Source organism: Lampetra fluviatilis, chromosome 17 (assembly GCF_964198595.1).
Source record: "Lampetra fluviatilis chromosome 17, kcLamFluv1.1, whole genome shotgun sequence".
Classification (NCBI taxonomy): Eukaryota; Metazoa; Chordata; class Hyperoartia; order Petromyzontiformes; family Petromyzontidae; genus Lampetra; species Lampetra fluviatilis.
Genome location: NC_136291.1, coordinates 10698392 through 10842570, shown reverse-complemented (window position 1 = coordinate 10842570; position 144179 = coordinate 10698392). Strand labels below are relative to the sequence as shown.

General features: G+C 49.0%; 3 protein-coding genes across 4 annotated transcripts in view; 1 reads left to right on the top strand and 2 right to left on the bottom strand.

Moving 5' to 3' along the window:
• Nucleotides 1-3349, bottom strand: part of GALNS (galactosamine (N-acetyl)-6-sulfatase) — a 37886-nt gene extending 34537 nt beyond the window's left edge. Inside the window, 1 exon segment of the mRNA XM_078864233.1 lies at nucleotides 3291-3349. The gene's annotated coding sequence lies outside the window, so the exon portion shown is untranslated.
• A 173-nt stretch (nucleotides 3350-3522) lies between these two features.
• On the top strand, nucleotides 3523-12951 carry TRAPPC2L (trafficking protein particle complex subunit 2L). Its single transcript, XM_078864176.1, has 5 exons — nucleotides 3523-3632; nucleotides 5976-6148; nucleotides 7714-7801; nucleotides 9807-9886; nucleotides 12408-12951. Exons 1-5 carry the CDS (start codon nucleotides 3600-3602, stop codon nucleotides 12451-12453), a joined length of 420 nt encoding a protein of 139 aa, XP_078720302.1. The 5' UTR covers nucleotides 3523-3599; the 3' UTR covers nucleotides 12454-12951.
• A 22237-nt stretch (nucleotides 12952-35188) lies between these two features.
• Nucleotides 35189-102869, bottom strand: LOC144936933 (protein CBFA2T1-like). 2 transcript variants are annotated; one of them, XM_078864173.1, is made up of 11 exons: nucleotides 101868-102869; nucleotides 52946-53111; nucleotides 52479-52720; nucleotides 46119-46208; nucleotides 43166-43347; nucleotides 41441-41970; nucleotides 41016-41101; nucleotides 39472-39607; nucleotides 38084-38152; nucleotides 37325-37515; nucleotides 35189-36471 (listed from the first exon to the last, which is right to left on the bottom strand). In XM_078864173.1, the coding sequence occupies exons 2-11, from the start codon at nucleotides 53082-53084 to the stop codon at nucleotides 36076-36078; spliced, it is 2061 nt and encodes a 686-aa protein (XP_078720299.1). In that variant the 5' UTR covers nucleotides 53085-53111; nucleotides 101868-102869; the 3' UTR covers nucleotides 35189-36075. The 2 variants fall into 2 exon arrangements, with proteins under 2 accessions (XP_078720299.1, XP_078720300.1); XM_078864174.1 differs by lacking the exon at nucleotides 38084-38152.
• Nucleotides 102870-144179: the final 41310 nt, after the last annotated feature.

Here is a 144179-nt window from a genome sequence, read left to right as displayed (position 1 = left end):
CCGGACGAAGGTTAGAGTTAAATGTTTCGATTTAAAGCTTTCGTGACTGCAGGGATTCATATTATTGGTTCTTTCGGTAAAGTCACGTAGAAGGGAAATAATAAAATAATACAAAAACAATAAAATTCTCACGTTTAAAAAACCTACCACTTTTTTCAAAAAATGTCTTGCTGTGGTTTTCACACCTGATGACGATTGCTTGTGTTGCAATCGAAACGTCGTGAGAATTTTATTGTTTTATTTTTATTATTCCCCTTCTACGTGACTTTACCGAAAGAACCAAGAATATGCTAAAGTTAATTTTTTTACCGGGTGAGGACTCAAGAGCTAGGTAGTTTAATTTGCAGGAATTGACCAGGGTCACCAACATGTACAGAATCAAACGGCACAGCCACGAAACAAATAGAAATCAAGAGCATAAGCAGCTGTTACATGAGAAAACGTGGTGTGACTGTGATCCGGAAAAATCCCACTAAGGTCGGGTGTCCGTTATGCAAGAACTGCGGTGATGGCAGAAGGAAGCGAGGACCACCCCCAACATTGCGAACGTACAAGTGCACATTTTAACACCAAATACAAATATCCCCCGTATAGCCTTAGCAGACCCGTTGGGGGCAAGTGCTATTTGCGAGCAGCTATGGAGGCCTGCATGACACATGGGTGGTGAGAACCGTGCCCGGCCACCTTTGTCTCCCCAGTGTCGATGTTTACACACTACTCATTTAAGGCTGAGTCGACCTACACACCCACACAAGTGGGCCACACTACACACACATTTCAGACGCCAGCGCGTCTCCCAGCTATGGACCGTCCTCATCTGCACTGACAGATCCGAGCCAGTGGGTGGAAATTCCACATTCGTGTGACGGCTGGAAAACCTAATTCTTCCACGGTTGATATACAATACGCATCTGCACAAGACGAAAACACACCCGAAAAATGTAAGCAAAAAAATTATTAACACAACACACGGCGCCGTGTGTTTCATAATAATTACATCTATATAGCAGCGCTGTTCATCAAGAATCTCAAAGCGCCGTACAGGACACAGCCCAGCAGACACTCGATATACAAATTTAATGAATACATTTTTTTAAAATAACAATAAAATACAATTTTAATAATAGGAAGCGTATAAATAGGTTTGAAGGCGCATTTTTTAAATATCCACAGACTCAGAGATCCCTCTGATATTTCGTGGAAGAGCGTTCCATAGCCTGGGGGCTACACGGGTAAACATCTCGAGTCACCCCATAGGGGGCCATCCATTGAGTCCGTACGCACAAATCTGTCAAAACTTGACCCCCCCCTCCCTGTACGCACGCGGATTTTTTACACCCCCCCCCATCCTGCGTACGTTTGCCTGACGCACCCCTCACCCCGAATCCTATAGAACGGCCGATATTTAATCCACGCAGAAACGACCAAGGGTTAACAATATTCACGTGTTTAAGCAAACAGATAGTCCACCGCCGGCTGCACTAAAGAATTAAGTTGCGTACCTTTAAAAAGGCGTGTTTCGTGTCCGCTAGCTTCAAACGCCGACTGAACCCAGTCGAACAGGTGACGTATTATATCGGACTTTCATCATCACGCGCAATGTGTCAGGCTGAATAACAGCAAGGCCAATGTAGGCAAATTATTATCGTACGCATTTGGGTTAACCCCCTCCCTCCTCCATACTAAATGGATGGCCCCTAGACCCAAGCCGCCTCGACCTGGGTAAGCAGAGAAGATCCGCATCATGGCCAGATCGTAGACACCTGGAGGGTTCACGTGGGTTCCCAGTATGTGTGCAACCTTGTTAAACCTTCCCCTCCACATCAAGCAATCGAGCCCCCCCCCATCTCCGCTCCTCCCTCAAGACCTCCAACCTCTTCCTCCCTGGCCCCAATCCTTCCCCTCTATCCCTAGGGTCCACCCCCATGGCCCCAATCCTTCCCCTCCATCCCTCGGGTCCACCCCCATGGCCCCAATCCTTCCCCTCCATCCCTAGGGTCCACCCCCATGGCCCCAATCCTTCCCCTCCATCCCTCGGGTCCACGCCCATGGCCCCAATCCTTCCCCTCCATCCCTAGGGTCCACCCCTATGGCCCCAATCCTTCCCCTCCATCCCTAGGGTCCACCCCCATGGCCCCAATCCTTCCCCTCCATCCCTAGGGTAGACCCCAATCCTTCCCCTCCATCCCTAGGGTCCACCCCCATGGCCCCAATCCTTCCCCTCCATCCCTAGGGTAGACCCCAATGGCCCCAATCCTTCCCCTCCATCCCTAGGGTCCACCCCCATGGCCCCAATCCTTCCCCTCCATCCCTCGGGTCCACGCCCATGGCCCCAATCCTTCCCCTCCATCCCTAGGGTCCACCCCCATGGCCCCAATCCTTCCCCTCCATCCCTAGGGTCCACGCCCACCACCACCCTCATTCCCGTAGCCACGGACCCCACGCGCTCCCCACACCCCTCCACACGCTCTCCCCATAGCCCCACTTCGTATCCAGCGTCATGGCACCACCCCGTGTTGGTGGTGACCCTCGCTAGAAGCAAGGCCGTAGCCATGGAGTCAGCATTGGGGGGGACCAAATCTTCCAGGGTGTCTGGGGGTCCCAACCCAGAAAAAGATCTGAATTTGAAAACTCATTTCCTACCTAAAATATTTAAAAATTCACTAACTCATGGGATAGACTTTTTTTTTACAATGTCTAATAGTGTATTGTATTACATTGCTGTTTTTACTTGTTTACCATTTCTTGTTTCATTGTATGTAATGGAAGAGATTAGGGATTAATAAAGGACAACCAAAACCACAATAATATAAAAAGAAATCTATGCATTGATTTATATGAAGACAAGTCCAGATATTGTGGCCAAGGTTTAGCAAATAGTTGTTTTTATTTACATAGCATAGCAATACATTTTTTATAGCAAAATATTGGGGGGGGGGCATTTTGAGCATACTGTATTTGAATATTGATGTGTGTCCCCCAATATATATTATTATTATATTATAATTACGGCCTTGGCTAGAAGCTCCTTTGAGCCAAAGGCGCTGTGTGTGCACGTGGAGGCGAGAAAACTCGCGCCGACAATCGAGGAAGTGTGAACGAAGTAAAATCCACCGCGTGGCCGTGTGCGGTGGCTTGCTGCTGGCGCGCGAAGCAGTCGCCAGTTCACGCGCCTCGACTAAACGCAGCGGCCCCGAATCAACGTCGATTATCCCCGCAGTGAATGAACAACAACAACAAGCCCGGAGCGAGTGAACCACAACAACCGCGGAGTGAACCGAGACACGCACACTCAACTCGCAATCACTGCGCCACCGCTCCTCCACGATTCATCACCCATCGATCCGTCGTCGGATCGATTCCACTATTACAACACTCACCTCCCAACACCGCCCCACGCCGAATCGATTCCAAGTTACGATTCGACAACTCACCCGCGGCAATGCCCTACAAGTAATAATCGATTATTTAATCATGTGTACGGCGGAACGATGCCCGTCGATTCTTAGCGCGTGACATATCACGTGACGGTTGAAGCCACGCCCTCCTCCGGGTGACGTCACCGCGCGAAGGCGGAAGTGGAGGGAGGTCCCTCCAGCATGGCGGTGTGCGTGGCTGTGGTGGCGAAAGAGGTGGGGATCTCTGTTCTGACTCCTCTCTGCCCTGGAAAGCCTCGATCACTCGCTTGACTCTGTTTTGTTCTTTCAGGAGGGTGCTGGCTATGTTCCCACACACTCCATCCCCCCCCCCCCCCGCTGCGGCAGTTACCCAACACAGTACTGTCTTTCCATCAATGAGAGGGGTTGTTTTGCTTGTGGGGTCAGGTCGCGTAAATATAAATGTTGTGACGTTCAACCCGCCACCACCCGACACAGACAATTGGTAAAGGTTTGTCACGTAAACAAAACGTGGCCGATGCGTTGCGAGTACGGCACACCGGTTGTGTGTTGGGAGAGTGAACCCACCGCAGCAACATTTACGCGATCCTAACCCAAAAAAACACCTTTCTGTTACGGCATAACAATGCTCGCGAAAGCCAACGACGCGCTGTCACTACCTGCCTTTCTTTCCAACTCACTCATTGTGTGGCCATTTCTTTTGGTTTCAATTTTTAGCAAGTTTTGGGAATCGCGTGACGCTGGCCCCGCATTTGCGAATCATGTCGCCGGGAGCTTGTTGGTGTTTCCACCGCGTGCGGGAGGCGGGTGGCTCGCATCGGCTTCGATTTCAATGCCACGCAGTGTTAGTCGGTGGTGGGTGGGTGGGTTGGCGAACCGTGAAGCTCTGCGACGAACGCTCGGCCGATCGACTCGGACCATGCGACGTTTATGTTTGAAAAGACAACGCGTAGCGTGTTGGTGTGTGTGTATATTCTGTGCTGCTCTTTCGTTCTGCAGTGCCCCGTGGGGTTTTGTATGGAGCCGCTCTTGTCAGTGACGTCTCGTGAATCCTGCACGAGTTGTTTTAGCGAGCCCTGGCTCACGTTCACACGTTCAGACCCCCAAAAAGGTCGAAACGTGTCCAGAGGTCCCCACCCCGTGGTTAAAAGTTAAGGTCGCTGTATTAAAATTGGTCTCTCATACTCGTTGGTTTTTTCGGTAAAGTCACGTAGGTAAAAAAAATAATCACGACGTTTCGGAAGCAACACAAGCTTCCGTCTTCAGGTGGAACTGTCACAGCAAAATTACTGTATCAAGTGAGAATTACTGTATCTCGCAGTCACGAAAACTTCAAATCTAGAATTGGTCTCTCAAGCCAAAACATAGACTGGTGCAACAAAACATCTTTATATGTGAAGGCAACGGAGATTCAGTCCTTATTGGTCACCCCGTGCCCTTATACATCTCAACGTTCATCATACGAAGTCCCATCGCAAGGGAGAAACACAAACAAATTAAACATTTTTTTTGCCCGTATTGAAACGGCTTTACGGCTGAGTTTTCAGGTCCAGAAATGGCTGTAGACGGTGTATGCGTGTTGATTTTGTTAAATAATGGTGCTCGTCACAAACCCCAAAACAAATGACTCGTCGATAACCACCACCTGGGCTGCGTGTCCGACTTGGTTGCATTCGAAACGAGTGTTGAAACTACGTTTAATAAGTAAAAACACATAAATAACAATTTAAAGCTTTCGTGACTGCAGGGATTCGTCTTCTTGGTTCTTTCGGTAAAGTCACGTAGAAGGGAAATAATAAAATAATAAAAATAAAACATAAAATACAATTCTCACGACGTTTCGGCCACAACGCAAGCAGCCGTCCTCAGGTGAAGAACAGGTCTGTCGGAAAGACAGCATCTGAATGAACACCACCAGGCTTGGCAGCGTATATTTAAGCTGGGTTAGAGGAGGAAGGGCGCCTTGACAGGTCTGTCTTTTCGACAGACCTGTTCTTCACCTGAGGACGGCTGCTTGCGTTGTGGCTGAAACGTCGTGAGAATTGTATTTTATTATGTTTTATTTTTATTATTTTATTATTTCCCTTCTACGTGACTTTACCGAAAGAACCATGAAGATATAAATAACACTTTATATTTACAGAGCTCCGCTGTCGCTTCCGCCTCTGCACCTCTCGTGGCAGCGAAACCATGAATCTCTCTGGGCCTGACGTTGACGGCTTTGGCAGGTGTTCATTCAGCAGTGGATAGTTAATGGCGGCTCCTGATGATACTCTATTCGCCTCAGAGGGTTGATGGCGGGTAAAGATAATATTTGTGTTGTGGGAGGCAGCGTGAATGACGCTGTATAAAATGTAATTATTATTATTCGGGATGTGGTGGTTATAGGTTAGATGTTGTGATGTTATGGGTGAGGTTTGAAACCAGCGATGGTTTTGTTGCATAGGTAAAAAAAAGGTTAGAAACCAGTGATGATGTTTTGTGGCATCGATGGCGTTGGCCTCTCGACCTTTCCGCCAAACATCATTAATGCGACGCTTACCCGTAATGGGTTTTGTTTTAACACTTCCATCGCAGAACTACCCGCTGTACATCCGCAACGCGCCGCCCAGCAACGAGCTCAAGTTCCACTACACGGTGCACACCTCGCTCGACGTGGTTGAGGAGAAGATGGCGGCGGCCGGGAAGTCTGCGGGAGACCTGCGGGAGCTCTACCTGGGGCTGCTGTACCCCACCGAGGACTACAAAGTGTATCCTGTCCTCCCTGCCTGGCCGCTCGCAAGCCCAGAGGGGGGGGGGATCTGCAGATTGGCTTCCTGCTGATCGTCGACCCCGAGTGGGAGTCAGATCTGCAAATTGGTTCTCTGCTCATCGATCCCCGAGGAGAAGTCAGATCTGCTCGTCAGAATCTTTACGCTATCTTTATTCAGAATCTTTACGCTATCTTTATTCAGAATCTTTACGCTATCTTTATTCAGAATATTGGTTTATCCTGGAGAAATCCGATGAGCTACCAAGCTCTTTTTCTCACAGACGTCCAGTAGGGGCACAGGTTAGAGAGTTACAACAACAAACAATATACGTATAGGGAAGGTAATTAAATCACGATAAATAAGTATACTAACGCAAACTATTTTACTAGGTAAAGCCCACTGAGCTGTTATTTTTCAGAAGCCACCTGGCTATCAGAAATGATTGGTCAACGAAGTGGCTTATCATGTAGAAATGTGTAGCAGTCAAATACTCTAAACGCATGTTTCTAAATGTGGAGGAAAAGACCAGAGGACCCGGAGAAAAATCTATGCGACCACAGGGAGAACATGCAAACTCCAAATATCCAGGCGTCGGGGTCGGAATCGAACCCACGACCTCCTACATACCAGGAGAGGAAGATAGGGTGGTTCTCTCATTTCCTCAGGGGGCCATGAGCCAGCGGTGGACATTCAAGAATTCCATGATTCCACGGTTGGTGTTAGGAATACTTGCTTAACCTTGATTTATCAAAAAAAATAGAACGTTGTTTTGCTCGGTTAACAGTCGTCACGTGTTGGTTACACGAGCCCCTACCATTGGAATGTGACAATTTCACAGCTGGCTCGGAAGGCCACCAGATGTGATGAGTCCGGCCCTGCAGTCGTTTGAGTTGCCGGAACGCTTTGACTTAATGTGTTAAAGTTGGTGTTGGACGTAGTTCTGTGACGTGTGGGGCTGGGGTTGGAGCACCCCGTTTAGAGTGTGACCAAGGACTTCCTCGGATACGCTCCGATGAGTAGCACTTTGTGGAAAGTCAGCAGTGGGAAATATCTATGAAGTGACATTTACTCTTTACCACGTGTCACCTTTCCTGTGTAATTTGGAACTTATAATTTGGATAAATTGTCTATATTTGGTCAACCGCAAGACCGCCGGCAGAAATAGTCATTGTCGCATTGCTCGTTCGAGAGGGGAACAGATCCACACTTTGCTTTGTATATATATTTGGCTTGTTTATTCATATACGGTACTTATTGTTTAAATCTTGGGTGTCTCCTGGCTTAATCTAAAAATGCAGCGGTGCCTATATCTGCTCGCAACTCTTGAGCCAGTGGTGGAAAATCAACATTCATTTGGCTGGGGCCAGTCTCGTTTTGGTGGTTTCTGTTGACTTCACGAAGTGAAAATCATTTAGTTGACCGCCAATTTGGATTTAAACTGAAGATCTTCCGAGTGCAAATATAGTGCTCTAACTGTAGTTGCCACTGTGTTACGTGTTGTTGTGTGTCGAGCAGCAGTGCACATTTCTATATTTCAGTGTCACCTTCACCAGTGGTCTCAGATATGGCTACGTGACGAACACCAAAGTCAAGTTTGTCATCGTGGTCGACTCGTCAAACACGTCGCTCAGAGACAATGAAATCCGAAGTGTGGGTATCGCACCTGTTTGCACACAGCACATACGACTGCATTTTTCAAGACAGACCAAAGTGACCCTATCTTCGGGCTCTTGTGTAGGGCAGGCTGGGTGGCTCGGAGGGGTGTAATAGTGTCGGTACTGGGTGAGCACTGACGAGATCATGGGTATCCTGAATTGAATGCTTGGTTTTTAGTCACCCACGATTAAACCAAATTTTCAAGCGTAGCAAGTTGACAGGCTGATCATCAGTGACGACAAAACTACTAAACTTGAACTACTAAACTAAACTTGTTTATTTTACCAGGTAAGCCGACTGAGCTATGCATGTAATCCTCGGTTTACAAGTTTTTGTGGTACGCCATTTTGGAATAACGCGCGTGCTTTGTATTTAGACCTTTTATTGACACGAGCGGGGCAATTTTTGGAATGACGTCATCCGCAACGTGACGTACGCCACCCTAGCCTGGCACCGTGACCCAATGGCGTTGCCAGCAGCCAGTGCAGTACGATAACTAGTGTGCTATACTGTACAGCATCTCGCCGCGTGTACACTGGTGTTCTTCCCTTTGTCTTGTGTCTCTCGAGAAAATCTAAAACTAAACATTATTTTGAATTTATAAAGTATTATATTGTCTACATGTATTGTATTGATATAGGCTAGGATAATAGAGGCGATTGTCTGCGAGTGAAATTCTAGATTTGAAGCTTTCGTGACTGCAAGGATTCATACTCTTAGGTTTTTTCGGTAAAGTCACGTAGGGAAAAAATAAATAATAAAAACACTAGAAATAATGGAAATAAAATAATGGCTTTATCATTTTATTTCTATTATTATTTCTATTTTTATTATTTATTTTTTACCTACGTGACTTTACTGGAAAAACCTAAGAGTGTGCGAGTGAAATTCCCGAACCCCCTCCTTTACCAATATTTATTATGGGAAAATTGCTTTGACAAGCACGATTTTGAGATACGCGCGCTTTTCCAGGAACGCATCTTTCACGTATGTCAAGGAGAGCCTGTATAGCTCTTTTTCAGAAGTGACCTGGCCACAAATGGTAGATAAATGAAGCGGCTTATGTAGAAATTCATAGCAGCCAAATACTCTAAATGCATGTTTCTTAATGTGGAGGTAAAAACCAAAGGACCTGGATTAAAAATGCACGTGACCACGGGGAGAACATGCAAACCCCAAATATACAGGTGCCCGGATTGTAATGGAACCCACAACCTGCAGACCAGGCGATGTAGTTAACATCTTGCCACTGCGGCGCCCAAAAACATTTCTTAACAAATCTTGACTTAAAGCTTTCGTGACTGCAGGAATTCATACTCTTTGGGTCTTTCAGTAAAGTCACGTAGATAGAAAAATAATAAAAACAATCACGACGTTTCGATCGCAACATAAGCCATCGTCTTCAGGTGAAAAAATACAGCAGGCGAACTGAAAGACCCAAAGAGTATTTCTTAACAAGTTTGATTTGTCACTTGTATTGGCATATTGACACATTCTAACTCGGGGGGGGAGGAATAAAATGTGTTGGTGTGCGGCAAACTCTGTGAGTGTACAAAAAGATGCACCACCGCGTGTCAGTGAATTACTTTATTAAAGTCACTTCATGTTCGTCCTTACAATTATTTGTGGACAGTTTATACATTCAACAACATCTCTTCCCACTAACCAATTATAATTGTATATGCTCCAGAGGTCTTATAGGCTGAGACCTCAACAAACCAGGAGAGGGCTGCGTGTAGCCATTTGGGGGAAGGAGGGGGGGTGATGATATCTCCCATTGCAGTATAGTAATGCCCGAAAATGTGAAGAGTTGTGAAAGGGTCCCAGAGGTTAGCATTGGACTGATCGTAAACATGTAATGCTGCGTGTACAGTGCAATGTAAAACGAGTCTTGTGTTGGCCACACTTTAATAACGCCGGTGACCCTTCAACCTGTGTGCAAGATTTGTGTTGGCCGCACGTTAACACTGCTGTGACCATATCGTCCTGTGACGCGCAGATGTTCCGTAAGCTGCACACGGCCTTCACAGACGTCATGTGCAACCCTTTCTACAATCCCGGCGATCCCATCCAGTCCACGTGAGAACACCAACATTGCCACAGCGCTTACATCTGCCGTTGCCACAAATGAACCACAACACCTTGCTGATCTCGTCAAGGAGTATAAACCATCACGCGATCTCCGGTCATCCTCGTAGCAGCGGCTTTTGGCTGGCCATCGAACAAAGACGGTCACCGCATCGCGAGCTTTCGGATGCGCTTCTCTGGCCGTCTGGAACGCTCTTCCGATAGTAGGAAGCCACTGGACCTATGCACTTTTAAAGCAAGATTGAAAACTTAATTAATTTAGAACTGCCTTTTGTGTTTCGTTTGTTGTCCTTCCCCACACCTCCGATATTAGCACAGTTGGCTACGTACGGTGCGAAAAAGTTCAACATACATACAATCGGTGCGAACAATTAAACCCAAGCCCAATTGATGCCTTCTCACCATTTCAATGACTTACATTTACACATCCATTTGTATGCCGCTATGGTGCAATTAAGAATATATACCGCACTGAATGATAGAATCAGTCTTGACCACATTTTTGTCTAAACATACGGATCGAAAGCAAACTTTGCACATCCACCATTGGAACCTCATTTGCCAGTAGCAAATTATGATAATTGGTTGTTTACCCTTTTATCTGGCAACAAAACTGACACCTTTTTTACAAGGAGTCATGTTTGCATTGACCACAATACCTGCAGTCAGAATGCAAACAAAAAACAGATAAAAGGTTAAAAAACCAATTATCATATTTTGCTACTGGCAAATGAGGTTCCAATGGTGTAAATGCTTACCCCGAGCTCTCATACTCTGATGGTGCATTGTCTTTGAGTTGTGCGCCTTTTGGCGTCATCTGGTCCAACACCATGAGACTAGGCTCTAAAGAAAGCTGTCTCGGGTGTGGACCAATCAATTTCAAAGACAGTGCATACATTATCAGAGTTATGTTTTTTGATTGCATTATGACTGCAGGTATTGTGGTCAATGCAAACATGACTCCTTGTAAAAAAGGTTTTGTTGCCAGATAAAAGGGTAAAAAACCAATTATGATATTTTGCACACTCAATTTAGATTCATGTGTTGTAAGTGTAATAATGTATGTTTATTGTAGAATGGTTTCTACCTGATGAACGTGTATCTACAACGAATGTTACATGTCTGTTTAATCACAGTGCACACATCCGGTCACCAATGACTGCACAGACAAACCAGCGCGCTCGCAAGAAAATGTTGCAAGCTTCTCGCAAGGGGCAAAGTACTAGCTCCAATGACCATGAGGACTGTGATCATCTCTGTTGCAACCACAAATGGAAATTCCACATTCTCATGAGAGTGGTCCGTTTGCCCCACCATGGTTAATTTGAAACAAAGTGGCACTCATTTTATTGACCTTGCAGAGAGGATGATGAGCTTAGTTGGCCCCTGACCTGGAATTGCTCCCCCATCGCCTTCTGACTGCTGCCCTGCCCAGTTTACAAAGACGAGTGAACGTGTGGTCCCTTTGAAACTGTAACGAAAGGAGGACGGTTACTGTGGTTGGCTGATTTTAGATCTTGAAGGAGCTATATTGTGTGTAATAGTTCATTCAGTTAACTAGGGAAATTACAACAAAGCCCCATGGAAATTCTAAGTCGTATTTGGAATAATATCTCATCCACCTTCCAATTAGCACGGTTGGCGACGTATGGTGCGAAAGAAGTTCAATGAACATGTGTGCATTTCAGTGTAGCTGACTCTTCTTGGTAAAATAAAAATCTTCATGAGTGAAAAATTCCTACCATCAGCCTTGTGAGACATTGCAGGATTATCCTACGATGCTGTGCAACCAATAGATCTTCAGCATTATTGACTAGTTCATAAAGCCTGTCTTCGGCAGGCAAAAGTTTTGAATAGATATAATAATTAACCTGATGTGATTTTTTGACAATTTTTATCTATGAGCAGAGACGAACAACTACTCCAAAAATGTGTATTTCTCCGCAGAAATAACACATTGTTGACAACTTGATTCAACTTCTTATATTTAAAGACGTACCCATTGGGAACGACTGAATTTAAAGATTCTGTTATATTTTTTATTAGAAAGAACAGAAATTAATTAACTTAATACTTTGAGGGGAAACCCCTATCTTTTACTGTTTTAAAATTATTCAGATTAAACATAAAATGGGTTTTCTATCATTGAAAACCGCTTGAATCCGAAATATCTCAAAAACAATAAAATATAAAACTCGCTTTAATTTTATTTGCTGTTTAGCAGTCTATCTAACTAAAAAAACCGCACTCTTATATTTTAAACGGTTTGTGAATGACACGCATAAGCATGTTTATGGGGCACTTAAAATCGAGATTTTTGGGGGCCTTAAAATGAAAAACTCGGATTTTCAGAATTTTTCTGTTTGTCCTAAAAGCTACCTATTTACCAAATTTCAGCTTTCTGCCTTGTCGGGAAGTACCCTGGAGGTGTTTGAGACATCCAGGTTGAGGTATTTATTCATATGGAATATAATGAAATTTAACAGGAATTATTTTTGTGGTTTTCTTTCAGAGCCTTCAACAATGTGGTCACGTCAATGATGATGCAAGCCGGCTGAAGATGCTGCCAAAAAAAGCACAGCTTGGCTTTTGTATGTACATGTTCCATCTGCGTCTTTGTCGCAGTACTTGAGTGCATCTGTGTCAATAAATGTGTGTGTTGGTGTATACATGCATTTGCTTGCTGTATAGTATAATGTATAAATGAATGAATGTGCTTGTAAGGGGTGACACTGCTGTATTCCTGGCCAGAGGTAATTGGTTGTCTTGATTGGTGAGAAAGGTGACTGGGCATGCATGGCGCTGGCCCATCTACTTAATTTGTGCTATACTGATTTAGTAAGTGCTCGTCAACCTGCACTTACCCTCGCAATTCCAGGCCAATTTGAAGATTATTTTATGATGCATGCATATGTGTACTGGTGTGTGCACATTTACACACACGCCTCATCTTTATAAATATTTGACCTTGAAACGACAATTTGGTCATGTAAACATTTACACCACAAGATGTTCTTATTGGTTTTGAATGCTGTTCGTTCACGATTTCCTGTAAATAAAATAAAAATATCTTACGTGTTGAATCTCAAATGGTGTAATGTGTGCTTTTATATCGCACTACATGGTCACAATATCCTTGCCGCACACTCCGTCAGCCGATGGGATGACGAACGTACGCTGTGAATTACGCTGATGTCTCGTTTCCCTGAGCTGCATGACTCGAGTATCAACTGAATTTTTCCATCCTGGCAGTGCGTTTCCATTCATTTCGGTCAACCTGAAGTTGAACCAGTTTTGCTTAGCAAGCTGGCCTGAACTTGCTTTCCGTCAGAATTTAGGCCGCAACAGTCACAAAGCAAAATAAATTGTAGGCAGTGGGGAATATTTCAATTTGACATCGGACGTTTAATGTTGTCACAGACACTTGACCTTTTTATTCTGTTAAATATTTGGGGGAGAAAGTGGTTCAGCAGACATTTTTTCTGATACCAAGACCTGTTCCACTCGTGTGGTAACTCGGTAAATGGTGAAAAGCACTTCCGAGAGAAATGAGGTCAACTTGAGTTCACTGTCCCATGGAAACATGGACTAAGGCTGCAATCTGTGATAATATAGGAGGGCCATGCCATTGATGACATTCGCAGATGAGAGGAGTTTTCATCTTCAATGCAATGACTCGTATCCGCAGTATGGCGTTCTATAAATGATCGAATTTAATTGCACCAATCCTTATCTCTTAAATATATTGATAATGGGCAAGCATTTGCATTCATTCATTTTGTATCATAAATGTGAAAGTGAAATCGATAAACCTTGTCTGAACCCTCGTGTCAATTTTAAGTAAATTGTTGGATGAGTAAGAAGTGCTTTGGGTATTTGGCCGACTCCACATCATATCTTCTTCTATCTCTATATAGAAAAGGGAAATTTGTGAATGTGTCTGTTCAAAATGTTTAGCGTACTTCCCGACATGCAACAAACTTGAAATTTGCCATCTGGGTACTTTCCATATTACACAATGCAAAAAGTATAAAATAGACTTTTGTATTTGGGGGGGGGGGGGGGGGTGCAATATTGGATTTATTTTGCACAAGTGAGTGGTGACGTCACATCTGTGATGTTACCCGTGTAGGGGTGTTACAGAGAGCCCGTTATGCATGGCAGCCTATGGTAAACAAGCACAGTGGGCGGGGCTACGTCAGTGCACGGGCAGGTGCCCTCTACGACGTCCGCGCTTCGGACGTTACGATCCCCCGGGGCCCCACCCCTCAGGGAGGGGGGTATAAAAGGGGGATATATCGGGGGGCTCGGGAGTGATGTGTTAGCTAAGAAGAGAAGACGGAAGACGTCCTAGATAGAGCCCTGGTCTCCCCCTGGTACGCCGTCCTTGTCAGGACCGCGCAGGCTCGAGCCAGTGGCGTGGTACCAGAGCCAGAGCCAGTGCTGGTCTGGACTCTGAGTACCGGGCCCGACTGACCAGTGTCGGGCCAAGATAGCCTCCCCTAGTCCACGAGAGGAGGACTCTGAGGCAGGCTAGGGTTAGCTAGGAGGTGTGTCCTCAGATAGACGGGTGAGGGGGCCGATACCCCCTCAAGTGTGTATGTCACAACGTATGGTGTAAATAAACCAGTGTGCCTCCAACTATCCGGTGTGAACGAGTCGTGAGCGTTACTACATCTGGCGTCAGAAGTGAAACAAAGTACGAACATGGATACACGCCGGACGACTCGAGTCGGGGTACCAGAGGCAGAAGACACCTCTGCAGTCGGAGGGCCCGACACGGCTGAAGATGCCATCGACCAGCCGGGGTTGGGCGCGTCCGCGCCACAGCAGCTGGAGGAAGGGGAGCCGTCGACGGAGGGGCTGAGGCAGGCGCACGCGAAGCTGGCCGAGCTGCTGTACGCCGCAGCCGCCATGCTCGACAACATCACGCGGCTGGGGGCTGCGGGACCGCCACGGGGCGACAGCAGCCAACGACCACAGCGCCTTCCCGCCATTTCAACGGGGCAACATTTTGAAACTCCCGCCATCGCCGCAGCTGCTGTTGAGGGCGTGGCCGCTCTAAGCATCGCGTCCAACGGCGGGAGTACAGTACCTGCCGCGTCACCACCCACGGGCGGAACGTCATCACGGGTGCGACCGGCGATGCCATCGCTGCTTCGGGCCGACGCTGAGTCAAGTGAGGGTGACGAGGGAGCGCGATCGTCCTCTGCAGCCGCTGCCTTACATCAGCGTCTGCCCCCGCTCAAGGAATTTGTGGGCAAGGATGGCGACTGGGGCGGCTTCCAGCGGCGCTTCCTCACTCACCAGGAGATGGCACAGTGGACAGACGCCGAGGCTCTCCGCGCGCTGCCAGCACTCCTCGACAGCGACGCCCTCGCCACTCTAACGTCGGCTCCGAAGGAGAGGCGCTCGACGCTGCGGAAGGCGATGCAGGTGCTATCTGCAGTATATGGTCCACCATCGGACTGTCGCCAACTCTTTTACGATCGTCAGCGGTGGGACGAAGGAGTCGCCCCTGGCGTACCGCACAAGCCTCCTGGCACTGGCGAAGGAGGCCTTCCCACGAATGGACGACGAGGGTGTCGACGCCATGGTGACAGAGAAGATACTTTTGCTGGCGGACGACTTAGACATCGTCATTGTCGCACAGGACGATGCAGAGATGTGCTCCCTCCAAGCAGCCCGTCTTCTCCACGCAAACCTGTCCTCTCAACGACGGAAGGCCGGCAAGGCAGCGAGCGGGCGTGCCGTCGCTGCGGCCACCCTCCCGGTGGAAGCGGTTTGCGCCATCGACCATCGACGGCAGCATGGAGCGGGAGTGCGGGAGGACCGGGCCGGTTCAAGCCGTCTACAACATCCATCGTCGCCACCAGCGCTTCCACGATGTTATAACTGCGGCATCCGGGGCCACGTCGCCTCGGGGTGCCGCTCTCCTCGGCAGCGCGGGACGACACCTCAACGGGACGCCGGCCCTCGTCACAAGCTCCACCATCATAATCCGGCGAGTCGCGGCACCCCTCATGTTTGGCCCACGCACACGCCCGTCACACACTCAAACACCGCAGCGAAGGGGGTCCAATATCGCGTACCATGGCACCAACACGCACCGCTCTGGGTACTCACATTGAACCCAGCCAGTGGTCCGTGTTGGCCCATCGAGTTGTAGCCGCGTCGTCGGGGTCGTCGGCCGTTGTGGGTCACATCGATGGGGTCGAGGTGCGCATCCTGGTCGATACAGGGGCATCGGCGACCATTATTTCGGAGTTGATTTATAACATTCTCCCTGCCCGGAGCCGTCCTTTGATGCCTGTTAATGTACCATTCTTTGCTGCTAACGGGGGTTCACTTGGCATCATCGGACAAATTCGAGCCCAGATTTGTGTCGGGGATATTAAATTATCTGGGCCGATTTTTGTTTCCTCCTCGCTGGCGGTTCCGTGCCTGCTGGGGACGGACTTCCTGGCCAAAATGCCGATTAGAATATTAATCGACCAGGGATGCATTGAGCTCCCATCGGGCCGACGCATGGCGTTTCTGCCATCCCCCGCTACGAGCCGGACGGCGTTCGCGACGGTGCCGGCGTTCGTAGATAGAACGGTGCGCGTTCCTCCGGGGGCGCAAATGTTGATCCCCTTGAAACTTCGGCGGCCCTTCGCTAAGGGCATTGGGGCTCAAGGGGTTCTGTTGGGACCGTCTAGGGCCGGGGTCAGTGGACCTAATTTACTCCCGGCCCAGACCATAGTGAGAGGGGAAGGAGAACCCTTCATCGCGGTCCTCAATGTGGGCTCGCAGACGGTGGTGATCCCACAGGGGACCGTGCTTGCTCACGCAACGCCGGTGCCCTGTGAGGAACCCGTCGCGAGTCATGTCGGCGCTGTCCCTGCACCGCGACCACATTCGGACAGCGATGAAGGGTGGCTCGTGGCGCTTTGCGCGGGATCGACGGACCTGTCAAATTTAGAGCGCCAACGTCTTAAGACACTACTGAGGGAATTTTCCGACGTTTTCAGTCGGGATAAATACGATTTGGGCTGCACTCATCTGCTGCGTCACCATATTGATACGGGTGACAGCGCGCCAATACGCCAGAATCCTTTTCGGTTGAGTCCCGCCGAAAAGGACCATGTCAAATCGGCTGTTGATGACATGCTAGCCGCCGACATCATTTCTCCCTCCAACAGCCCTTGGGGAGCGCCGATCGTCCTGGTTAAGAAGCAGGACGGTTCGTTGCGGTTTTGCATTGACTTTCGGCGCCTTAATAAAATTACGGTTGCCGACGCATACCCGCTCCCACAGATGGACGAATCGCTTGACGCCTTGGTGGGAGCGCGATTCTTCTCCACATTGGACTTACTTTCGGGATTCTGGCAGCTTCCTCTGGACGATGATTCAAAGCCTAAAACTGCTTTCCGTACTCCGCACGGCCTGTTTCAATTCAACCGGTTGCCGATGGGCTTACACTCAGCGCCGGCAACTTTCCAGCGGTTGATGGAATTGGTTTTGGCTGGTTTGCAATGGGAGTCGTGCCTGATTTATTTGGATGACGTCATTGTCTTTGGAAAAACTTTTGATGAACATCTCCAGAGGTTGCGGGCGGTTTTCCTAAAGATGCGGGCTGCTAATTTGAAATTTAAGCCCCAAAAATGCCATTTGTTACGCGAGTCGGTGCGTTATTTGGGGCACATCGTGGGGCGCTCAGGTATTTCTACCGATCCCGCCAAAACGCAGTGTGTAAGCTCCTGGCCGACTCCCACCTCAGTGGGAGAGGTTAGGAGTTTTATTGGGTTTGCGTCGTATTATAGACGCTTCGTCGCTAATTTTGCGACTATCGCCAAACCCCTACATGCTTTAACATCTAAAGGGGTTCGGTTCTGCTGGGGTCAGGAGGAGGAAGCTGCTTTTTGCTCCCTTCGGGACGCTTTGGTAAACGCTCCTCCCCTGATTTACCCTGATTTTTCAAAACCGTTCTTGCTCGACACCGATGCGAGCAACACGGGTATTGGGGGCGTGCTCTCCCAGGTGGTTGACGGCGTGGAACGTGTGGTTGCGTACGGCAGTCGGGTGTTGTCTCCAGCTGAGCAACGGTATTGTGTCACCCGTAGGGAACTGTTGGCAATTGTCCATTTCATCCAACAGTATCGCCCATATCTGTACGGTCGGCATTTCACCGTCCGCACAGATCATGCGGCACTGCAGTACGCCCTGAGGGTTCAACAGCCATCGGGACAATTGTCCCGATGGTTGGAGGTCCTCCAGGATTACGATTTCCAAACCACATACCGTAAGGGCGTTCGCCACACCAACGCGGACGCTCTGTCACGCTTGCCAACCACCTCCGAGTGTGCATGCCTCCTGGGGTCTGGACGTTGCAGGCCTCCAGGGGACACATCGGTACCTGTCTTGGCGGCCGCCAACGACGACGATACAGTGGTCCCTAATTCGATCGAACAACAGGGCAAAGATTCCCTGTTGGGGTTGCCCGTCATTGAATGGGGGCGCCTCCAGATGGAGGATGTCTCCCTCCTCGGGTGGCGACGTCGCGTTGGCGGTGCGGCGGGGGGAAAAAGAGGTGGTTCCGACGCATGGGAAATGTGCCAAGGTCTGCTAATGCATTGGGACGGGAAGTCACGTCGACATCGGCTGGTGGTCCCTACTGGGTTGCGGGGTAGGGTGGTATGGGCCGCTCATGAGCGCCTCCTACACCTGGGGACCCAAAAGACTCTCGCCTTGCTGCAACTTGATTTTTACTGGCCTGGCATGACGAGGGATGTTGGGGATTTGTTGGGATCATGCTCTCAATGTGCACAACGCAAACCGCCGGCACGGGAGTCTAACCCGCCCTTGCAATCGATCAAAGTGTCTAGGATAAACGAGCTGGTCGCTCTGGACATTTTGGGACCATTCCCCGCCACCCCCAGAGGGAATAGATATTTGTTGACGGGTGTCGAGTATTTTACACGCTGGCCTATGGCCTGGCCTCTGGCCAACCAGTCGGCAGCAGCCATCGTGGAGGCCTTTGTTCAGGGTTATGTCCTGGACAAAGGTGCTCCGGAGAGGCTGCTGACCGACCAGGGCAGAAATTTTTCCGGTAAACTACTCAGACAAGTCTGCGATCTCCTGGGCACAAAGAAAATTCGGACCTCCCCATATCACCCACAAACTGACGGGATGGTCGAACGTTTGCATCGCACCATCTCGTCCATGTTATCACAACAAGTTTCGGACTCGCAAACGGATTGGGACCTACAAATTCAGGGGGTCTTGGCGGCGTACCGGATGGCACCCCATGCGGCTACGGGGTTTTCTCCCTTTTACCTCATGTACGGCCGAGAACCAGACCCGCCTGTTCGTGCCCAGTTGCGGATCCCCGTGCCGCAGGGAAAAACTAATCTGGCTGACCACGTTAAATTTAATCTGGACAAATTTACCGAGGCACGGGATGCTGCAATGCAAAACTCTGACCTCCGTCAGAAGGCGAATGAGCGCCTCAGATTGAGTCGAGCGCACATGCTGCAGTGGAAGCCGGGGGACAAGGCATGGTTGCACTGCCCCCAGGTGCCACTGACAACCTCCTCTAAACTGGTGCGGCCGTGGCGGGGCCCTGTGGAAGTGGTGGAGGTGTTACGTCCGCAGTGCGTGCGCATCAAGTGGGGGAAGCGGCGATGGTTCGTGCACCCCTCCAGATTAAAACCCTTCGCTGCGGTACACAACCCCACTTCACACGCGCGTGGCCAAACATGTGGGGGGTCGGCCGACTTGCTGGGTCCGTCTCCGTCGCTCTCACCTAATGCCTTGCCGGCTGTGCGACCTTCAGGAGCATCAGGAGTGACGGGCTCACGCCCGATCACCCCTCCTGCGGATACCGAGGGTCACGCGGAGTCAGATGGATGCTCACCTCAAGACGGACAGTCGCCACCTGATGGTCCGTCACGCGGGGTTACCCCGTGTGAGGGGCCCGCTGCAAGGACGCGCGCTAAAATGCGCAAACTGTTGTGAGGCCGGAAAATGTGTACATAGCTGTTGTGTTTATTGGGTGTTGTGTGGATGGTGTGTTTCCCGCTCCTCGGATGTACATATGTTGGGCTCACCGTTTGTTGTGTGTGCGTGGTGAGTTCCCTGCTGATTGTATATAGGCTGTTTTTTTTACGGAATTCGTATTTATTCGGGGGGGGTGCGACGGGTTGTTTCTCATCTTGTTGTTGCGTCTTGTTCTGGTTCCTGTTATGGTTCAAAAATAGTGAGGCACACGCGCGGTCAGGGGGTGAAGGCACCTTTATTGTCAAATTTTTGTATGTTGGCAGCCGGGACGGCTGCATGCTATGTGGGGGGGAGTGATGTAGGGGTGTTACAGAGAGCCCGTTATGCATGGCAGCCTATGGTAAACAAGCACAGTGGGCGGGGCTACGTCAGTGCACGGGCAGGTGCCCTCTACGACGTCCGCGCTTCGGACGTTACGATCCCCCGGGGCCCCACCCCTCAGGGAGGGGGGTATAAAAGGGGGATATATCGGGGGGCTCGGGAGTGATGTGTTAGCTAAGAAGAGAAGACGGAAGACGTCCTAGATAGAGCCCTGGTCTCCCCCTGGTACGCCGTCCTTGTCAGGACCGCGCAGGCTCGAGCCAGTGGCGTGGTACCAGAGCCAGAGCCAGTGCTGGTCTGGACTCTGAGTACCGGGCCCGACTGACCAGTGTCGGGCCAAGATAGCCTCCCCTAGTCCACGAGAGGAGGACTCTGAGGCAGGCTAGGGTTAGCTAGGAGGTGTGTCCTCAGATAGACGGGTGAGGGGGCCGATACCCCCTCAAGTGTGTATGTCACAACGTATGGTGTAAATAAACCAGTGTGCCTCCAACTATCCGGTGTGAACGAGTCGTGAGCGTTACTACACCCGCATGCGGCAGCGTCACGCAGTGTGCCTGCTAACGTCACCCAACCCTCCGCGTAGGCCGTGAATGAACCCAAGACAAGAATCCAAGTCTCGGGCGTAGCCGAGTAGTAAAGCGAGTTGTTCATACATCTTGCAAAACTTGGGAGTGCCCACACTTTACCTCACCACATGCGCGTCGACTGGCGCACCCATTTGGGGTGCCACAGTGACGAGACGTTAACGACCTCGCCTGGTGTACAGGAGGTCGTGGGTTCGATCCTGACCCTCACGCCCGCTGTGTATTTTGAGTTGCATGCTCTCCCCATGGATTTTTTCATCCGGGTCCTCTGGGTTTTCCCTCCAAATTTGGAAACATGTCCATGTGATAAGCCACTTCGTTGAGCTGTCATTTGTGGCCAGGTTGCTGCTGAAAAAGAGTGATACAGCTCAGTTGGCCTTACCTGGTAAAATAAAAAACACATGTTCATCGTAGTCTATATACTGCTGGGTGGACATCGGTGGGGTCGATTTGAAGAAACTCGCCCATTTTAACTGCTCTTGTCGAGAGGTCTAATCAAGCCCGTGACCTCCGGATTGCACGATCAGCGTGACAATCATTCCACCACAGGAGCCATCACCTGGGCACAGTGTCGACGGTGAGTCGACGTTCACTGGATAGTCGCTCAGAGAGAGTCGCCCTGAGAGCGTCGCCCAGATGGAGTCGCCCTGATGGAGTCGCCCTGAGAGAGTCGCCCAGATGGAGTCGCCCTGAGAGAGTCGCCCAGAGAGAGCCTCCAGGATGGAGTCCGCGCGCAGGTCGACTCCGCGTGGGGTGGAGCAACCGACAGGAGCGAGGGCGAGGCGGTGCCCACGTGACGTGAAGTCTCATCTCGATGTGCAACTCTGTGTGTGTGTGCAACTGATGAGGTGTGTGTGTACGTTGGACTTTGTTTGCACCGTACTTAGCCAACCGTGTTGATGGGAGGTTTGGGGGGTGGGGGACCACTAAAACACAAAAAGCAGAGGTGGTTGTGGTGAGGAAAAGATAAAACCTTGTTACCATAAAAGTATCCTCTGTGGATGTGCTATGGTGATGCAAAACAACACCAGGGAAGCCTGCGTGAGACACCTCCTCCTGCACGAAGAGTGTTGCTGTGTCGCCCCGTGTTCCATTCAAGTGGAGTACTGCGGGCATGTTATTTGATCGGTGAGGATTTCTGTAAATTGTTTGGGAGTTTGGGTGAGTGAACTCTTCATCAAAATCATAAAAAACCTGCTGTCGGTGTGAGATTGCTCTCGTCCAGACCGACCCACAGGGATATCAACCAACCACTTCTCAAATACCCATGCTGGCTGTGATGATGTCGTCCACTCAGGACATGTCTCGTGTATCTGTTGCTCTCACGGTACAGTCACGTGGAACAGCATCCACTCGATAATAATTGAAACACAAGTCATCGCTCTGGAGTTGTTAAAATGAGCGACCGCTTTGCAGGAGGAAGCCAATAACGACGCTGCTGTTGACAGACGAGCAATGTGGAGATTGCCACTATTGGCTCGGAGGAGATCAATGCTACCCCCCCCCCACACTCATTGGAGCGAGGAGACGGTGAGCCGTACGCCTGAAACAGGGACGTGCGGTCAGGGGAGGCAGGAGAGGCAGAGCTTCACCTGTCATACTCCAATTAAAATAGCTGTTACGAAAAGTAGAAAAAAAAGAATAATCAAATAAAATTAATAGTAAGATTTTTCCAATGATCTGTGTTATAAATGTCATTTCTGTACGATTCCAATCATTGTTATAGTCAAAATCGCCAAATGTGCGGAGCTCCGCTGCAAATACAGGAAGAGACGAGAGGTGAGGCAGCGACGAGCTCAGCCTCCCCTCTGATTGCGCAACCCCTCAGTAACTGGATGGAGCGCGGGCAATAAGCGCGTGCCTGTTACTATTTCGGTATGTCACCAATGTAATGTTTGTAGACCCCTTCATTTCATGTCCTCGCCTTCCATACTCCATGTAACTTGTTTCACGTATGTGTATAAAGATATTTAGGCTCGCTGGTCTCGTCATGAATCTGCAATGAAAAAGCACCAGGGGAGGCAGTTATCACATCTGCCTCAGTGAGGCCACGCCCCTTCCGTGAGGACACGCCCCCCTCAACGAGGACACGCCCCCTCCGTGAGGCCACGCCCCCCCACCTCGGTGTGTGAATCTGGCTCTGACACTAGCCAGTGCTTCCCCAGCCAATGACCTCACCGCACGTCACTGATATCGACCATGAATTGTTCAAATGCTGGGTCTGGGAGTTGTTGGATGTTATATCGGGGAGACGGTCGCGATTTCTTGCTAGGGAATCGTTTGAGTCTAATACCGATAGTTGTGATAACTGGGTGATGAGCTGTGTCGAACTCCAAGCTCTGGTAAACGCTGCAATTTTGCAGTGCTTTCAATCTGGAGTTAATGAGTATATGGTCAATTTATTTGTGTGGCCGTCGTTTAAAAACAAGGTAAGTCTGTGAATGTCACGACGCTGGAACCAGGAGCCACCAATTCTGAGCGCATTTCCTGCGCAATTGTTGGGGGTGTCGCTCCCACGTGGCCATCACAGTTCGGAGGCCTCTGGAAGTGCCAGAGACTGCATTGACATCTCCGAGGCACATAATAAGGTCCCGTCGTTTCGTGAGATTTAGGGGCCGTCCATAAATGACGTCACGCACCTGGGGCGGGGGGGGGAGGTCAGACATTTGTGACGATGTGTGACGAGGGGGGGGGGGGTTTAAGAAATGACGTCACATCAAAATGCGCAACTTTAAATAAATATAGACAACACGTTCGAATTAATTAAATAAACGTTTAAATAAATGTTTTCTCCTACAACATCAGAGTGCAGCGCCACATTAAATACGCACTACAATGAGAATAGTTTAAAGCGATTTGAAGCATGTTTTATATATATTTTGGGGGGGGGGGGGCAGAGCTTTGTGACGTCATATTTGAGGGGGGTCTGACTTTTTGTGACGCCCCTTAGTGACTGTTCTAGAGACTTGTAGAAGTGGTCTTTGATCTTGTCGGGTGTTTCGTTCGTTGGTTGCATATGCCACCGTCTAGGGTGTGCCTAAATCTAGCCATCAGTTGCCTGTTCACAGGGTTCCATTCTAATCGGGCTGACTTGGCTGTCCGATCAAGGGCAATATCCACCTCAGCAAGCCGAGGGGAGCCATCAGGAGACTCCGACCACAGGATGGTGTCGTTTCCTGCAGTGGTTGAACCAGCACCACACCAAGGCACCTCCTGGAGGCCCATGCTACTGATTCTTGCCTTCTCAAGTGATTAAACGTGTCAATGGCACCTGGTTGGCAGAGGGTCCTCGTGTTCCAGATGCGAGATGGTTTGTGTAGTTTGAGGCTTTCGGTGATGTCCACCGTAGCACACTTGTCACCGCTGGCTGGTGAAACGCAGGCTGCGCGTTCTTTGTGAACCCGCCCGACGAGCGGTACAAAGACCACTTGGTCGTGTTACTCATGGGGAATCCCTTGGCAGTTGTGTTTCCCTAGTCCAGGGGTCGGCAACCTACGGCTCCGGAGCCGCATGCGGCTCTTTACGGGCTGCTTCTTGACGATATGTACGTATGTACAGTATGTACTCAGATGCATTGCGGCTCTTGAAATACTGAATTTTGTACCGTATTGGAAAGAAATGGCTCTTCTTGTTATTTTGGTTGCCGACCCCTGCCCTAGTCTCTTGCCGGGAGGCCGGGTAGGTAGCTGGGAGACTTTGATGCCACGTTGCCTTGAGCCGGCTACCCAGCTGATTCCTTTAGCATCAGAGCAGAGGGAGCTGTTGCTGAACGTCGGGATAAATTCACATCGCCGGGGGGGGGGGCAGCACACTGCAGCGAGGGGCCAGCATCTACTCCCTGACCAGCGATACCGCCGGGGGTTCGGTCACATGTACAGACTAGGCGATGAACAGGAGGGAGGGCATCATGAGAACGTGCCTGGACACACATTTGGTAGCGAGAGGCTATAGCGAGACGCATTACTGCCCACCTCCTCAAGTGACTGAGTTGGGTGCTGCGGTGGCGAGGTGTTAACTCCTGGCCTGGTACACAGGAGGTCGTGGGTACGATCCCGACCTTGATGCCTGATGCTCTATATTTGGAGTTTGCGTGTTCGCCCCGTGGTCGTGTGGATTTTTCTCCGGGTCCTCAGGTTTTTCCCGCCACATTTTCGAAACATGAATTTAGAGTATTTTGCTGCTATAAATGTCCACATGATAAGCCACTTCATTTGGGCCCTTATTTGTGGCCGGGTTGCTTCTGAAAAAGAGCTATATCACTCAGTGGGCCTTACCTGGTAAACTAAAAAATAGTGAATAGTTATTTGGGATATCGACCTTTGATGGCAAAACACAAAGGGGCAGAAGACCAAAAACGATTGCGAGCGAAACTTCTCGAGGTACCGCTTGAACAACAACAACAAGCACGAGGCACAGTCTTGTTAGATGAATCATGAATAAGCTTTATAACACATTTATGAATATACAAGCAATACCTGATTCATATATAGAGGGTGAAATACGGCACACAAGTCCACGTATAATACAGCTCAAAATGACACAAAGCAAAACGTACATGTCAATAGATCCAACTTGCATTTCACCTAAACACATCTAACCAGGGAAGAATGAAGCTTCAAGCAAGCACACATCAATTTTAAAGCCGCACGTAAAATACCGTAATATTTTTTTTTTCTTTTCAAGCACAACCAGAAACCCATTTATCAACAAGTGTTTACCGGCTAGGCCAAAATCAAAACAAATGAACCCTTTTTTTGCAAATCTGCAACAACAACAAACACATGTTATGCATCTTTAATAACCTAGGGTGGCTTTTTTATTACTATTATTTTTTAGGGTTTGTAAAATAAGGTTATTGCACAATGTCTTTAAATATCTTGGGTTGAACCCAGATCTCGTGAGTGTGTGTGTTAAGCCACGTTTTATCAAACGAGATAACTCAATGTTTGTAACCGGCACATACAATCTAGCATTTAAAACCAGTGCTGAAATGTTCCAAATTCAGCTCTGGCTTATAAAAGCACGAATAAAAATTAACAAGAGACTCAAAGGAATAATATACAAAACCAGCAAAACCAATTCTCCGACACTTTGTGTTTAAAGAAGCATTTTTTGCTACGTTTTTAAATACACTATCCACACGTAAATTGTTGACACAATTTTCAACATAAGCATGTGAAGAGAGAGCACTGTCAGAAAATATCAACGGAATACTACACCAGGGTACACTGATAATGCCAAGTTTAAAGCAGTCTTTATTTTTGGCATCCATTAACTATCATAACATGTAACATGCATTTTTATATTTTTAGTTTTTCACATTTTTCCTTTTTTTTTACTTTTCTCCACAACATGTAATATTAAACATCCCAGCAAGACTGTATTATTATTATTATCATCATCATTAATGTACGGTATTTTATTTCAATAAAACTCGCCAAGACTACACACTTATCAAAATAAAAGCCACCGCCCTGCATACATTGTTGGATGCAACATTATGCACTGCGCTTTTATTTTGACACGGAGCCATGACATTTTGGGTAAGATTTTTTTGCCTTTTGTTTTTAAAACGAAAGCGGTTTTAAAAACAACAAAAGAAACGGGCAGTGTTTTCCTTCTCCGCACCCAGCGCTACCCGTTATCGAATTCAGATGTCTTGTACTTTTATAAATTGTGAGTTCACGCTTAAGGTGAAACCGCATGCAGCTTAAAAGTCCCCTTCATTCCGACGCGCCTTTAACGACAGAGGTACAACAATTGCAAATAAGTGTCTTCGTAAACGAGCGCTATAAGGGGCGAGGTTTAAGGGAATCACAGATAACAAAACAGAGGGGGTTTTTGTACTTTGTGTTTTTTACTCTCCTTTGAGTACTGCATTAAAAATAAAAAGTTGAGGTTTGTTAGACTTACGTTTTTGCCTGCTACACACAGGTCAAAAAAAGGTTTGTAGCTAAACGAATAGTTTTGGTTAATTGTTATTGTTATTATTTATTATTGTTAACATTTTGTTATTATCATATCATGAGTTAGCTTCCTAGCGATTTTGGTTAAAATAAGCTTCCTCTGGCAAAGAGCGAAATGTCCTGTTTAGGAGGTAGACGGTAATGTTTAACATCTGCTTAGCTGACAATTCAAAGGAACGAAAACGATGTCATCATTAGGTAAAGAAAAGGGAGTTACCCTGCATAAGAGTATTTACACACTTTAACATGCAACATAGCCACCGCAATGAACTGCGTCACCCGTCTATCGCGTGATTTCATCACAACACCTACAGCTTTCTGGGGGCGGGGGAGGGGTAGATGGGGGGGGGCGGTAATTTTTTGCTCAGAAAATAACATTGCCAGATATTATGCATAATGCATTCACGCACAGAGAGATTTGAAGTATCTACTCGAGTACACAATGGTTCACTTATGATGCTGAAAAAGGACATTTCAAACAAGGTGACGCTGCAATGTGATTATTATTATACACTCAAGAATGCATATGCAATCGATGATGATGGGATTTGGAAGTAAAACTGAATATAAGTTCATAATCAACGATTTTTGGGTTTAGATCGCGTTATTTATAAATGTGTCGTAACCCTCCACCACCCGACACGGCCAATCAGTAAAAAAAAAGTGTCACGTTGACAAAAGACAAATAGTTCACTGCTTTAGCCCACCGGTGTGTTGAAGCGTGAAACCACAACATTTACAATTTGACGTCAACGTGACACTTTTTTTTTTACTGATTGGCCGTGTCGGGTGGTGGAGGGTTACGACACATTTATAAATAACGCGATCTAAACCCAAAAATCGTTGATTATGAACAATATTGGTCGCGAAAGCCTACGTGTTAAACTGAATATAAGTTGTTAGAAGTTTTATAAACGCCAAAGTTGCTGTGTGCATTGCCACGAAGTTACAATAGCGTTCCTTAATTATTACTCATATTTGTACCGTACAAAGACCACTAAAACCCTATGAACCGTTCAGCCAAGAGCTCAGGTTAAACCGTATCATAATTCAGCGCAGATTGAGCATGTTTCCGCTAATGACCGTGTAACCTTGGCCCATCCCCAAGCTCAAACTGATATTTATCAGTGCACAACTTCCATCATTGGGTCCATCCTCTAGCAGCGGTGGCAATCATATCTGCTGCCCACGGCAGGGCCCCATGTATCGTTGATTAGCCAACAACATCATGATCATCTGTATCTCGCTAATTAACGGGGGGTGCTGCTTATGTTACCCAACCTGGAGATGATACTGATGGTACTAGCGATGATGATACTCATGATGCCAATATAAAACCTGAGCAAGATTCAAACTCACGTCCCTTGCTGTTTGGGAGAATTGCTGCTTATCCAATTGAGTTCGCGTCGCAAATATATTTCACATGGACGGGTCCGTCATACGGAGGCACTGGTCCCAAACCGTGGGCATGTGGACTTTAGTGCCGCTAGCCCAGGGCAGCCAATCGAGATGGGTTGTCACTGCCGTGCCCGTGTGGACAAGGAGATGCGTGACCGTTGCGCGTTCTATCGAGGCATGAAGTGCGGCAGCCTCCTGCACGGGGGCGTGGCACGCATCCGAGTCGCACTGTCCACGTGTTACAACCTCCGATCAGCACGGTTGGCTACGTACGGTGTGAAAGAAGTTAAACGTGCATACAACGGAGCGTCCAAGTCGTACAATTTTAAGTTCAAAATTTCCACTAGAAAATCAACCCACGAATACTCGACTAATTGTTGACTTTTTTTTGTTTGCAGCTTTTACAGCTATGCACATAGCAAGTGTTGCGGTGTGCGTGGGTGGATGTAGTGTATAGAACGAGATGAAAGGCGAGTGCTACGTCTATGACAAAACAAAGCATAACCACCGTTTCACAGCATGCCACGCGACTATGGGCAGCAAGCAAGACGGAAAGCGTGCGCAAGTGTGTGTGTGTCTGTCTGCTGTAGGTTGACAGCCGTAAAGTGAGTGCCAATTGTGGTGACATCATCTTCGTCGGCACTCGAGGAGACAAAGGTGGCTGGGCATGCACTGCGCTGGCCACTCCACCCCACAGGGCACCAGTTCAGTCTCAATAGCTGCACGCTAACAGCACTTGGCCACTGGCTGTGTGGCTCAACGTGAAAGAGCGTCTCTCACATTTGCTACCCTTCAAGACCGTACATAACACCAACAGCAATGAGAACCTTGACGACCCAGACCTGGCTCTCCCTTGGGTTGACTCAGCCCGATACAAGTGCTGGCCACTGTCAACATCAGCTCTGGGGAGACAAAGGTGGTAGTGTATGAGTGGCGCTGAGCACACCACTTCCTGTCCAGCATCGCCGTGCTTGTTACGAGTGTGAATGTGTGATTAAGTGCTTTATACACGTGGTGCTGGGTTTTGTTGTTGTTGCCAGAATCCACTGAGGACGCGACTACCTGACTGTGCTGCTGCATGCAGACCCGTCACGAGGCCGAGTCACGGAGAGAGGGCACCGAAGCGCCACGGTTAAAATCCAATAAAACAAAAATTCCAACACAGGTCTACAACACGGAACAATTAGTAGTCGGCGAAAGATTAAATGAGGAAATATGCCACAGGACTGTGCATTTTGATGACGGGCTGGAGAAATTAACTCGAACGTTCGGGATGGATGCTGCGAAACGGTTGGGGGCGGCATTTGCATCGTGCGAAGCGCGCGTGACTGCTGCACCACTCGTGGCACGGACCGTCGAGCCACAGATCCTGAAAAAAGCCATCTGCCTGGTCCTGGCTACTGCCAAAGTCGCCTTCCGATCATCAACAAATCCACAACATCACCGACACGCAGCAGCCGGGCGCCTTCCCACATGAAAATGTAACTCATACGTTGCGAGCTGGCGATATTACTTAGATAGATCATCTAACACGCCTTTCTTTTACCTTACACTGTCGGTTTGAAGATAATTAACAGGGACATGTGCAGGCATGCAACAATTCAGTTTCAGATATCGTCCGCGAGTTGTGTGCTGAAGCGAGGTCCGCCTCACTTATCGAAGCCTGTATATCAAGTTTGGAAACAAATACCAAGATGGTTTGTGGGTTCAGCAACGGCAGATTGTGTCTATTTGACCTGGATTAAAGCCGGCTTGTGGACGTGAGGGCAGCTGGCTGTTGCGAGTGCTATAGTTGCGAATATAGACCGTCGTCAGGTGGCATTTTACTAATAAAAAACAACGTGGATCTACGGCAAACGTGGCATTCGAAATCTGCGTCTGTCAATAACCTTCACCATTAGACTGCCATTTTTTTGTATTCCCCCAAGTGCGTGGGTTAATTTTTTGGTCCACGTGGGTTGCGTACATTTTTGTCCATGTAGGTTGGGTCAATTTTTGTCGATGTGGATTGGGTCAAATTGTTTTTGTCCATGTGGGTTGGGTACAGTTTTGTCCATGTATGCGGGTCAAATTTTTTTTTGTCCACGTGTTGGGTTAAACATGTTGTCCACGTGTGTTGCACCCGTTCAACCTCTCGAAATCCTGCCGACCAGTTACCGTGTTCCGCCGTATGGGTTTTCAAATTCCTCCCCCCCCCCCCCCATGAGGTGGGGGTAACCCCTAGCCAATAGAGGGCGCTATAGCCGTGACTTTAAAGTCTTTTTTTGTACTCCCCCATGAACGGAACCCATCAAATTCGTGCATGCGACGACATTGAGAAGGGGCGAGGAGGTGCGCCGATAGACCAAAGTGAGCGCTTTGTGTTTTTGGTTTCACGATCCTGTCGAGATCAACTCGAGCGCTATACGGTGGCCTAATGCAAATCGATTCCCCCAATCACATTCGCAAGGAAGTGACTTTGAGATAGTGAAATAAAAGTATATTATTTTATCATTATACACAACCTTGTGACTCGTGTGTGTGTGTGCGTGTATATATATTCGCGAGGTTTTACAGCGACACAAACCATCTCGATATTTGTTGCCGTGTTGAAAAAAGTGAAAAGTTGCAAACAATTTTTTTTTGTAACGAATCGTCCGCCACCCCCAATGCAGTTAGAACGTAGAAACGTTGTGCCCAACGTTGTTGGCACGTTCACTGGGCAACTGCTGCTCAACGGAACAGAGGGGGGGGGCAAACGTTTGGCGTGCCAAATAATGAATAATACTTTGCGTTTCGTAAGAATGTCAAGGGGGGCGGTGGAAAGTGACGGCGCCATCATTCACTCGAGACATTGGTTGTGCGACGAGAGCACGATATGACACGAACCACGATGCTTCACAGAAACAAAACCAATAGGGGTACATGAACACCGAATATCAAAAAGCGTCTTCGGGAATAAATGTGTTCATCGATCGTGCAGCCTTTTGAGGAAAGTATTGTGTCTTTACCGTTCAGCGACTGACTCTTCCAACATCTTTTATTTTTTTTATTTTACGAGTTCCCTCCCTGAATAATTGCCCAAACCCTCTCACTCACCTCCCCGCCCCCCCCCCCCTGATTCGTGAGTGGCAGATTCCAAAGTGTTAAAGCCAGCACTTGAGGCTTGGAACCAACCATTTAATGATAGGGGTAGTCGGGGGGGGGGGTGGTGGAGATGGGGTTATATGAGGAGTGCCATTAATATAGTTCACACAAATGATTGGAAAAGATAAGAGATATGAAAAAAAACGACAGCAAACACAGACGACAACCATGTACCTGTTAACCGTTATCGACAAGAATTTGAGGTTATGTTGTATATTTATATATATATTTAGATCTTCAATCCTTGGAGAAGACACGTAACTGCAGCCCGACGGCTGAAGTGTTTGACGTGTCGAGTCGCACATCGCAGCGGCGGCGACCACGGGATGACTTCAGCAACAACGTTCAGCTTCTTTCGTGCTAACATCGCATGTTAACATTTTTCACATTTTTGTTGTTGTTGTAACTTTTAAACCCACTCCGCCGAATAATTGGCACGCCTTTATTTGGTATGAAATTAAAACGAGCCCCGCAAAGTCCAACGTGTGTTCAGAGGTCGTCGCAAAGATCATCGCAAACCCCTTTTTGCCCACCCCCTTCGTCCCCCGTGACCTGCGATTTCAACGCTTCGTTGCCGACGGAATTAATCCCCTAATCCCCTCCCGCCAACAGGAAGAGTCTTGGAACCCAGTTGTGCCTTCTCCGTTATAAATTAACCGGGTCTCTTTCGTCGACGATCACTCAGCGTTGTCCTTGCAGAATGAAAACGAACATCGTCACAGTTCGGATGGGAAGGAATGATGTTCCAAAGCTGTCTTCCCACCGGCATTCCATTTTTGTGTAAAATCCACAGGGTTCACCCACATCGCATGTAGTGTGGCCCTGGCTCTTGTAAAGTTTTTTTTCAGTTCTTCATGTGGACGTAGTTCTATTTCTTTGAATTACAATGCACGACTTGTGTGTATATACTCAACACATCATATACTGTATGATCCTATACCACATGCCCATACACACGATACAATGACACTCATCTTGTGTGGCATCTTCTTATCCACAACTCCCATTATCCGCAGGGTACAGCCAAGGATTGGTTATCTGCAAAGCTACGGATAACGGGAAGGCCATGGGCGGATGGGGGTGCAAGGACAATACTCACCCCGCCATTAACATTTTTATCTGAAAAAATGAGATTCAGGTTGTCAACCCGAGTTCGATTCCAGGCCGTGGCTAATATCCGTGTTGAGTGAAATCAGAACCGGACATGGGGTCTCCTCACCTCACCAACCTGCGATGACCAGCATGGTGAAGTATGGTAAAACAACCCACCCCCTAGGACTGACCCATGGAGGAGGCATTTATCCAGCCGTGGATCGGCAAAGGGTTATTGTACCTTTATATATATATATAGGGGGGGAGAACCTGTCATAGGTTGTTCCTGTTATCCGTGATGACACGGACAAGGGGGCACAAAACATCCTTCGCCTGTGATTTCACTTCTCCGCAAGTGCCATGGGCCCCGCATTGTCGTGGCACAGAGGCAATGAGTGTCACAACCTTAAAACGGGTTTCAAGTGTGACATGTGGCATAGGCCTTACAATATAAACGTACGGTATATGCGCACACGCGCGCGTGCATGTCTTTAGTAAATATATATAGTGTGGATGAACACAACGTTTTCTATTTGGGATGATGTCGGCTGTAGCCGTCGAGACTTGAGGTGATTGCATTTTATGCTTCTTATTTTGTTAAAGGGGGCTTCGTGTCACTTCCAACCGGATGAGCAGAATGCATTCGCGAGTAGAGGGTCAACCACTTAAAACCTGAGCAAAAAAAAAAGCCTTCGTGATGTTGTGTTCCAGCAGGTTTCATTCGCAACACGTGAGGGCCTTACAGTCTCTGGAACAGTTAACAAAGACGTGAAGGTAAAATGTAAAAGAAACAACGGAGAATCACTTTCGCACAGTGAAGTATGATTACAGTCGCTCCAAATCGCGCGTTAAGATCCCGTTCGCTTTTTTCATCGTTCAAATCCTGGAGATGCGAATCCGGAATCGGACGAAAATGTTCTCAGGGAACGTGGGAGACTGCGTTGCACGGGAGAAAAATCTTAGCAAAATCTAGTGATTGTCATTTTTGCATGAGTGAGCTCACCTGAAAAAAAAATGCTGCAACTTGTACTGAATCAGTTATCAGAATATGCCAATTAAATTTTAACCGAAAGTGCAACGTAGAAAATTCCCATCGTAGTCCACTACAATGGCAAATAAATAAGTCAACTCCATGGCACTCATTTTAGGATGTCTCTTGCAGGCTGAGTGATCAGCCTATTGTCAGGATACTGAATTATCAGTACAAAGAGGAGAGGCCTGGGTACCTAATACTCAAGCACTGAGCCGACATCCTTACTTTAAATCCAAATCATATATAAAAACAAATAACTACTGGATGAAGGCCTCCTAACATCAGAATGATCATATGGCTTGATTGACCATAGCTGTAGGTTGGTTCAAACATATGACGTCAAATCCGGCTGTCACTTAATTTGGCACATTCAGGGATTTATTTTCGTTTTCATTTGTACGTGACAAAAACGGTTCGTTATGTCATCCTGAAGGGACTGTTCCCTGACAGGGAGAGAGACTGCTCACTGCGTATCTCTTGACATGATTGGCAATACAAATTGAATATACTCGGGATAAAAAAGCAAAAAAAAAAGTTAATTAGAAAATGAGCATACAAACTGGGTGACTCAGAAAACGATGGTTAAACGTTCTCGTGTTGTCGGAGTAGTGGCCTGCAACTTGCGTATTTTTATCTTAAGTTGTATTCCAATCGCATCTCCAGTGTCGTCAGCGAGCAGTGAAACATCGCATCATGTCACAGAATTGCCGCCTGAAACTAAAACTAAACTGTTGTTGCCATTTTTTTTAAACGACCTCAGATTATAAACAGAACATTCCAGGTTACAATTGTATATCACTGGGTACAAAATAACTGAAGAAAAAAAAAACACTAGACACTAAATTTTGAAATTAACATATATTTTTAAAAAGAAAATCAAGCAGAACGCTTTCATCGTACTCCACTGTGCGAAAAAAAACATTCCGTGGGGAAAAAAAGACAGATCCGTGCCTAATATTTACAAAAACATTGTGTGCAGGAGGTGAATCAATTCCCAGAGAACAGCACGTCGCCAGGAGAGATGCGGCCAACGAAGTCGTTTGCAGTCGAGCCGCTCGCACGGATGCTGCTGCCGTTGGGTGCTACCATCGTTGATAGATTATTTTGTAGGTTTTTTTTTTGGCATTGCATTGGAATGCAGCCGCACGCTCGCTTCGCGGAGGCTCCCGGAAGTCACCCCGACCCCGGAGTCGCGATGCGTCGAGACCATAGACACAGACGCGCAGCGCAGAGAGAGAGAGAGTTCACTTCGTGTCCGTAGATTTACATTTCAACTTCCGAATCCCAACTCGTCGAATGCGCATGTTGTGTACTGTATTTGTTTTAGGAACCTGATTTTCTTTTTATGACTGTAATGTTTTAAACGATGCATGTTTTGGTTATTGGTAAGAAAAGCTCTTGCATTTTTTATTCATTTTATGGTGTCATCAAGAGGTCATCGGTATTAACATTTTGCTTTGTGTTTTTTTTTGTTCCGTTGTTATCATTTGGATGTTCCCTGCATGGCTGTGAGAGCACACAGATTGTTGACGATGATGGCACACAATAAACCCCCATTTCCCTCCCCGCCACGTTTCCACGCGGCAGTCAAAATTGTTTCGCTGCGTTTCCTTTTCCCAACGACAAGTAACCTTTTGAACGTCCGCGGCAGTGACGTCGTCGTCGCTGTTGTTGTTATTGTCGTCGTAGTTTGTCTTCTTTTTGCAATCGCAAAAAATGTACAGAGAGGTGATTTTACATGAGGCATTCTCCACGAGGAGGGTGTTTTATTGTCTCGAACGATAGAAACGTTTATCGAGCCACGAAAAGGTTGCTCTCCGAGCCACCGCAAAGCGATCCGTACATCCAAAAAAAACGCAACTTTAAGGTAGTTTCACTAGTTTGGAAAATGAGGTCATACCATGCTTGGAATCTCTGGAAAGGTGGCCCAACCTTCTCCCAGTGACGTCCACACAGCAACACAGATCAACACAGCAAGACGACGACGACAACGACGGGCAGGAGGAGGAGCAGGAGGAGGAGCAGGAGGAAGAGCAAGGAGGAGGATGGCGTTCCTTCAGAGATTTGAACGCATCCGTTGTGTTGTCAAGAGTCAGCCACCAGTTTCGGCTCCATCGCCAGACTATCGTTAGCGGAGGTCTGGGGACGCAGAGCTTCGTTCGTGTTCAAAACCCTTTTCCTCCGCTACGTGCCGCTTCCTTTCTCAGGCCTGTGAGTCACGTGTCAAGGTCTGGAAGCGGCCTCGTGTTTGAATCCGGGCTTCATCTGCAGCCTGGTGATTGCAGCCTCGCGATTGTTCAAAGAGAACATGACCCGGTGCTTTCTTTCATAATCATGAAGAGAACACTTTTTTTTCACTTTGAGCACCGATCTGGCAAAGTGCTCTCAATAAAACGCAACCCCCGATGCGTTTTGCAGAGCGCCGTCTGAAACCGACTCAAGCTTTCGCAGCTTGCGCAGCAGGGAATCTCACATCCTCACGGAAACGCAGCAACGGTGTCCCGATCGATGCCTTAACCAGAAAGACGCTGCGTCAACGCGACAACAAGAGGGACCGCGCCTCTGCAACCTCCGGTCGCGCCAAAGAAGTCCCGAGCTTCGGCGCAGCTCTCCACGGCGCTAGCGCGAGGCCACCTCGGTCGCCGACGGCTCCAGGGGAGAGCCGGACCGCGACGTCGACGCTCCGTTGTTTGGGGGGCTGCCGGCGCCGGATGACGACCCGGATCCGGCCGCGGCCCCCCCTCCACCAACCGCCGCCGTCGACGTGGCGACTGCCGAAGATTCGACTATGGAACCGCCGCCGATACCTCCGCCGCCGATCCCCGGCACTCCGCCAACTCCGGTCGGCGCTCCTCCTCCACCGCCACCGCCGCCGGTCGTGCCCTGGTGGAGTCCCTGGCCGCACACGTGGTGGTGCCGCTCCCAGTCCTTGTGCTGGCAGAAGGAGCCGCAGTACCGCGCCGTGTTGCATCCGCTGCACGTCTCGCTCGCCTTGCGGCCGCAGTTCCAGCAGCTCTGCGGAGGCGAGAGCACGGTGGTGAGAGGCGCGTCCCCCAATTCGAGGGTGCCCGAGGCACCCCGTGAGGCCTGCAAAAGCTTGCGGGAGTCAGCGGGCAATTCAGAGAACTCGCAATGGCCGCGCTAGGTTATTGAGCCATCGCCACTGAGATCGCGATGACGAACCTGGGTTTCCGGTCACCTGACATTTTCGAGGGGTGCGCTCAAGTGTGTTAGTGTGGTGGTCTCAACACGACGCATGCAAGTGTTGTTGCTGTGTGTGTGTGTGTACATGTCTTAATGTGGGGAGCGGTAGTGTCTTGGTTAGCGCGTAGCACTATGAACCCAGTGACCAGAGTTCGATTCCCGGCCACGGCCAACACCAGTGACGATTATTCGAACCTATCCTGGGCCTCCCCTAGGTAGACTCGGCCTAAAATGAGTACCTAGTGCGGTGTGTAAACATCGCCACTGGGGAGACAAAGGGGGTCGGGTGTAGTGCTAGCCACCCACCCCCTCGTGTGCCGTTCTGGCCTTCATAGGTGCTCGCTAACAGCACTTGCCCCAACAATCTGTTAAGGCTATACGGAGGATCTTTGTCTCAGTGGTTAGCGCGCTGTGCTCCAAACCCAGCGACCGGTGCTACCGGGCGCGGGAGGGTGGGGGGGAACCTGCGCGACCGGCGCGGCCGGCGCTGCCGCCTCTCTCCCGCCGTCGGGGGTCCGCGGACCGTCGCGTCACGAAGCCCCGGGGCAAGAACGGCCGACGATTGTCGATGCCGTCCCCTGACCCTCCGAGAGGGTCTCAGGAGAGAGGGGGGGGGGGGGGCACCGGGGTCCCCGCCACCACCACCGCCGCTGCCACCACCCACCTCGCTCGAGTCCTCCTGCGAGTTGATTAGCGTCGCCGCGTCCTCGGCCGCCTGCCGCTTCGCGTCGAGCAGCGCGCGCTCCATCTTGCCGCGCTCGCTCGTGATCAGCTCGTGTGCCTTGCGCTCCGCCTCCGCCACGGCCTTCTGCAGCTCCGCCACGGCCTGCCGCTTCACCTCGTTCACCGCGTCCTCTGTGTGGACAGTGGGATGGGGTGGGGGGGGACGCGCGTGGCGCTCGCTCATTGCCCACGTCGTGATGCAGCGTACGCGTGGGTGCTGTGCGCGTAACTGCTCCACGTGACCAGGATTCGAACCCAGGTGGGATGACGAATTTCCATTTGTTTGGCACTTAACTGCCCCAGAATCTCAAAGACCCTTAACTCAATAATTCCAATCAATGCCCAGCTGTAGTTTTTCTTTAATGGCCGAAGGGATCGCCCTGATGGCAGCCGTCCCCGTGCTGTACAAGGTAACGCAGCACCGGCACGTAAATGGGCATCGGTCGATCAGTCGGGGGCTATGCTGCTGTTGGTTAATAACACAAGTACAGTAATGTGGAATCACCAGCGGAGCTGTTCCGATGCTTGGCGCAGGCGGGAACGAACGGGAAGTTGAACGAATTCAGATGCAAGTCGTGGAGGGGAGGTTGGCCTCTTAATTATAATAAATTGGGAGCGAAGGGGAGATATTGGCTAGCGCTGGGGCGGTGTTAGTTAAGGCGAGTGCACTCGTTAGAATAAGGGGGGACCGTGCACTCACCTGCTTTCCTCCAGATCTCGTCGGGCATGTAGCCTGAGATGGGCCGGTGAGGGAACTCCCTCTGGGATTCTGGGGCACAAACAAAAACAAACAGAGGAATGTCTCTGAGTGCCCCCGAACACCAGGCTACACTTGCCCCGAGAAGGATGCTTTCCCTGCACATGCAGCAACGCGGCACAGTTCCCTACATGCCATCTCGAGTGTACTCTAAGATGGCTGGCAAGGTGGTTTGTGATTTAGTGCCAAGGTTGAGCGCAGACCTTGTGACTATCGTTGACCTACAGATAGGAAGTGATTCCATCACTTTCCATGTGGACCAAATCCCTTCTGATTGGCCAGGGTTGGGCACAAATTGAGGCTGGTGAATGGGAGGTGAATGGGAAGTGATTGAGAAGGAGCTCCAGTTGACAGGATGGCTGCTGCCGAGCTAGATTTGGGAGCATGCCTCATTCAGCTGCACTTGGAAGCCCCCTGTTGCTGTGAATGCCCCGCAGAGCTCCTTCCACCACAATATTAATAATAAGCGACAACTTCTACAACGCCACAACATGGCAAGCCATTACATGGGCACATGCAGCATACGGATCCCACGTGGATATATACGGATAACATTTATACGAGGCCACGGCGAGCATCGGTCGCGAGCACGCCACGGTGGCGAGATGTTAACTACCTCGCCAGGTATACACGAAGACGTGGGTTCGATCCCGACCCTGACGCCTGCTCTATATTTGGAGTGTGCATGTCTCTTTCCCCGTGGTTGCGTGGATTTTTCTGCGGGTCCTCCGGTTTTTCCCTCCACGTTTATGAACATGCGTTTGGAGCATTTGGTTGCAATAAACGTCCACAAGATAAGCCACCGTGTTGAGGCTATCATTTGTGGCCAGGTCGCTTCTGAAAAAGAGCTACATAGCTCAGTGGGCCTTTCCTGGTAAAATAAAAATACTTTTTAGTTTTTTATATCTGAACCGATCCTGCTATGACGAGGGTGAAGTACGGTCAAACAACCCCACCGACATAACTGGCGCGGCGTGGGAGAGGTCTTCACCCAGCAGCGTGCTTGACGAACAAGGGCCAGAGGTCGGCAGCAACGCACGAGACCATGAACACGACGTGAGTGTTTACTATCGCAAGTGGAGAATTTGCAGTGGGGGGGGGGGGCGGGGGGAGGTGGGGGAGGGGGCCGGGGGGGCCCTCGACAGTCGTGGAATTGGGCAGAGAGCCGAAGGAAGCGAGGGGTGACAGGAGGCCATCGAGAGCGCCGCCTGCGACGGCCTCCGGTGGCAGACAGGGGGCTCGTGGTCGAGCGACGGCCCTGCACCCTCTGGGCCGGGGGCCGTGCAGCGGCAGGGCCACGAGTAGGGGACGCGCGGCTTAGAGGGGCGCACCTTTGCGCAGGTCCTCGGCGTCGTTGTAGCGCCGCATCCAGTAGTTGAGCTCCTCGCGGTCCGACTCCTGGCAACGCCGCAGGACGGTGAGGGAGCGCCGCGTCTTCTCCACCATGTCCATGATGCAGTTCAGCAGCTATGTGCGTGCGTGTGTGCAAGTGTGTGTGTGCAAGTGTGTGTGTATACATGAATGTGTGAGCATGTGCATGTGTGGATGTGTTTGTGTGTTATGTGATTGTGCGTGCGTGCGTGCGCGTGTGCATGTGTAAGTATGTGGGCGTGTGCAAGTGAGTGTGAGTGTATGTGTGAGTGTATGTATGCGTGAGTTTGCATTTGGGGTGTGTGTATGGGTGTGTGTGCATGTGAGCGTGTGTGGAACAGCAGGTGTGAGCATGCATGTGAATTTGAGTGGGTATATGTTTGTGCGCGGTCGGGTGACAGTAAAACACAATTCATAACAGCTATAAATCAAATATTTTATGCGTATTGATGCAAGGATGCAGTGGGATTGGTGGCACCTAACAAATTATCTCAAAGCCAATCCACTGCAAGTCATATCTCGTGCTGACTTTGTGGCATAAAATAACTTGAACTCAAGGTGACCCCCACGTTCAATTATAAAATGAAACAAAAAAGCTATTAAGTTGACCGTGGGAAATATTTAAAAATATCCGAAGTGTGATGACAGTGAGATTGCAACGACAAAAAAAATTGGTTTTCACAAATCATAAATGTACCGTACCAGGAATTGTGGCAGCGAACGGTTCTGACGAATAAGAGAAGGCAGTTGCTCATTGCGGTCAGAGCATACTTAATGGTGAATAGGGAAACCAAAGTGTTTCCAGCGATGAGGGATGATGCCCATGACCATCATATTCACCGCACGAGTGCACTGAACCAGCATAACTAACGCATTTTATTTACAATTGGGGTAAGATTTGTGTAACGATAAAATTAGCACTTGCACGGTTGGCTACGTATGGTGTGAAAGACGTTCAACATACGTACATAGATAATGTGTGTTTTTTAGACTATTATAGAGTTCGGTGTAGTCAGTGCATGACCAGCCATGATTTCTACTAAAATCATGGCTGGGCTCATGTCTATTCATCATGATTATTGCCACATGCATGTGCGGTCTGATCTTGGTATCGAATCTTGCGTTCGTTTAGTGGCGACTACTGCAAACATGTAATTGTAAGAGGTATTTAACATGCACATTACAGCAGTGTGCTTTGGTAATGTCGAGTTAAAAGACCTTAGTTATTCATTGGGAGGACATCATTTTTATCTATAAACTAAACTATTTTTATTTTACCAGGTAAGGCCCACTGAGCTGTATAGCTCTTTTTCATAAGCGACCTGGCCACAAATGATAGCTCAACTTAGTGGCTTTATCAAGTGGAAATGTATTGCAGCCAAATACTCTAAAGGCATGTTTCTAAATGTGGAGGCAAAATCTGGAGGCCCCAGAGAAAAATCCACACGACCACAGGGAGAAGGACAAGTACACTCCAAATATGCAGGCGCATTTTACTACTCACATGATCCAAATGCTTCCACTCTTCTGCCCACTCTCGATCGGTCAACCTGTGATCAATGACCTCCTCGACTCGTCCTCCGTGCAGTCCTGAAAGGTCAAGGTCAAGAGTTCATGACGAAAAAAACTGAACCCATTCGTCACTAACATTGCCCTAAAAGGAATAAAAAAATAAATATATATTTATACCCACACAACAAACTTTCTGGAAATGGCCCTTGGTTTAATTTCCCAGCGTCTGTTGAGTGACGATCATTGATTGACCTCATTAATGAGGCCTAGATACTCTATCCTATGAAAAAGGGCCATTGCTTGGAATGTCACGTATTAATTACAGAGAAATACATTTTCTTTTTCAGGACAGTGTTATCCTTATCCCCTTGACTCCGCGACAACACAGAAATCCTTCACGCAGGCCGCAACCCTCACCGATGGATCGATGCCTCTCCCTCGTCTCCCGCACATCCGCGTTGCCGCCACCACCGCCGCCGCCGCTGCCGCTGCCGCCACCGCCACCACCGCCCGCCGCGCGGTACACCTCCCGGTACGCGTGGTGCGCCGGCAGCGTGTGGTGGGCCGCCGCAGCGGCGGCCGCGGCGGCGGCGGCTGCGGCGGCCGCGGTCATGGGCAGGCCCGCGGGGCCGCCATCCTCCACGCGGAACGCGCCCGCCGGCGGCACCGGCACGGGGCCCGACGGGGCCTGGGAAGGAGGCGGAGGGGGCGGCGGTGGCGGCGGAGGCTGAGGCTGGGGGCCGGGGGCCTGGGGCCCCGGGGGGCCGTGGCCGTGGCCGTGGGAGGAGGGCGCCGCGCCGCCGGGGAGAGGGGGCGGAGGGGTCGGGTGGTGGGGCAGGCCGTTGCTGGGGCTGAAGCCGCGCGGCGTCGGGGGGCTCAGGGAGCAGAGGCGTTTGCTGGGGGGCTCGCAGTGGAGTCCTTCCCGGTCGTAGCCGTTCTCTTTGGTTCTGCGGGCACGAGCGGGCGGGCGGACGAGGGGTCGAGGGTGTCATGAATGCTCATCGACAACCGCACTCGCCGCGGTGGAAATAATATAACGGTTGCCGAACTGTGACAACAGAGAACTTCTCGTCTTTTTAAGGGATGTCAGAAGCGGTGCTGTTTTTACCAGGGCAGTCCTCCAACGCAAGGTGGTACAATGCCCGCTGCGAGAGCTCCGGGTGATGGCGTAATCAGAATACACCCGGGGGCCTGCCGTGTGACTCAGTTGCAACAGCAACTGAGTCACACGGCAGGTGAAAAATTACGACTTTTTTATGGAAGGTGCTTTTGAGATGTGGTGGCAGCATTTAAGCTCTCCACAGATGCAAATCTAAACTAAACTATTTTTTACTTCATGAAGGCCCACCGAGCTATGTAACTCTTTGTCAGAATCGGCCTGGCCACAAGTGATGGCCCAATGAAGTGGCTTATCAAGTGAAAATGTATAGCAGCCAAATGCTCTAAACACATGTTGATTCTAATTGTAAAGGAAAAAACTGAAGGACCTGAAAAAAAATCCACGTGACCACACGGAAAAACATGCAAACTCCAAGTATCCAACAGTCATCACGGTCGGGATCAAACCCACGACCTCCTGTATACCAGGCGAGGTAGTTAACATCAAGAACTCTTGCACAGCACTCACACACCTTGGAATGTCCCCACAACCAATCTCCAGGGTCCATATTCACCTTCTCTAGACACGGTGCGTTTTAGGTCCACGCTGCAGCATTACCTCTGCCACTTAACGCTATTCATTCTATTTGCAGGTAGTTGTGGCGTGGGCCAGCGCGTCACCCTTTCTGTCATCAAAATTCTGATCCAAATCTCCCGGTGCGGCAGTTGAAACAATGGTGAATGGTTATTAAATACCCCCCTTCCCCTCACTCGCCCACAGCCTCTGTCCACCCAGCGATATAAATGGGTTCCACCACGGTTAGTGGGGCAAAGTGTAGGTAATCCCACATCTTCCAAGAGGTCTGGCCATTGTGGAATAGCAGGCCAAATACCAGCTGTGGCGGTGGGGGGGGGGGCTCTCTAGAGCTCCCTCTAGTGGAGTTCTTTCCACCAGCAACAGCAGCGGCGAGAGCGAGCAAATCGCAGGGCTGCGCCTTTACCTTCACCCCCTGTCATGTCGCGGTGCGGGGTGGGGGCGTGCACCTGTCCGGTGTCCGCCGCTTGCCGTTCTCTGCCACCTCGAGCATGAGGTCGGAGGAGTCGACGGGAGAGGTAGCGTTGGCGTCCAGCAGCAGCTGCTCGTTCTGGGCCAGGTACTGAGCCGGCGTCTGCTTGGCGAGCCGCGCGCAGTGCAGGAGCTCCCGCTGCAGCAGCGGCAAGTTGGCCTGGGCACGCACGCAGAGACGCATACGCATCAGATCGGATCGCACATGGGGAGGGGGGGCTACACAGCGGCAGCGCGTGGCCGTCGCGTTCCACTCGGCCATCCGCGTCCTTCCGCGGCCGCGAGGCCGGTCGCTTCCCAGTCCCAACCCCTGGGGTAATCGAGCGTGCCCGTCTCGCCGCGAGCACAGGGTGACGACGGCCGCTCGTTTACGTTGCCAGCCGTGAGCTGGAGACAATGAAACTCCACGTTCCTATGGACGAGGGGGGGCCAGTAGAACGAGCACGGGATGGCTTCTCGCCAAGTGGCACCGATGCTATTGACCTCGTCGGAGAGAAATACCTTTGATTGTGCCGAGTCGACTTCCAAGCGGGGCCTTGAGCTTGCGACGCTCCCGACTGCGAGTCGAACATTCGGACTACGACGCCAGCCGGCCGGCCGGATCCGTTGCCGCAACGGCGCACATTTCCACATGATGTGCATTTCTCCTTGCCAGCAATCTTCCAGCCGGTAAGCACGCGTGCACGTGCACACGCATGCGCAAGTCCAGTCAATTTACTGCTGGATGAGGGTCTCCCCGCACCGTGCGGGTTCGTAGGTGCTGTTTGACCACACTTCCTCTGCACGTCGCGACTGCACGGGGTTGGTAAAGCCGGGCAGTGTAGACCTGTTGTTGTGGAGTGACTCATGCAGCCAGATATGGCTGCAGGGTTTGGTGGTAGTACATGTTGTTTATGTCGTTTATTGTGAAATTTCGGTCACAGTTCCTATGATCACTGTTACATTGCTTATGGCTTTATATTGGTGATTTCGAAAGGTTTTTAGTTTGGCCATGTTTGTTTGTTGTAGTACCGAGTTAGAATGATGGCTTTAATCTAAGTTGTCTTGTGGTTGTTGTTGTTGTTGTTTGACTTGCATCCCACTGGAATTTTTGCACAGCGTTGGTGTACGGTGCTTTTTTCTGAAAGACTTTTCAGTTTTTTCCTCGAATTTTTCTGTTTGCGCATAGTCACTTTAAGATGTTTTCTTGTTCATGTTCATGTTTTTTGTTTGTTGTGGTTGCACCCGATTCAAGAGCCGAATGGCTCACAGGGCTATACCAAATAAATGAAACTGAAACTGGAAAACATGGGGAGCGACGGGTACGGTACAACAGTGGTCGTCGCTGCACTGCTCCCTGCTGCTGTGCGCAGTGTTAAGTCATTGGCCTGGGAGATGAAGGACAAACAGGCGAGGGAATGCCTCAATACTGAGGTCCGCGATCAAATTACTGTCATTTAAGAAGATACTGGGGGGTTAGCGTCGATCTACAATCAATGCCAAGCACAGCAAACTCTGTCCAGTCTGGAGCCATCGGAAATACTAGCCATAAAGAGGGTCGTAGAGCAGAGTGTAAAACCCTGCATGGCTGAAGGTCATGCCCTTTACAAATACACAGTCCCCCATTCTCACAAAGAAATCCTTCATGAGTCGCAGTATTCCTTCAAACAGTTGCCTTCTTGGTTAATGTTGCCATGAACGTCACTCTTTGATTCCTCCACCCTTTTCAAGGACTCGTTTCATCCACAACATTGCAGGTCGCAACAGAGACAAAGCCCACCTGTATAGCCTTAACAGACTGTTGGGGCAAGTGCTGTTAGAGAGCACCTAAGAAGGCCGGCACGGCACATGAGGGGGTGGGTGGCCAAAACCATGACCGGCGTTAATCTCCCCGGCGCTAATGTTTTTCACACTGCACTGGGTACTCATTTAAGGCTGAGTCGACCTAGGGGAGGCCCAGGACCAGCTCAGATAATCGTCAGTGGTATTGGCCGTGAGCAAGAATCGAACTTGGCTCTCCGGGTTTGTAGCGCAGCGTGCTAACCACTACACTACCGCTCCCCTGTGTCACAACAACACACTCACTCACTGACTCATTCACTCACCACTGACTCACCCACTCACTCACCCACTCACTTACCCACCCACTCACCCACTCACTCACCCACCCACTCACCCACCCACTCACCCACCCACTCACCCACCCACTCACCCACTCATCAACTCACCGACTCACCACTGACTCACTCACCCACTCACCCACCCACTCACTCACTCACCCAGTCACCATGCTGCAGGCCAAAACACTTCTCTCTCTGCTTCTGCCCTGACACTACTGCACTTTGAAACTTCCTCCTCCCATCGTCGCGTCGATTTCAAGCCATTTTATTCGTGATGGTGGTCACCCATCCAAGCACTGCCCAGGCTCAACCCCCGCTTAACTTCTGAGCTCCGTCGAGACCGGGCAACTTGGTAACAGGCAGTGGAGTTAGAAGTGCCGTCACAACGGCGGTGCAGCAGCAGCAGGGAGCAGCGACTGCACTGCTCGCGGCTGGAGGTGTAAAGCGCTCGCCCGTAACGCCACCGGCCGAATTGGTTCGGGTCAGGGGTCAGCAACCAAAATAACAAGGGGATTTTTTTCGTACGAATTCGGCATAATAAAAACAAACTCAATATTGCAAGAGCGGCGATGCGACGTGAATACGAGCCACGGGCCGCTCGACCCCTGGCCGAGGTGAACCTGAGTGTTGCCGCTGTGATCACCGCGAGGCGCTGGGCAAAAACCGCTGAGCGGGCAGCAAAATTGATGGCCATCGTCGTTGTCATTTCGTCTCGTTTACGCATGAAAGCCTGCCCAGGTTTTTGCAGTGGGGGGCGGGGGGGGCTGTTATACAGATAACAAAAAAACTGAAATCTACTTGTGTTTTCGTGGCGTGTGGGAGAGACGAGTACCTTTAAAAAGGGAATCACGAACGGGCGCAGAGGGAAGTTGGTCGCCTCCTGAAGTTTGGCATGGAACTCTTCAATAGACAGAGTCGAATTCTGAAAATGCAACACACGCACAGAGAGGCACACGCACGCAGGTTAGCACGGTTGGCACCTCCAATTTGCTCGGTTGGCTACGTACGGTGTGAAATAAGTTCAACATACAACGTATAACAAGAAATAATATGTCCTCTATAGAGTAAAGCTTCGACCGAATCTCAATTTTCAAGAGGGTCCTGCCTCAATACGTTTGGCTGGTTCCAACTGGTTATCGCACGAAGGCAATTTATTTTCTTCCCTGGAGAAAAACCCCACTCAAAAGCTCACAGCCGGCACACGGCTTCCCGAACCGGCTTGCTGTACTGCCGCCTGCTGGAAAAAACTCACGCTCCGCCGGGATCGGGAGCTCCACAAATCGGCGGCGTCACAGCCACCGCCGAGTGGGGTGATGCGCCGGGAGGGGCAGGGTGAGGGGGGCCATCGCACGCCCGGCGAGTTCAGATCGAGTTCAAAATCCCGGTGTCGCTTTTCCCGACTCCTCCCCCCCGGGGTCAGCAAAACAAGAACCGTTTTGTTGGAGGTTAAATCGTGATCGTCCAGCATCTTTGGACCGGCTCCCGCCACGGCAATGTGGAATTTCCACCAATCACTGCGACCGAGAGGGAAGAGCGCACTGCCCCGATGCCCGGTTGTGCTCTCCGCTCGCGCATGATGGGCAGCATCGGATGCTTTCAGCAGCTCCGTGCCAACGTCGAGGTCTGCTGTAGGATCTCTCCATTGCTTTGAATTATTGATGACTCTCATCCCATTCTATTCTACTCTTGCGCACGATGTCAATGTGGCCAGGCGCTAAATGCCAATGTCGGTCTGCTCGCCACGAAAGGGCTTCTGCAGAGAAAGTTAGTGTCGTTCTGCTGTTCGTTCTCCACCTCCGCCGAACGAGCGACGCTCAATTCAGCGCTCGCACACGTTGACTTTGACCAGACACAGAAGTAACAGCGAGTGTATTCCGCCAAGTTACACAACTCGTGCACATGTACGCACTAATTTTAGCACCGGTGCACTCTGATCCTGGCGAATCACGCTCATCAGTGGCAAGTGATAGCCAAATTTAGCACGACCGCCCCGGCTTGACTCGGCTTAAAATGAATACCTGGTGTGGTGGTGCGGTCAACATGATCCTATTTGGCTATGACGGGAGATGTTGGTTTTTGTAACGCACATGTGAGCACGGTGCTGTATTAGCGCGCGTGTGTGTGTGTGTGCGTGCATGTGTGCATGTCTTTGTGTGTGATCGTGCACGTGCGAATGTGCGTGCACCTAGCATGGCACAAGCGACGTGGTGACGTCACCGCCACTTAGTGGCGAATAGTGGTTGTTATTGTTGTGTGCGCGTGTGTAAGCGATGCGTCAGCGTTTAGCGCATTGCGCGATGAACCCGGCGACCCGAGTTCAAGTCACGCTCACGGCCAACAGCAGTGACGATTATCTGAACCAGCCCTGGGCCTCCCCTTGTTCGACTCAGCCTCAAATGAGTCAAACTGGTGTGATGTGTAAACATCGCCACTCGGGAAACAAAGGCGACCGAGCGTGGTGCTGGCCACCCACCCCCTTGTATGCCGTGCCGGCCTTCATAGGTGCTCGCTAACAGCAGTTGCCCCAACAGTCTATTAAGGCTATATGTGAAGTGATTTACGCTGGGGCAACCACAATTCACGCCCTTGGCGGTTCCGCAAATTGTCACAATTCATGGTCACAAATTCCTCCCCAGCAATAATTTTTTGTTGTTATATTATGACTGCATATATCACATTATATCACATTAACCCCATAATATACAACGTATATGACTAATACACATCACTTCTTACATTTACATTCAAAATTTAGAGCATCAATTGGAACCGCTAATTTGGTGCAAACCTTCTGCCTCAGCATTTTTTCCCACCTCATGACGGACGCTTGTGTTGCGCCAGAAACGTCGTGATTTATTTTATTTTCTACCTACGTGACTTTACCGAAAGAACCAAAGAGTATGGATTCCTGCAGTCACGAAAACTTCAAATCAAGATTGTGGACCAACCTACTTCACGCCCTGGCCCATTATCCCAGCCATTTGGGTTCGATGCCCAGCCATGCATGCGGGTACCACAAACCTGTCTCTGGGCCTCCTCTAGGTTTACTTGGCCTTAACCTAAAGGACCTGTCAAGGCGTGCGAACAAGCCGCCGGTATTAATAGGCGCTAACGCCACTTCATTCGCCCCCCAGTGACACCGCACCGATGCTCGAGCACATGGCGCCCGCACGGGGCGCGCGTCCGGCACGCGTTCTCGCGCGCCACGGCAGCATGCGCCATCAGTCTCGCAGGGCGCCGTCTACCGCCGCTGCCCCTGCCCCCGCGTTCTGTCGCAGTTGGTCACTATCCCGTGTGGGGGTTTCGCTCTCCGCTTTATGACATTCTTTTGCACCCCTTGCTCCTCGTCCTTTCGATGTTGGGCGTGCGAGGGGCTCGCGACGCCGCCACTGTTATGGCATCGCCGATTAGGCGGCGAAGAAATAATAATCGGCGGAGTGGGCGCCGCGAGTGGCTGCGGTGGGAGGGTGGGGGAGGGAGGGGAAGGGAGGGGAGGGGGGCCAGGCGAGTGAGGGAGGGACAGATATACGATTTCACATCCTCGGAGCGGGAGGCAGATGGGACGGCACGTGAGCCCGCGCTCGCGCACGCACGCGGCGGCCGGCTTGCAACGGGACACCGCGGACGCAAATAACCCGGACACGGCCAAAAGGGCCCGGTTACGTCACGGTCCAGCGGCGGCGTCTCCCGCGCGGCCAACCCGGCGGCGGCCGTGCCGCTCGGCCGCAATCGACCACCGGGTTCGGTCGCGGACGCTTCTCTAAGCGACCGAAGGTCAGGCGAGATTTGCGACGCGCGCATTGGAAGGGAGACCCGGGGTTTGTAGCCACGCAAACAAGTGGCGTTCACTCGTTACACTTCTACCGATGGACCGAGCGCTGCTTTGGAGTGTCAGCTGTTAATTTCTAGACGTTGATTTCAATGCATCCACGCATTGAAACATATATAGCGATCTACGCTAGGCAAACGATGGATCTACAGGCACATTAGCATGTGATTTGCTTATGATTACCATATATTATAAAACAATGTATTCTTAGGCACATGATGTAATGCATGTACCATGCACAGCTATTGCCAAGAGGAGCTATCACAGTCAAGTCTCAGCGTCTCCCTGCACCAAGAAGCACTTGTGGCGGCACTCAACTTCATTGGCGGAAATGAGCCAATCATGGAAATTCCACATTTCCAAGGCAGGGGCCACCTCGAGTAATCGAAGTTGGATTTGACCTCACGACCTTCCAATATCGATCGTCCTCGCCACTACCGCTCCGAATCCCTGTGAGAGTAGAAGTCCTCTCCTCGACAACTCCTCACATACACTGGGCCCAGCCGACCACCGATTATCCTACTTCTACGGATCGGCTCCGCCAGCTCGCCACAAATGCGTGGTGAACTCATTTCTTCAGAACGGCCTTTTTGTGTTTAGTTTGTGGTCCTTCCCCCGCAACCTCCGATTCGTGTGGTTGGCTACGTACGTAACAGCAATACTGAAGATAGAGAGAGACACAGAGAGAGAGAGGATGTAACCTGGACAACGGATATCAAATATACACACAGTTTAAAGATGTGCACCACCCCAGCGGAACCGTTTTTGCCGAAGCATATCTACGACGCTTAACTGTCCTTTTAACAGATGATTGCATAGCTGCCACGAATTTCCCGGGTATCTGGGCTTAACTTTCAACAACCTCTTTTTTTGAGCTGCTTAGTTAGGGGCCCAGCTCTCTGATCCGCACACACCGAAACAGTCCATTTTCTTTACACTCAAGACTGATCTCTCTTCCCTTACAAAGTGGTTTCCGTAGCCCATCAAGCACCTGCCCTACTAAAGCACAACACCTCAGTGCCCACTGCAAGACGGGTGCTATGTTTGCGTTCTCAAGGGTGTAACGTCTTGGCTGGCTGGGAGGTGTTTTCACTCGGAAACGCGCCACTTCTGGAGCTGGCTCAGGACCAACACGGTTAACCCAGCACCAGTCAGACACATTCAGACAAGGCTCTGTCACCTAGCACCATTGTTTTTTACTCTGTTTAGTTGTGCGTACAAGTTCGTTGCTATATTCTTGGTTCTTTCGGTAAAGTCACGTAGAAGGGAAATAATAATAAAATAATAACAATAAAACATTATATAATTCTCACGACGTTTCGGCCACAACGCAAGCAGCTGCTTTACCGAAAGAACCAAGAATATGAATCCCTGCAGTCACGAAAGCTTTAAATCGAAATATAAGTTCGCTGCTCTTTATACAACGGAGTGACAGACTGGCCCTGTGATAGTTTCTCCTTAAAAAACGAACCGGATCAGTTTCTGACACGATGTTTAAACAAGAGAGTTAGACCGATCTGTGATCGGATCTCTAGAAATCTGACAGACCAGTCTCTCTCTCTCTGTCCCTGCTACAAATTCCTCGGCCTCATTATCGACTCAGTGCTCACCTTCCACATACACAATGACTATACGTAATGAAAAAAGGGAAAGGTTTTATACACGAAGGCTTTCGCGACCAATATCGTCCATAATATTTAAGGAACGAAACAAGTGGACTTCTCTACAAATCTGGCTGTCGCCTGATGAAGCTAGTTGTAATTACTGGTGAAACTTCGTACTCAGTTTGTAAATGTTGTGGCTTGGCTCTCCAACACACCGGTGTGCTGTACTCGTGACGAATTGGCACGTTCTGTTTACGTGACGACCCTTACTGATTGGCTGTGTCGGGTGGTGGCGGGTTTAACGACACAATTATATATTTACGCAAACTAACCCAAAAAAACCTATATTATGGATGATATTGGTCACGAAAGCCTACGTGTTAAACTAACCTAAAAACTTTTGCTATTTTACCAGGTAAGGCCCACTGAGCTATTTCAGAAGTCACCTGGCCACAAAGTGATTGCTCAACGAAGTGGCTTATCAAGTGGAAATTATAGCAGCCAAATACTCTAAACGCAAATTCCAAATGTTGATGGAAAAACCGGAGGACCCGGAGAATAATCCACACGACTAGGACAACAACATGCAAACTACAAATATACAGGTGTCAGTGTTGGGATCGAACCCACAACCTCCTGTATACCAGGTAAGGGAGTTAACATCTAGCTGTTGTAGTGCCCACTCTCCTTAATAAACTAAAGCCTCTTTATCATAAGATGCTCCTTACAGAGCTCATCGCTCTATAGAACTTTACTCTAAAGCTAGTATGACCTCTCCGGGAGATATACACTGGGCAATCTTCATCCACAACGTTTTTTTAATCCAAATCAGCTCAGTGTTTCATGGACACTCTCCATCCATTAAGAAATCCAAAATTAGATAGGACCTCTGATTAACTGATGACCATTTTTTTTTTACCAGGCAAGGCCCACTGAGCTCCATGGCTCTTTATCAGAAGCGACCTGGCCACAAGTGATATCTCAATGAAGTGGCTTTTTACATAGATGTTTATAGCCACCAAATCGTCGAAACGCGTGCTTCTAAATGTTGATGGAAAACCGGAGGACCCGGAGAATAATCCACACGACCAGGACAAGAACATGCAAACTACAAATATGCAGCAGGCATCAGGGTCAGGATCGAACCCCCGACCTCATGCACACCAGGCGAAGTAGTTGACATTCACCTTCTCTAGACATGGTGTGTTTGAAGGCCACGGTGCAGCATTACCTCTGCCAATGCTACAGCTCAGCTCGATTATGCCTGAGGGTGAACGTAGGGTTTACTTACATATGGCCATGACGGGATATTGTGTTTGTTATTTATATCTAAGCCCTATTAATTGTTTATTCGATTTGCAGGTGCTTCTGACGTGGGTTTCATGTTATTGGCACATTCCCAACCTATCCTGAAGCTGCAACCACTGCCGCCGATCTTGGGCTGTGGTCGTCATTGCCAAAGAGCTGCTGAGCTCAATGGGGGCCTTACTTGCTGATATAGTCTGAGTATGAGTCTGCTCTCTGCCTCTCTCTCTGCCTCTCCCTCCATCTCTCTACCTCTGTGTTTTGACTCTCCCTGCCTCTCTTTTTCTGTATCTATATCCTTTTGCCTCTCTGCCTCTCTTTCTTTCTCTCTCCCTCTTTCTGCCTCTGAGCCTCTCCCTGCCTCTCCGCCTTTCCCCGTCTCTGCATCTCTCCGTGCCTCTCTCCCAGCCGCTCTCTCTCCGCCATCGCCCCCATCCCGTGCTCTTCCACTCACCACGAGGCCCAGCACGAGCGTCCGCACGCGCTCGCCGATCTCGGGCGAGATGTCGGAGCCGAACTGCTGCAGCGTCGTGAGGAAGCGCTTGAGCTTGCTGAGCTGGCGGGCGCCGCACGCCGGCGGCAGCTGCTGATTGGCCAGCGAGGAGGAGGACGAGGACGCGGGGCCGTTGCCGAAGCCGTTGGGCGGGGAAGGGGCGCCGTTCATTCCCGGCGGAGAGTGGCCCACACCGTTCAGCACTGCGAGAAGAGAGAAGGTGGGGCGGGGGGGCGAGAGGGAGGTGAGGCGGGATGAACGAGTGGGTGAGGGTGAGCGGCGGGGTGGTTGCGTGGGTGAGCGGCGGGGTGGTCGAGTGGGTGAGTAGCCAAGTGGTTGAGTGGGTGAACAGCAGGGTGAATGAGTGGGTGAGCGGCGGAGTGGACGAGTGGGTGAGCGGCGGGGCGCCCGTGTGGGCGACTGCTCACTGCTCGTGGGCGTGAAGGAGCTGGCTCGGTTGATGCTCTGCGTGGCGGGGGGAGGGGGAGGCATGGCGGCTTGCGGAACGCTGCGGATCGGAGGAGTCGATCTGGAGGAGGCCTTCACGTCCGAGGGGGAGTCGGGCATCCTGGTGCGCGCGGGATGGCAGGGCACCTGGGCAGAGGAGGAGGTGGCGACAGCACACGGGCAGCAGCGTGGACAGCATGGTTAGTGAGCGCCAGATGCAATGCATTGTGGGTCTGAGTAGCGTCTAAATCCAACCACACCTTGAGATGTTAAAACAAAACAAGTGTTTACTTTCACCACAACGAAACAGCAACTGGAATTTTTTTGGCTGAATTGGCCTAGGAGAGGCCCAGACCAGGTTCAGGTTCCTATTTTCCACGTTGTTGCGCATCTTTTATGGTGGTCCTGCTATAATAAGCCATTATTGCCACAGCCTGTGTAGGCCTTAATATGTGCTCACTAACAGCACCCAAACCAAGTCTTCATCAAAGTTAATTGAGGTATTTGAGCGTGTCTCCTGCACGATTGTCTCTGTGTACGTGCGTCTGTCTTTGTGTCTGAACATGTGTCTGTGTGCGTGTGCGCGTGTCTGTGTGCGTGTGCGCGTGTCTGTGTGTGTCAATCTGTGCACGTGTGTACGTGCACGTGTCCGTGTGTCATCATATGAGAAGTGGTAGTATAGTGGTAAGCACACCGCACTCGGTACCCATCGACCTGAATTCGATTCCTGCTCACGACCAACCCTGGTGACGATCATCTCCACCGGTCCTGGGCCTCCCAAGGTCGACTCAGCCTCAAATGAATACGCCTAGTGCGATGCGTAAACATCGAGACAAAGGGAGCTGGGCGTGGTTGTGGCCACCCACAGCCTCGTGTGGCCATGCTGGCCGTTATAAATGCTCGCTAACGGCACTTGCCCCCATAGTCCGTTGAGGCTATATGGGGGATCTCGGTCTTTATCTTCGGGTCTGTTTGTGTGAAGCTCATATTTTTGTTTGCCAAACAGATGCAATTAAGCGCAATGCAACAAAACCCTCGCTTTTAAAACAGAAGTCAACACCTGCACAAGCCCGATTCATTTCTGTAAAAATGCATCGTCGGCACAACAAGTCTAAATATTTAACTTGAAAACGCATTCACTTGGGCGCAGCACTTGCAACATGCGCGCCCCCCCGTATGCCTCCATTTGGCAAAACGGACACGAAACAATGCGAACGACGATCGCGCACAGGCACGCGCAGTGGCAGTTCCCTGCCAAGAGAAGGAATTTCGCTTCCTGGGTGGGGCCTGGCTCGCCAATGTGGCTTTTCAATGACAGTGAAATGAGAGTTAATTATGATGCCAGTTGAATGTGAATTGATGTAGCACCGTAATCAATAATCAATAAGGGGTTTTACTTTTAAACGGTCAAAGCATTGCGCAGTACTAACTTCTGGTGGCCTTGAGCGAGCGGTGGAAATTCCACATTCCCGTGTTTGGGGCTAATCTCTCCAACGGGTGGCCACTGCTGACTTACCACAGAGTGGTACGTTATTTTAACAGCCCCAAAGAGATGATGGGCTGGGGCTAGGGATTTTAAATTCACGATAATTTCATTACGGGTCAGGCAATCTAGCCATTGAACCAGGCTTTTCCTATTTTTTTTATTTTAGATGCAAATAAAAATAAGGTACGAGAGAATTCATGAACGAAAATTGTTGCCCATGTCAATGAGTGCAGCAATGCTGGCAGCGTCTTCCGAAGGTTAGGGTATGTGTGCGCATTCCGGCAGACTGCACGTATGTATATAGAACTTCTTTTGCGCCATACGTAGCCAACCGTGCTCATCGGGAGGTGTGAGGGAAAGACAACAAACTAAACACAAAAAGCAGTTCTCAAGAAATGAGTGTTCAATCTCGAGTTAAAAGTGCGAAGTTCTCAGTGGCTTCTTAAAGCTGTGGTGGCTTCGAGGCTGCTCGATTTACCGAAAGCACACAAACCCCCAACCACGAAGTTGATGCCATTGAATATGCATGGCATCGCACAAGGTGGCCAGGCGAGTCAGACTTAAGTCGGAACCATCCTGAGATCCTGCGTTTTGGAATCCCCATTGGTCCACACGCGACTAAAACGCAGGTGTCGTAAGTCGTGAGCTGGATGGTCTAATCCAGTGCTTCTCAAAGAAAACGATTATTTGTAAGGCCCACTGAGCTATGAAGCTCTTTTTCAATAGCGACTTGGCCAAAGACGATAACGCAACGAAGTGGCTTATCACGTGTGATAGTTATAGCAGTGGCCAAATACTCGCGATGCATGCTTCTAAAGATGGAGGGAAAAATCGGAGGACCCGGAGAAAAAAATCCATGCGACCACGGGGAGAGAGCGACAAGCAAACTCCAAATATCCACAGCAGGGATCAGGGTTGGGACCAAAGCCACGGCCTGCTGTGTGTGGTCCCCGGTTACACCGGTGGTCCGCAATGGTCCTCCATGTGGTCCGCCGTGACCGAGATGCAAACGCAGGTTGATCTGGACAATAATTCCAATGTGTATACCTTTTTTTCGGACATTAATATTTTTCTTATGATATTTAATAAAAAATGAAGTTAAGTAAACTACACTGATTAAACCACGCTTACCCTAAGATCTAAATGCACCCCACTCAAAAGAAACCTTATCGCTGCATTGAAAATAAAAATTGTCCCAGTGATATGAATAATCTTGTATTACTGCTATTTAGAGATACGTTTAATGCGTTTTGTCACCAAGGTTTGGGGGGGGGGGATCTGTGTGGGTCCACGGAAATGTTTGCATCGGCTGAGTAGTCCGCGGGGCCAAACAAAGTTTCAGAAACACCGCTCTAACTCGATCACCTACGACCAAAACAAAAACTGCAAAGTGTCCATGGCAATCAATTGAGCCAAGCCAAATGACTGCAATTTTTGTTGATGTAAAAAAAAGAATCAGGGGAGCGAGGCGAACGTCCACCTTCTGGTTTGACGACGACACATCGGAAACCGGCTTGCTCATTCGCCTTTTGCGCCAACGATCCTAGCAGAGGCCGATTCGTTTGGTTTATTGTCCGACGCGGCCCTGTCGGCCTCTGTGGATGTCAGACGTCACTGGAGACCAGCCTGCCGGTCTGTGGTCTAAAGAAGACCGTGCATCCATGAGCAGTTGGATACCGTGTTCATTAAAAACAACGTAATTAAACAGAGGTTAATTAAAAACAGGTTAATTGTAACAGATGGAATACTGTAACAGGTTCAAAGAAATCAATTAAGGGAATTTAAACTCTCACCGTGTTGAATTGATAATTGCCCTTTTTTCAGAATTTTCTACAGCTATGCAAGAAAGGGCATTTCTCTACCCGTGGCCTATTGTGGCTTTAATCTGACCACCAAAAACTCCCCATGCAGATGAGCAAAGGGTGGGCACTCATCTCCACTGAAAACCACAATCCCGTGGTTACAACTCCATGCTTCTATGACGAGGTCAGTCTGTCCATAGCACAGCTACTGCCGACTTGTCACGGTTATCGAGACCGCAGAGAGGAAGAAACGTGTTGACCCCCAGCCGAGATTTAAACTCACGCCCTTCCGTTTGCAAGGCGAGTGCTTGAACAACCACGCTATTCGGCTGGATTATGGTAGTTTGACCATCATCACGAGATATAAGGAGATATACAGGGACAGATACATTATCTACTTATTTCTTTTGTGATTTTTATTCTCCACAACAGCGCTCATGATTATTTTGTGATGCGAATATCAACATCTTCAAATCGTCACACACCAGGCTGCTGCGCATATCTCCTTCATGAATGGAAAATTAAAGACAAGGCACAGTAGTGTGACTGTGGCCATGCAAAGCAAGCTACGGACCGCATCGTAACCCGCTGTAGTCTACGCTCCTTCAATGGAGGAGGAATAGGAAAACTACTTAAGGAGAAGCACTCTCGTGGCTAGCAGACCTCAACATTGGCATTCAACTCCTGACCACATTACCATCGTGCGCAAGAGCAGAACAGCATCGGATGATCGCCATCAATAATTCAAAGCAATGGAGAGATCCTCGAGTTGCGCAGCCAGGCCCTCCCATTTGCGGGTCGTCATCGGCACGATGTCCGACGCTTCGCTCCATGTGCCGGGGAGCTCCTTCGGGATGCGGCAACGTCGTCGGACATCGTCGCGAGCAGCGCACCGCACCGAGCTACACGGCGCACCTGACAGAACCTGCGCCGCACTATCCACGTGAGAGATTCCATGGACCCTGACCAAATACTTCCCTTGCTGGTGCCACCCAATGAGCTTCAGTTGTAGGTGTATGCACGGATGTCAAAACTCGAATTGCACCAAGAGCTTTCAAAGTTGTATAATAGTCGTATTTCACGAGTACGTTAACACGTACACATTTCCCTCGCTGTACGCGGTAGTAGTAGATGCGTTCCGAAAAAAGGGGCGCACACAAAGTGAAACGGCACAAGACGGTCTGCCTGCCGGCTCGCGCGTACAGTACACACACACACACAATGTTGCCCCACGTCCGACCGTATTAGCAGCGTGTAGAGTGAATACGACGCGCATTATATAGCGAATTCTGGGTGGAAATACGTCAGCCGCCGTATATACAGCGCGAAATCGTACAAACCAAACCCCGCGCAGAGCGGGGCAAACCCGCACTTCCACTTTCATACACCGTCTCGCAGAAACCGGCGTCGTTAAATATCTGCCACGCGCGGCAATACCGAATTCTCTTCTGGCCCGGGGATTAAGGCAAAACCTGCATTGGGCACGACGCAAGGTGCCCACCCCCTCCCCCCGGGGCTCTTACCTGGCCTAATGGCTGAGCCAGGTGTTGCTGCCCAGCAGGGACGGGGGAAACGTTTCCTCGGTTACAGCTGAAGGAAACGGCAGATGCTGATGTTTGGTTTTTGCGGACAGGGCAGCTGTGTCTATGAAACGGCAAACAAAAGGGCTTTCATTCGGCACCGGCGCTGCCGCACTGCTGTTTCAATCATTTATTTAAATAGCAAAATGCCGTATTGTAATAGACAAACCTCACCTAGTCGCCTCTTTGCAAATAGTAGGAAGATGAGCCCCCTTTTTTTCTGCAATTACACTGGAGTGGAAGGTTTATTGTGTTTTCCTCTGCAAAACCGCATCTGCGCGCAACGCAGATGCGCGCCCGGCAGGTCGAGGACACGCACGCCCATTAAGCCAGGGCCCTACGCAGCACTCGCGACGTGCACATCATTGCAAATTGAGATTCGTTTTTTTGTTTTTGCCAAAAAATGGTACATCGTGCGATTTGCAAATGCAGAGGGGGGGAGGTGCGGGGGACGACGCACGGCTCACGAGGAATTTTTTTACATTTTTTTTTTGTTACACAAATAGCGTATACCGGGCGATGTGCTCACCACGGATGCCGGCGGATTTTTTGCGAATTACTGCGAGGACAGATGCGCCGTGGCTAGAGCTCTCCGCGCGAACAAAGGCGGTCGCCACGTCACGCGCGTTCAAGATGCGCTTCTGCGGCCGTCTGGAACGCTCTTTCCTTTCGAGATTAGGAAGCCATTGGGAGCTGTGCACTTTTAAATCGTCATCTCGATTGAAAACTCATACAACTGCTTTTTGTGCTTAGTTTTTTGTTCTTCCCCCCCCCGCCCGCACCTCTGATTAGCACGGTAGGCGACGTAGGGTGCGCGAATGAAAAACAAACATGCGCACACGCATAAACACATCAGATCGGTTACAAAGGAGAGGGGCCCCTCTGGCAAACGAGCTCGTTTGGTTATGAATATATATGTGTGTGTATATGGAAATATTTTCCAGTGGCGGTATATTCCATAAACAGTATTTAAAATGTGTATTTCAATACAAATGTTTGTATAGATATTAAATCATCATTTTACATGTATCTTATATATATGGGTCAGATTTATTGTATGTATTTACTGCTCTAGCGTGATGATTTATATTTGCTTTATTACATGTCCACATTTGCAACGATATTCATGTTTTTTGTCAATAAAAATTTATAAACATTTTCAGCCCTTTGTGAATGCATGGGTGGGTTGAGTGCCTCTCCCTAATCCGGCGAGTTCATGGGGGTGGTGGGGGGAATGTTTGACTATACTTCACCACACTGGTCAGTGCAGATAATGGAGCACGGTGCAGCACAGGACACAGTTTAGACTGTGACCCTCTTCTGGGGGACAGTAAACTCGTGTTGATTCTACACTGCACCTGGGTCGCTGGCACCATGGCCAGAGCACGCCATGCACAATCAGAAACATGGCAACTTCAAATCTCGGCCCACACCAATCCTCCATCGTCAATAAAAATGAGTAGGCACTTCACGCAAGATCAACCAGTGCTCAACCTATCGAAGAGACTGGCCTCCGGCGAGAGAATGTCGAATTCCCACCACTGAATCAGAATATTTATTCAGACTGGAGAAAGCCGATGAGCCACCAAGCTCGTTATCACAGATGTCCAGATGAGCGCATGCCCTGCCTCGTTGGAACGTAGCAGAGACGCTCTCGAAGTCTGTGCGGAATGGACGGACGCCTTTCCTGAGTGAACCCAGGCTCCTGAATGAGGTCAAGTGCAGGAAGCTGCAACGTCTCAGGTGTGTGGCCGTGACGAATGGTGAATCGGCATGCCGAGGATCGTGGCGGAGGAGGAGGAGGAGGGAACTCTGCACGGGGCGAGGGGAAGAAGACGACGGCGGACACCTCGATCTGACTCGAAGTTAGACATCAATCGCTGGACGGGATGGAAGCTGTCCCATCTGAAAATACTCGGTGATGGACAGGGAGAAGCGGCGGCAGCACCGCCACTGTGGCTAGGAGGTGTCAGTGAAGGAAGGAGAAGCGGGAGAGTGCGAGCGAGCGAGCGAGCGCGCCCGAGAGGGCCCAACATCTGCGCGAGCAGCTGTCGCGAGCGACGGCCACACCCAGAGAGCGGGGGGGGGGGGTCACGCCGCCAGCCACGGTCATCCCAAAGCCCCCCCCACCTCTCCCCCCCCCCTCGCCCCCCCTCGCCCCCCCTCTCAAGGGGGCCACGGCAAACAACAGCTGACGGCGGTCACGGGACAGGACATGGCGACATCTCAAATGCTCAGGGCAGCTGTCCATGTCTCTCTCTCTCTCCCCTGCCGGACCCGACTAAAACACCTCTCACCACCACAACCACCACCATCACCCAGCCCCCCAACCCCGACTGTCTTGCACTCCACCCATGTTGGGAATCGATTCAAATTTAGCACAGTGACACTCGCGGCGCAAGGTATTAGAAAGGTCTCTCTGCACCGTCTGGGCCGAATCGAAGCAGCTTACACGTAGCCACGGCCGCTGCCCGCAGTGGCGGCATCACGCCTGGGATGGCGACGCTGCGTAGCGACCGTTTACATCTCCCCGCACGAACAGAGAGACACACCCTCCCTACAGCGCCACAGACCGCAGGACGTGTGTTGTTAGCAAGCGCCTATTAAGGTTGGTGGAGAGGCGCTTTGCGTGATGAAAAAAAAAACGAGTGCTTCTCCGAGGGTCGGTCACTCGAATTGTAAATGTTGTGGGTTTACTCTCCAACACACCGGTGCGCTGAAAGTAGTAACCAATTGGCACGTTCTGTTTACATGACAAACCTTACTAATTGGCTTTGTCGGGTGCTGGCGGTGGTGGGTTAACGACACATTTATATTTAAACCTTTATTATGAGTGTATGTCAACTCGAGCTCTCAAACGTTGGCTGCTGTGGCCAGAACCTTTTGCACCGTCACTGATGTTCATGCACCACATCGCGTTCAAGGCTGCATTGACCCCCCCGAGGAGCAGAGGGGGGGGGGGAGGCCCAATCGCGGGTTCATTTACCGGACCGTCCGACGGTGTCGATGTTTGCAGCGGCACGGAGTTGGCGGACGAGCGGCCGCTTGTGTTGGTGAGCGGCAGCGAGCGCACGGCCACGGCGGGGGTGACCCCAACCCCAGCTATTCCTGGAGCCGCGTCGATGAGGCCCCCCCCCCCCCCCCCCCCCGTTTCTATACCGATATCGAGAAGGAGCTCCCCCCCACGTAACGCTAAGCTCATCTTTTAACCAAAGGCAATCGTGGTCAAGGCAGCGTGGTGGAGTTGCGGGTGGGTGCGCGCTTTGGAATCGCACTGAGAGACCGACAGAGGAGCGCATGGATCAGGGAATGCGCACGAGTTGGAGGAGGCATTTCGACTAAATAGTGAAGTGGGCTTGGGCAGGACACGTCATGGATCGAAGTGATGATAAAACTAAAACTAAACTATTATTATTTTACCAGGTAAGGCCCACTGAGCTATATGGCTCTTTTTCAGAAGTGACCTGGCCACAAATGATAGCCCAACGAAGTGGCTTATCACGTGGAAATGTATAGCAGCCAAATACTTGAAACGCACGTTGACGCTAAATGTGGAGTGAAAACCCAGAGGGCCCGGATAAAAATCCACGTGATCACGGGGAGAGAGACACGCAAACTCCAAATAAATAGGCGAGGTCGGTAACATCTACTCTGCTGAACCCAGGGGCACGTAACCTGAACGCACGGTAGATGGTGCTACGAACAAAACATCCGACAGAATTCCACGAACGTTCCAAAACGCTCCGCCACCTCTGCACGTGGAGACCACACGTGGCTTCACCTGACCTCACGTGGCGGGGTCTCAATGCGCAATATCAGCATGAACCAAAGCGCCATTCTCGTTGAAAGTTTATTTTCATTTGTTGCACGGGCGACGGGCCCCCGTTTAGCCGCTTGCCCGGCTAATTTGCCGAGGGAGATCCGTGGTGCGCGGGCACAGCGACGTCGACAACGAACGACAAAAACAGAAGACAAGAACATGAACAAACGAGGCGTTCAACGGTCGTTAATAAACGAAACGCACGCGAATCAAAAAGGGTGCAAGCGTGTTATGAATGTTCGGTACAAGCGCACGGGAGCTCTATGCTGTATTTGAGTCCAGCGGCGACGTAAACACACACGCGCAGATCGAAAAAGACAATTACAGCACTGACTGGATGAAAGTGGGTGCCACGGTGCGAGATGTCAACTACCTCGCCTGGTATACAGGAGGTCGTGGGCTCGATCCCAACCCTGACGTCTGTATATTTGGAGTTTGCATGTTCTCTCGGTGGGCAAATGGATTTTTCTCCAGGTCCTACAGTTTTTCCCCTCCACACTTTAAATCAACATCACGCGTTTAGAAAAAAGAAAAAGCTTATATAGCAGCTCAGTGGGCCTGATTGCCTGGTAAAATAAAAATAATAGTTCAGCTAAAAGTCAAAGGTGGGTGCTTTAAGGGAGAGACTGGGTCCAGCCGCAGACACGTGGAGTGGAGATGAGGCGATTTGTAAAAAAAATAACATACTTAAAACGGTCGCAGCGTACATCATAGACTGCACTTGAAATTAAAGTGGAAGGTTTAATTTAGAAGTTTGGGAAGGGTTAATTTTGAAAAGTAATCTGCGACTACCGGTTTACACCCGAGGCTGCAGAAGTCGCCTAATTCGAACGTCTATTTGCGACGTTCAAAAGTCTTGGAACACATATCAAGACACCGCTGTATTTAGTTTACGTGAACAGGCACTCTTGTAAGGCAACTGCTAAAATTGCAGCGAGATCAAAGTGATGAAATATGATCAAGTATGACGTACGGATTGGAAACGTGGGACATTGACAGAGATAACGGGAAAAAGCTGAAAAGTTCACAAACTAGCATCAAAATCTTTATTTAGACTGGAGGAATCCGATGATCTATGAAGCTCTTTTTCACAGATTTCCAGTAGAGGCAGGTGAGCAAGTTACATAAACAAAACGTGGAATAAAGAACACACGAGTAAGATGGAGAAAATTTAAGCAAGAAAAACAAAAAAATACGTATCAATAAAGCATACAAGTACAAATTGCACTGGTACACACATTTCTGCTGATTTGTCAAGACCAAAGGCAATGGTGGGCAAGGCAGCGTGGTGGAGGGGTGGAGGGGGGTGGTGGGGGGGGTCCACGCTTTAGAATTACACTGAGAGATGGACAGAGGAACACGTGGATCAGGGAATGCGCGGAAGTTGGAGGAGGCATATCGACTGAAGAGTGAAGTGGGCTAGGGCATGAAACATCGTGGCTATAGGGGACGATAAAACTAAACTGTAAACTGTTTTGATTTTAGCAGGTAAGGCTCTTTTTCAGAAGCGACCTGGCTACCACAAATGATAGCTCAACGAAGTGGCCTGTCACGTGGAAATGTATAGCAGCCAAATACTCTAAACGCGTGTTTCTAACTGTGGAGGGAAACCCCCAGAGGACCCGGAGAAAAAACCCACGTGACCACGGGGAGAGAGACACATGCAGACTCCAAATATACAGCAGGTGTCAGGATCGGGATCTAACCAACGACCTCCTGCCTACTAGGGCTGAACGATTTATGGAAAATATCTAATTGCGATTTTTATGACGGATATTGCGATTGCGATTTGATTTGCGATTCAATTTTTCTAAGTTAAGCTTCAGTTCAATATTCACTTTGTAATAGATTTAAAACATGTGATGGAGCATTACCACAAGATACCGTAAAAATATGAACTGCTCTATATATTCTAATGCAAGGATGAGACCTTAAAATATATGAATTGCTTCCAACATGTATCTATTAAAATGTTTTAATTGAAATATCACAACCAAGCATAGAACAATTATTAAGTTAAATAAATAAAGTTATAATAATGAAAAAACAAGAGAATTCAAATAAGAAAGTACAGTAAATCGGACTTTTCAAATCGCAAAAAAATCGCATTGTTACAAATAACGATTTCGATTTGAAATCGATGTATCGTTCAGCCCTTACAGCACAGCAGGCAAGGGGAGCTATGGCCACTGCAGCGCCTCTGATGAGGGGAGCTGAGGCTGACGTCACGTTGCCTGCTCAGGGAGGGATTTCTTTAATTGTCAGGTGCCCGACGGATCGTCGCATTGCAGGACCGCTAGGGGCAGCCCGCGTCTGTCTGCGATTAGGTTGATTTAATAGAGAAAACAGCAGTGGTACTCTGCCACGAACGCGAACTGTGTGTGCCGTGCATCTTCTGCTCTCCACGCGTTAGCCCCAAACACTGTCGCCAAACGGTTTGCTCAAATTGAATTACTTCATTTAGAGATGTTTGTTATTTATATATATTCTTTGGTTCTTTTCGGTTAAGTCACGTCTAAAAATAAAATAATAAATTAAAATAACATATTACGACGTTTCGATTGCAACACAAGCAATCATCATCAGGTATAATATTTTATACTTAACCGAAAAGAACCAAAGAATAATTCCTGCAGTCACGAAAGCTCCTAAATTAAGATATTTATATATACATTTAAAGAAAAAGCACCGTGATTAAATCGGATTATCACAAACAACCTCAACAGTCACACAGCCAGGTCTAAATTTCGATTTAAAGCTTTCGTGACTGCAGAGATTCATATTCTTGGTTCTTTCGGTGAAGTCACGTAGAAGGAAAATAATAAAAGAATAAAAATAAAACATAATAAAATAAAATTCACACGACGTTCCATCCACAACGCAAGCAGCCGTCCTCAGGTGAAGAAACAGAGCTGTCGGAAAGGTTTGGAGCGCTGTCTTTCCTCACACTGTATCTTCACCTGAGGACGGCTGTTTTTGTTGTGGCCGAAACGTCGTGATAATTTTATTTTTTTATTACGTCCCTTCTACGGGACTTTACCAAAAGAACCAAGAATATGAGCCAGGTCTAAGTTTCCCACTGGATATTTTCTAGAATGCTTGCAAAGCTGCTGGCTTGGAATTGAGATTATCGGCATAAAGCACTCGCACTCGAGTACAAAGTGCACGCATTTATAATAATCCTATAACAGTTGTACTCAACATTCGCACAATCCCATGAGAACGGGGACAAGAACGGAGAGCCCAAATCATTCCTGGAGCAGCGTTCCGGACCGCTCGGGCTGAAACGGAGAGGCGCACGCACACACACGCACACACACTCACACACGCATTCACTCACACACTCACACACTCACTCACTCACACACACACTCACACACACACTCACTCACACACACACACTCACACTCACACACACACTCACTCACACACACACACACTCACACACATATTCACTCACACACACACGCACACACACTCACACACATTCACTCACACACATTCACTCACTCACATACACACACTGACACACTCACATACACTCACACCCTCACACACACGCACAATCACACACACTCACTCACACACTCACGGGTGGATGGCCATCACAACGCACGGCTTGGCGACTCCGCAACCTGTGAGTGTGTGGTCACAGCAATGCACGACTGGGATGACCCCTCGAATTAGACGACGAGACGGGGCCACGGTTTTAGCTTTAACGAGAGCAAATGGGGAAGGGTATTCATCTGCTGCCAAATGCTACCTGAGTGCCCACAGCTGAGCTCTGTCCCCCTCCCCCCTCCCCCCCACAACTCCCCCCACCCTCCCCCCCCACCCTGCAACCCAGGATCCACGGAGCCCCAGCCGTAATTGCTATTTGAGAACGGTAGGTTGCCACACGCGGGAATTAAAGAGCTTGCACTGTGCGTGTTTGTCAAGTGCTTGTTTGCGCTGAATGCGAGCAGCCATCTGGACCATATTTGATGAAGCACACGGAAAGGGGGTGGGGAGTGGGGGGTGGCTGACGGGCGACGGACAAGAAAAAAATCGATGCCAGTTTCTTTATTAAATCCGGCGGCTCGTTGCCAGCAAACGGCGAAGATGTTATTTCTGCGCGGCGAAGGTGGCCCACATGATGAAGCTCAGCGGAGGTTGCAGCGGTGGCCCGGGGTGGCCCGGGGTGGGCTGCTGGCTTCTGTTCCACTCACTCGGCCCCCGTATTTGGTATTTTGCAAGTAACGTGATCCGATTCCTTGATTACATTCATATGCTTTGAATATATTAAAAAAGGGCATTTGGTTGATATAACCTTGGGAATGATAGCGCTCTGCTGCGACCGTGAGCCTTGTGTCTCGATGTGTGCGTGGACTTGCTGCTAAGGGGAGCGGTGGTGTAGCGGTTAGCGCACTGCGCTATGAAGCCGGCAACCCGATGTCGATTTCCGCTCATGGCCAACACCAGTGACGATTATCTGAACCGGTCTTGGGTCTCCCCTAAGTCAACTCAGCGTCAAATGAGTACCTGGTGTGTCTCTCCACTAGGGAGACAAAAGCAGCTGGGCGTGGTGCTGGCAAACCCACTCCCTCGTGTGCCATGCCGGCCTGTGCTTGTTCACAGGACTTGCTATAGGGATCTTTGTTTTTGTAATGAACTGCTGCTGCTGTTCTCGTAAGCACCAAAGCTGCATCGTGAAAACCATTTTGGGGGCAGGGTGGCGCAGTGGTAACACCTATGCCTCACTGCGTTCTGTTCTTAAATGAGGCATCTTTCTGCGTGGAATGTGTACGTTCTCCCCCTGTTCTGCATGGATGTCCTCCGGGTTCTCGGATTTCCTCCCATTGTTAAACCAAAAAACACTATATCAGGTATTGGCCAACACACCCCGATGCTGAAAAAATTTCACACTGCAAATGACCCAATTTGGATTTAACGCATTCACGTCACCCCCTACTGTGGAAAGGTGGCAGGACCCTCCTGAATACGAGCACATTGAGACTCAGTGCGGCTTTGCTGGGCTAAACGAGCAGAGTAGTACTAATAATAGTAATACTACATCAGAAAATGTGATTATCATACAAATGCCATGATAATGAGATTACATACCGAGTAATGCTGTACGACATAATTACTGGTAGCTGCCAATAGTAATCTGATTACAGTCATCATGTTATGCATTATGACTGCAATAAGGATATATAATGAATACTGCATAACTATGAAGATACTTACAGTCCCAATTCAGTAATATTAGCAAGACCTATATATTAAAATATATCGGTCTCAACATATTACAACTTTTTCAAATAATATTTAGTTGCATATATTTGTTTTATAAGTTATCAATGCAACAAAAATAGGAATGCAGTGTGGTCATAGGTTAAGGGATTGTTTTACTTAAACAATAAATGGGTCTGCTCATCCCCATTGGTGGTCCTGAGCCAGTGCATGAATTCCACATTCCCAAGGGAAACTGAACTACAATTAAACAATTTTAGATTTTACCAGGTAAGGCCCCACCAAAAACCCAGATGACCTGGAAAAAATCCGCGCGACCACGGAGAGAGAAACACGCAAACTCCAAATATACAGCAGACGTCAGGGTCGGGGTCGAACCCATGACATATACCAGACGAGGTCCACCCACAGAACCACCACTGCAATCAGATGAAGCCGGGCAGTGGTGGTTGCGCACGTGGCCTGCAAACCAGCGCTGGAGGCGAGGGTCGATGGATCGCCGCACAAATTCTGCGAAACTCCCTTCCCGTGCGCACCGAGGAGGTGCCCGTACTCTGGCTCGCCGGGAGATGGCAGTACAGTAAAGTGTGGACTACTCTCCATGTGGTCCATCTGTACGGGATCGAGTGTTGCTCCCTCGCACGTGTGGGTTTTTTTTTTTACCGAGCGCTCCGGTTTCCTTCCAATGCGTATAGATTTGCTGAAATCATCTTAATGTGTGCGCCTCCGTGTTTGTGGATAGCGCAGCATCGTGTGATGCAGTTGCATAACTTGCGCTGTATGTAAAAATAAATATTACTGATGACCACACAAAGCAATACTGATTTTATTGACCCTGGAGAGGTTATGGGCTGCGGCAATCCTTGACCATGATTTGAACTCGCGACGTTACGACTGAGTTTGTGCTCTCACCACCTTCCCCCAGACATCAGTGCTGTCGACTCCCTACCCCTGTTCACGTACAGGGGCTTCAAGCCCTCTGATTTTATGCTGCCTATGACGGACTGCTTTTTCCTGGAAAATAAACATGCCTCCGTGTTCATACTCTGCTTTGAGATGCAGCCGCACTTAAAGACTCTACGTGAATCCACACATCGCTCTGTGCTGCATGGTCACGGGACCGTCCAGCTGGCTGGGTGCGGGCGATATCACGACAGCGAGAAAATGTGACGCTGCACCGACAATAATGGGGACAATTTACCGGAGCAAAATTACACACTCGTGAGAACAACAACGACGGCAGTAGCGGCAGCCGGCAAGTAACGCGGCCAAGATCATAATAACAACGGTGGCAAGGAGCGAGAAAGGGCGAAGCCGTAACAACCGAGCTTCGAGTTGATTTCTGACGAGGTGCAGATGTTGTTTGAGAGCTTGCCACTTCGTGGCCGCGCCTGATCAAGGCACCTTTCCGACAGCAAACAAACCCCGAACACCACAGCCCCCCCCCCCCGCCGCCCCTGGCTCCTTGCAACGGGCGACCAACGCACTCTGACCCCGAGGCTCGCAGCCTCAGGAGGAGGAGGGGGGTGGGAGCGGGGCTTGTGGTGCATGGGGCTACTGGAAGGGGCAGGGGAGGGGGAGGAAGGGGGGGGTGGGAGAAAATGTCTACCGTTATTTCTCACTTCCTCCCCAAGGTCAGCAATTAGAGCAGTGGAGCGCAGAGCAATGAGCGGAGTCAAAAGCGGCAGCAGCAGCGGCGGCAGCCAAATGAGCGTGTATCACGAACAAGACGGGGGAGATAGGTGGGTGTGTGCCTGTGTCTCTCTCCAAGCCAGTCGAGTCGAAGTGTCTGACCCCTGAGCCAGTAGTGGATACTCCAATGGTGGGGGGCCAGTCTGACCAGATGGCAACCGCCGATGGATTCGCAGAACGTGTGGTACTCGGGAATACTCATTTTATTGATGTGCTCAGTGAGGTCTCCGACCGTGCGAGTTGAACTCGGACCAAGCGAAGCATCCTGTGTACGTGCGTTGAACTTCTTTTGCACCATACGTAGTCAACTATGCTAATTGGAGGTGCGCGGGAAGGACAAACCAAAAATACAAAAATCAGTTCTAAAGAAATTAGTTTTGAATCTAAATTATATATAAGTGCATAGCTCCAGCGGTTTCCTAATATCGGAAGAGCGTTCCAGACGGCCGCAGAAGCGCATCTGAAAGTGAGCAATGCAGTGACCGTCTTTGCTGCGAGTATGACCGGGGATGGCATGATGCTCATGGACGAGATCAGCAGCTCCACCCACCCCAGAAGTTATAATTGCGAGTGGACACGGAATGCAGGCAGTAAAGTGTCGTGTGCTCGCATCATCGTCCTAATATCCGCCCTTCCTGTTACCCGCATCTTTAATCGAGCCACAGAAACTTGTTCAGTCATTTGCGGGGGGCGGGGGAGGAGGGGGTTGTCGCGGATAACATGAGGCGTCCACCAGAAATTGGCAACACATATGTCCTAATATCCGCATTCGTTTGCGGGGCGGAACAAAAGGAAAGAAAAAGAAATGCAACAAAAAAAACGATTAAGCAGTGCGGCTTTCGTGGGTAGTCAGGTGACTCGGCCACCTCTACCACAACAGCGTGTTCTGGTTTCATGGACGCTTCTCCGAGTGGCTGATGGTGCTGTAGGGAATTCTGCAGTGGCTGATGGTGCTGTAGGGAATGCTGGAGCAGCTGATGGTGCTGTAGGGAATACATTCTGCTGGAATTGCAGGGACCTACACGAGTGCGCTGACTCCAGCGAAAAAAAAAAAAAGTTATTTTCGTAGGTAATTAAAAATCCACGAATGGACACACGGCGTGGGTACATTGGTAACGCGGGACAAAAAAGTCTCGAGCTCAAAAAGAATCTTCTCATTAATGATCCGCAGGTTCACGTCCAAAGGCGAGTCGGCAGCATGTGCTGCAAATTACCGGGCAAGTGCAGACAGAACATAAATAAACAGCCGCTTGCTGCGAGCTTCCACGAGCCGCCTCGCACGGCGGCGGCGCAGGCTGCAATGTGGGACAGCCCACGTAGTGGTTGTTGTTGTTGTTGCCCTCGTAAAGATCACGTCAATGTCAAATAAGTCAAAGTGGGGGGGGGGGTGCCACAGGGGGGGAGAGGTGCCACTGGCGAGCAAAATTCCACATTCTTATGGGAGGGGCTATGGCATGCCAAAGGACAACCCCCCCCCCCGCTGCACCAGTCTGACGAAGTGGTACTTTGGTTTGTCTCGCTCGCCCCACAATTACGGCGGAATGTCACGGCAGAGACGGACGAGGAACGCAAGGGTCGCGGGACACGGGCAAGGTACCGTCGTCAGGTTGGCCGTGAGGAGGAGCCTGTCGGCTCAGGAAGGACACGCCCCTCGGAGGGATGATGAGCAGCGCTCGAGAAGAGTGATGGAGCAAAACGGGCAGCTCACGCCCGGGAGGGACGTCGATTGGGGAAATGGAGCGATGGAATCAGCTCGCGTGCAGCAGCGAAACGGGTCGCGCGTCCCGCGAGGGATGTCGATGGGTTTGTGGAGGCCTCAATCCAGCGGTGGGTAAGATTACGGCTGATCACGGTTGATGCTGACGATGACCTCACGAAATCCAATGGTACAATTCACAACGTTCGAATTTTCTAATCGAGCACCCTCTGACAGCTCCTGCTCAGCGTGGGTCTGTGCGGCCGCAAGCCAGGATAGTCCCCCCCCCCCGCCCCCCCCGGTCTGAGTTGATACGATCAACTTTCACTCTCTCTCTATGGTCCTGCATTGCAATTTTTGTTTAAACACTTGTCCAGATCCGCCCGGTGGTGGTGGAAACGATGCTCTGTTATGACGATGATGATGGCAACGATGATCGGAACACTGAGGATGGTGTTGATTCTAAGGTAGATGATAATGATTAACATAACCGATGATGATAGTAATGGTGACAGTGATCTTTGATGGCGATGGTGATGACGATAACTGTGATAATATGAAAGCTGATTATGAAGATGATGATACTGATACCGATAAGATGAAAGGTGATAATAACGACGACTATTATGATGATTACAATCATGAATATAACGATGATCATTTTATATTAAATGTGACAATCACAATTGCCTTCACACTTTTCACACAACCCAAGGCGCAGTGGTGCCGAGATGTGAACTACCTCGCCTGGTATACAGGAGGCCGTGGGTTCGATCCCGACCCTGACGCCTCTATATTGAGTTTTCTTGTTCTCCCCGTGGCCGCGTGGATTTTTCTCTGGGTCCTCGGGTTTTTCCCTCCACATTTAGAATCGACGCGCGTTTAAAATATTTGGCTGCTGTAAATGTCCACGTGATAAGCCACTTTGTTGAGCTATCATTTGTGGCCAGGTCACTTCTGAATAAGAGCTCTAAAGCTCAGTGGGCCTTACCTGGTAAAATAATTGTTGAATAGTTTAGTAGTTTTAGTTTATAGATCACGATGATGATGATGATGATGGCTTGGGCCTGCACACACACACACACTCTCGCTCTCCATTTTTCAGATGAGTTTTTTTTCCTCCCTCTGAACATAGGAGCGTTGGGCGAGGCTATTTTCGCAGTCCCATCTGTGAATTCACTTCTAGCCTGCAGCTGTGGGCAGCCCAGATGGTTTTCCAATAAAAGGCAAAGGATAGAGAGGGAGAGAGAAACAGAGCACGTGTGCATGCAGATATGTATCCGCGCGTTTGCATATGCGTGCACGCGTGTGTGCGCGCGCACATATGTACCGTGCATTTTGAATTTTATGTACATTGTGCACGCGTGCCTGCAAGTGATTTTGCATGTGTAGGTGCATGTGTGTGCGTGTGTGCATGCGTTTTTGATTATTTGTGCTCGCGTGTGGAAGTGATCGTGTGTGTATGCGTACGATTGCTGTGTGCGCGTGTATGCGATTATGTGCGTGCGTGCATGCGATTGTGTGTGCATGTGACTGTGTATGAGCGAGTGTGTATGTGTGTGTGTGGAAGAGGCTCTGTACAGCAACAATGGAAGCGTGGAGAAGTGACGCTCATAACAACGAGCAGTGGCGGGCGGCTAAAACACAGCGAGGTGGCACAGTGGGGAGCGCAGGTGGTCCATCTGCCAGTCGTCTCAGTCAACTTCCAGCACCTGGGTCTGTCCCATGACCCCGTGCCAGCAATAAGCCTTTCACACTTCACGTGAAGGCCTCAACGTGCACCTAGACTGACACAAGCAGCGTGGTGATGTCACCGCCACTTAGTAGTGAATACCGTCTGTTGTTGTTGTGTGTGGAGTAGAAGGGGCAGTTTTAGCATCATCTACAACAACTCGTGCCCATGTACAGCACTAGATACTGTACGTATACAACTTTGACAGAGCCTGCCCTAGGTCTCGTCAGACAAAATTAGGATCTAGGATGGCTTGTGAACATCAGCAATGAGGATAACAAACAAAGTACCAGGTACGGAAGTGCTAACCTGGTGTGCTTGACGAGATAGGTGCTGGCTAACAACACATCTGCCTGAGAGGCCGCACAGGGGAAGAGGGCACGTGCGTGCGTGTGCGTGCGTGCGTGCGCGTGCGTGCATGCATCCACTTGCCCATCTATCCCTACTGACATCACACACGCGGTGGCACTGCATGCCCAAGGAGGATAGCATTTCAGTTACAATTCACACCGAAATTCCAATGACTTGGCATTCCCAGTATCCACCCACAGCACACGGCCAGCACTCAAAGTCTAGTCCACTCGATAAAGCAGCACACCCGGCAAGGTGGCACGGAGGTAACGCTTGTGTCTCATGGCAACATAGCCCTGAGTTCGATTCCCCAAATCGGGTGTCTTTCTGTGCGGACGCGGTACGTTCTCCCCCTGTTCTTCTGCATGGGCTCCCTCCGGGTTCTCCAAACTCACTCCCATACACAATTGGAATGACACGCAGCAGCAGTGGCAGCAGCGGCAGCAGTGGCATTGTCTCCCACCACGAAAAACGTGGCAGGACCCTCCTGAAAAAGAGTCTTGAGACTCAGTGAGGATTTCCTGGGTAGTACAATATATTTAAGGAGGCCGCTCTCTATTCGGTTGATGCAGATGTCACACCTCCGATTGGCAGGGTTGGCTACATACGGTGCGAAGGAAATTCAACATGCACACATGAGTATTTTTGGAACAGCGTGTTGAGATCTGGTTCCATCAGGCGCTATTTAAATACAAGCTGTATTGCATCGTAAAAGTCATTTAAGTCCAATTCCAAATAATTCGGTCAAAAGGTTACTTTACTCTGTTTTTATGAAATTGCAATCCAATTTTATATTTTAAACGCACTGAATACCAATTTTAAATTAATACAGATCTCTGTAAACCTATTTTGTTGCAACAATTGATTTAAACGAGGCATTGCATGCTGGGAAAAACAATCCGCTGGCATGTTGTCATGTTGTCACATGTGAAGAAGCAAACGCTGCTCCTCACAGATGAAGAGAAGCATAAGAACGGTGAATTTCTTCAAAGAGGTGAGTCTAATTGATGCGGGGGGGGGGGGACAGCTGACATTTCTTAAAAGCTTAAAACTGAAATTGATTACCTCAGTGACGGAATGCGATCTCAATCGTTATGTTACGCAGAAAGGGAGAGAGAGAGATTGAATTGAAAAATGACAGACCCGTTAGCTTGATGTTGCGCGTATATCAGAATCAGAATCTGTATTTGTCTTGGAAAAATCCGATGAGCTATGAAGCTCGTTCTTCATAGATGTCCAGTAGGGGCGGGTCAGAAAGTTACAACAACAAACAGTACAACACCACGATAGGAGTGCATAGCATAGGAAAGGTAAGCATGAACTGTAAACGAGGACCTATATGAACAGGATAACCGTGAAGATGTAGGGGTCAAACAACCACATATGCGAAATCTGAATTGATGAAAGTTTTCTCTACCAGAGACCACATCCAGATTCCTATCAAATGCAACTGTGCCTATATCTTCCTTAGACCGTTAAAAGGCATTCAACTCAGTAGAACCCGATGCAGTTTTCCGAGCTCTCGCAATAGAAGGGCTAAATAAATCATGTTTAGAAATAGTGAGAAGCATTTGGCAAAAAATGGAACAGCCACGCTAAGATTGCACGAAGAAAGTAACACAATTCGAAGGAGAGTCAGGCAAGGGTGCGTCACTTTGCCAGAATATCACATCTGGAGAAATTATTAACCGTCTCAGATTTGTCGCTGATGACCGTCATTATGACATCCAATTGGAACGAACTACGGGAGATGATGGGAGAAACTTAGGCAGAGAGGGCTGCAAAGTTGGGCTCAAGATATAGTTGAGCAAAACAAAAGTCACGCACGCCACGAGTTCGCTAAACAATTGGAAAATTATTTCTTGAAATAACACGAATGGAAAACCCATCAGTGCGCGCTCCGAGGGCAGTTATACGATGGGGGATCAGGATGAAGATGATTACGTAAGACTGCGGATGGGACAGCAGGTTGGAGAGCTTTTTGGGAAAACTAAACTTACGATGAAAATCGACGGAAGCGATGTGCGTAAAAAATAACGTTTTTAATCTGTGTGTATCACCCGCTGTGACATATAAACTATTAAAAACGTTTTAATTTTACCAGGCAATGCCCACTGAGCTATGTAGCTCTTTTTCAGAAGTCACCTGGCCACAAATGATAGCTCAACGAAGTGGCTTATCACGTGGAAATATTGAGCGAGCCAAAATAAAAATACTCTAAACGCACGTTGATGCTAAATGTGGATCGGGGAAACGTGGACATCGACGACGAAGACGATGGATAAAAGCTGAAATGAATGACCACTCACGTCGTATTCTTAGGTTTTTTCGGTAAAGTCACGTAGGTAAAACATCAAAATTAATGAAAATAAAATAAAATAAAAACAAAAATCACGACGTTTCGGAGGCAACACAAGTCTCCGTCATCAGGTGGGACCGTCACAGCCAGATTAGATGCAGCTATTTTTATTTTATTTTCATTAATTTTGATGTTTTACCTACGTGACTTTACCGAAAAAAACTAAGAATATGATTCCTTGCAGTCACGAAAGCTTCAAATCTAGAATCACTCACGTCGTGTTGCCTTGATCGCTCACGAAGGGCGAGTGTGCGTATGGGGAGGACACGTCACGCAATACAGAGACAAGTGGCCGATGGCTGAGACTAAAAGGTGGAGCTGCGGTCCAGGGAGGGGATCGTGCCCAAAAGGAAGGACTTCCACCACGCATACGGAGACGTGAAATGAGCTCGTGTGGAGGTGGATCGTCCCGTCGCGGTGGCGAGAGAGAGATGGCGACGGCTCGGGGTGGCCTTCATCCAGCAGTCGCTTAATCACGGCTGACGATAATACGGTGACGGCCAAAATACATTCGAGTGTAACATAAACTGCGAGCGCGTGTAAAAATTACCTGCGCGTCGCTTTAATAATCAAGCGAGAGAGCGCCGAGGCGGAACACTCAACTCGTAAATCAAAAGGGTTGACTTTGCCCATTGTCCCCTCCACGGTCAATGACATGAGGACCATTTCATGGGAAGTGGTTGTTCTCTGTTCCTCTGCAGAGGCTGAGCCCCATCACAGGAATGTGGAGTTTACACTGCTTGTTCTGGGGGGGGGTGGGGGGGGGCGGCAACTGACACGACCACGTGCCGCCAAACGCTCGCGGAACAAAGAGGCAGTTTCGCCTCGTGACCTGCGGCATACGCGTGCACTGCGGTGTGTGTGTTTATATACACACACGCACACGAGCCAATCGAGAAGAAGTTGGAGACTCATTCGCAGCGTTCCCCGATGAAGGACTGGGGTTTTTTTTTGCAGCATTTGTGGCCGCGGTATCAAGTTACTTTTACAGCGAATGAAAAATAATAATAAACTGAAAATAATAAAAACAGAAATAAAACCTTCCAGAGTAGTATTTAGGGTTGCGCTGCATTGTTTAATGTACTTCAAGAGAAGCTGCACGACTGCAGCAAATGTGCGATTCATTAATATTGGGAGGGAGGGGTTTTTTTTCGTGCCGGGGCAGTCTGAACACCAACCGTATATGGTACCTCCAAGCGCACGCAAAATAAAGCCCTCCTTCATTTGAAATAGCCAGCCAAGTCCCCAGTGGACCTTTCCGTCTCCCCCCCGCCCCAACCTTCGTTCCAGGGCTTCTCCTCTCTCTCCAGATTTGTTATGACAATAAAGTCTTTCCAGACGGCAGTGTGGAATAAATATCTCGCGTCGCCCGCGCTCCGTGCTCCCAGAAACCCTGCCCCTCCCCCCCTACATCACAAACCCAGCCCCGCCACCCCCTCCCCAACTGCCCTCGCCTCCATCCCGACACGAAGCCCCAGCCAACAGCCCCAGCCTGGCCCCCCCCCCGCCCCCCAGCCATGGCCGACCCCCACCCCGTGCCACAAAAATAGGTACCGCATGTTACTCGGCACCTACGGTACATGCGTCCGCGCACACGCGGTGCGTGCCTGTGCGTGCGCGCGCGCGCGCGTGCGTGCTGGGGCACGCGCGCGCACGTGCGCGCTAATGTGTAAACAAAGGCAAAGATTACCCCCACAGCCTTAACGGCCCGTTGGGGCAAGTGCGGTGTTAGTGAGTAGGCCGGCATGACACACGAGGGTGTGGGTGGTAGGCACCCACACCCAGCCGCCTTTGTCTCCCCAGCGACGATGTTTACTACTCACCGCACCAGCTACTCCTTTTTAAGGTTGAGTCGGCCTAGGGGAGGCCCAGGACCAGTTCAGTGAATCACTCGCCGCAGATTTTGGCCGCGGCTGGAAATGGATTTCAGGTCTCCCAAATTTGCAGCGCATTGCACGAACCGCTACGGCGCCACACAAACTCATGCACAGATGCACACACGCGCACACAGACACATATACAAACATATGCTCATGTAGCACGTTACATTACCCGTAGCGCATTACTTCAACAGCATGCTGAAATGTTTTTAACCTCGCGAGAGTTGAGTGTTTGTTAACAACCGATGACGCTGGGTGCAAACGTCACGCATGATGGTCAAAAGAACTCGCTTGGATTTGTCAACATCGTTACGGTCTTGTTGAATGAACATCATCGATTGGCACATTTTACCCAACTTTTGTTTGACTGGCTCTGTCACGTGATAGGGGATTACGTTAGAAGTATTTTTACGTCATACCTAACGGACGATCTAACCCAAAATAAACTAATTGTGAATAAAACTGTCCTCAATTTTGCACCCCAAAAAATATTCAATATACATCGTGAGGAACTCTGCACACTATTTTTATTTTACCAGGTAAGGACTACTAAGTTAGACAGCTTTTTTCAGAAGCCACCTGGCCACAACTGATAACTCCGTGTAGAACTATAGAGCAACCAAATATCGAGTATCCATAAAGGGGTACGACAAAGACTGTAAATCTATACGCTTGCTTAGACGGTATGAACGAATATGAACCATTTAGCCTCATAACACCATAACTAGGTGCTGTTGGTGAGCACCTATTAAGGCTCCTGGCATGGCATACACACTGTCTGGAGCGGCTGCTGCACACACGCCCGGTCACAACCCCCCCAGTGCTCACGTTCACGACCACAGCGCGCCAGCTCTTCAGTTTGACCCCGAGTAGTCGTCACGGAGAGGCCCGGCTGAGACAGCAGTGGCCACTGCTGTCGCGCATTATGGCCACGGATTGAATCTGGGTCACGGGGATTTCAGAGCAGAGTGCTAAACTCCACAGCACCGCTTCCCTTTCGCACGCCACGCACGCACACAGCACACACACGCGTAAACACACAGGCACGTTCACGCACGCATACACACACTTGCGCACAAATAAAGACGAAACGCACGCACGCGCTTGGGCACACACACATTGGCACATGTGCGCGCGCACACGTATGCATTCTGCGCAACAAAGACAATGATCCCCCGTATAGTCTGAACAGAATGTTGGGGAAAGTGCTATTGGCGGCGAGCACCTATCAAGGCTGGCACAGCACACGAGTTGGAGGGGTGACCAGCACCACGCCCGGCCGCCTTTGTCTCCCTAATGGCAAGGTTTTCACAACGCACTAGGGACTCATTTGACGCCGAGTGGAGCTAGGGGAGGCCCAGGTCTGGTTCAGATAATCGTCACTCGTGTTGGCCATGAGCGGTAATCAAACTCGGGTCGTCAGATTCGTAGTGCAGGGCGTTAACCGTTACACTACCGCTCTTGGCACACACACATACGTACCTACCACCTATGCCTGCTGCACACACACACGCACGCACACGAACACCCTGACACGGCGGTCGAACTGGGGGTAGAGTGATGCATCACGTCTGCACACCGATCATTAAGAACGGCCCAAGTCGCACAGAGTCCTAAGTGTGTGTGGAAACAATTGCCTTCAAAGCAGGGCTTTGAAATCGAACGCGAAAAGCAAACAAACCAACGCAAAATACGAACGCAACAAATACATCACTATGCCAGAGGGAGGAATAGTAGAAATAATAATAAAACATGAGGGCTCGTATAAATCCAACCCAGCGTCTAGTGGTGGTGGTGGTTGCTAGTGGTGGGGGGGTAGGAGGGAGTCTGTGCCCGCGTGCTCCGTGGGTGTGGAATGAATCGGTCCGAAGACAGCCCCGGGTTTAACCTCTGCTAAATAAAGGCAGGCATTCTGTTCTCGCAGGCAACACACCGGCTCCGATCGTCGCCCACATTACGTCCGCCCGCCCGCCACCCGGTGCCTCCTTTGCCACGCGCGCAAAGTTTCCCGGGAACACCGCACCGTGCGAAAGTAATTGAGGAAATCGGAGCTAAAAAAAAAAGACTGTGGGCACGACCCCCAGCATGTGGCACGACTGCTTAAACTCGAGAATGATCGGCACCAGTACTCAGGTGAAAGCCTGCACCTTGACGCTGACGTTTTGAAGCAACCCATAGGCTCGCACCTCCGCATCTTACTGAACTCTCCATGCCTTGCAAGCCATTCTTGGGCACTCTGAACAGCGGACCTCTTTTCATCTCCTGGCAGTCCCACCAACCCATCTGGTTTGCGTTGGTGACAGAGCTTTGCTTTTTTTTACTTACACATTTGCTCAAACATTACAGAATCATCTGAACGTTTAAGTTTCGAGCCAGGCCTAAAAACATGGCTCTATGTAAAAACATATTCCGATCTCAACATGGTTCATGCTCATAAAAATTAACGCCCTTCATCCAAGTAAGTTTCAGTGAGGCTCACGACACTCAGGAGGGGGTCCTGTAATGGATTTATTTCTCAAATCCATTTGTAAGTGTTTGACTTGTCGGAGTAAAACAGAGAGCACGGAGGAACCCGAGGCATACAGGGGTGATAACATTCAAAGCTCTAGAACAGGTGAGATCCAGAACTCATTGAAAGTGCTGTCATCTCCTGGCCACCTCGCAGCCCAGCGGGTTTTGGGATCATCACGAAGCCACGTCGTTGTCCCTCCCCTCAACCCTTCGCCTTCAAAGCGCTGGACGGCAGGGCGCAGCGTGCATCACCACGCCTGGTGAGTTTTTTTTTTACGAGAGGAGCGCTGGTACCGCGGTCGACCGCAGCACCTGAACGAATTTGTTTATGGCCGGCGGGTCAAGTGCGGCGCGGGTGGGGGGGGGACGTTCTCTAGTCCCTTACCGCAAGGTGCCTCGCAGCGGTGGCTTTTCATCGAAGGGCGTGGTGTGAATGTGACGACGACTACGACGGCTGCCACGGTGGTAATTCTTCACGTGGCACAGATATACTGGGGGGAGGGGGCGGCTTCAGATCGACCGTGCCGGGCGGACTTGGCACGAGCGGGGAGGAGGGGGACTGGGCGAGTGGCGGATATGGCAACACGGCGGCATGCCGAGCTCCACATGTGCTACAAATTACGCAGATTAACTTCTCCGCTGAGAAAGTATTTGCGCTATTCATGCAACGCTGCACCCAACTCTGGTCGACAGGCTGGCCCAAATGAAAACCAGATTTGACAAAAACAGGGGCGGGGGAAAAAAAAGTGAATGAAATTTCATGAAAGCAAAGAACGAATTGGCAAAAATATCAAAATCGCTCTGCCTCCATCTTTCTCTGCCTCCATCTTTCTCTGCCTCCCTCTCTCCCCATCCATCAGTCTTTCCTTGCTCTCTTGTCTTACTCAATACCTGACTGCGCTGCTATTCCTCTTTTTGTTTGAGTGTGCACGTGCATGTGAATGTCAAGCACCGATGTGGTGGTTAGCGCACTGCACTGCAATCTCAGTGGCCTGGATTCGAATTCCAGGCAGTGTGATGAAGGGCATCAGTGACAAGTGGCATCTGAACCTGCTCTACGCCTCCCGTAAGTCGTGCCAGCCTGAAATGAGTACCCAGTATGATGTCCAATTAGTATCAGTCAAACTTACAGCACTGGGGAGACCAAGCCAGCTAAACACGATGCCGACCATACCACGTCACCATATGCTTGCATTGATCTAAATAGGTGTTCGCAAACAGCACTTTCCTCTACAAGTATACAAAGAGGATGCCATCACTCAGTCTGTCATAAACCCTACGCCTCTTTCTCCGCACGCTCCCCACCGGTCTCCCCACACTCCCTCCCTCTCAACCGCAGCTCTATTAGGGGACAACTTCCTCAATTTGACCGAAAATAATAACAATACTTACACACATGACAGGCCCTCTGCATGAAATAGGAGCAAACATTTCAAATGGATTCCAAATGTGCTTTCCTGTCGGTGATTTTAAAAGTCGGCTGGCTTTGCCAAACTTTGACCTCCGTCTTTAAGGGGTGCTGCCCGTGCGTGAACACTGCGCATGCTTTCCCATGTAATTTAGTGACAAACTCTTCAAAGGGGAATAATAATAATAGTGCTGTAAGGGGGCAAAATGTACAACACTGCCACGTACAAGAAAACCCACAAGCTGGCACGTCTGGCAGAGGGTATAAAGCGTTGGCAACGGGTGGTGGCATCGACAAAGTTTGGGCAAATTTAGATTTTTTTTGTTCATGAGACTCAACATAAGTCCGGAACAAAGCGCCGGTCACAGTGCAGGAGGCGGGGGAGGGCGGGGAACAGAAACTCCGTGAGCAAAAAGCCGAAATCGGCGCGCCAGGGGCTTAACGAGGGGGGACATTCGGTCTCTCTGCCCCACCCGGGTGCAAAATGCGATCTTGATGAAGGGGCCGCTCAAAGTGTATCCCTGGCTCCTGAAAACGACTACATAGGTTGGTGCTCATCTCCGACTGGGGGGACATGAGCAACAGAGAAAAATTCCACATTCCCATGGGCACCGGTGTCTCAGAATTCGAACAAGTGCGGTCCGACATCCGACATACTGTTACTGATTTTATTGGCTACATATTTTTGTATTGGCCCTATGTAACCACATTTAAATACAAATGCACCCACGTGTAATGAATGGCAAGCAGCGGAGAGATGCCAAGTGGTTGGCGCACTGTGCTTAGGAACCTGGCCACCTGAGTTTGACTTCCAGTCGTAGCTAACACCAACATTGGGTGACATCTGGACCTATCCTGAGCTGCCCCTTCATCAATCCACGCCAGCCCACATGGTCAAGTGCGGTGTTAAACCCACGGCCACCACAGTGTGAGGAGTAGGCCTTCATCCAGCAGTGGATTTACAAAGGGCTGAGCTTTAATTTATTATTATTTTGCAGGGCTTTGTCAAACCTCCTCACACCGTGTGGGTCGTGGGGCTTATTTGAACATACGGCACCACACTGGTCAGCGCGGGTTGGTGAAGACAGAATCACAGGCACGGGAGCATAGACATACAGTACAACAATTTATATTGCCGCACTTCCTCCTCTGCTGGCAACGTCGTATCCCTTGCGACAGACTGTCAGCATGGCAGTCATCCATCCAAGCCACTATCCAGGCTGAAAACTGCTTAGCTTCCCAGACCTGACGAGACTGCATCACATTTTCGGGTGACTTTATCATAGGCTTGTATAATAACTTACGATTAATTAGTTAATCCTCATTGGATTACAAGGAGTTACCAATGGAGCAGCAGGCCCCCAGCGGTGTGGAGCGATTGCCGGGACACGTAGTTGGTAACAGCGAGGAGGCGCTAATGCACAGGTGCCGATACACGTGGCCCTATGGCTTTGCTGCACGAATTGTGTGGGAGGTGAGAGGGGGGGTGGGTGTCTATGGACCTTTCAGTGTATTCGGACATCAAGAGTCGATGTCCGAGGGAGCAACGTGGAGCACGCAACGGCGCCGACGCCACGCAGCGGAGGGTCAAGTGCGGCGGCGGCGTGGCGGCCGTGGGCACGACGCTTCGCTCAAATCGACGTTCATTTTTCGACCGCTAATTCGTGACACTCTCAAAGGTTTTCCGTGTAACAGAATGCACGGACGGAGCGCGCGCCGCTGGAACTCATCAATCTGTGGCGGCCGCAGCACCCACATTTGCTTGCTGCAACCCCATCCAGCCCCCCCCCGCCGCCCCCACCCCTGCACCCCGGCCTCCGACACGAGCAGAAGTGAAAGCCGCCTCCCGGCCACAAAGGCAGCCGTGTGTGCTGCGGCACGGCACCAGCCTGCAGCGTGTGATACACAGCAGATGGTGTCTAATAGAAGCCTTGCTGGAGGTGGATCCCGCGAGCGAGGCTGCCCGCCTGTCTGCCCGGCACTCCGATAAGGCCCCCACTCCTCCCCCGCGCACGCGCGAGCTCCTTCAGGCGACGATGAGAGATGCGCGCGCACGCACGCAGCCTATAATAAATAAATAACCGCGTCAGAAAAGGTCAAAGCAAATGAGTTCTGAATTGGCAGCTATGCGGGAGCCAGTGGTGAAATTTCCACCCTTAACAGTGGGGAGGGGGGGGGGTTGTCCATTCCCTCCATAGGATGCCCACCACCACCACCACCGTTCACCCCCGGCCACAGTAAATATACACGCGGCGTTATTAAGTCAGCGGCCACTACGCAACCACGGTCAACGGGGCGACGGCGGCGACGATGATGATGATGTCTAAAACCCACCGGTTAATATTCCACGTTTACACCGCAAGTGCCAGCCTTTCCAGAAGACAACGCGCCAGTGATAACAATTCCTCGACAAAGCGGTACTCATTTTAACCAATTCCAATGGTGATGATGGTGGGCTAAGTTGACCCCCCCCCCCCAGCCAGGATTTTCAACTCGCGTGCCCTAGCTGCCAAAAACACCACGATTGTGTGATAAGTGATAAATATGCAGAGAGCAGGAGAACAATCGAATTAATTGCCGGGTTTGCCACTTTACATCCACATCAAATGTAACCATTAGTAACACCATCTGCAAGACAATGCGACCCATTTCACCGTAGAGAATGAGGGAGCAAGTGCCGTTAGCGAGCATCTATTCAGGCAGTTTGGCCAGCAACCACGGACTTCTTATCGCCTTTGTCTCTGCAGTGTTGATGATCGTTTAAGGCCAAGTTGAAGTGCACTGTGTGGTGCACGAACTGCTGCGCCACTGCGAATAGAATATGCACGCGCGAATACACGTGTGAACACTCGAAACAAAGACAAAGATCCGCCGTGTAGACGACACAGATTATTGGGGCAAGTGCTGTTAGTGAGCACCCATGAAGGCCGGCACGGCACACGAGGGAGTGGGTGGCCAGTACCACAGACACACAGACACACAGACACACACACACACAGACACACAGACACACACACACACACAGACACACACACACACGTGCACTGCCGCGATCTCACTGGTTTCCACAGCGCCCGCCGCTCCGTGTATTCAGGGGCAGGGTCGGCTCTGGGCTGTATTGAGATGCAGCTGTCACAAGTCATTGCGCTCGACCCCTGACCATCGGGCAGCGGGCGGCTGTGCTTCCCATATATATACAATCTCTTTGTATCACGATTGTTACGCATTATTAAAGCTGCATAGAAGCAACATTAACTTTCGTCACCGTTATCCGCGCATCGCCAATGCACGGAGGCCCACTCGTCCGTGCACTTCACAGCTGTCGGTGGGGGGGGAAGGACTTGAGTTCAAACCCCAGTTTGGGGTCGACTCGGCTCGCACACCATTTGTGGGTCAATAAAATCAGTAGCACCTTGCGGGAAGCCACGTAGCGATAAATTCACATCAGAGAATTGGCCTCGCCCATAGGAATTTGTCATTTCCACCACTGACGTAGGGCCGCTGATGGAGACGAACTCCACCACATTGCTCAACTGAGCAGGAGAAAGAGACACTGATATTCGGTAGGATTGCAGTGCACGAGTATCTTACTGCGTAGATTGCATTCGGTGCCATCTGAGCTTGTGAAATTGTTACGCGTTTTTTTTTATCGGCATCTCCCAGCTTGAGAGCGAGCGAGAGCACGAGGCATTGCTCATTTCCATTGGCAGCCCTGAGACCGTTGGGGAAATTCCACATGCACATGGTGTGGGCCGGTTGTTTGTGTTCACGTGATGACCACTATTGGATCAACCTTCAGTAAATATACCTCGTTTGAATTACAGCTGACACTCCCAAAGCAGAGGTCTGTAAGCGTATTTTTATAATTAAAACCACCCTGGCATTTAAATGCGAGTCATGTCAAGGCAGTATGCAGTAAGAGGGTTGAAAGCTCGGAATAGAATGTGGCAGAAGTGTGTTGGAGATGTCATCGGGAAGACGGAGCTATGATGAGCAAGATGTATGCAGGCAGCAGGAGGGCAGGTTATATACTTCATCTATTTCACGTATTTATTTCTTGTCACTTAATTACCTTTCCTACGCTTTGCACTCCTAGAGTTTTTTGTATTCTATGTTGTTGTAAAATGTGGGACCCACCTCTATTGGACAGCTGTAAAAAAGAACTTCATATCTCATTGGATTTCTCCAGGATAAATAAAGATCTGATCCTGAGGTTACCAATGCATGCATTGGAGTAACCGACAGTGGTGAGCAACTGAGAAGAGATCCTAAAGCTTGATGGTAGTGATGAGGGTGCCACGGTGGCGAGATGTCAACTACCTCACCTGATATACAGGAGGTCGTGGGTGCGATCTCGATCCTATATATGGAGTCTGCATGTTCTCCCCATGCTTGTGTGGATTTTTCTCCGGGTCCTTTGGTTTTCCTCTTCACATTTAGAAACATACGTTTACAGTATTTGGCTGCAATAAATTTCCACGTGATAACCCACTTCGTTGAGCTATCATTTGTGGCCGGGATGCTTCTGGAGCTGTATAGCTAAGTGGGCCTTACCTGGTAAAATAAGTATAAATAAATAAAACTGTTAACTTAACAACGGGAAGAGCCAGGTGCTAAATCACGGTCAGAACAGACCTCGTTTTAACTGCTCACCAATAGCAAGAATCTAGCAGAGGGAAGGAAGCCATGGACCAGGAGTGGTGGTCAAAACAGCATCGTCCGCGATGACCCATTGATCTCGACGGCGCGACTTATCAACAGTTTTATAATTGCTATTTCAGACCAGTCTCGGGGCCCTTTTCCCAAGGAGACGCATAACGGTCAAACGCGCGGTAAATCTCAGGTTAACGCACGCAGCAGACGCGGCGGCACAATCCAGCATCCCGACCCCTCCCTTCCCATCGCAACGCCGCAGCGGGCGCAATAACAGCGTCAGCGGCGGCGGCGAGATTCATGCGATGATGGCAGCCAGATGTTTTTTTTCTTTTCTTTTCAGCGCTGGATGGCCCCAACACAAAAGCAGAGAGAGAGAGAAGGAGGAGGGGCGCAGGGGGGGGGGAGGGTGGGTGGAGGGTGGGGGGAAAATATGTGAAATAGCGGCACTCCGGAAAGCAGACAGACCCCGCGCGCTGGCGGCGAAAGCGTTGCTGGAGACGTCGCTGTGGGCGCGAGGGCCAACATTTGGGAAAATCGTTTCTCCTGCTGCTGCAGCAGCAGCAGCAGCGGCGGCGGCGGCGACGTTCGTACAAAAATAAATAAACCCAACACACGTCTCAGGATTCCGACGATGTTTGCATTCATTTTAATCCATCGTCGCCATCGATGTGCGTGATCAATGCACTGCTGGATGAAAGGCCCCCGCCACTCCGCCCCTCCGCCCCCACGTATTTTGTCATTGCTTGCGGTGGATGCGAAGTGCTTTGTTAAATTATGGTTCCGTAAATTACAGCGACCGTTGCCAGCGGGGTCTGATTAAGTGAACGGTTCATTTACCGCTCTTCACTTTGAAACGTTCAAATTATTTGGCCGGTATAAATGTCCAAATGATGATGAGACACTTCTGTTCAGCTATCATTTGTGGCCAGGTCGCTACTCTGAAAAATAACTAATAGCTCAGTGGGCTTTACCTGGTAAAATGAAAACAGTTTAATTTTAGTATATTAATTTATTTGTAGTGATTTGCATACCTTTCCTAGGCTATACACTCCTAACGTGTTTTTCTACTGTTTGTTTTTGCAACTTTCTGACCCACCCCGACTGGGCATCTGTGAAAAAGAGCTGCATAGCTCATCGGATTTCCACAGGATAAATAAAGATTCTGATTCTGTACCAAATTGACTGCCATTTTCGGTTCCATTGAAAACCTTTAACTTGCATCGATTTAATTCAACATGCATAAATATACTGGAGATTAATTTGATAGATTCCACCATTTACACATTCACAGATATCCACTCAAGCATCTGACATTCACGTTTAGAGACCTTTAAAGTACAGCCGCTGCCTTTACAGCGAGACGTTTACTGCATTACAATATTCCATTCTTCAATATTTATTTGTATTTAATTTATGCTAATTATGACACGTTTTTTTAATCATTATAACTGCCGTATAGTTAAGGTAATTAATTAAAAAGTATTGCGAGCGAATAACTGGAGAACACTGTACTAAGTTTAAATTGCCAGATATCCAATTTAGCCAAATTAAGCGAAACCCACATTTTTTTTTGTTTTGTTATCAAGATGCTGTTTGTGTAGCTGCCACCGTTGGTGCCGCGGTTGACGGCGTCGACTCACTGCACCTGACAAGATGGTTTCATCGCAGGTGGCTGCCCAGATTCGAATCTCGGATTTCAGTTGGTGCGACCTCAAACGTTGTGACCTCCGCACCACCTCTCAGAGCAATTCTCTTTCAACGCGCTCGACAGAATTAATATCACGACCATTCACTCTTACGGAGGTATGTTAAAGTAAATTCTATTAAAACTACCATTGTTTACGTTCATAGAGTCACACCGTACACCTCCGATGAGCACAGTCGGCTATGGAAGGCGCGAATGAAGTTCAACGTATATTTATATTCCGCACACGAAATTTCTCGACGATTTAGTGATCGCCAATATCCACCATTTACTACCACCGAGAGCTGTCAATCACACAGATGGCTGCTGTTTTCGCGTTAATTTGAGGTTTGTTGATGTGACCACAGTTAACTGGCTATCAGCGGGGTCTGTAAATCGCCGTGTTTGTTACCGCACTCACTTGACTTGGGATCTAATACAGGAACCCCACTCACTTTTGCTGAGGTCTGTCTATTAATTCATTGCAGTTCTGTTGTGCAATCGCTAACCCAGTGGCGGTTACTTAATAGATCTCTATAAAAGCCAACAGTTGCTTGCACCAGGGCTCCCGTGATGAAAGGCAGTCACTGTGATGGAAACATCTACTTTTAGGAGCCAGGCTAGGGTGTATAAGGTGAAAGAGCAGGATGCTGTACGACATTCAGTGTGCGCAGGTTCCATGTGGCTGGGCTGAGATCATCACCTCCTCACCACACATGGGACACAAATGCGCTAAGCCACTGCCGAACATTTTAGGTAAAAGTGAACGGAACATGCAGAGCTGCGTTCCGTGTCTCCGCGTATATATAAACATATGAGTGTTAACCCATCAGCCTGTTGGCGTTGTAGACCGATATTATCAAGCAGCATGCATTTAAACAAGGGAACTCTGGGACTAGTTGTGAGATTCTGGGTCTCATCAGCAGTCGGGCTTGTGACACCAACGCTGCTAGATTCCCTGACGTTATTTGGTGTCTGAAACGTGGGTTTTAAACAAGTGCTCACAGCAGTTCTGAAATTACTGCAGCACTTCTTTCTCCAACTGCAGGACACCACGACTGCTTTGCGGGTCAAGCAGCGGCATCGCGGAAGCGCAATGCACTGTGAACCCAGAGAGTTCAATTCCCGGCAACGGCCAACAATCAGTGGCGAGTGAATATGAACAGGTCCTGAACCCCCCCCCCACCCCACTCATTTACCAATCTGCATTGAATCAAGTGTGGTGAAGTAGGGTCAAACAACTCCCTTTTACCAATGTGGGATGGGAAAGCCTTCCTTTAAAAGGGTGAGTGCCGTAATTGTTTTTTTTTTAACTGCCATGAGGTGGCCATTAAACAGCCTTCAAACACAAAGCCGCATACAGGGGCAGCTCGATTACTTCACGGAACGGTTTTCGAATGTTTCCAAAAAGACTCCCAACCTGCTCCAATCACTTTGATGCCTTTCTACCTTCTACATAACTGCCCTTTGTATAAACACCCTCTCTACAGATCTCTTCTACATCTCCGAATCATCTCAAGCCTCCCGGAAGTCACGTGACTTCTGCGTGGCCACCCCCCACTCGGGATCACTCCCCTCTGGCTGCCGCCGCCCCCTGTGAAAACAGACTCCGCTCCGTGCAGCAGCAGCAGAGTCGAGGGCCTGCAGTAATCGCCTCTTCCCCCTCCCTATCCTCGTCTTTCCTGACCCTTTGCTCCCATTTTTCACATTCCTTTTTAATCCTTTTCCTCTTATTTCCATTTATTTCTCTTCTCTCTTTCCCTGTTCTGTAACATTTTTCCCGTGCATGACTGTGTAATTGACTCTGCTCCCCCCTCCCTGTGGTGAGCCACGGGTTCGGCGTTGCCGTGTCCCTCCAACAGACATCTCCATTCGTTTAGCGAAATTGTTGTGCGTGACTTTTGTCGTGTGATTACTGTGGAGTGTTTTTTCATTTCAAGCCCTACTTTCCAGCTTTATAAGTTATATAAATGTGTGCACATTGTAACCATTGGTTATCATGATAACCATTGGTTATCATGATAACCAATGTTTATCATAATAAGGCCTCCCCATCTCAGTAAATCTGACATGGCCAGGCCTTTATCCACCAGTGGGTAAATCGTGACCGACGATAATTTTTTACATCCGCCACTCTTCCAGCGAAGCACCGAATGGTATGAACCACAGCATAGGTGCCTGCACTCGCTTCACAAGGCAATCAGGAATTCACACTACTGCACCGCGGTCGCCCTTTGCACAATCAAAACCTCTGGCGTGCGAATGTGGAATTTCCACCGGTGGCTCTGGGCCACCGACGGATATGAGCATCGCCCCGTTGCTCGACTGAGCGGCGGGGGAGAGGCTCTGGTTTTTTGCAAAGCGCCATATCATCACACGCGGCTGCTAAGCGAGCACATTTTCTCCTGGGCCCTCGCAACACAAGCCGCGCTCTTGGCGTGCGCACCCTGCTTAGATTGGCAAGCACGCTCAGACCTTGCGTGCACTTTAGCAGCTGCAAGCAATATTCATTTTTATGCACTTTTTTTTTATACAGCAAAGACAAAGATCCCCCCCCCCCTCTATAGCGTCAACAGACGTTTGGAGGAAGTTCTGTTAGCGAGCACCTATTAAGGCGAGCGAGTTGAACAGGTCAGCATTGGGTTCATAATAACACACACAGCTGACTACGTATAATGTCTCTCCAAGCTGATGTTCATTATCACAGGTACATATTTTAGGCTGAGCGCATCTAGGTAAATCCCAGACCAGGTGCTGATATGACTGTATCGGCAATAAAGTTATATTAAAATGGACATTAAATTATTAATACCGTTTTATGACATTTTTTATTTATATCCCAGGAACTCATGAACGGCATTACCTGACACATCTTTCCAATCTTTCATAATTTTTTTGTACGAACAATTGTACAGTATATTTAAGAAACATTTGCACTCTTATCGTGACGTACACCATGTATTAATTTAAAGTGGTTTTTGTTGTTGTTGTTGACACATCCCGCAAATACAAAACGACAACTCGAGCAGCAGTGAGTGGAATTCCAGTGGTTGTTTTGTCTGCTCCATACTCAGGTTTACGCCAACTCAGCTTTTTCCCTGGCAGCATTAAATCAGGAACAAGCACGCTCACCGCTGCCTTTTGCAAGCCGGGCTTCGAGACTGACACACAAGCCCGGGTGCAATCTCCTTCCAACAATAATAATCATAATACTGAGAAAATTCTATACGAAATACCCAATCTGCATTGGTTAAAGACATCGGGTCCACACTGCGAAGGAAAGTGGGATTGGGCAGGACGTATCGCCAGGAGGGATGATGACCGATGGTCAGGAATAACGATGGAGTCACAGCCAAGGAGTGGATGTATGGAACGCGTCTGAGTATGTGGTTGGACCAACGTTGGATCCAACGTTCCATTTTCACGGAGGTAGGGAGCCCTTCATCCAGCAGTTAATTAAATTTGGCTGATGACAATGATGGCCAATCGGCTTTAAATGCAATGCTTACCTACCTTGCAATTGTTTTAATAACACAACTGAATGGGTTTTGTTTTGCTTATTAAGCTAAAGTCAAAGTGCCTCCCAATACAAACAAATGGAGGGCACTTGCTTTGTTGGCATGCCTGAGTCAAATGTGAAAATTACATATTTCCACGGCTGGGGGCAGTCTGTCCATAGGATAACCACAACCACATGTAAATATACACCCCCACGGCCCAGAGATTACATAAACTCTCATAATTATGGTCGCAATTCAATGAAAGAATCACGTGATTTTGGTCTCGTTTGTACCGTCGAATTTGCATTGTTTCTCGATTTTTCATTCTCGCCTGAACAGTTTTGGCAGCTCAAAGAGCTTAAATGTAAAGACATCATGGCGTCCACGTGTACATTTGTACGGCTGTAAATAATCAATTCTCACTCCCGTGATTCAGAGCACATGTGGTGAGCGTAAATATGGATGTTAACGAATTGATGCATCGTTCAAATCAATGTATGCCTAGAAATCACTTATGGCTTCCCACAAAGGTGTACTCATTTTCTCGACATCAAAACTGACACGCGCCAAGCCAATTGGTGACCATCCTTCCGAACGCGAGCCGATCACTCAAACCACAGTACCAACTGGACGAATTTGTGACTTATATTCGGTGCACGTATTCAGCGGTGGGACAATGGTTAGCACACCTTGCTTACGAGCCCAGCGAGTGACCCAAATTACATTCATGGCCACAGCCAAGATCAGTGCCGAATGATAGCTAAATGTAGCCCCTGATCGCCCATTCACCAGCTCACACTCACCAGAATGGTGAAGCAATATCAAACAACCCCCATAATCAGCACAGTGTAGGTGGCCTTCAACCACTAGTGGATTGGTTAAGGGTTGAAAAATGTTAAGTGTTTATACACGCTTTAATACCGTATAGTAATGACCACACAGTATTGCATATGTGCATGCTACTGGTAGAAACCATCCTAAGCAGGCTTATGCAATGACCTTGGCAACGTATAAAGGGGAAGACATTGCAGGGAGAGACACCAGGTATTGTTAGGATAACCGCGCATGGCCAGGGGAAGCTGTAGAGCAACTCAAAACAGATGTTACAATGTACAGTTAGTTGGTTTCTAGAGGCTTCTAACATTTTAAAACATTCGGCGGTGGAAAAAAAAACCCCGCTGTTCACGACGGGTGGGTGGAGGTCATTCACGGTGGCTTGACCATTTCAAGCGTCAAGTGTCACAGAATGGGTGGGGGGGGGGCCTCTGCTGCTTTCGTTGTGAGCCTCGCCGTCACCAAACGTCTTGAGAACCCAAACTTGGCTCGCTCGGCAATGAACGGGCGCTCTGGTGGTGGTGGTGTACAAACAACAACGACAACAACGACGGCAGCAACGGTGAGACGAAATCGTGGCCCCGGGGCTTTGGGTTGAGTTGGTTTGGTTTGGTGGGTTTGGTTGGGAGGGTTTGGTTGGATATATTTGGTTGGATTTATTTGGTTGGATTTATTTGGTTGGTTTGGTTTGGTGGGTTTGGTTGGGTGGGTTTGGTTGGGTGGGTTTGGTTGGGTGGGTTTGGTTGGGTGGGTTTGGTTGGGAGGTCCCACCTGATGACGGAGACTTGTGTTGCCTCCGAAACGTCGTGATTATTATTTTATTTTTATTAATTTTAATTTCATTTTTTTACCTACGTGACTTTACCGAAAGAACTAAGAGTATGAATCCTTGCAGTCACGAAAGCTTCAAATCTAGAATTGGTTGGGAGGGTTTGGTTGCGTTGATTTGGTTGGGTTGGTTTGTTTTTGGTTTGGTTGGGTGCTGCCTGGCATCACCAGACCCTCGTTACAGCCCCCGCCCCCCGAATTACTTTGAGGTGCTCCGCTCACAACACTTGCAAGCCTCTCCCTATGTTTTTTTCTATGAGACTAAATGCGGGACCGTTGTCTGTGTCTGATAAAGATGCGGCACAGTGATTGGGGATATAAACCGGTGGGTTATTATGACAGTAATACCGTATGGTATTATAGAGCAGAGTATTTAAAATGTTAGTAATCATAGGGGTGGAACGATGCATCAATTTCAATATCGACTCAAACTAACGATACATCCATGGCAGCGCGTACAACAGCTCCACTAGAGGCGCTAACATTCAAGCCTTGCTATAAAAAAACGTATTCTTGAGTTTGGTTAAAGGCATGGTCATTTAACAGTATTCATCTTGTTATTTTGAAGACCTCGATCACTCTTGCAAATTAGGCTAATCTTGGTCTCTTGAGTGCTCACAAGCTTAAACAAAATAAACTTGAAACAATGGATGGACTGCTCCCTGCCAGAAGAATGAGGAAAGTACACCAGTGACTCAGAAAAACCTACGCAGATGAGCCCTGTTCGTTACGCTTTGACGTCACAAGGACAGTATCGCAGAGTATTATCATTGCGATTCTGTTTTGACTATAGCTATTACACATTCATCGCACGGTATTATTAATCGTGCCATTTTCAATTCACTAATCAGGCAAAGAAAGCCTCACTGAGTGCTGTGACTCTCTTCAGGAGGGTCTTGCACTGATGATGTTTGGCCATGGCCATTTGGAATGTTGTAGTTTCACGTGGGAGGGAAGCATGAGCACCTGGGAGAAATACACACGCGCGCGTACGGCGGGGATAACAACCTCTAATGTCCACACAGATGGGTTAATTAAACCACTTGCTTGCTACGCCGCCCACTCGCTAGCCACCTCTCAGCCCTAAGAGCGGTGGGAATACTAGATTTGAAGTTTTCGTGACTGCAAGGATCCATACTCTTTGGTTCTTTCGGTAAAGTCACGTAGATGAAAAATAATCATAAAAATAATAAATGAAAATAACCAAATTAAATCACGACGTTTCGGAGGCAACACAAGCTTCTGTCATCAGGTAATTTTGCTGTGGCTGTTGCCTTCGAAACGTTGTGATTTAATTAGTTTATTTTAATTGTATTTTTATTTTTATTATTATTATTTTTCATCTACGTGACTTTACCGAAAGAACCAAAGAGTATGGTTGGGAATGTCACGGATCTACACGTGATCCACCGACCCACTGCCTCCAAGGTGGATCACTCTGGCAATCAATGGCGTCGCTAAGCAACGCCGTAGATAGGCACAGTACCCTACACGGCTTTCATAACGGCAAAATAAGCAGCATAATTAGCTGAATAAACGTAGTGTATTTATAATTAAGATTTGTAATGACAGTACCGTCACTGCAAAAAATAAAAACCTGCCTCTAACGTTAGCTTTGCATGTTGTATGTTTACACTGTATTTCCATGTATTCATACATCAACAATGGCAAAACTAGCATCTTGCAGAGAGTGAGAAATGGCATTATCGTGAGACACACAACACACACAAATACACACACACACTTAATGTCATTCTCCCAGCCTCAAATAAAGCCGTGAACATGCATTGCTCGATTTAAACAGCAATTATTTCCTCAAAGGGATGAGCACGGCATTTTGAGTGATTCCTTTGTAAAGCAATTTTCTCTTTCGATTCCACTTACATGGCACTCAATCACGATTCCACAACACGATAACAGAGAACGATATTAGAGCCTCTCCATTTACCTAGAATCAGAATATGTATTCATGCCGGGGCAATCCAATGAGCCATGAAGCTCTTTTTCGCAGACGTCCAGTAGGGACGGGTCAGGTACGTTACAACAACAAACGACCACAAAACCACGATCGGAGTGCAAAATATTGGAAAGGGTAAATAAATCGCTAAAAAAACATGTATTTGACCAGGTAAAGCCCAATGAGCTATTAGCTTCTTTTTGAGAAGCGACCTGGCCACAATCGATATCTCAATGAGGTGGCTGAGCACGTGGAAATGTACAGCAGCCGAATTATCTCAATCTAAATCATCTAAAGATGCCTCGGTGAGTCTCAAGAACCCTGATCAGGACGAGTCCCACTTTTTTACGATAAACATTGTATTCTAGATTAATAGCCCCGTAAGCCTGCAAACGATGCGCTCGTTACCTTCACGACTCCACTCATTGCTGCAATCCAGGGTCACAGTACCACTCGTGAAGCGATTTCCTTTCTGTAACATTGCAGCACGCACCTCCATTGGCCGCAAGAATCGCACGAACGAATTACCCAGCAACACGCAACGTTGGCATGCGATTGGAGCTATTTGATCCGACGTGGCCCCCGACACTGGCCCAAAGTTCCACGCTCGCTGTACTGCAATATGCGTCTCGTACAAATGCATAACAACGGAATCGCGCGCGTTGACGATTTGGATAATATAACACGGATCTACTCCATCCAACCCTTTATATTTGGGGTGTACTCGACCGTAACGGTGAACATAATCTACCACGGTTGGTCCACCATTGTTGTTGTGGTCGGAATGAAGGGAGGCATGAGGTGAAACCACAGATCTGCTGTAATTCACAGAAGCAAATATTTGACCTCTACTCTGCCGATTTGAAATATATATATATATTTTTCAGTTTCTATGAGATAAATAGCAACCACATTTTTTGGTGGGTGGTGGTGGGGGGGGGGCTCAGTCTCCCTTTTCTGTTATTCTTTCCTTCCCCGACATCCACCACCTCTTCTCGCCTCTTCCCCCGCACGGCATGCGCGAGCGCAGACACGACTCCCTCGCACACACGTCAAGTGGCAATCCGTCAGCACATTTCATCCGCGCTCTCTCCTCCTATGATTGTTCCGCGTCAGTTGTTCGGCGAGCTCGTTAAAATAATTGCGCGGATCCCATTTCCTGCGAAGCGGCGGAGCGTTTGGGCTCCCTACCGTTTACAGTGGTGGCGGCGGCGTCATTAACCAGCACACCACCGTCGTCGTCGTCGTCAAATCCCTTCATCGTTCTTACCAATGCCACCTTGCCTTCTCATACCAATGCCGCTATCCAGACATCAATGTGACCATCCTTCCGTTATCATCAATTGACATCGTGTTTATCACACAAGTCCTGTTTTGTTACCTTCACTGGCACCGTCATGATTATCTTTATAGTCTTGTTGTTACAGTACTGCATTTATGTATTCATCATAATTGTCCTCATTATTGTTTCATCTATGTATGTCCACCACCATTGTCAATATCATTACCACTGTGATCATCGTCAAACATCAATCATCACCTGTGGTCAGCAATCACGTGACAGGCACCATCAACATTACTGTCATCATAACCACGATCAAAAAACCAAGCTCCATAACCATCACGATCTCCATCAGAAATCATGAATGTATCGGGGTTTTTTTTTAAAGGTAACTGCATATAAAAAAAATTGCAAAGATTTGTGATGAGCCGAGTTTATTTTCCCCAAGGTGGATTATAACATTCCACTTTCTGACCAGCGTTCTAAACCAAAGCACCATACAAGTCAAAATTATCTCACCAGTGATGTTTTCTGTATGTATACACTGCAGTGTACGTGTAATTTCATCTGCCAAAGAGGCTCTATTTTCATTGGACTTTCTCCGCAGCTCGTCTGCAAAATTTTGTATTATTTACATGTAAAATTCTGTTTAGCACAGATATTTTGAAAGGGAAATCTCATATTGAATATGTTTTTTGCACGTGTGTGTGTGCGTCTCTCTCTCTCTCCATCCCTCCCTCCCAGTGCAGGACTATTTTCCCAGTAACGCGCACAGCAGTGGACTTTTCAGAACGCGAATTCTCCACCCAGTGCCACCCCTCCCCCCCCCCCAATGGCACAACCCCAGTTTCAAATTCTTTGCCAAAATTCCGCAAGGAATTTTTTTTTGTCAGCGCCACAGTCGCCCTCCCCACCTACGCTCCTCCAGCACTTGCTGCCACAGTCACTTCCAACAATGGTCATGGTGCTGTGTTGTGAGACGGCAACAGACATATATTGGCGTGCAGCGTACCAACAGGCAGCTGGTAATGTTAAGACGGTTGCTGTCAGAGCAGTGGGGGTTTTAATGCAAAGGGAAGCTCTTACGATGACAATGATATCGAGCCAGCTAGCTGCAAGCACTATATTGTACTGTTACAATAAATGCAATATCTGACATCATTAATAAGGAGACCATCCCCTGCGTGGGTAATTGAATGTGTACAGCTTTGTGGGAAATTATTATGTTGAAGATTGCCCCTTGCCATGGGAATGTGGAATTTTAAATAGCAGACTCAGGGCCACTGAAAAAGGTGAGCGCAACCCAATTGCTTCAATCAAATGAGGACTTTAGTTATTTACGAACTGCAGCTCTCTCTATGACCACTGTCGATGATGATACGCAATGCTTTGCACTATATATTTCACTAATATTAAGCCACCTAGATGCCCTGGTCATCATTAAACACACACGTGGCACGACAGCTTTCCACGTAATTAACAGTTCAACAATCACAGCCACATGGTCAATTTTACAATTTGTTACTGAATTACAAAGGCATTTCCTCTGATGCAAAGTGAACGCTAAAGACCTTGTGTCATCGTCAACATTTAAAAAATGACAATCTGAGAGTAAACAGTGGAGTCATTAAAAACGTGAATCCATCTCCCCGATAAAACGGGCAACGGGTAGCCTTGAGCGAGCAGTGACAATTCCACATTGGCATGGTGGGGGCCAGTCTCTCCATAGGACGACCACCATCCTACAAAGTGATACATGATGTATCGATCGCAGAGAGATCATACATCGTCTTGGGTCGACCACCAACTCGAATGTGAACTCCTCACACACGAGTTTCCAACTGCGGGTTGGGAATTCCTGCAACATCGCCACCCAGACTGACGCCACACACTGTTGAGGACTGACTGCACGAATGCAGTAACGTCTTTGCAAGTGCAACACGAGGAACAGGTACAAATTTAAATAAAATTGATGCAATATTTATCATAAAAGACAAAGATCCCCCGTACAGCTTCAAAAGACTGTTGGGCGAATTGTTGTCAGCGAGCACCTATGAAAGCCGACACGGCACACGAGGCAATGGGTGGCCAGCAACACGCACGGCCGCCTTTGTCTCCTTAGTGGCGATGTTTACGTATAGCACCAGATACTCATTGGAGACCTTGGGGAGGCCCCAGGACCGGTTCAGATAAACGTCACCTGCGTCGGTGGCCGTGAGCGGGAATCGAACTCGGGTCGCCGGGTTCATAGCGCAGCGCGCTAACCGCTGCGCTACCGCAATATTTGTCACACACAGACACACACACACAGACACACACACACAGACACACACACAGACACAGACACACAGACACACACACACACACAGAGAGACACACACAGACACACACAGACGCACATAGACACACACACAGACACACACACACACAGACAGACACACACACAGACAGACTCGCAAGTGGCTCGTACAACACCAGCACCACGTCTGCACCAGTCCCACTGAATGGCCACTTTTCACACAGCGTGGGGAGAGATTATGCCCAACCCCTGTGTCTTCTTTTGAACCCTGACTTAGCTCTGCCGTCTGTTACACAGCTCCACGCCAACACCCCCTATTTGCCCCTGACCACAGCAGCTGCCTGTCAGTCTGCGCGTGTCTGCATGGCCGTGTGTGTGTGTCTGTGCGTCGTCTGTCTGCACATTTCTGTCGATGTGTGTATTTCTACGCGCCTGTTGCATGCGTGTCAATGTCTCTTTCTGCATATGCCTGTCAATGTGTCTGTGCTTTTGTCGAATCAATGTTGTGTGCCGGTCTGTGTGTGTCAATTGAGTGCAGCATGTGCATGTGTGTGTCTCTATGTCACGATGTATCCCGAGCATCAACGTGTTGTCTGTGTGCTTGTCCAAGTGTCTGTATTTCTGTCTGCGTAACCATCCATCTGTGTCCGTGTGTGTGAGTGTGAATTTGTGTTTCTGTCCTGCCTGTGCATGTTGGAGCATTTGTGTATCGGTTTTTTTTTCGGTCTTTGCCTGCATTCTTGACTCTTTGCCATAGAGGGCAGCACCGCTTGCCATGCGCACATCAAGTTTCTAATCTATAGCTCCATACATGGTGGCATTTAAACAAGATTGTGCTTAACACTGCGGCACAGAAGAGACATGCTACTACTGCGTAGAGACAGTTTGCAGGTGGGTAGGTTACCCCTTAATCTAAAGCATTGGAGGATTGTTACAAAACCACAAGAGGTCTGCATTATACAGTACGTACTGATGGAGAAGACACACAATACCTAACTTTTAGCGAGCACATATTAAGGTCTACACACTGAGTTTAAAAAAACGTGTGTGTCTCATCTCGGAAACCGAATACACCAGGTACTAATTTTAGGCCGAGCCGACCTAGGAGATACGAGCACGAATGAGGCTGGGTACAGGACACCAATTTGCCACCGGTAAATGTTGTGCATGGCCAGGAATTGGGACGACGGTGGCTATGAGATGTTAACTACCTCGCCTGGTGTACAGGAGGTCGTGGGGTCGAACCCGACCCGTACGTCCCCGCCTGCTGCTGTTGCTGTGTATTTGAGGTTTGCGGTGTCTCTCTCCCTGTGGTCGCATGGATTTGTATCCGAGCCATCCGGTTTATCCCTCCACAGTTAGAATAAACGTGCGTTTAGAGTATTCGTGATGGGCAGGTCGCTCCATATAGCTCAGTGGGCCTTACCTGGTAAAAGAGAACATTGTCGAGTTGATAGAACTCAGGTTTTCCTGGGGCAGTAGGCGCAATGTTAAGCCTCTGACACGCAATTTATCAAGACAGCATGTGGCTTACACACAGTCATGTCCACACTACGCCACAGTATGCATGTATTGCATAACCACGTTTCATACTCCGGTTTTGTAAATTGAATCCATCGTGGAGGGCCGTTGATATGAAATAAACTTGATTTCCACACGGCAGCTGCTTGTGCTAATGGTTATGTAATCGTTACCGAATCTCTTTAGAAGACAGAGACTCGTGAGCATAGAAGTGCGTCTTCAATAATAATGCAATGGGGGTCTCCATGTGGCACGGTGCTCCTACTCGAGCATCCGTGTTTAAACAGAACAAGAATCGTTGCCGATTCTGATACATTAAACACGTTCATGTTAACACACAGAGGGGGGGGAAATCATAATGTATTACACACATTAGACGATTAAGGTCCCTGACCTTACAACGCATCACAGCTCTGTACAGTATTGTGTGATTGTATGATTCTGCAGTGTGTGTCGTTTGAATAGTATCTGTATGTATGAATATATAGTGTGTGTGTGAACGGTATATAGTGTACACATCATAACTGTGTTGTGCAGTGCAAATCGAGTTGTATTTCTCGAACCATTCCAGCATGTGGTGCATTTTTAAATGTCCGTGTGCTGCATGTACAATAGCAGGCGTGTATACAACATGAGAGCATTGTGTACATTGTGTGTGCTTGTTACTCTATGTAATACACATTGCATCGTGATACTCCGGTCTGCACAATACGTATATGTGTGTGTGTGTGTTTGCACAACACATAAGACAGACAAAGCTATTGCTTTCATGGTAAGCCTTGTAAGATACATGCAGCACGTACAGAATAAACACAGACAAATACTGTAACGTTATCACATACACATGGAGGACTAATACATAAATAGGGTCGCTGGACATTGATAGGGAAACGTCAGTATGGGATTGTAAGGCTACTGTCATGATGGTGACCGATGTTATGCATTCTTCTCGTATTAACAAAAATATTACTGGACATTGTGTATAACAGACGTGGCTAGTATAGCTGTCAGATTGCAAGGCATTGTCAAAATCTTCCAAGGCGTGCTCTGTTGGCTCGTGTATTAACGTAAACGTTGATACTGGGCAAAGACACCACCGATAAGCTTAGTAATAGAGACGGTAGCGCTATTGTTTAAGTGTGCACAAGACATGTGGTGGAAATACAGTGCACAACATTGCATGTAGACAATAATGTTGTACGCGCACACATATACACACGCACACATATACACACATATACACGCACATATATACACACATACATATACACACACGCACACATACATGCATACACTACGGATATTAAAGTATTTTAGAGGCACTAACATTGCTAAATGTGTGCATGACTTGGCTGTTATACATCAGTAGAAGCCTACGTTATCAATGTACCCATTGTTAGTGCATGTGATAGCATGCACAAAGAAGAGAGTGATCAACATATGTACATGTGGTTGTCGTTATCACATTTGGTATATATATACCGTAATTTAGACGTCAAAGATATGAAACATTCTCAACAGATTGTACATACAGCCGATTGTGTATTGTGCTGCATACTGCATGGACAGCATGGACAGCAGGACTGTATTGCCATGTAGGCCTATGCAAGAAGGAATCAATACTTACACACATTGCAGTACTATGTACTACAATGTGTGAAATAAATTAACACAGTAATGTTATATACACTGGAATACACAGTACCTTAACCGTGCACCCGATTAGCGTTTTAAGTATGCATATTAGCTACGGACATATTCAATGTATAGTGCTACTACTATACACTGTGTGCCGTGTACAATATATCAGTTGGCACACACACACATTGCATCAACCTTACCCACTACACCATAGTGCGTCTTTACATCAAGTGCGTAACTCACAACACACACACAACTATGTTGTCAATGAGTACATCAGAGTGCACGCTGTTTGTACGCTTCATCACGCAACAGAGCAAGACAACAAGCGTGCAGGTGAGACGCACACGATCTCACCTCGCCAGGTGCGACCAAACGTGGAACACGCGAGACTATGCGATTCGGCACGCATTGGCGCAGATAACACGGCAATGCCGTAAGTCGAATCGAGTGTTTGTATTCGCTCAGTTGCGCACACTTTGACTAATCAACTACTCCTCGGCATATACATTCATTGATAAATATATACAGATTAAAAAATAGACATAATCAGCAAGCGCATACAATTCAGATGAGTGAATGTAGTTATAGTCTAAGAATTCGTGCATCATCCACACATAATTTTCAAAGTGCAACTAGGAATCACCATCACACAAGAGCCCTTCAGCAATGCCGTGGCTTGTGTCTGCACACTGTTAAGTCCCTCTTCGTATGGCCGCTTATTGATGTCGAACAACAAATCTAATTTTAAATTGAAGTGGTTGCTGCCTTCCAACAGCCCTGCTGCTCACTTCTCTCACACCACACACACCACACACACCACACACACACACCACACACACACACCACACACACACCACACACACACACACACACCCACCACACACACACACACACACACCACACACACACACCACACACACACACCACACACACACACCACACACCCACACACACCACACACACACACCACACACACACCACACACACACACCACACACACACCACACACACACACACCACACACACACACCACACACACACACACCACACACACACACAAACTACACACACACCACACACACCACACACACACCACACACACCACAAAGCCGACAGATTGGCGAAGTACCCCGGCATACAATGTACCTGTATCCCCGCCTTGCAGGGTGCAGGGCAGGCAGACGATGTTACTGCTGCTGGTGATGATGATGGTGGTGTCTTCTTGGCTTGATATATTCCAGAGAAATGAGTTCAGAGGATGGCACTTACGGGCACACACGCACACACTTGACGTGCACACAAGCCGGTGGCGGGTAGCTGCCCCCTAGCCCCCCTACACAGAAGGAGCGACACAATGCCACCGGTGCCTCCGCCTGCTGCCACTGCTTCACTTGCACCACGACCCCGTGTCGTGGTGGTCGCGGGTTCAGCTCAACACGCGCGCCCAGACGGTGGTGATGCCGAGTGTGTGTGTGTATATGTGTGTGTATATGTGTGTAACGTGTACAAGGTACAATAATAGTGCGATCTGAATTGGCAAGCTGGGGAACAGCTCTCTCTACTCCTCTTCCGCAATCACGGCTTCGTCTTCCGTGCCCATTGCTTCACGGCTGGCGAATTTCCCATCGGTGGTGGTGGTGGTGGTTGTTGTTGGTGGTGGTGTTGGTGGTTGTGTGCCTTGCCCGGCGGAACGCTGCGCGCCTTTGTGCGTGTGTTGAACACTTGCCCGCAAAGTCTATCTCTCTCCCTTAGCCAGCGCTGCGTTCGTGTGCGTAAGTTGTGTGTGTGTGCGTAAGTTGTGTGTGTGCGTTGTGTGTGTACGTTGTGTGTGTACGTTGTGTGTGTGTTTAAGTTGTGTGTAAGTTGTGTGTGTCCTACGGTGGTGCATAAGGTGGCGAGCGAGCGAGAGAGAGCGAGAGGTCCACAGCGACCGACGACGTCTGCGTGTGCGGTGCGTGTGGTGCCGCTTGCGGCGTGGCCGCGTCTACGTCCGCGGTGCCGAGGTGGAGTTGGCGGCAGGGAGAAGGGAAGAGGAGGAGGAGGGGAGAGGAGAGAGGCTCGGCCGAGTGTGAGCGAGCGGACCAGACTGGAGCGGCTTTGCTGCGTGTGCGCTCACAGCATCACCAGCACCCTCCCCCCCAACACCACCACCAGCACCCTCCCCCCAACACCACCACCACCACTCTACGGCACGTCACACTAGCCCTCATTAGCATAGGGACTCTCCTCCCACTCCTCTCTCTCTCTCTGTGTGTCTCTCTCTCTGTGTGTCTCTCTCTCTACCCCGAGCCCTCCCACACCGCTCCTCTCTCTCTCGCTCTCTTCCACAGCCCCTAGCCACCCATCTCTCTCTCTCGCTCGCTCTTTTTTACGATCAGAGCAAACAAGAAGATGCTCGGTGTAGTCGGCACTTTGCTTCGTTCATCATTTCGTTCTCTTCCACAACCCCTAAGCCACCCATCATCTCTCTCTCTCCACGTCTCTCTCGTGCACGCGCTGGCACCGTATTCTCCCGATTGAAAGACGCTCCCGAAAGTAAGACGCCACCCAAAAAACTTCCCCTCCCAGTAAAGTGGAACACGCATACACACACACATACACACACACATACACACACACATACACACACACACATACAGACACACATACACACACACATACACACACACATACACACACACATACATACACAACAAGTGCCAACGCTTGGGCCGTGGCAACTTTAAGCCAACGTTGGGCCATGTGGTTGGACAGCGTTGCTTCTCATAAAAGAGTCGCAGAGCTCAGTGGGCCTTATACCTGGTAAAAATAAATAATATCTAGTTTAGTTAGGTTGGTTGCACATACGTTGGTCTATGCAAAGTTATGCAAATATGTTTACACGCATTCACCCACCGCAATTACAAGACCCCCCCCCCCCGCTAACTTGTTCTTTAAATTATGTGAACAAGGGGGGGGGGTAGGGGTGGTGGTGCAACATTGCGTCTTATAATCTGGAGAAAACGACAATTCTAGAATAGAAACATGCACGTGAAGTTTCACGGTCTGTGCCCCAGCCCCAAAGAGGGCATTTGTACCACACACTCACACGCACGTGTACAGCGATCATTGTCGGGCCAACGTACTGTTACAAACGTACACAGCAGCAGCATCATTTAGAATGATTTGGCTTCTAGAAATGTCCACGTGATAAGCCAGTCAGTTGAGCTATCATCTGTGATTGCCAGGTCGCTTCTGAAAAATAAGGTAAGAAAGCTCAGAGGCCTTTACTCGGTTAATTTTTTTTTATAGTTTAATTATTTGAATTCCTCTCGTTTTTTCTTTCTGACCCGCCCCGGCTGGACATCCTTGAACAAAAACGTTTTAGCTCATCGGATTCCTCCATTATAAATAAATATTCGTATTCTGATATGCTCACGGTACACTTACAATTGTTTACTGAAATGGACATCCACGGCGATTCGTTTAGAGCTACCTCCGGTGACTCGCTTCTCAACAGAATGTTGTGAAAGCAATTGCTCCGTATGTTACAGATGAGAGAGTCAACGATTCAATCAGTGTCCAACATTGAAAGGCTTTGAAATTAAGTATACATTTTTTTGTAATAATGTTGCCTATAAATGAATCACCCTATATATTCATGAAAGACAAAGATCCCCAGTATAGCCTTAACATACTCTTTGGGGCAAGTGCTGTTCGTGAGCATCTGTGAAAGCCAGCCGAGCACACGAGGGGGGGGGGGTGGCCAGCACCACGCCCGGCCGCCTTTGTCTCCCCAGTGGCGATGTTATCTACACACTGCACCAAGTCGTCATTTGAGGCTGAGTCGACGCAGGGGAGGCCCAGGACCCGTTCAGACATTCGTCACCGGTGTTGGCCGTCAGTGGGAATCGAACTCGGTCAACAAAATATAAATACTCTCATATATACTCAACACATACATAGACCATGTATGTGCTATTGTCCAAAACGTCACCAGTTACATATTTTAAGGCAGTGTCATTGATGAATGTGTTGATTTTCTTAACTGTGCTTTTGCACTACTGCCAAAGCAGTCACCAAATAATGAATGTATAATGATACAGTATCAATACGGAATGCTCACATGCTGTGCATATGTATTTTCAATCTTAGCATATCAACTGCAGCCCTCCGACACTCATTGTGTACGAGATGTGTGTATAATGTACTAATCCAGACAGTGCGGTCGACTCATCCCATCATCTTTACAGAGTCGATAAAGTGGATACTACATCGTGGGAAGTCTGCGGTTGTCGTCCTATAGATTTACTTGATTCCCCTACAGAGCACTGTGGAATGTCCACCCCAGTGGCTACGTCAGGGGCTGTCAGCTGGAGAATTGAGAAGCGCCACCAAAGGACAGCGCCACGCACAGCCAGCACGCGTGCTGTGTGTGTGTGTGAGTACCTGGTACGGGGTGTAAACATCGGCACTGGAGAGACAAAGGCGGCCGGCGCATGATGCTGACCACGCAAGATCCTCGTATGTCGAGTTGGCCTTAATAGGTGTTCGCTAACAGCACTTGCCTCCAACAGCCTGCGTAGGCTACACGGGAGACATTTGTCTTTGTTGTGTGTCCACGTGTGCCTGTGGTTGTAACCGTTGGACCAACGTGCTATGCTCACTGGGTTCTTACGTATGAAGCACAGCAGCGTCGCAGTTCATGCACCGCGCAGAGCGCCACCAGTTCAATTCCCGGTCGTGTGCAACCTGGCTTGGGCCTCGCCGAGGTCAACTGAGGTTTACATTATAATTCGCTGGCCTTGGTAGGTGCTCGCGAACACCGTCCATCTCAACACTACAGATCTCTGTGTTTACATGCCATCTCCGATTAGCACGTTTGGCTACGTACGGTGCAAAAGAAGTTGAACATGCATAAACTCATTTATATGTATAGAGCGCCTTCACTCAAGGCGCTTGACCTAGCTTACGCAATGGTGACACTAGACTGATTTAGATGACAGGGGCGTGCTTCAAGGATTGAGGAATACGTGACAGCAGTGATAGGGGGTGCTTAGGGATCACGCAAGGGCTACAGGAGAGGGACGAGAAGGGATGGAGGGGCGAGGGGAGAGGATGGATAAGAGGTGGTGAGGCTTTAAGAGATGGACTGAAGGAGGTTAAGGATGGGGCACTGGTGAATAGACAAGGGAAGGAGGTTTAATTTATTTGCTCGGCACAATATTTGCAATAAATAACGACACTGAATCGTGCAATAAAAAGCACGTGTACGTGTGTGCGGTATTTATATAAAAGAGGAGGAGGTTCAATGAATGATTTGTGGATGTAAAAAACGTTTAAGTCTCAAACCTAAAGCACCCTAGCGATTTAAAAAAGAAAAAAAGTGATGCATCACACTGGCAATGCTCAACATGTGTTACCTGCTCTTAGGCACTGGGCTAACCGCTACAATGCACAGGTGCGCCTATAGTGGGATGGGTCATGTATCAAGGCAAAGAGCGGATTGCCTGTTTGTGTTGGCAGTTGGGAACCCACTACCATTGCGCTTCCATCAATGAGAGGCCCATATTTATAGCCAGGTGGAAGCTCATTGAGACGAGTCTCTTACAGTGGAGACTTGGGATAACGAATGAATCCCAGTGGCTCGCCACCTGGTAAAACAGAGGCCGCGGTTATTTATTCGCGAGTGCGGCCGTCCTCGTCTTCTTCCTTTGTAAGAATCCGCTGGCGTTTCGGCGACAGCTGTTGCGTTGGACGAGGCGCGTGTGCGGAGGCACCAACGAGTGACACGGAACAGGGCCCCCGCGCGAAGGCCGTCGGTGTCTGGCCCCTAAGCAAACGCAGTGCGTCCAACCACCCCCCCCCATCTCTAGACCTTCCTATACCCTTCGCCGCCTCGACAGCCACACAGACACAGGCTAGGAGGCAAAGCAGAGCTTTAATTAGAGTTTAGTATATGCCAGGGGTAAATCAGTTTGTGTGCAAGCGCTAGGAGGATTATGACATCACGTGATAATGGGAAGTGGTGGCGCCTTAAAAGGCCCCCATCCAGCAGTGGATTGACCATGGCTGATGGTGATGATATACTGACTATACTTCTGAAAAATGGAGAGACTGTGTGTGTGTGTGCGGACCCAAGCCACAATCATCATCATTGTGATCTATAAACTAAAATGACGAAACTAAACTATTTTTATTTTACCAGGCAAGGCCCACTGAGCTACACAGCTCTTTTTCAAAAGCGATCTGACCACAAATGATAGCTCAACGAAGTGGCTTATTGCGTGGAATTTACAGCAGCTAAATACTCTAAACGCATGTTTCTAAATGTGGAGGGGGGAAAAGGAGGATCCGGAGAAAAATCCACGCGACCACAGGGAGAGAGACACGAAACATCAAATATACAGATGTAACGGCCGGGTTCGAACCCACGACGTCCTTCATACCAGGCGAGGTAGTTCACATCTAGCCCCATATGTCAGGGATGTCCAAACCGCTGCTCTCACTTCTGGTGCGGCGAGATGGAGACGCAGCTCATGTATAACTTTTCGAAATTAAACTGCACAGTATCTGAAGAAGGGAATATCTGCCGAAGCACACGGGGGGCCAGGGACTTCGTTCTTGGCAGAAGAGCCGGACGGAAGCACTTGCGGGGTGCTCCAGTCGAACATTCATTCAAAACTCCACAGCCCATCGGCTGCATGACCACCGCAAGTAACCGACTCAGCGTCTTGTGTGTACGTATGTTGGGTTCGTGCCTCTCGGGGCTCAGCGAAGTCGGGCCAGCCCTGTGGTGCGCCACATCGGCTACGCAATCACTCCGAACCCACTTGCAGGAGAATGCACTTGACATGATAGCATGCTGTCAATGTTCCTCCATTGAGATGCGTGCACCCTTATTATGGATATGATGGGTCTTCAGCTGGAGCTAAATTAATGAAATTGCACACATGCAAGTGGATCTGTTTATAAACGCGTGCTGAAACATTTGCACACACGCACAATGAATGTTGATTTTTTTTTCCCATTTGATAATTTAAAATTGTCGTTACATATTCATACACTTTAATTGCACCAATTACGTATGCATTATAACGCTGTCCATTTTAAAAACAATAGTGTTTCTTAGAAGAAAAATTATACACTTTAGGTTCAGCATAATTTCAGTCAAAATTATCTCAAATACAATGTGAAACGTCGCAGCGTCTCCCGGCAGACACGAGCGATGAAGCAGCACTCATCTCCATCATTTGAAAATGTCACGTTCCCTTCGCAGGTGCCAGCCGTTGCATTAGGGGTGCCATGGTAGGGGGATGTTAACTTCCTCGCCTGGTATGCAGGAGGTCGTGGATTCCATCCCGAGCCTAACGCCTCTATATATGGAGTTTGCGTGTTCTCTCTCCCCGTGGGAGCGTGCATTTTTCTCTGGGTCCTCTGGTTTTTCCCTTTACATTTAGAAACATGCGCTTAGAGTATTCCACTGCTATACATTTCCACATGATAAGCCACTCCGTTGAGATATAATTTTCAGCCAGGTCGCTTCTCAAACAGAGCTACATAGCTCAATGGGCCTTACCTGGTAAAATAAAAAAATAGTTTAATAATAATAACAATTAGACAACCACTGATGACTTCCCCCCAAAGTTGTACTTAGTTTTTATCAACCCTGGACGATCGATATGCTCCATCGATTCATGGATCAGGATTTGAAATTTAAACCTGCCAATCGTGAACTGGTGACACAATCTCCACTACTGGCTCGGAAATGAAGTCTCAAGACTGTCTTCAAAGAGGAATCTGCTAGGAAACGTCTGGGCAATTAATAGTATTTGCTTTTTGAGAAGCTACTTATAAAGGGGTCAAATAGAGAACTCGTATTGTTGTACTATCCTACGCTCTTGCCAAACAGTCCACGGGTAGGAGTCCTTTTCAGCCAACACCGCGACCATTCGATTGCACATGTCCTACATACGCCTTCCAATCAATTTTCTTTTTTTTTTGTGCAAATATACCGTATAAATATGTTGACGTCAGTTCAGAGCTTGAGAAGGTGGCCAGACATTGACTCAGATCGGAAGTAACATGTGCAGAACCCTCGAAGGCTATCTGGGAATTTGACATCTGTGTGTTGGCAATGCTTTTGATAGTGTTCTTTAACGATCAAGGGAAACAATAATGGATGGATGTTTACTTCAACGGCAGCAAATGCGTTACAAGAGCAAGGTTATTGGGCCAACTTGTCTCGGGAAATATATTATGGCGGAAGCCACGCCCAACAGAACAAACATTTGGGAAATGACATTTGAAATAAGATCAGCAGCGCTGGGAATCAATGTGTTACAATTAGTGTACTGGGGGAATCCGATCACCAAAGGCAGGTGCCTGTAATTCAGTATGTTTACCCCGTTGACAGCGTGTGTAATCAGAATAGTTACTTAGTGTGCACTCGCCAATTACTTTCCTTTCAAAAATTAAATTTGAAAAAAATTCGACGAGTGAAATTACATTGACCGTCGATTGAGCCAATAGCAAAACCTAAACTCATAGTACAAGTACAATATGTGACAGGTTCGTGACAGTAATCATAAGGTAATGTAGATTAAGAAAATAATAAATAAAAATAAAATAAAAGATAAAAATAAATGTTCTTTTATTTTATTTTTATTTATTATTTTTCATTTTCTTTACCTACGTGACTTTATCGAAAGAACCAAGAGTATGGATCCTTGCAGTCACGAAAACTTCAAATCTAGAAAGTAATCATCAAAGTAATCAGGTAAACGTATTACATTCCTTTGACCGAATATGGGATTACGTTATGTTCTAAACAAAGGCTGAATGTGGTTCAACAGTCACCATCCCAGCTCTGCCCCTGGCCATGTGGATCAATAGGACGGAGGGCCTCGTGCACAAAGCAACGACAGTCTCAGGTGTGAAACTGTTGGATTTTTTCTGTTCCACATAATTCTCTTGCAGTGCTCTGCATATAATTCATCATCGTCGTCCCATTAGGCTATTAATTCCCGCCTGGAAACAAAAACTCTTTGTCTCGCACCGCAAACACTCTGCCTGACAACACAAGGCACTGCATTGCGACTAGCAAACTGGTTTCCATACAAGCGACGCTTGGACTTGTATGTATGTGTGAGTTAAAGTTATTACACATCGTACGTAGCCAACCGTACTAATGGAGTTTGCGGTACACTTTGGGAGCCAAGTTTGGTAGCTGTTGGTTTTCGCCAGTATTTCTCTACATGTTCTGAGATGTTCCTGCAGATTTTATTGTATTTTCATATACATGTTCTGCAGTATAATCCCTCCGAGGTCGATAAAACGAGTAGCACTTTGTGGAGAAGACAACAGTGCTTGTCCGCATGGATAGACCTGCCTTGCCATATGAATGTGGAATTTGGCATTACAGCAGAACATGAGCACCATCTCAATGCTCATTTGAGCATGACACTTACTATCTATTTCAACATTTTATATAGATATATTTTGCCGTGAAATGTTGTCAATACTTGTTTCTTTCAAAAGACAAACCAGTCACTGAACATTCAAAGTATGTTCGAGAGTAACTGTTTATTTCATACCGCAGAACTTTTAGACCCCCTCCTGCCTGCTGTTGTTGCCCGCGTGTAAACATGAGAGATTAGAGCTCCACGTTCGGGCCAGGTGCCAAGCTCTCGGCTCCAAATCGGCGTCTGGAATCCGTTGATTATTGCCCAACTGTCACATCCCGGGGTCCCGGTAACGCCAGGAGCAAAAACAAACCACTCCAAGTGTGCGCGGGCTTCCTTGTTGTCTGTTTGTGTGCCCAATGGGCACGAAGAGGTCACATTGCACGAGGTCCTGTTGTGGGCTCTGTTGTGGGTGCCACGCTGAAACAATGCCCCCTTGTCAGAATGCGAATTGTAACCCCTTGCTTGATCCGCATGCCAGAAGAACCCAAACGACGAACGTTCTCTCGTGATACAAAGACGTTGCCAATGCACGGGGGGGGGAGGGACATTGAAGACAATGACAAACAACCTATGTTACTCCGGTCTGGCAAGCAGTTCGCACAGCGATATTCCTGTCTATTGAACAACACCCATAGTCGCATAGCGGCGCCCTCCTGACTCCGAGTTTGATTGTCATCTTACCAGGAGGCGCTGCGGTTCGTGCGCCCCGACTAACAAACGGAAGGACGCAGATTGACATCCCAGTCGGGCGTTGACTCAGACTTTCGTTCTTAAATTGTTGATACAAAAAAATAATGCGCGTGCCACTCTGCGTGACATCGACGACCACGGTCGTCCTACGGAGAGATCGGCCCCTGCCATAGGAATGTGGTGTTTCCACCACCGACTTGGAACCACCGACAGACATGAGGCCGCCTACCGACCCATAGCTAATTGGAGCATAGATACACTTTGACTACTGACTACACTAAACATATACACTGTAATGGCAACGAGGTAATTGAACCCAGACACTGAAGTTGCAAGCTGGATGTGTGCGCGTGTGCGCGTGGGGGGTAGGGTTGGCGGGTGGCACTGTAGTGGACAGGATAGGGAAATGCACCATCTGTGCAGTCACTGAACATGTGGCTGGATTAGCGGGTGGGGAGCGAGCGAGCTTGCGAGTATGGGGAGGTGGCGGGGACGCTGTGCGTCGGATGGTGAAAGGGTGGAGGGAGAACAGAGACCGGAGGAGGAGGAGGAGGGGGGTGGGTGGGGGAGGGGTGCAAAGACAAAGGTCAAGGGGTCAGCTGTGCATCTGCAGAAGAAAGGAAGAGATGGGGGGGGGGGTTCGGAGGGCTGGGTGGCTTAAATGCCCGACTGGCACAGACACTGCAACAGAGAGACAACTTTTTTTCTCTCCAACTGAAAAACTCTCACGTTCACTGTGGCCAGCTGACTCCGACCTCCCACTGCCCATCTGTCCAGTGCTAAGGTCAGAACCTTTACAAAATTACAGTGCCTCCCACCACGTCCATTGCAATCGATAGCACGAATGTAACAAATATTCCTCGTCCCAGTCAGGAGCGAACGTGGCCCATCATCGCTCAAGTCTCCGATGAGCACGATTGACTATGCACGGTGCGAAAGAAGTTCAATATACACACATGCATAGCCTGGTGAAATAAGTACCACTGCATGAAAAGTGGGTAGTGGATCGCCTATGGAAACTATAGCCCCTGCCATATGAATGTTGAATTCTCACCATGAGCTCAGAACCACCAATGGAGATGAGCAAAGCCCAATGCTCATTTAAAAAAATAGAGACAATTTACTGGTTTCTGAACCGGCACAGTTTTAAACATTCCAATAGGCAACACGTTTCTGTCCACACCACACACGCACAGACAAGCATTTAATACTAAACAGAAAATATAGGAGGCATTATATTTCCAGGGTAACGCTCATATTTATGGACTCCCGCTCTCAACCCTGACCCCTTCTGCCACTACCTATGCACAAGCTGTGCAAACACACTCGGCCCATCAGCTGGCCCACGCACTGCCGCAGAGAGCATTCAAAGCCCACTTAACGTCCAGCTGAGTCAATGGGTGAGCAGCTGAGAAAAGTTAATGCACAGACGGGCGTGCGTGTCTGTGCGCGTGGGCGTCACTCGGAGGGGAGTGCTGGCGCAGCGGTCCGATTCACGCTCACGGCCAACATCGAGGTCGACTCAGCCTCAAATGAGCACCTGGTTCGGTATGTAAACAAAGCCACTGGGGAGACAAAGGCGGCTCGGCGTTGTCTTGGCCACTCAACCCCTTGTGTGCCGTTCCGGCCTTCATAGGTGCTCGCTAACGGCACTTGCCCCAACAGTATGTTGAGGCTATACGGGGGATCTTTGTCTCTTGTGTGTCACGTGCGTGGCCACCTTTGCTTCTACGTCTCTGTCTCACACGTCTCTTCGTTTCCCTTTTTGTATTCTCTCACTGTCCCAGCCACGTGTCTCATTTCTCTGCCCCTTTCTCTGTTCCCACTGCAGTCTGCGCGTCTGAATCCGAGCATATAATTGTGACAATTTTGCAATAGTTTGTTATTTGTATTCTCTCTTTCGTGCGGCATTTGAAGAGCAACTGTCAATATCATCGGCGTATGTTGAGTGTGGTAATCCATTCGATGGCATCAGTAGTTGCAATGTGTAATAATTGTAATAATTTAATCTTGATTTGAATTGTAATAATTGTGGAATTATCCATGTTCCTGTCTCAGTTAAAACCTCCGTCTCAGGCCCTGTCTCTGTCCCCAAGCTACTGCTGTCAATTAAGAAATATTCAAATGTTGCCACCATAAACACCAATTTATTTTCAGTCTTAATTAGTGGCACCAATCGTTCGTATGTTAAAGGTGAAACAATATCCAAATAATAATATAATCATTTCAATAATAGTAGAAACTAATTCTGGCAGAATTATCAACGCGTTTTTTTTCTTCTAAATAATAAGCTGAAGGATCAGCTCATGAAAACTAGCAAATGCCAAGTGCCCCTCTGCCCCAATAAGCAATTGAGCATTCGTGGTAATGCCATATTCCCATGGGAAGGGGTCCGTTACGCCACATGACAAGCAATGTTGTTGACTTTCCACAAAGCATTACCGGGATAAATGCGATTGTAGGTAACAAACTCTATCGTCAACAGCACCCGGCAGGATTGTGAAAAAAACAGCGTTTTGAAAAAGTAACATTCTTAAAAAAATAATTGTTCAATTGTAAAAAAAGAAAATCGTGCAGACATTATCTAGGTTCAAATTATTTTCAACATCCTTGTCCTTTTGTGGTGTGAAAAAGTCAGGCTGTTTCAGTGGGACTTACTCCAGTACACACGTCAAGATAAGGCGAGCTTTTCTGCAGGAGATGGGGCATTCTATTATTATACCAGACGCTCGAAGATCGTGCGTGGAATTTGTATCTGGAAATCAGAACACTGGTGGGTTTGTCTTCTGCCAAGTCAATGTCAAAGTGTGTTCTAGCACTCAAAACAGACATTGAACAGTGCACACATCTCTTTGTGATGGAAATTCCACATTCCTATTGCAGGAAGCAATGTTTCCATGAGACAAGGTAATTGAAGCACAAAGTGGACCGGGATTAGATACTTAGCATCGCCCCAACGCGAGTCAAGTATATTCACAAAGTGCCACCCAGCCAGAAAAAAACTGATTATACACGAGGGGAACACGATTTTTGTCCCTGGGTAGTAAGTGTTATTTTTTAATTGCTTATGCCTAAAAAGTACGGAAAATGGCTATTATTCTCCACAAACTTTGCTTTTGTGACCTGGACTTCACGTGAAGGAGTGACACAAATGCACACGTTTTCTCATTGAACATTAAATAGGTAAGTTTCAAAATATCACTGTCCTGGTCACAAAAGCAAAGTTTGTAGGGAATAATAGCCATTTTCTGTACTTTTGAGGCATAAGCAATTAAAAAATAGCACTTACTACTCAGGGACAAACTTTGGTTTTTGTTACGCAGTGAATTATCATGGGTTGGTGTTCATCTCCATGTATTGCTCTCCAATGTGCAACTTAACCAGTCGCGGATGTTAGCCTGCGAGACTCGAGCAAGATAGAGGAGCAACGGGTTTGCTACAGAAAAATACATTCACCTAAATCTGGATGTACATTTGTATGTAAGACTTGTGCTGTCCTTCTCTCGCGCCTTCGATTAGCACGATTGCTACGTATGGCGCGAAAGAAGTTCAACACACATACAAATTCCACATCAACAGCCACAACCATTGGCGGAAATTCCACATTCCTATGATACCACTCGGCAAGCATTGTTCAAAATACATAAAGTATGTGGCATTGAAATTTAAGTTATCCTTATTTACATTCATACGGCTGTATCTTGAATTTATCTTTATAATTATTACGTATTAATGCACAAATTTGGTTTACAATGGATTTTGCAGCGCACGGGACAATTTAGCGGAACATCGTTTTCGAGTAAACGAGATTTCGCCGTGTAACTCACAGTCCTCCTTTGCCTCCCCTCCCTCTCCACTCTGTAGAACAGCCATTGTCCCACACCGCGTGCCTTTCAGTTTACCGTCCAAGAGCGACGACCGGGTGTGCGATGGCCGAGTTACGTAGACGCCACGGAGCTAAGCCTTCAACAAGAGGCCAGAAGATTCGCCGTTCGACCGTCGGCATCGGTGCATGTGGAGAACCCTACGGGTTTATTTGGCACAATAAGGTACGCACGGTGGGGGTTCTGAACGTGTGGATGTGGCAGGAACGTATTGTAGACTTGGCCAGGAAGGTTGTGATGGGAGGGACACGTGTGCAGGATGGAGGAGTGGTGGTGGTAAGGGGGGGAATGTTACCGAGTCCGCGGCATCCGAGCGGCACAAAGAAGCCGGCGGCCACGGTAAACACTTGAAGCCGAGTGGGGGTCGGCGAGTCTGCGCGGACGAAGCTGGAGGTTCGGTGACGACTGCGCCGATGTCCGCGGGATGTGGCAGAAGGGAAGGGAGATGACGGTGAGCAGCAGGTGACCGTTGCCTCGAGTTGCATTCATGCGCGCTCCTCTGATATGCCGCAGCGACGGCGGTGGCCACACGGGATTTTGGTCTTCGCTACGCGAGGCTGCTCGAAGACAAATTTGGGCTGTTTTGAAACGCAAACAAATCGTCGAGTCCCTAATTGTAGCCTCGACAATGTCACTGCGCATTGCGGAGTCCCACGGCTCTGGCCGTCCAAAGCGATTGTGACACTTGGAAGGGGCCAGAACTCGCTGTTGGGTAGAAAAAAAAATCAATCACAGCTAACGCGTCCGTGGTTATGCGAGTGGACAGGCAGCAGATCGAGGCAAAGTACATAATGAAACAGACTGGCTGGCAACGGCAACGCAGCAAGTAAGGGTCCATTCGATACTTGGATGGACGAATGGAAAGATAAGGTGGATTGATGCATGGATGAACAGCTAGATGGATTAATATATGGATTGACAGCGAGATAGAAGGATTTAACACGTAGGCTTTCGCGACCAGTATTTTTCAAAACTAGCCTTTTGCCCGTCCTAGGATAGAAGCTGTAATATTTACGAAAAAAAATTGCGTAGTATCTTGTGTAAATTTAATGGCAGTGAATCTTGCACAAAAGAATGTCATCAAACACTACACTGCATTTCACTGTAGCGCTGTATTTAACTCACCTTCAATTAGTTCGAAATCACTGCTCTGATACTTTCTTTTCTTCTGCTTTCGCTCACTGGAGTTGTAATCAATTTGAATTCAATACAATGTCTGGAAAATCACGGATAAATTTATATATTTTATAATAATGTAGAAGCAAAAAAAAATACTTACATTTTGTTTCAAGTGCTGAATAAATGAATAAAGACACCAAATACACTTTGTTGCTGCGTATAATTATTTATTTGATTAACTTTCAATAAAGAAACGTCAAATTTAAAGCGAATCTGCGTAAGAAAATGTTTCTCTGCTCGACCTGCGGGAGTGTAAAAATCCACCCGCTCAGGATTATTCATGAGGGGGGGGGGGGGCTCTTTTGCAGTGACGTCACGTACGGATGTAGCGCTGTGCTGCGTAGATTTATTTTGACCGTCACTTTCTGTAAAGAAACGTCAGCATTTGTTCGGAAGTGCGGCTGGGGTAGCCTACAGCGCAAACATTTTTTGTTTAAATGAAGGAGAGTGTCTGCATTGGCAAACGAATGTTTATGGTCCTGAGGGGGGTGCAAACCTCACTTTCTTACCCAGGAACCAATCTTTGCACACAGCAGCCATTGTTGACTTCCCACAAAGTGGTACTTGTTTTATCGACCCTGCCCATCATCACTTCAATGAGACGTCAATAAAATGAGCCCCACTCTGGGAGAAGTCAGTGGTGGCCATCACATGGGTAAAGCGTCCCCCATCATTGGAACGTGGAATTCCTCACCGCTGGCTTCGGCGTTGCCATTGGACCGATGCCTGTGTGACATTCACTTCTCCCACTGGCAGCTTACCGTATTGTCTCCACTAACGAGCTCCTTCCTCATCATTGCCATCATCAGCAACATCCTTGGTCAATCCACTTCTGGCTGAAGGCTTCCTGAAGCCATCCCCTCCCCCGTTATCTCACGATGTAACAATCCACCCAGCGCCTCAGCACGAGCCCATCCCGTAGCCGCTCCTCCTCGGCGGACTCATCACAATCAGAATATTTGTTCATATCGGAGGAATCGGATGAGCTATAAAGCTCTTTTTTCGTCTCCACAGATGTCCAGTAGGGGCGGGTTCAGAACGTTACAACAACAAACGGTAGAAACACACGGCCGGAGTGCGAAGTATGGGAAAGGTAAACAAATCACGACAAATATATATCCAGAAAAAAGTAAACAATGTTTTTTTTATCTTACCAGGTAAAAGCCCACCGAGCTGTATATCTCTTTTTCAGAAGCGACCTGGCAACAAATGATAGCTCAACGAAGTGGCTTATCATGATCATCGTCATCGTCGTCATCACGTCGACGCGTTCCATCCTTTGGCCGCGCCCCGTCACCGTTCTTGACCTCCCGGCCATCGTACCCGCCTGGCCACGACGCGTCCCCACGGCCCAAATACCACGTGGCTTTCTGATCGAGCTGACGTTTCAATCTCCGGAGGAGACAGGGCGTCTCGCTCGGAACAAAGTCAAAGGGTCTCCCTCCTCAACGAAACGAGCATCCCAGCACCTCCGATGAGCACGGTTGCCTACGTACGGTGCGAAAGAAGTTCAGCGTACGTACATCGGGCAGCGTCATCTCCACTGCCTGTCCTGGGCCAGTGGTGGAAATTCCACATTCCCATATTGGTTATCGCCCCTGGAAGAACTCCAGCATGAGTCGAATTACCCGACTGGAATTGGAATTGCCGTCCTACCGACTGTGAGTTGGGTGTTCTAGCCGCAGCGCCACCCAGCCAGATGCCAATAGTACGACCGCGTGCACATGTACAGCCCCTTTCTTTAGTCCACTACTGGACGATGATGAGCTTCCCACATCGTGTGGTTCGTGGGGGAGCAGTGATGTGCTCATACTTGCACACTGGTTGGTGCGGGCTGGTGAAGGTGACAAGCATAGACGTGGAATCCTTGCACAGTATATTGTACTGTGGGCGCTATGGTGACCAGATCTTAACTACCTCCCCTGGTATGCAGGATGTCGTCGTGGGTTCCATCCCCAAACCTTACGCCTGCTGTATATTTGGAGTTTGCGGTGTCTCTCTCCCCGTGGCCGCGTGGATTTTTCTCCGAGTCCTCCGGTTTTTTCCCCCTCCACATTTAGAATCAACATCACCCACGTGTTTAGAGCATTTGGCTGCTGTAAATTGTCCACGCGATAAGCCACTTTGCCGAGCCATCATTTGTGATAGCCAGATCGCTTCTGAAAAAATAGCTACTATACATCTCAGTGGCCCTTAACCTGGTAAAATAAAATAAAAATTATTACTTTATTTTTATTTTATCGGGTTACGTTTGTTTTATTTTTTAGTCGTACAACGATGGACTTTGCCGCATGCTGACTGACCTCTGCCGCCCTCACGGAGCTCCGCAGCAACCTGTAAGCAACCTGCCTGTGCATGGCGACGGTGGTGGTGCTGGTGATGGTCACCCGCCGAAGCACAACCCGGCCTCACCCCCAGCCGAGCCTGAGAGATCTGACTGCATCTGCGTCGCATTCCGGGCGATGCGGCAGAAGGCAGCAGCAGCAGCAGTAATAATAATAATCGCGGCGCTGCAGTCTACACACTATTGATGTGTTTTTTCTTGCATCGACGGAGGGCGGAGGCATCGGGCAGGTGGCATAGGTCATCATCGTTGTCATGTCCGGCAATGAATTCCCACCAAGTATCTGCAGGTTCAGTTGCGCATCCCGGATCAATGCTCTGATGGCCAGAAGGGTGCTGCACTGTCACGCGAAAAAAAAAGAACAGAACTTAAGCCAGCAGAGAGCGGGAGAGGGGAGGGGGGGCAGGAGGTAGGAGTGCTTGATGATGGGATGTTTGATCCGGGTGCGCTATCTGTGGCTGGAGGGCGTGCGAGTGATGTGGCACCGCTTCAAGTGTGCGCGTGGAATTCTCCCCGTCAATTGGCAGCCGTTTGGAATGCGTTGCGTATACAGTGAATGGGTAGAGGCGCAGCCCTGCAAATGCCTTTACCATCACGCCACTGATGGCCAAATGGGCTCCTCCGCAGGGAAATCTAAAACACACACACACATCTTAGAGGGTTGTTCACCTACTCTTCCACAATGCTCAAACGCCTCCGATTAGCACGGTTGGCTATGTACGGTGCGAAAGAAGTTCAACACAATGATACATCTTGGAAGAGGCGGGAGTTTAAACTATTTTTTACGGCTAAACTCTTTGAACTTTACCAGGCGAGGACCACTGAGCTATGTAGCGCATTTTCAGAAACGACCTGGTCAAAAATGATAGCTCAATGAAGCAGATTATCGTGCGAAAATGTAGAGCAGCCGAATACTCTAAACGCGTGTTTCTAAATGTGGAGGGAAAAACCGGAGGACGTGGAGAAAAATCCACGCGACCACGGGGAGAGAGAGACACGGAAACTCCAAATACACAGACATGGTCAGGGTCGGGGTCAAACCCACGACCTCCTGTATACCAGGCGAGGTAGTCAACATCTTCTAGCCACGTGGCGTCCCTAAGTGTGGGAGCACCCACACTTGACCCCACCAGGCACGACCTACTCTCCGACTCAACTCTGGCTGCACCCAACAACTTGCGCCAGCGTTGTCGCAACGAGACGTGTTTTCACTTGAACCTGCGAGCTCTGTGGAGAGTGATCACCGTTTACCGACACAGCAGCGTGGCTTTAAAAAAAAAACTCAATTTTCGATTTAAAGCTTTCGTGACTGCAGGGATTATTTTTATTATTTTATTATTTCCATTCGACGTGACTTTACCGAAAGAACCAAGAAAAAAACTCAGTCCAGTGTAAACACTGGCGGGGTGGCACTGTTATTGTTGTTATTGTTGTTGGAGGATGATGATGATGAGACTCGCGATCGGAAAATGCCGATGACAAGGAAACCACTTTCTCGGAAATCACCACGGTCGTTTTTTTTTTGCTACGGAGGGACAGAGAGAGAGAGCGTTCTGTTCTGTTTTGAAGCTCGTAACTCGTGACCAGATGGCGGGGGACAGACACTGTGAGAGGGAACACCCTCGTGGGTCAGGTGTCGACTTTGCAACAGCTGTGGCATTTGGCAGAGAAGGGGAAGAGATGCGAGGTGTGGCAGAGCTTCGACGACATTGGCCATGATGACCTCTTGACCCTTCGAAGTTTAAATCGGTCAACGATAGCCAACTACTGCAACAAAAACCAAAAAGGGTCAGAGGAGGTCTCCCCCTGCTCTCAGCTCTTGCCGGCTCGCCCTCGAGACCGTTTGTGGAAATTCCACGTTCCAATCGCTACATTTGTCTGCATAATACTCTGTGACCTATTCCGTACAGCATGACAATATATTTGTCATTTCCGCAGGGAATTTAGACTGCACGAGCTTATGCAGTTGGCTGCTTTGCCAAAATAAGTTCCAACTCTTTGGGAAGTGAACGGCGGCTGCCTTATCGAGAGACTGGTCCCTGACGTATGCCATACGACTGTGGAATTTCCAGCACTTTTTCAAGACGACGTATTTTCGTTGTAACATTGAGATACTTTTTTTTTATTTAGTCTCCGTTCGTAGCACAAGACGTCCACCGACAACATGCGGCTCATGTTATTGGCCTTAGAGTGAAGAAGAAGATGATGATGATGATAATAAGCCGAGTTGATCCGCAACTAGAATTTGAACTCGCAACCTTCCAACGCCCTGACCACATCGGCATCCAGCTGGAGGATCCTCCGACTGCAGTGGTCACTGGAGTGGTCACTGCAGTGGTCACTGCAGTAGTCACTACAGTGGGCACTGCAGTGCGGTGCGTTAGCAAAGAAGCCACGGGGCACACAGCGAGAGAGAGGCAACAGTCGTGGCTCAGAACGGCGCTTTATGGTCGGGCTTCTACAATTATCAACTCGCCACATTATTAATCACTAACAAGAGATTGTGTTGTTGTTGCTGCACTCGGTGATGAGAGGACGTGATGCTCGTTAGGACAGCACATGTCCGAACAGCGTGGTGCCTGCATGTGCGCGGAGGGAGGGAGATGTGTTCAAGCAGAGCTCCTGGCCTTACCTCTACAACTTTATTTTCTTCACCTTTTCTTGCGATTTCTTTTCACCAACAGTAAGTGTCTTGCTTTATACACATTTGTCATCAGTTGTTTGTTTATTTAAAACTTATTTTTCTTTTTCTGCTTTCACTGTTCAGGGTGCGGCTGCGCTTTCTGCAGTGTTTTGGTGTCTTTGTTCTCCGCACATCTACCACTTAAATTTGATAGTTGATTTCATAATTACGCTTTTCTCTATTTTCATTTCGATCTTGAGTTATTTTGTTTCTCAAACTATTTTTGAGTTTTGTGATTTTTTTGTGACTTTTTTTTCGTCCCTTTGTCTGGTCCACGTGAACACACCCGTGTTAGCACTGCAACACACGAGTTGGTGTGAGTACAGTACATCCCCTTTAGACCCCTTTTTTGTGCTGTGAGCGTGTTCACGTTATTATCATTTTGTTGGTCTGCCTCTTTTTCGACATTTTTCTCTTTTATTCTCTTGTAAAATGCTGAGGACTATAACGTGTTTTACCTTCTCTCCAGGGGACTTTTGCGTGAATATCAGTAATAGTATAAAGCGAAGGTGGTCAATAACAAAGGATAGATTATCTTTATATCATTATTTTTACTTGTTTTTTTGGTTACTTTTTTCCTAGCTCTTGAAAAATATAGGCTTGCTTTAGTAGCCGTGTGTGTGACATATCCCACACACGTGACAAATGTCCACCCGACCCGTAACGTATGCAAAAGCTACCGCGCCTGCACAAGGCCTATCTCTGGGGCTTGCAAGGCACCCGCAGAAGCAGCAGCTGGCACCTACACGCGAGGCTGGAATCCGCTGCCCGGCTTCCCCCGATATCCCGATCGAAGTCTACGTGGAAGCGCTGGGCGCCATCGTGCCTGAAGGCTCAATAAAGTACACCTCCAAGTTGAGCAGAAAGGTGATTTTCTTCATAGAGTCTGAAAAGATGGCAAACGCCGCCATGGAGAAGGGGCTGACTGTTAACGATTGGCACCTCACCTTGGAGCCACTGTCTTCACCTTTGGTTCGCGTAATCGTATCCAACGTCCCTCCCCCCCACTACATTCCTGATAAAGACATCCAAGACAACCTGGCTAAGTTGGGCACACTGACCTCCAACCTACAGCGTGTGCCTTTGGGCTGCAAAAATCCCGCCTTGAGGCATGTCTTGTCATTTAGAAGGTAGGTCTACATGCTGGTGCCCATTGGGCAGCTTGAGGAGCCCATAGGCTATTTTACTGCAGGGACATACTAAAATGAAACTTATGCAAAGCAGAGGGGCATATTAAAAAAAAACACTGCCCGAGGACGGCAAATGCCCAATCCAACAGCGAGGGGACTGTGGAAAAGGGTGATAAAGAAATACACCCAACGAATGACTCAGAAGGAAGCCCCTCACCACGGAGATGGCAGTAGACCCCGCTCCAACTCCAGCCACTGCCATGGAGACTGAGGGTAAGCCAACCACCCAGCCATTATTGATAGCCGGACCTCTGAAGAGGAAATTTATGGAGGATTCAGTTTCATTATCTCCAGAGTCAAGTGGGGATGAGGTCAGTCCTTTTAAAGATCTCCCAGAGTTGGAGTCGGACATCGCACCCACGCTTGGGGGACATATTTAGAGCACTGGTGGCAAAGACTGGGTCTTCGCCATCCCAGATGCCCACAGGGAAGAAACCCCGTGCAGGAACAAAGACCAAGCACAGGACACCTGCAGAAAATCTGGAGCTTGAAATAGCAGCGGAGGAAAACGCAATCTATGAAGTGGCAACGAAAACAAGTGAAGAGGTTCGCACTTCAGACCTTGACGAAATTCGAGCAGCCGAGAGCACAGAGGAGCCCAAACAGGACCCAACTGACCAAACTGCAGTGGGTGACCAAGAGGAGGACAATGGAAGGCCGTCTATGGAGGGGCAAGTGGCATCACCCAATAAAGCACCAACATAGGATACCACAATGACTGATAATCCTCAAAGTTTCGTGGCTGAGGAGGGAAGCCAAGAAGAGGAGGTGGAAGAAACCCTCAGCACAGAAAGTGGGGTGAGCCCGACATCTACTGAGCTGACTGAAGTGGCACCAATATTCTCACAGTCGGAGCTATGGAACTTTTTAGATGAAGTGCATCGCTCGGAAGAAAGAGTGACTGCAACTCTGTCATCAAAGTGGCAGAATGTGGCAATTATAACCTCCCTACTCCATATTGAGCAGGGCTTCAAGAGACAAGGAAAGTCATCATCTGGAAAAGAAAGGAAAATGAGCAGGTACTTCCTGAGCCAAATACCTACATGGAAAGAAAACACACCTGGCAACAACTCCGCTGACACGTAATGCTGTGGAGAGCCGCAATTCATATAAATGGGTGTAGAGGTGCACTCAAGAGACACTTTGTGCTGTCTCTCGCAAAAAAACACAAAGCATCGGGGCTCTTTGTGCAGGAGACGCATCTTACAGCCAGCCAGGGAAATGAATAGGAAACAGAATGGAAAGGGAATTTTTTTTCAGTCACCTTTCTCATTATTCTTCAGGGGTGGCAACGTTATTTGCACCAGGGTTTACACCCACCATAGTTAACCAAGTTGAGGTAGTACCGGGAAGAACCCTCAACGCAACAATCAAACTCAATGACATTTCTGTCCACCTCATTAACATCTATACACCCATCAATGATGCAGAAAAACAAACATTTTTCAATGCATTACAGAACTATCTTAAAAACATCCCAAATGACGAGTGTCTGATTTTGGGAGGAGATTTCAACAGTACACTCTGTCCTCGACCACACTGGCACCGAGCAGTGCAAAGGCAGTGTCTTGAACACCTTGCGGCATGTGTTCTCATAGACGTGTGGCGGACGCAACATTCAAAGCAGAAAGGTTTCACCTTTACAAGAACCCGAGCTAACAGGACACTGTCGCAGTTAAGGATGGACCGTTATTACATCTCAAAAGTCCTTGAAAATAGTGCAATGTCATCCAGTATTCAGGCGGCACGACTGACTGATCATCACCTGAAAATACGGAGAGTCCCAAGGGGATTGGCAAACTGGCATTTCACTAATGCCCTTTTGCAAGAAACCACCTTCAATGATCTTTTTGGGGTCTTCTGGGTAGATTGGCAGGGAAAGAAAGATCGGTTTAATACCCTAGCATAATGGTGGGACATAGGGAAAGTACACATTAAAAAAACTGTGTCAGTTGTATGCCTGGGGAAACACAAAAAACATTGACCAAGACATTTGTGAGCTCGAGAACAGGGTCAATAATTTAGAGCAAAGGCGGAAGACTGGGGACGATCCAGGCCTCCTACAGGAATATGTGGAGACCCTAGAATATCTAAAAGCGTTGCAGAAAGAAAAGGCAAAAGGGGCATTTATACACTCTCGTTTTAAAGATACCCGTGATATGGAATCTAGCTCGACACGTTTCTTCTCATTAGGGAAGCAGAATGGTAGACGCAATGTCATGGAGAATTTATTTGACAAGAGGGTCCTTGTTTCAAACAATAATAAAATAGCTACAACAGTAGCACAGTACTATAGAAATCTTTTTTCTCTAGAGCATATATCCATAGTGGCCCAGAATGAAATCTGGAAGAACCTGCCTACTTTGGGTGAAGCAGACAGGGACCTTCTAGAAGAAGAGATCAAACAATGCGACCTGGACATGGCGGTGAGTGCACTGGCCAAGAACAAATCCCTAGGGATTGATGGGCTAACGGGGGAGTTTTATCACCATTTTTGGCACTCCATACGCAAGGATTACAAAGCTGCCCTAGATGAAGCAGTGGAGACCAACGAGATGCCTCAGTCAAGGAGGAGAGCCGTGCTCACACTGATTCCACAAAAGGGTGATCTCAGACACCTGAAAAATGGGCGTCCAGTCTCAGTGCTGACCACAGACTATAAGATTATCGCGAAAGCTGCGTCTGCAAATCTTAAGAGGGTGTTGGCTTGGGTTATTGCCAATGACTCGGCATACGTTGTTTCAGGGAGGACCATCCATGATGGGATTTTCCTAGTCAGAGATTTGATCAGTCAGTCGGGCCAATTGGTCTTTACACTTACCTTTCTCTCCCTTGATCAAGAGGAAGCCTTTGACAGGGCTGATCACCAACATCTACTTGGCACTCTAAAAGCTTTTGGTTTTGGGACTCGTTTCATAGGATTAATTAGGTTGCTGTGCAACATGGCCCAGTGCCTAGTTAAAGTTATTGGTGGACTAATTGCTCCTATAGATTTCAGGAGAGGTATCAGGCAAGGCTGTCCTATGTCAGGACAGCTCTACACCCTCGTCGTGGAGCTTTTTCTGCGTCTACTCCGACGCCGACTCGCCGGATTAACTCTAAAAGAGCCTAGTATGAGAGTGACTCTCACAACGTATGCCGATGACATTCCCCTCTTTTTACTAACCTTTGACAACATCGAACGGCTGCACGAGTGCCAAGAGGTTTACTCCCGTGCGTCCTCCTCCAGGATGAACTGGGAAAAGTGCAGTGGGCTGCTTGTTGGGAAGTGGGGCGAAGCCCAGTTCCCCGAGTTTGCCAAAACAATAACGTGGAGCAAAGAGTGTCTCCACCATCTCGGCGTGCTCCTGGGACCTGGAGAAAATCCATTGCAGAAAAATTGGGATTTCTGGGAAGAGAAGGTGAGGAAATAACTGTAGCCTTGGGGGCGCCTGTGCAAATCTCTGACATTCAGAGGACAAACCCTGGTAGTAAACCAGTTGATTGCATCCACCTTGTGGCACTGCTTCTTTCCCCTCACTCCACCCGCATACCTGATAGCCAAACTTCAGAGAATGATAGCTGCCTTCTTCTGGTCACATAGGAAGCACCGTGTGGCTGCTGGTATCTTGGGCCTTGCCACTGCGGGAGGACGGGCAAGGTCTTGTGTGTGTACGGAGCCAGCTCTCTACCTTTCGCCTTCAAGCCGTACAGAGGTTTCTCTACACAGCCCCATCACCCGTGTGGTGTTCCACAGGATCTTTTTTTCAAAATAACCTCGGAGGCCTTCAGTGCAGCAAGCAGCTCTTCTTTATGGACATTGCGGGTATTCCACTCACGCAGATTCCCCACTTCTACAGGAGTATCCTATATACCGGGAGTTTCCTTGTCACCGCCCGACTGAATAAACCCCGGTCAGCATCAGAATTCGCTCACGAGCCGCTGTTACGGAACCCCAACATGGCACTACCCTCTCTTGTGGGCCCTGCCATGGAGAAACGCATGGTAGACGCACGTCTCACCAGGGTGGGCGATTTGGTGAGACCAGGCACAAAGGGGCAGTGGCTTCTTCCTACCGAGATAGCTGCAATGGCCGGAATGCACTCCATAAGACTTGCTGCAAAGCTTGTGAATGAAGTGCGAAGGTCTTTTTCAACAGCAGAGGGGACGCGCCTGCTGTGAGTGATGGTTGAGGAGTCAGCTAGCGGTGGCCCAGTGCCACCAAAACTGAATGTCGTCCTAACAAGAAAGCACACTCAACTCTCTTCTTCACAGCAGCACTGGGGGCACACCTCAGGGGATGACCAGGAGGGGTGCTTCTCAGATGTCGACCTGAAGAAGCTGTATGCCCAAATGGTCAAATTCCACCATCAACAAATAATAACGTCACGCAAAGGCTACGCTTGGAGAGAGATGATGCCATGCAGTGATCGCGTGAGGCCTCATTGGGAGCTGTTTGACTCCAATCCATCGTCTAAGCTGGAGCATTGCCCACGGGAATGTGACCACGAATACATTTCTGGCACTTTTCACAGAGACAAATCCAGAATGCGTATTCTGTGGTGAGCTCGAAACAGTGGCGCATCAATACGTACACTGCAAAAGCCTAGACTCACTCTATAAGCAGCTACGAAACATTCTACTGAAATTCAATCTTCATTTCTGCCCTACGATTCTTATTTTTGGATATAGAGGGAACGAGGGTACCAAAGATATGAAGGGGTTGACAAACTTCAGCATGAACAATGCCCCACTGGCTTTTTATTGGGCCAGAAATGCGCAATTGAAGGAAGCGGCTTATCCAGCCACTGTCGCATCTTCAAGGCCCTGGTTTTGCCAGAATTTTGCTGGAATTTCGGTACGCTCAGTTGACGGGGGTGTCGCATCTTTCTTGACGCGTTGGACTACCGAGGGTGCTTTGTGTAATGTGACGAATGCAGAGGATCTGGTAATGGGTTTGTGAGGGTGACATTTTCTTGGCGGTGTCTATAAACACATTAACACACAATGGGATTCATGTTACACGGAAAACCGCGTGATATCTTTGATTTAAAAAAGGGGCACAAAAGCAGACCAAAAAACAACGACGATGATGAACGAAGCAAAGTGCCGAAAACCCGAGCATCTTTCTGCTTCTTCTGATCGTAAAAAAGGAGGGAGGGAGGGGTGCTCAAAGGGGTTCTAAATGGAGGGGGGCGGGGGGGTCAGGGGGAGTTTGTGACAGCAGGCGAGGGAGGGAGGGAGGATTGTATGTACGCCGTGTTGTTAATGGGACGTTTTAATAAATTGGGTCACGTTTTAAATAATCACATCGCAATTATTATTATTATTACTGCTCCTCCCCGGGTCTCCGTTGTACCCATGGCTGGCGTGGGCCCTCGCAGGTTTAAATATCAGCTTACGTTCCTTACAATGTACCTTTCTTACGGTATCCCCTGCCTGCCCTTAAATGCGTACATTTGTACCGCCCCTGCCTACTTACAAACCAATTGGCATTCCTCATGAAACGTATTAGGAAGCCAGGTAACTATATGCGCTAATATCGAGTTTACGGGTCACTCTCCCCCCCCCCCTCAATCCCCCTGTGGCAGGGGTCCGCAACCTGCAGCCCCAGAGCCGCGTGCGCTGGCTCATTAAGGACCAGTTCACCATGTAAGTCAATTTTCCCATGGAAGTCCAGTTCACCATGGAAGTCTATTTATCCATGGAAGTCCAGTTCACCATGGAAGTCCAGTTCACCATGGAAGTCCAGTTCACCATGGACGTCCAGTTCACCATGGAAGTCCATTTTACCATGGAAGTCCAGTTCACCATGGAGGTCCATTTTACCATGGAAGTCCAGTTCACTATGTAAGTCCATTTTACCATGGAAGTACAGTTCACCATGGAAGTCCAGTTCATCATGAAAGTCCAGTTCACCATGAGAGTCCAGTTCACCATGGAAGTCCATTTTACCATGGAAGTCCAGTTCACCATGGAAGTCCAGTTTACCATGGAAGTCCATTTCACCATGGAATTCCAGTTCACTATGGAAGTCCAGTTCACCATGGAAGTCCATTTTACCATGGAAGTTCAGTTCACCATAGGCAGGGGTCGGCAACCTCCGGCTCGGGCTCATGAAGGACTGCTTTCGTGACGTTATTTCTTCTGGACGACCACCATCTCGTATTCACCACGCAGTGCATTACGGCTCTTGAAAATATTGAGTTTTATTTTTCCGAATTGGAAAATGAAAATGGCTCTTCTTGTTGTTTTGGTTTCCGACTCCTGCCCTATGGGCAGCTCTGCCTACAAGTTACAAAGTTGACATCCAACCTTACAGTCTCTTCACCATCACCACATACTGTTAGGGCAAGGGCTGTTAGTGAGCAGCACCTACGAAGGCCGGCACGACACACGAGGGGGTCTGTGGCCAGCACCACTCCCAACCGCCACCACCACCGCCACCATCTGGCGTAGAGCCTCCCTTTGGTCACCCACCCCTTGGTGCGACTCCAGTGGCCGTCTCGGTGGCCTCCTCCTGCCGGCACGAGTGTCTCACCCATCACGGCCTCCCCATCCTCAACTCTGATTTTTCATTCTCTCGTGAACTTCCAAGTTGCTTTGCCCAGTCGTGGGGCCATCTGTTGCATTGCTGGAATTTAACTGCATGATCAAGGTAGTAGTGCACTGTATTGCCAAGCTGAGTTTGATCTGTGAAACTACCGAATATCTGTGAACAAAAGAGCTTCATAGCTCATCGGATTCCTCCAGCATGAATAAATATTCTGATTCTGACCCCTGGTTGTGCCGACCACGAGAGATTGAGAGCCGAATCTCGTTCTGGGCCCGACCCCTAGAATTCACTGGGGCCACGATGGCCATCACCTGTCACCGTGATGTCACTATTAGCACTGGGGAGACAAATATGGGCCACAATCCCCTCCCCCCTCTATTGCTGCTGAATAGGCGCTCGCTAACAGCACAACTTCCAAAAAATTGGAGCCGTGGGAAAATGTATCATGTCGGTGCGGGGCTTCTTAACGATGCCAGTGTGCGGATATTGCAACGCGCTCGCGCATTCCGAGCAATGGCTGCTGCTCGGCGTCGTTATATGAGAAAGCATTCGGCCCAAACAAAACAAAAAGCCACGAAATAAATAAATAACCACATCATTGCCGCTATTGTTACACGCGGACCTGCCAAGGCCTCCTGCGCGCCAACACGCGCGCGTGTCGTTATTAAATCCTCACCGAAAATCCGATTGTGCGCGATTTCGCCGACACAATGGGGCCCCGATGCGAGAGCTTTCAGCGGCAGCGCGCTCTGCCACTGCCCTCTCTGCTCCCCCGACTACAATAACCGCCGCTTTGCATTCCTCTGCTTCTCTCTCTCTCCCTGTGCTTTCTCTGCTCTCTCTCTCTCTCAAACGCACGCGCGCGCGCGCACAATGACAACGGATCGCCCCGCGCTGCTCGGGCCAGACGAGGCCGTCGGGCGCCAGCGCAGCGAGCGAGCACCGATTTGGCACCTCCGATCGGCACGGAGGGCCACGTGCTAATGTTTAATATCTATGCCGACAAAAATTGTCGTCCGTAACCGTCCAGCACCCGACGAGATTGCCACGTGTAGGCCAATCGGTGTCAAAGACGATGCATTTATTGTTATTATCAGAGCACTTTGTTTGCATGGTTTACCACGAGTATGTTGGGTTGATGCAGACATGATGACTTGCAAAAAGCTATCTATTTGGTGTTTGCACATCCTAACACCTGTCTTGTTGCCAGAAAGGGCGACACCGATTCTTATTTTTCACGAGATTGACACATTTACGCAGACGCTATTTTGTACGTGCCGATGCATTTAATCGAATTCCGAAGCGGACCGTTGGGGAAAGTGTTTGTTCGCGAGCGGCAATGAAGGCGGGCACGGCACTCGAGGTGGGGTGGGGTGCGGTGGCCACCGTTGTTTCCCCAATGCTGACGTTTAAACACCGCACCAGTCACGCCACTCACTTAAGGCCGACCTGACGCTTGGCAAGCCCCAGGGACTGGCTCGAATGTTCGTCGCCATCGATGGTGGCAGTGAGCGGACATCAAACTCCGGTAGCCGAGTTCGTAGCGCGGTGCGCTAACCGCTGCACTACCGCTCCCCCATTTGGGCGCTATACACACACGCATAGTCACAAACGCCGTACACAGTACGGCACGTACACACGCGCACACCCCTTCACTCATACGCACCATACACATGATGCACACTACAACACGCACACGACTCACACCATACACACCGCAACACACACATGCGCACAGCGTACGCGTGCACACATGCGCACAGCAGTGACACGGCAGGCACCCCGCGAAGGGCGCCCTCCCTCCCCACCTGCGTGTCCGCGACTGCGCCGTGTCCGCGTCCGCGTGGCCCGGACCGCCGGCGCATCGGTGGCGGCCCGAGTCGTAGCGTCCGGCTGACTCAACCACGCAAATGCGTCTAGCCCCGTTGCTATTATAATAATTGCTCTTTTTTTAGAGAACAAATACAAAGATCCTCCCGTATAGCTTTAACGGACTGTGGGGGCAAGTGCCCTTAGCGATCACCTATGAAGCCCGGCACGGCACACGAAGAGGGTGGGTGGCCAACACCACGCCCGGCCGCCTTTGTCTCCCCAGTGGCGATGTTTACACATCGCACCAGGTACTAATTTCGAGGCCGAGTCGACCTAGGCGATGCCCAGGACCGGTTCAGATAATCGTCACCGGTCTTGGCCGTGAGCGGGAATCGAACCCGGGTCGCCAGCTTCCTAGCGCAGCGTAGCGCAAACCGCTACACCACACACACAGTATGCGGGGTATATATATACTATGTATATATCTATTAAACATGGGCTTTGAGTGACGATGTGCGTATGCATACTGGAGAGAGTAGTGGTGCAGTGGTTAGCGCACTGCGCTCAATCACAGCGACCTCTGCCCCACTCCCACGCGCACGACATTCGCCGCCAGCTGTATCTGCACGTGGCGCGTGCCTCCTCTAGGTTAACCCAGCCTTAAATGAATACCTGGCGCGGTGTTGGAACGTCAGTGAACATCCCATGTGGTCCAGCGGACTCAATAGGAGATATTTGTATGAAGTGTGGCCCAGCGGACTCAATGGGAGATATTTGTACGAAGTGTAACATGCTCTTCAACATTCGCGTGGCCTTTATCAGCGGCACGGAAGCCCGTGTCTACCTGTCAGGGCAATAGGCGTTTGGTATATTTATAGTGCAGGAGTCAGTGGAGCGCTCGTTAGTGTCGCTACAATTTTTGGGCAGCACTTGGATCGGTTTGTGTGATGCTGTAAAGCGTGAGGTCCATTAGAGCGAAACAACTTCAAGCGATGATTTCATTAAATATTCGATCAAATTTGTGAGCGTTATTGGGACGCCGTGTCAGACGGAGAGACGGACGGAAACACCGACAGACAAAGCTTGTAGATTGACGCTTTCAATCAGAGTTTAAATTCATTCAAACGAGGTCATTTGTGTGCGTGAAAAGTGTGCTCATTAAGAATGCGGCATGTGAATACCGCTTAGTGAGTAATCAACTGTGGTCATTACATACCTAGACGAGCTCCCGCCATAATAATGTGCCATTTCCACCACTTGCTCAGGTTTACTAATATAAATAAGTGCTCACATCCCCCCCTCCCTCCCTCCCCTGTCCCCACCCCTGATGCTGAATTGAGACGAGAGTCACTGACGTTTCAACTTGTCTCCGTACGCATACAACCAATCACGTGCATTATCCCGCGTCTCCCTGTCAAGACGACGCGCGTGCAACGTCGACGATGCTCTCTCTCTCTCTCTCTGTCTGTCTCACCTGCTCGGATGCAATTGATTGATTTACATCCGTTAGACATAATCCTGATGTAGCCCGTGTCAAGAGCACGCACGCGCGCGCACACACACGCACGCACGCGCGCGCGCGCACCGCGGGGGGTGCGTACACGCGCACGCGCGCGCCATTGTGCGCGCGCGTGGGGAGGCACGCGCGCGCGTGGGGAGGCATTGAGAAGCGGGTCACGTAGGCGGCGATGTGCTCGACAAAGGGACGAAGGAGGCTCTCGTCTGAGCGCGCCGCATTAAGGCGGCGGCGGCGGCGGTACCTGCGCAGTGAAGTGCCTCTGCCTCTCGATGCGCCGAGCGGAGCGGTTACGGGATTGAGGCTCCCAGACAAAGGCGGGGGGGGGGGGCGTTTTGTGTGCCGGCTTGGGAGCAAGTGTCTGTCTGTGTGTACGTGTGTCTGTCTGTCTGTGTCTCTCTATGCAATTTCGTGCGGTGTTGCGCTGGATTAGCGCGCTATGCACGGACCCGACCACCCGAGTTCGATTCCCGCTCACGGCCACCAACACCAGCGACGATGATGACAATTTGCAGCGTATTCATTACGGCATGAACTGCATTGCATAGGTGTATGAGTGTAAATGTCTGCACTATGCGTGTACATTTATATATAAGCGGGGAGCGGTATTGTTGTGGGTAGCGCGCTGCGCTACGAACCCGGTTAGCTGAGTTCGATTCCCGCTCACGGCCACCAACACCAGTGACGATCATCTGATTCGGTACCAGGCTTCCCCTAGTTCGACTCCGACTCAAATGAGTACACGGTGCGGTGTGTCAACATCGCCACTGGGGAAACAAAGGCGGTCGCGCGTGGTGCTGGCCACCAACCCCCTCGTGTACCGTTCTGGCCTTTAGAGGTACTCGCTAACAGCACTTGCCCCAAAAGCATATTGAGGCTACACGGGTGATCTTTGTACTCAATTATTGTCGGGGGTGGTGTCGCGTTGGGGGTGGGCGCTGCCCTGACGAGCCTGACCGTTGAGTTCGACTCCTGTTTTGTGTTTATTGTTCGTATGTTGAGTTCGTGAGCCACGCTGGGCCAAGATGCAGTCCCACGAGCCGACCACAGAGCACACCCTTACACGTTTGTTGACTTGTCGCTGTAACACCAACAAATGCATATCTTTCAGAACGCACGATACAAATTCAAACAAATACACAATTAAGAAGAATAAACACTTAAATAACATGATCGCGATGTGCAATACCATCATTATTGTCGTTAGCCATGATTGATCCACTGCTGGATGAAGGCCTCTCCAGGCTAGTGACACTTCTCACGATCCCGTGACGTAAACATCCACCTGGCACCCGCACGCCAACTCATGCTGTGGCTCCATCTCCACGATCTGCGTGCCCTCCGACTCATTCCATCCCTTGGCTGCGACTCCGTTGCTGCTCTTGACCGTCGAGCATCAACGCTTCTCGTCACGTGCCTCTGCCCTCGTCCGTTACTGGACATATGCGAAATCTGTGCAAAAGAGCTTTACAGTTCATCGAATTCTTCCGGTATAAGTACATATTTTGTATATATTTCGACTTACTAAAAGTGTTCCAGGTAAGGCCCGCTGAATTATTATCTATTTTTCAGAAGCGACCTGGCCACACATTATAGCTCAACGAAGTTGCTTATCGCGTGGACATTTATTAGCAACAAAATACTCTAAACGCGTGATGTTGATTCTAAACGTGGAGGAAAAACGCGGAGGACCCGGAGACAAATCCACGTGACCACGGGGAGAGAGAGAGAGACACCGCAAACTCCAAATATGCTGGCATCTGTCATCCTGTCTCATCTGTCTCCAAATACGTATCTTTCCTCCTATGCCTCCCTCTCGCTCTGTACATTTCTATCCTACATCTCATTGTACGTACACTCCCATTTTCCACATGTGAAGTGTCATTCCTCTGGTGTGTGTTGTTGTATATTTATAACTTTACATCATCATCTGCGATGGGAAATCAATTAAATGAATCCCGGACATACCATCTCACTCACTCACTCTCTCTCTCTCGTCCATCGTTTCAATCGTTATTCCTCCAAACAAATGCTCTAGAAATGTTTGGATGCAGGTAAAATCATCATCATCATCACCATGGTTGTTGTTGTTGTAAGTATTGTTGTTGGGGGGGGAGGAGTGGTGGTGCAGTGGTTTGTGCACTGCCCTCACTAAACCGGCGAGCTGATATTGATTCCCGGTCACAGTGACCATCAGCAGCGGATCGTATCTACGTCTGACACCGATCTGCACTGACCAGCATGGTGAAGTATAGCCCAATAAACCAACATGGCCAACAGGGCACGGGGAAGAGGCCTTCATCCAGCAATGGAGTGACAAAGAACCGTGAGCCGTTATTATTCGCATTCGATGCGATTTTGCGGCCGTCTGGAATTCTGTTCCTTCCGATATAGCGTAGATATGCACCTTTAAAGCTAAATTGAAAACTCTTTTCTTTTGAACTGCTTTTTTGTGTTTAGTTTGTTATCCTTTTCCCGCACCACCTATTAGCACGGTTGGCTACGTACGGTGTGAAAAAAGTTCAACATACATATATTGAATGTGTTATGACAGTGATTATTTAGTACCTGTGCAATGGCATGCCTCTAGAAAGATATCTCTATACCGAATCTATATAAAATGTATCTGCCACGGCATTACCGGTACACATTTCGCCACAACATCTTTGTCTGTGTGCGTCTTTGTCTTATCAAGTTGTTTCTGTTCATCTCTCCCCATTCCACTGTTTGTATATCTGTCTTTTGGAGTGAGTGTCTCTCCATCCATCTGTGTGCTTGAGTGTCCATCTATCCACCTGCCGATTTGCCTGTACGTATGTCCGTCCGTGCCGCGTGTCTGCACGTCTGTCTGCCTGCCTGCGCGAATGCCAACGTGGGTTTCCTTTAGTTTTTTTTTACGTTCGCGCGGGTGTGCGAGTCCATTTGTATGCACGCAGTGTGGGTGAGGGAGTGAACATTGTGCAGGGGGAGAGGGAGACACGGCGAGGGAGAGAGAGCGAGAGACAGACAGGGATGCGAGGGATGACGTGGAGAGTACTGATGATGGGGGGGGGAAGAGATCGAGAGGGAATAACATGCATGAGATGTATTTGTGTCGAATTTTTAATCTTCACCAAACGCATCCCCCCTGGCTAATACAGCTGTGTGCGTTAATGTGAGCGGAGATGAAACGCAAACACACCATCATCAATTGATGAAGATTCCCATCCAATCTTCATCATGAACGATCCGGCCATCAATGTCTCCCTCCACGCTCGCTGTGGGATTTTAATTGGGTCGATGTTCATATCCCATTGGCGGCCCTGGGACAGTCGTTGCAATTCCACATTCCTATGGCAGGGGCCATGCCCTGTTTTGTGAAGTACAAACACCGTTGACACTGTGACAACACTATAACACCGCTGCAGTTGCGATGTCCTGTATACACTGCGCGTACAAAACACAAACACAAAGATGCACAATTTAAGCGGACAGACCCATGGGCCAGTTGTTGTCAGAGAGCGCCAATCAAGGCCAGCAGATTTCACGAGGGATTACGTGGCCTATATCACCGCGGTCCACCTTTGTCTCGCCAGTGCTGCTGGTGTTTGCACACTGCACCAGGGACTCATTTGAGGCTGAACTGACCTAGGAGAGGCCTCAGAACAGGTTCAGATAGTTAGTCACTGATCTTGTCCGTAAGCGTGAATCGGACTCGGGTCGTCGCGTTTAAAGTGCAGCGTGCTAACCACTACGCCACCGCTCCTCCAAACCCCACTTTACACACAAAGACAAAGATCTCCCGTATAGCCTTACCAGACTGTTGGGGCAAGTGTTGTTAGCGAGCACCTATGAAGGCATGGTAGACGAGGGGGTGGGTGGCCAGCACCACGCCCGACCGCCTTTGTTTCCCAAGTGGCGATATTTACACACCACACCAGGTGCTCATTTGAGGCTGAGTCGATCTAGGAGAGAAGCGGGAATCGAACTTGGGTCGCAGGATTCGTAGCGCAGTGCCCTAACCGCAGCGCCACCACTCCCCCCCCCCCCACTCTACACACACCCACGCACACACACACACAAACGCGCGCGCGCATGCATTTTCACACACACACCCACGCACACACACACACACCCACGCACACACACACACCCACGCACACACACACACCCACACACACACACCCACGCACACACACACACAAACGCGCGCGCGCATGCATTTCCACACACACACCCACGCACACACACACCCACGCACACACACACACAAACGCGCGCGCGCATGCATTTCCACACACGTGTCTGTGCTTCAGTCAAGGGCCTCTCTCCCCCTACTTTACAATGCCGTGTCAAGCCCTGAGCTCTGTTCTTGCCCATTAATAAGCAGTGCCCGAGAGTGAGTGTTGTATAATTCAGCGTGTGGCTGCTGCATTGCACCGCACGTGCCCCGCCTCGGCAAGGGCCAGCAGGTGCAGCACTCCGCGTGCGTGCGCGCGTGTCGCATTGGTGCTGCTGGCACCTGTAACGGCAGCGACTTGGGAGCAGGGCCGGATTCAGATTTTGTAGGCCCCTGGGCTACAGGTACTGTGAGCCCCCCCGCCCCCCCCCGCCCCACAGTAATATTTTCCAAAGGAAAACGAAGTTCAAGAAAAATAAAAATGTATTTTTACAAGGCTAACAACAAATAAAATTCAGCATTCACAAGTGAAGTAACTTTTCACTTCATCTCTGGAGGCCATCCAGCTGGCGGCCCCTGGGCTGCAGCCCCTTAAAGCCCCCACGTGCCTTAGTCCGGCTCTGCTTGGGAGTCAGGGTTGGTGGATCACAGTGCGATGGTAGCAGCCCTAAGATAGATCTGTCTGTCTGTCTGTGTGCAGGGGTAACAAGCTGGTGCGTGTAGGAAGATAGCAAGTTGGTGGTTTTTATTGATGGATGTACGGTGAGCTTCTTTCGCACCGCACGTTAGACAACCGTGGGGATGGGGGGTGCAGGGGAAGGACAGCAAACTAAACACACGAAAAGAAGTCATAAATAAATGAGTGTTCAAGCTAGATGATTCAAAGTGCATAGGTCCCAGTGGCGTCCTAATATCGGAAGAGAGAATGTTCCAGACGGCCGCAGAAGCGCATTTGAAAGCGTGCGGTGCAGTGACCGTCTTTGTTCGGGTGGCTAAAATTGCACGGGTAAAAAGGGCACAGGAAAAACATGGCACAAGTTAAAACGATGGGAAGAGTTACGATCAGGGTGAATATGAATGCATGTTGAACTTCTTTCACACCATACGCAGCCAACCGTGCTAATCGGTGGTGCGGGGGAAAGACAACCAACTAAACACACACACAATTTTGATTTGAAGCTTTCGTGACTGTAGGAATCCATACTCTTTGGTTATTTCGGTAAAGTCACGTAGGTAGAAAAATAAAATAAAAAATAATATATCACGACGTTTCGATCGCAACACAAGCTGTCGTCCTCGAAAGAACCAAAGAGGATAAACACGCACACACAAAAGTTCAAAATAAATGACGAGCTCCAGTGACTTCCGTAGATCGGACGCAATCGGTGCTGCGACGGAGTCGTGTTGAGTGTTGTGCCCCCTCCCTCGCCCTTGTGCGCGTGCGGGGAGTTTTCTCTGGACCCTCGTGGGCCCCCCACACCCCTGTGGGCCCCCCACACCCTTGTGGGCCCCCCACACCCCTGTGGGCCCCCCACACCCCTGCACGCAGAAACACTCAACAGGAATTGGTCAAACGTCGCACAAAGCGGGGAGCCCCCTCCTAGCAAAAGTCTTGGGAATAGGTGAGGCTCGCCTAAATAAAATATTGAGCTTGAAAAAAATAGAAATATACAAAGCTTCCAAATGTTGTTGTCTGCGTCATGTGATGATACTTTGACGGAAATTACCAACTTAAACGCGAAACTTGATTGAACACGTGGTACAAATTCCACGTGGCTCCACGTTCTGAAGACATATGGGGCCATCCATTGAGTGGGTACACAAAAATCTGTCAAAACTTGACCCCCCCCCCCTCCCTGTACGCCGATATTTAATTCACGCAGAAACTATCAAAGATTAATCGTGTTTAAACAAACAGATAGTCCACCGCCGGACTATTTGACTCACTTGAAGGCCAATGTAGACACATTATTATCGAGGCTTCACCCCCCCCCCTTCTCTATGCGTACATTGTCAGTAGACCCCCCCGCCCATACGCAAGCTACGCATTTGGGTTAACCTCCCCCTCTCCCCCCTCCATGCGCACCTACTAAATGGATGGTCCCTTATTTGCCAGCGCCTGTGGCCCTTTAAGGAGAATGGCTCAAGAGGCAAACCCCCACGTCCAACTTCCCACAAAGTGGTCCACAATTTTAGGCGCCCCTGGGTGAGAAATTGAGGGCGAGTCGATCCCGAATCAGGATCCGAACTTTTGCAACCTTCCGCTCGCGAGTCAAACTCTCTGGCAACAGCGCGTTAATGACCAGGGAACAAACAGGAATTTCGTTTCAAATGGATTTCATTCTTTTATTATATTATGTATAATGTCAGCGCATTGAAGTCGAATTCGTTCTTTTTTGTCTGCACTGTATAACGTCTCAAAGTGCACGACACAGCCGAAGTAAAAGTTCTGGTTCAGTGTCGTGGCTGCAACGACGGCATACTTTATTTGAAATTAAGAAGAAAATCATTCACTGCGAGCTAATAAAATGTGTCAGGTGCTGTGTCAGCACAATCCAGAGGCTTGACTCAGAGCCAAAGAGCAGAGAAAGGAGAACAAAGGAGCGAGCTTGTTAAGGACTAGTTGTGAGCGTGGTGGGGGGGGGGTGTAATGCTGAATAATGACTATGCCAGAGCAATGAACCAGCCCCACCGAGACCCTGCGTTTGATTCCCAGCGTTTTATATTTGATGGTCTCAGCCTGAACACCAATGATTATACATTGAATCGTGGGGGGGGGGGGGGAGGGGGGCATTAGGGAGATTCTGATTGGCAAAGACGGTGGAAATGAATTGAGGTTTGTGAAACTATATAATTGGTTGTGAAGGAGCTCCAGACAAATGGGATGAAGATTCCTGAGCTGATCTCCCCGAATCCTGCCCCCTTGCTGCTCCCAGGAGCCAAAGTCGTCGGACAAAGTAAGGCACGGGGACAGACAGCGGCATGGGGACGTGGGTCACGTGCTAAAGTGAAACAAGACATCGAATTCACGGCCAATTGAAAACTATGAAACTCTTTTTTTTGTTTACCAGGTAAGGCCTACTTGAGCTATACGCCTGTTTTTCAGAAGCGACCTGGCCACAAATGATAGCTGAACGAAGTGGCTTATCGCGTGGAAATATATCGTACCCAAATCTTCTAAACGCCTGTTTCTAAATGTGGAGGGGAAAACCGGAGGACCCGGAGAAAAATCCATGCGAGTATGGAGAGTATACGCAAACTCCAAATATACAGCAGGCGTCAGGGTCGGGGGTCGAACCCACGACCTCCTGTATACCTGGCGAGGTAGTTAACATCTCGCCACAATGGCGCCACAATTTACTTTGTATATATACTGTTCACAAATTAGCCGAATTAAAAAATGAACTAAATAAAATTAATGTACCTACATTTAACAAACAAAAAACCATCTGAAATGACTGAGCAGTGGCTATATGTGTGTGTGAATGGCATGGAATTGCTCTGACGTTGGAGGGCGATTATGGGAAAGCGATAGGCAGATGGCTGCCCTGCAGATCGCAATCTCCACCTATGAATGACGGCACCTGCCAGCGGACCGTACTGGATAATGGGGGCCTTCCGATACGTGCTTCAGGAAGCCTTGACTCAAATCCCAAATTGGTGTCTGTCTTCCGAAAAAGGGAATTGGGCTCGTAACGCAGAGAGGGAGAGAGAGCGAGCGAGCGAGCGGGCTAGAGAGACAGGGTGCCTGTCGCGACCACGCTTGATGACTACGGAAGGCATCTGTGGACCATGTGGCGGTTTGAATCTTCGACGCTCCTGCTCTGCTGTAGGTTTTCTCGTCACTTGTTGACTTAATCTCGCACAAGTGACTGGAATCCCAAATGGGTGCTCACCTGGTTAAATAAAGGTAATTGACTAGTGAGCCTGAATATATACTGTTTACATGGATTCATTGATTATATTAATTCGTGTGTGTGTGTGTGTATATATATTGTTCTGTGGGGAGTGTAGCGGTCAGCTACGAATCTTGCGACCCGAGTTCAATTCCTGCTCACGGCCAACACCAGTGACTAAGATCTGAACCGGTCCTGGGCCTCCCCTAGGTCTACTCAGCCTCAAATTATTAGTTGGTGGGGTATGCAAACCTCGCCACCCGGGAGACAAAGGCGGTCGGGCGTGATTCTGGCCACCCCTCCCCCTAGTGCGCCGTGCCGGCCTTCAGAGGTGCTCGCCAACAGCACTTGCCCCAACAGTCTGTTAAGGCTACACGGGGGATCTTGGTCTTGATAGTGTACTGCAAGTAAGTGTGCATATGTGTTTGTGTGTGTGTTTGTGTGTGTTTGTGTGTGTGTGTGTTTGTGTGTGTGTTTGTGTGTGTGTTTGTGTGTGTGGTGTATCACCAAATGGTATGTCTGCCCCGTGACCTCCTGCCTGCGGGCGGGCGTTCGACACTTCACGTTGCCTCAACGTGCACCTAGCCTGGCACAGGCGCTGTGGTGACGTCACCGCCACTTAGTGGCGAATGGCGACTGTTGTTGTGGCGTATTGAAGAGCCGTGACGCAGTGGCTCGGGTTTTGTGCTACAGACCCGGTGGCATGAGTTTGATTCGGAGTGATATCTGAATTGGTGATGGGCCTCCTCTAGGTGAGCTCAGCCTAAAATGTCGATCTGGACACAATAACAACCCTGGTCTCAATAGGATTTCACTCACAGAACACTCACTCAGGTTGTCGCAACCAATCAACGTTCACGATTGACTTCAGGGTGAGGCCACGTGATTGGTCAGATCGTTACGTGGCCTAACCCAAAAATCAATGATGAATCACTTACAGAACTTGTCCCAACAATCTATTTGAGGATGCACAGGGCATCTTTGTCTTGTTCTGATATCCGGTGGCGAGCAAACTGCGCTATGAACCCAGAAACCACAATTTTGTTGCTGGTTACGAATGATCATCAATGGAAATGTGGCATCCTAACCGGTTCTGGGCCTCTCCTAGGTCAACTCAGCCATAAAATGAGTACCTGGTGCACAGTGTGAGCATTAGAATTGGGGAGACATAAGCATGCTGGCCTACACCACCTCCTCGTGTGCTAAGTTGGCCTAAATAGGTACTCGCTAACAACACTTGTCTCTATAGTTTATAAGGCTGCTCAGGGGATCTTTCTATTTTTAAATCCTTTATATTAAGTTCACTTGCACGCTTGCTTGCGCGTTTACGACCGTGCAAATCTTTCAGTCGTTTTTTAACCCACTTCCCGTGATCCAATCGAGCTGACATTTTGCACCCAGACTCGTTGTGCGTGACAATTTATTTTCGTGAAAATTTTTTTCCAAAATTTTACACTTTTTAGGAAATTTATTTTTTCATATTTAATTTAAAATACCAATGTGATAAAAAATGAAACTCTTACTCAAGAAAAACAGAAATGAATAATAAAATAAAACCGATGCCACGCATATAAAGGATTTATAGTGAAAAACTTTGTTTTTACTGGTTAATTTTATCGTGTTCACGTCAATACCTCCGATTTGCACGTTTGGCCACGTACGGTGCAAAATATGTTTAACATAGGACGTAGATACATGATATATGTGTGTGCGTATGGACGTCTGGCCATGCACCCCATTACTAGCAAGGGATATTTCGATTTAAAGCTTTTGTGACTGCAGGGATTCATATTCTCGGTTCTTTTGGTAAAGTCACGTAGAAGAGAAATAATAAAATAATAAAAATACAACAATAACATTCTCACGTTTCAATTGCTTGTGTTGGAATCGATACGTCGAGAAAATGTTATTGTTTTATTTTTATTATTTTATTATTTCGCTTCTACGTGACTTTACCGAACAAACCAAGAATATAGCAAGGCATATCCGAGCCAAACGTATCTATGTATGTTGAAGCTTTTTTCGCACCGTACGTGGCCAACCGTGCTAATCGGAGCAGCTTGCTAATCGCGGGCATCCCCTAAGTCAACTCAGCCATAACGAGGCGGCCGGTGCGGTGTGTCAGCACTGAAGAGACAAAGGTGGCCGGGCAAGGCTCTTGCCGCATCAACCCCCCCCCCCCCCCCCCCGAGTCATGTGCCCATGCTGGCTACCCGGCTAATAATGACATCCTCCACTTTATGAATAAAATAAAAACTTCACCGAATCGCTCTTCCGCAGTGGACTCCCGCGTTCGGGGTGATTTCCCCAAATTTTGCTGTGGGGCATTTTTGGGCACGTGGGTGAACACCAGGACGCCAGAAAACCCACAAATGCGAAGAGATGAGAGCATACCATCAAGACTGGATATGAACCAGTCAGAATCAGGATACGTCTTTATACTGGAGGAGAAATGCGATGAGGTTTAAAAAAAAATCTCCTTCTTTGTCATGGACGTCCAGCTGGACGGCGGCGTGCGTGGATGCGCTGCCACTTCTGTGGCGACCCTCGTCGGGCGAACGTTCGAACGGGCGGCCCTGCCGCCGTGCTCACCCCCGCTGGTGGCCCCCCCCCCAAACATCCACCGGTGGGAATTCCACATTCCCAAGGCGGGGGCCGCAATGTGACTCGGCGGGCGGGCGGCCGGGCGGGCTCGCGACGAGTGGGGTCGCTCCTTCGTTGCTCGAGGGTCCATGCCAACCTAGCGTGTCCCTTTTTAGTCAATTGTAAGGCTATAATGAAGACATGTCACCTGGGGATTGCCCAGGACAACAGCTGTGCTTGTGGTAATTAAAGCAAGGCATGTGGGGAATTTATTTAAAAATAATAAATATATAAATACGCCGCACATACGCGCGCGCGCGCGCGTGCGTGCGCGCGCGCGTGCAGGCTGACCCCACTTTTAGCCTAGGTAGACAGTTGGGACAAAAGTTGTTAGAGAGTGCCTATTAAGGTCCGGAGAGTGCACTGGGGGGTTGGTGTGCCATGGTCACCGTGGAGGGAGGGTGACTTTCACAAAGTCGTTGGCCTCCCTTTGCTGATTAAGTGCGACGTTTAGCGGTAACGGAATGCAATCCGGTGGTTCTGAATATATGTAACACATTTCAGCACGTGTTTCAGGGCCGATGTGCACTCAGAAACAACCGTGATTGTTGATTTTGTAGTAGTACCGGTTTGTTAGGGAGGCGTGATCTACTGGTTCAGATATCACATCATGCCGCTGATGTTAGCCTGGTCTAAGAGTTAAAGTCAGGTTACCGGGTTCATGACGCAGTGCGCGAACCACTGCCACCACCGCTCCCCCGAGTGACGAATGCATTCGTTATTAAAACAGTCGCCAGATACTGTCATAAAACATCTTCTACACTAACATGAATAATCCCAACAGCAACGATGATGATGATGATGATGATACGCATTATATCGTTACCGATAACGATTGCGTACATGATTTGTTTAAAATGTGAGCAATAAGTCTTTCATACAGAATCAGAATACAGTATGCATTTATACTTCATACAGAATCAGAATATGTATTTATACTGGACTCATCCGATTAGCTGTGAAGCTTTTTTCACAAACGTCGTAAGAACGTGACAACAACAAACAGTACAAACAAACACGATGGTAGTGAAAAGTACACAAAGGTCAACGGCGCACCTCCGTGTAGAGTAAACAAATGGGATGGTAATTTAGAATTTTAAATCTGCGAAATCTCATGCGGCACACGCATAGAGACGGGACCCCGGCAAGTATTGCGAGCCATCTGTAATGAGACACAGATGTCATTGATACCACACGATTAGAAAGGCGACGTCGTGTATATATAAACTTTGTTTAGTTTAATATTGCACAATTTTTGTCACAATAATACACACCAACTAAAAGAGGGCACACGCAGTCTCCGGCCGCTTGCAAATTGAATTTCTTCTGTCGATTGACTTCGCTGCGAGATGGAGAGAGAGAGAGAGGCAAAAAAAAGGGCCCATCCTTGAAATGTAGCAATGAGACACGAGGATGTTGGATGTGTCCTCTTGAGTGAGCTGACATTTTCCAAGCAAGCTCACGGAGGATCCCCGCCTGAA

Excerpts from the sequence above, each read along its gene's own strand:
- LOC144936933 (XM_078864173.1), bottom strand. The coding sequence starts at position 53,084 with ATGCCCGACTCCCCCTCGGACGTGAAGGCCTCCTCCAGATCGACTCCT. Across the intron at positions 38,153-39,471 it reads CGCCGAGGACCTGCGCAAAG|AATCCCAGAGGGAGTTCCCT; the intron begins GTGCGCCCCTCT and ends TTTGTGCCCCAG. Across the intron at positions 36,472-37,324 it reads CGCAGGAGGACTCGAGCGAG|AGCTGCTGGAACTGCGGCCG; the intron begins GTGGGTGGTGGC and ends TCGCCTCCGCAG.
- TRAPPC2L (XM_078864176.1), top strand. The coding sequence starts at position 3,600 with ATGGCGGTGTGCGTGGCTGTGGTGGCGAAAGAG. Across the intron at positions 6,149-7,713 it reads CCCACCGAGGACTACAAAGT|ATATGGCTACGTGACGAACA; the intron begins GTATCCTGTCCT and ends CAGTGGTCTCAG. Across the intron at positions 7,802-9,806 it reads GAGACAATGAAATCCGAAGT|ATGTTCCGTAAGCTGCACAC; the intron begins GTGGGTATCGCA and ends TGTGACGCGCAG.